This window comes from Prionailurus viverrinus, chromosome E2 (genome assembly GCF_022837055.1).
Source record: "Prionailurus viverrinus isolate Anna chromosome E2, UM_Priviv_1.0, whole genome shotgun sequence".
Classification (NCBI taxonomy): Eukaryota; Metazoa; Chordata; class Mammalia; order Carnivora; family Felidae; genus Prionailurus; species Prionailurus viverrinus.
Window position 1 is genome coordinate 50065081 of NC_062575.1, and position 106400 is coordinate 50171480.

A 106400-nucleotide genomic window follows, 5' to 3' on the forward strand; every position below is an offset into this window, starting at 1 on the left:
GGGGAAACAGGCCAGGAGAGATGGGATTTGCTTGTACCCAAACAAGGCCAGCAGGCCGGGACCTGATGAGCCAGGGTGGATCGCGTGTATAGCTCAGGCCAGCTCCTGCCCGAGGGCCTTTGCACTTGCTTTTCCAGACCTCCCCTACTTCTCACTGCAGAGGAATTCTTCCTGCAGAGGAATCAGTCCCTTGAGATGCCTCCCCCGCTGACCTTATCTAAACCACGCCACCCCGCCCATCACTGTAACACTGCCCTGCCTTATCTGCCTCACACGTTTATCACTGCTCAATGCTGCAGTCTCTCTCCCAGAGGAATGTCACCCCGTGAGTGGGGCCTCAGCTGTTTTTCACACTGCAGTTCCACGGCCTCACCCATAGCGGGCGCGGTGGGCAGAACAATGGCCTCCCAAAGACATCCACATCCTAATCCCTGGAACCCGCCAATATGCTATGTGGCAAAGGGGAATTACGGTTGAAGAAATCAAAGTTGCTAATTGGCTGACTTTAAAACATGGAGATCATCCCAGAGTATCCAGGTGGTCTCGAGGTAAACACGAGGATCTTTTAAAGGTGGCAGGAGTCAGAAGAGTCAACGTCAGGGTGATGTGAAAGACTCCCCTTGCCACTGCTGGCTTTGAATACAGAAGGGGAATCGGGGATTTGGGGAAAAGACAAGGAAGCAGATTTTCCCCAGAGCTTCCAGAAGGAACACGGCCCTGCCTACATCCTGAGTTTTAGCCCAGTAAGACCCGTTTTGGACTTCAGACCTCCAGACCTGGAAGGTTCTACATTTCTGTTGTTTTAAGACACCGGGTTTGGGCTAATTTGTTACCTCTGACTGCCCTTTGCTCTGCTCAGACCCCTTCCTGACCTCCCTGGCCACAGGATAATGTCCAAGCTTTTCGACCTGGCGTTCACAGACCTTCGGGACAGCCCCGTCCTCTTGCTTTCTGCAGGGATGTCACTGTTCTCTATCTGTACGCTCTACTACAGCAGCCACTGAGCACTTGAAGTGTGGCCAGTGTGGCCGAGGAAGTAAATTCTTCCTTTCCTTTCAGTGCAGTTCGTTTAAATTTTTGTTTTCAACGTTTATTTATTTTTGGGACAGAGAGAGACAGAGCATGAACGGGGGAGGGGCCGAGAGAGAGGGAGACACAGAATCGGAAACAGGCTCCAGGTTCTGAGCCATCGGCCCAGAGCCCGATGCGGGGCTCGAACTCACGGACTGCGAGATCGTGACCTGGCTGAAGTCGGACGCTTAACCGACTGCGCCACCCAGGTGCCCCTCAGTGCAGTTCGTTTAAATAGCTACCTGTATCCGCGTTGGACAGCACAGCTGCAAGGGCTACGTCCACCCTTCCAGACAGATCTGCCCTTAAAGTCTCTTAAGCAACTGCCCCTGGGGAGCCAGGCTCGTTCCCATGTCCTGGCCTTGGCCCACGCCATGGCCTCTGCCCAGAATGCCATCCCAGCTTCCGCCCAGATTCTCTAACACACACACTCTCAGTTCCCAACTTAAATGTGGTGCAGGCTTGAAGGGGGTCCAGGATTTGGGTGGGTTGATTAAAATGCCCCTTCCCCTATTTTACTTCCCAAATGAGGTAATGTAAAACATCCTGGTGACAGTTATACGGCCACTTCTGAAAGCCCTGAGAAAGGGAGATGTCCCTGGCCCAGGGGGGCTGAGACGGACTCCAAGAGAAAGGCATACCTCATGAGCACCCAGGCCTCCAGCCCAGGGCCCACGAGGGGCAAACAAGACCCAGGAATGGGCTCAGAGGTTCAGAACTTCAATTCCCCGCCACCACAGGGGTAAACGGCCAGGGAGAAGCCACAAAGAGCTTCTTCCCGACCAACCCCCTGATGGAGAGCTACTCGTTCTCTCCAGGACCCCAGGACAGGAGTCTCAAGGTGGCCGAGACACCTGGCCCTCAGAGGGAAGGAGAAACCAAACATAAGACAGAAAGCTGGGAGCCTCTGGGAGACTTCCAAGTAAGACAGAGGGCCAGCTGTTCCAAACAGGTCACCTTTATTAAGCTCATCTTGTGTGTGTGCGCACATGGGTGTGTGTGCGCCTGAGTACACACATGCACACACACGCAGGCTCATACTTTAGGCCTGGGGCACCACCCCGTAAAGCTGGTGGGGAAGTAACTTCTGCTTCTCGTTGCAACTGTAGATCCATCGGGGGCGGACAAACACCAAGGAGGGGTTGTCCATCAGGGCCTGCAGGGTGGAGTGGGGTGCACATGGGAACATGTGAGTGAGGAGGGGACGGAGGGGACGCAAGGGCGGGCTGGGTGGCCCTTTCCCTGCCCTGCTGGAACTCACCTCCTCAAAACTGGGGTCCCACTCCTGTGCCGTGATCACAAACTGGACCCGGTCGCTCATATAGTCCTCAAGTTCCCTGGCGGGAGAAGGAGGGAAGCAGAGGATTGGTGTCCCCTCTCTGGACATCTTAGCCCCCAACTGTCCTCCAAGGCCGTCCTCCCTCCCTCCTCACCTACATCTCCCAAGGGCTACCTGGGCACCCCCTTCCGTTCTCCCACGTGCCAACCTTGCCACAGCCCTAAAACCGAGGCCTCCCACTGTTGCTAATCCTTTCAGAAGGCAGGTCGGGGGAGCCTCATTTTAGAGAAGGGGATGGGAGGGGAAGCTATCTATCCAGGGATGCCCAGCAGAGCGAGCAGGGCCTGTGCCCACCCTGCAGCCCTTCACCAACTCCACGGGCCCGATCGTTTTCCTTCCCACAACCCCTCCTCCCTACCCTTGCCCCCACCCCCTGGAGACTGACCCATTGAAGGCTGTGACATATCGGCTGAGCTTCCGCCGCTCGTCCCCAGGGAACTCCCCGTACAGGAAGAAGTGTTTGCCCTGGAAGAAGTCTGCAGGGGAGATGGTGGGAGAGCCAAGTGTGAGGCCACTGGAGTTTCAAAGCACCAGCCGGGAGCCGCAGAACACTTGGAGGCAGGACTGGAAGGCCAGTGGAGTGGACGGAGAGGGGTGTTTGTGAACACCCTGGCAGAGATGTCGCTCACAGACGGTTCCCAGTTGGGCAGGCCCATCAGAACCTTTCTGGAGCTTTTTTTTTTTCTTTAATGGTGAAAGACGAATTACTATTACTGCAATGTGTTTCTGCAGCTTTTTTTTTTTTTCTTTAATGGTGAAAGACGAATTACTATTACTGCAATGTGTTTCTTACATGAGGTAAATCCCAGATGGGCAGGTGGCACTTAGCTAGCTCCGTGCGGTTAAAAGCTTTGTAGCCTGTCACTTCTTCACCTTGGCTGCCTCGCCCCTTTTCAGCCAGTGCCTTCTCTGGCTCTGACCTTCTGGATGCCTCTTTCCTTTGTTCCATTTTAGTAGGGCTTTCCAGACCATCAATTTGCTGATGCCACTTCTGGGGCCATGGAGGATCAAAGCACTTACGTGCCCATCACCCACAAGGAACCAGGTGGAAATGGCCTCTTCCAGTGGCCACCGACCCTCACCTCTGTTCAGGCGCTGGCTGCCCATCTTCTCCCTCCATTCTCCACTGGCTGAGGCTCTGACCCTTGCCCCCCAGCCTGCTCCCCCTGCATTCACGTTGGGGTGACAAACAGCAATGCCAACATCACCCGGGTCCCAACAGAGATCGGTGCCCACATCGTCTGTGTGCCTGGGTGACATCCCACACCAACAGAACCGAACCCGGGGGGGGCAGGTGAGGGAGGTGCCGTTCGCACTTGGGTGGAAAGCCCTGGGCTATGATGGAGGTGGTCACAGCAGGAAGTCAGGAGGGGGAACCGAGAGAGAAGTCGTGGGAGGATGCTAGACAGAAGGGAACAGGCCCAAGGCAACAAGAAGGTAGCAGAGGCAGGAACTGCGGGGGAAGGAGGTGGGGGGGGGCAAGTCACAAGTCACGAGGAGCAGGGGAAGCAGCAGCGATCCCAGGGCTGGCGGAGAAGTGAGAAAGACCAATCCCACTTCGGGAGGCAGGGAGGGATTTCCTACCTGGGAGCTCCGGAACTGGCAGGTCGGGAGACTCTGGGGGACCCTCATTGTCTGTGTTCTCATCTGTGGATCCTGCATACGGGTCCTCGCCATTCTCCCCCTGGTCAGGGGGCTGCTTTTGCTCTCTCTGCTCGGCCACCCTGAGAGAGCCAACAGGGGTGGGGGAAGAGCGTGCAGATCAGATCCCCTCCACCCGAGCCTGGGGCCACCCTGACCCCCAGCCCTGCCTTACCTTCTCAGCTCATCCTCAGTATCCCCAGAATCTTCTGCCCCATTGCCCAGTTCTTCTGCAGGTGGAAGCTTAGTCAATGCAAGGCACGTGCTTGGTAATCCTCCCTTCCAGTCTTTTGCCCAAACACAGATGCAGGCATGCCAACCCCCAAGCTCAAGGGCCCTCCAGATCCAGTTACCTGGGACCCTCAGCCTCCTCTCCCCCAGATCCACTGTCTGGAATCCAGCCCCACCTTCCTTAGATATAGGAATCTGGGTTTCCAGCTTTATTCTCCTTCAGACCCAGGAGTCTCCAGGCCCCCAGCCCCTTCTCCTCCCTAGACCCAGGAGTCCAGGGCCCTCCCCTCTCAGGCTCTGACCTGACTGTTCCTCCTCAGTGTCAGTATCTTCCCGAGGCCCTGGTGAGGCTGGTTTGGTCTCTTCTGGGGTTGTGGGTCTCTGGGGTGAGCTGGGTCCTGCTGCCTGAGGGGGCTTGGTTTTGGTCTGAGGGCGCTGAGGAGGGAGGGGACAGCACGGGCGTGAGCGTGTGTTCTCACAGAAGGCAGGAGTGGAGAGTCTGGGGTACCACCACAGACCCACGTCCTCCTCCCACCGCACCTCCCCCACCAAGACAGGGGGCATAGGACCTTTTGGGGGAGCTTGGGGGCTTCATCCCCGCTGCTGCCGCTGTGAGAGCCCCCTTCATCCTCACTGCTGGAGCTTGGCCCTGCCATGAGGTACCTAGGGGAGGAATCAGGCCTCAGATAAACAGCACATCCTGTCTTGCGGAGGGGTGCTCAGGAAGCCACGGGGACTGGCATTTGTGAAGCACTCAGGATGCCTCACCTTCCACCTTTGGAAGGGCCCCGCTGAACCTGTTTCAAAGACCTTGAGGCCACATTCACGGTTCCTTACGTGGCTGACACTCCAGGAAAGGGACTCCCCTAGCTGGACCCTAACAGCTCCTGCTCACGCGGCATTTCCTACATGCCAGGCGCATGAGCCTTTCGAATGCTGTTTCTCCAGCCTGCCATGCTTCTCATGCTCCTGAAGCAGACTTCACGGGGCCCTCGGGGACGCCAGGCGAGTCCTCTCTCCTCCGCAGCCTCGCAGCCCCCGCCCCTCCTCTCAGAAGCCTGCTGACGCTGGGCGAGCCCGCCCTGTGTTCTCCGCGTACGGAGGCCCCGGTCTGATTTCCTTCCAGATCCCCAGCTCTGCCCGGCACGGGCCACGGGATGCGGGGGCAGGAATGGCGTGTGCGCGCGCATGCGTGTATGTAGCCATGAATCCGGCGAGGCCTCACCTCCGGGAGGGCAGCCGCCGCCGCATTCGGTGACAGTCCAGCACCCACTCTTTCCGCACGATGCGGCCTCCAAGGCCTAGGACCTGGCTGTACTTGGGGGTGTTGGCAAAGGCACAGCTGGTGGGGGAAGAAGGAAGGTGTGGTCAGCCAGGTGTGGTCTGAGGGGCAAACGGGAAAGAGGGTCGAGGACAGAGGGGAAGAAAGACCTGAATAAAAGAGAAAGAGAAGGCCATGAGAGAAACAGAAAAAGACATTAGGAGACCAAGGGACAGATGTAGGAATCAGAAAAGAGGCAGAAGATACAGAGAACTGAAGAGACACAGGCAGAGACGGGCAGACAGGAAGAAACAGAAAGTAAGACGGAGGAGACAGAGGGGTGGCGGGGAGCACAGCGGGGAGGAGGGCGCCGGCCTACATGAGGTGGGTGCTGTCTGGAGTCCAGTCTGGCCGATACTTGGCCCCCAGCTCCAGGGCCTTGTCCCGGAGCTCTGAGCGGAAGGGGTTCTGGAAGCCACTCAGCACCACCACCACACCTTGAAGGATCTTCCCCAGCTCCTGTGGACCAGCTCGGGGCCCCCTGGGCTCCGTGGCTTCTCGGGTCTTCCCTGGCACTGTGCCTCGTGCTGAAGCGGGGACTGGGGTGCTGCTGGCTGGGGTACGGGTGGGAGCTGGCACTGGGGAAGCCAAAGAGTAGGTTCATTTAGTACTGCTGGGACTAAACCCCAGCCCCTCCTCCCTCAGACCCAGGGGCCAGGGGCCCCGGCCCCTCCTCCCGCAGACCCAGGAGTCTAGGGCCCCCAGCCCCTCCTCCCACAGACCCCAGGATTCCAGGCCCCCAGCCCTCCTCTCCCAGGAGGCAGGAACACAGGCCCCTGTGACAACAAGGAATCCAGGGCTCACATTTGGGTCTCTTGAGGGCAGGTGGTGAGGGCTGGGCTGATGCTTTGCCGGGCATCTTCCTTTCTTCTTGGTTCAAATCCAATTTTCTCTTCCCTTTGGGGGACTCCTGAGGCTGAGGGATTGGGATGAGTCGAGGCCTGTGGCTTCTGCCCTCCTTCTCCACCCCACCAGGGTCTGATAATCTCACCTTGGAGGCGCCGCCCACTGCCCTGGAGACTGGAGAGGCCGAAGAGGCGGCACTAGAGGCCTGCAGCGTAGCAGCTGCGTAGCTGGGTCCTGCTGGGTCGGTGGCTGTGGCTACAGAGGGAGAAAGTGGATCCAGGGTGAGGGGGCTGGGCCCTAAGACCCTTCACCTCCTACCCATGGGGCAGAGCATTGTTCTCGTAACGCGGTAGTGATCCAGGCCCCCAGCCCCCTCCTCCCTCAGACCTGGGAGCCTCTAACCTCCTCCTCCCTTAGACCCAAGTCCAGGTTCCAACCCTGGACTCAATGGGGACTCGCGTTTCCACACTCACCGGGGGATGTCTTATTGATCCGGCTGAAGAAGAGGGCCCCGGGTCTCAGGGAGTTAGCACCCTCATCCTCCTCCTTCACGCGGAACTGGCCAAGCTTGGTCACCTTCTAAGGTCTCACAAGGTCAGTACGGTGAGTGGCTGTTGGCAGGTGGGGGTGAAGAGGTAGGGAGAGGGCTCCGGGAGGTGGTGGGGAGAGCTTACCTGGGGTGAGGCCTCCACCTCCTCTTTGTCTGGGGGGCTGTGAAACCGTACAAAACTCAGGCCATAGGGGGAGTCCTGGGAAAGGAGGGTGGGAGTCAAGAAGTGCGGCCAAGGCAGAGCCCCTTGGGGAAACCCCCTTCTGGCTCTTTCCCTCCTATGGACACACATGTCTAGGGAGGTGCCCAGAGGACAATGGCGACAATACAGCATCAAGCTGGCAGTGAGCCCTAACTCTGGGCCAGGTGCAGCGACAAGCCCTTTACGTGCATCAGCTCCGTCAGCCTCAAAGCGAGTGACAAAGGCTGCCGGTGTCCAAGCGAATCCTCTCCCACATGCTCAAATTCCTGACTACGGAATGGGAGGGAGCACTGTGCACCGCTTCGGGAGCACAGAACTGCTCCAGGCTCTTTCCTGCTCTACCGGCTAGGGGAGCCTGGATGACTGGCCAGACACTCCCAAAGACAGGTCCATGGGTAAGAAGTCTACCTCTACGGTGTGGTGTCATGATATACTTGAGTCTCTTTGGTAGCACAGCTTAGCATCCCTAACCCACAGCAACCCTATTAGGATCAGGAAACTGAGGCCAGAAAGGTTAAGTCACTTGCCTAAGGTCACACAGCTAAGAAGTGGTGGGCCCAGCGTCAGACCCCAGATCCCATGATGGTAACTATTAGACTACTCCTCTAACAAGTCAGCAGCCCCCCTTCTCCTCCCCTGAGGTCCTGCAGTCTGCCTTTCTCAGACATCCTCTAGGAAATGAAGCCTTACCTGTGAGAAGGATCGCAAACCCACTTCAGAAACCTCTGGGACCCAGCTGCCTCATAATCCCCCAGGGAGACAAGATGCCCCGTCCTCCCAGCTCAGTCCTCTGGGATTCGGTGTTGGCCCCTCACCCCTCTCCTTGCCCAGGACCGAGGACCCTGCACCCTCAGCTCCCACCCGAGGTACCTTGCTGTAGGGCTGGCTGCAAACGATTTTGACGCGGTCCCAGCGCTTCTCAGCTGCTGCCCGGACCAACTTGTCGGGCCCAAAAATGCGAACGCGGTTGGGGTTTGAGCCACTGCGGCTCTCAGAAGGGGACATGAAAGACGAAGTGACCAGCAGGACCTGGAAGAAGGCACATCGAAGGAGAACTAGGGCTGACTGATTTCAATGACACCTCCTAGTGGCTGGAAAAAGAACAGGGGCCCAAGTAGGGGCTAGGGAGGCCAGATCCAGCCTGCACCTCAACGTCTGTCCCTTCCCTTGCTTCTGGGCCTCCAGTCACTTCCTCCCTGACACAGGCTCCAGTGAGAGCCCTCCACTGCCAAGTCTGAATGAACCTCCTCTAAATTCTTTCATGGAGTCTTCTATATCCGGCCACAGAGCCAGCTACACCACCTAAGGAACCTCCCGCACAGAATAATCCCAACGACTGGCCTAATTTTCAAACACCTTTTGGAAATGCACGGCTGAGTCAACGGAAAGGCAGAGGAATGATCAGCGGCCAGAAATGAGAGAGAAGTGAGGCACCTGGATGGCTCTGTCAGTTAAGCGTTCAACCCTTGATTTTGGCTCAGGTCACCATCTCACGGTTTGTGGGGTTCTCTCTCTCTCTCTCTCTCTGTCTCTCTCTGCCTTTCCCCTGCTCGGGCTCTCACTCTCTCTCTAAACAAACAAACAAACAAACAAACAATTTAAAAAAAGGAGAGAGCAGAATCCAATGGGGTAGGGGAGCTGCACCAGTTATTAAGTGATTCGCTCGGGGACATTTCTGCTTCTCCTGCCGCTCCTTCTAGGGCACTGCCAACAGGGGGAGCTAGAGAGAGAGAGAGAGAGAGAGGCTGAGAGGCAAGAGGAGGGAGGTGGGTGGAGGGACGAGCTCCCTCCTTCTAGCAGCTCCAGTGAGTGTCACCCCTCGCATGCTCCTGCTTCTGCAGCTGCTCCAGGGCAGCAGATGAATCTGGTTTCAGCTTCTTAACACCAGCAGAACCGGCATCCCGCAGCCTCTCCCAGGGTTTCCAGCGCCCGCCCCTCAGGGTCCGAGTTTCAGCTCTGAGGAACCCCACTTCGAAGCTTCTGAGCATCTAAGTTTCAGTAATTCCAACCTTGTCCTTCCGGTCCCCCAGCCCTAGGGGAGGTAGCTGCTCCCTGCATTACCTCACCACACCTTACTCTTCCTGCCTCTCTGGTCCAATACCTAGTTGCTAATTCTCTATGTTAAATTCTCTGTTAAAATAACTGGTGACTCTCAGTCTCTTGGCAGGACCCTGACTGATAGGGCGGGTGGCACTGAGTGCTGACTCTGGGTGCCGGGGAATTTAATTTTTTTTTTTTAATGTTTATTTATTTGGGGAGAGAGTGAGCAAGAGCGGGGAAGGGGCAGAGACAGAGGGAGAGAATCCCAAGCAGGCTTCACACCGTCAGTGCAGAGCCCGACACGGGGCTCGGCTCCAGGAACCGTGAGATCACGATCTGAGCTGAGATCAAAAGTCCGACACTCAACTGAGCCACCCGGGAGCCCTGAGAATTTGATGTTAATGGGTGGCAGGGGCAGAAGGGGGACAGAGGACAAAGCCTGGGCTCCAAGCCAGGAAGAAGAGTAGCGCAGAGGCTACCACCACCAAATCACACAGAGCTGAGTCACCTCGAAGGGCAATACCCTCCATGAACAAATTAGGGGAAAATGTGCCTTGTGGGGTGACTCAGTGGGAGGCCTTAGTTCTGGAGGGCAGCAGAGAAAAGACGAACAGTTTCTCTGGAGGATTCCTAAGCACAAGTCTGTGCTCTTGAGCATTTGGAGTAAAAGATTCGTATTAGCTATCTGCATGGAAAAACCCAAGCTGAAGGCTCTGAGTGGTCCCACGTACACAGACAGGGGGGTCACCTGACACCATGGCAAATCCCCTTTGGAGGAATGTACTTCAAACCAGTCCTCAGAGATTTCCCACAGACGCCTTCTCAGAGTACAGACACACACACACACACACACACACACACACACACACACACACTGCCGTGAGGCACGTGGAAACAAGCAACAGAAACCACAAAGTACAGACTCAGACTCACAAAGGCTGCATACACTGAAATGATCAAACGCACAATATAAAAGAAAGTGTATATACATACATTTTTACTTTTTTTAAGTTTATTTATTTTGAGAGAGACAGAGACAAGTGCGAGTTGGGGAGGGGCAGAGAGGGGGAGAGAGAATCCCAAGCAGGCTCCGTGCTGCCAGCACAGAGCCGGACATGAGGTTTGAACTCATGAGATTGTGAGATCATGACCTGAGCCGAAACCAAGAGTCAGAAGCTTAACCACCTGAGCCACGCAGGCGCCACAAAGAAAATATATTTAATAGTTTAAAGAAACAAAGGGGGGGGCGCGCCTGGGTGGCGCAGTCGGTTAAGCGTCCGACTTCAGCCAGGTCACGATCTCGCGGTCCGTGAGTTCGAGCCCTGCGTCGGGCTCTGGGCTGATGGCTCAGAGCCTGGAGCCTGTTTCCGATTCTGTGTCTCCCTCTCTCTCTGCCCCTCCCCCGTTCATGCTCTGTCTCTCTCTGTCCCAAAAATAAATAAATTTTGAAAAAAAAAAAATTAAAAAAAAAAAAAAAAAGAAACAAAGGGAGCTCCATCATGACAGCGTGATGAAGGGACAAAAGAGAATCAAACGGTCCAGGCAGTTTTGAAAAAGAGTGGGAGAGCTCTGTGCCCAACACTAAGGGGTGAACCAGGATTGGTCCAAGCAATCCAATTCCCTCTGCCAATGGCTGCTTGGGGACGGGCACATGAACCAGTCGGCCAATGGGACGGTAAGAGGAAGGGTGCTGGGGGCTGCTGGGACAGATCTTCTTTCCTCAACACGGAGAAACAGGACGGAAGAGAGCCACTGAATTTCTGCCATTCTACTTCCTCCACTTCCTGCTTTGGGTGCTACTACGTGATGGATGGAGCAGCAGCAATCATTTTGTAATCCCGCAGGCAAGTCCAAAAGAAACAACAGATGCCAACCGAGCCCCCTCCACCTCCGACTGCCAGATCAACTGTGGGTCTGCCTAATGCTGCACTCCCCTCCTCAGGAAACGATAAATTTTCTTACACAGTGATCCAACTTGAGGTGGGTATATTCTGTTTTACTTAGTGTCTTCTCACGGGCATGCCGTGAGATTTGTGAAATCAGAAAACAAAGCCTTTCGCTGAGGAAAGCATGGAATCTATCGGTCTCTTTGTGCTCAGCTCTGATTATGAAAAGGAAACAACAAAGACAAGGCCGGTTATACAGAAGGAAAGCCATCTCCCTGGCCTTGACTTGTTTAGCAAAGGGCCCGATTTTGAGCTGACAGGGGAGCTGAATTTACCATCGAGTAACTACGGTGAAGGGGCAAGGTAGACTGTGGTGGGCAGCTGTGATCCACACTCACAGGTTCATTTCCTCAGTACAGGCTCCTCTCATTCACTGTAAGGAGAAAACAACTCTAGCTGTCCAGACTGTTTTATTATCCAACACTGTGTTTGAGGCTCTGGGGTTAAACCTTTATTCTCTAGACTGTTTTAACCTCGAAAGCTTATGTATCTCCCTTGTAGAATTTGGAGAGGGAAGAAAAGAACACATTGATTTTGTAGAAAGTGGAATCGGTTATGACAGTCGGGGCCTTACGCCTGATTTGGACAGGCGACACCAAAGTGGACCAGCCCTGCTCTGCCCTTGAATTTCCTTTTCTTCCTTGACTCTTCCAGCCCTACTTGGTCTCTGGGTGGAAGCCAAACATCACAAGTCCTGGAGTCTTTAATTCAGTCCTGGTTAGGAGTTACTCTTGGGCATAGGCATTTTCAGACTTTGAAAAGATAAAGCCCTGAGTAGCCATTTCATCTTGCTAGATAGAAGGCGAATAATAGACATTCACCTACACAGATACGATAGAATTTTAGCTAAAAACACACTTCCTCAGTTGTCATCGTTATAAATAGAATGTTGATCCAAATCTCTATGCCAGGAAGAACAGAGAACTTTTCTTAATAGTTCCAAGGACCGCTGACTTTGTTAAAACAGTTACCAAGTGGGGGTTTTAGACCCAAGTGGGTGACTCTAGTGATGAGGGAACCTCTGTGAATAAACCCAAACCTAAGCCAGAGTCAGAAAATTAAATGCATACACAACGAATCATAAACAGCGGACTAAATTTCTCAAGTCTGAGAGAATGAAATTCAAGAACAACTATTCTAACAGCTACCAAGTAACTAGATTTTTCCAAACGAGGCAATCGTTTAAAGCTATAGCCAGTTAAGTCATTTCTTCGGTTTGCTTTGGCATCTTCTCTACAAAAACCTCTGCTTGGGGCGCCCGGGTGGCTCAGTTGGTAAAGCGTCCGACTTTGGCTCAGGTCATGATCTCGTGGTCTGTGAGTTCGAGCCCTGTGTCAGGCTCTGTGCTGACAGCTCAGAGCCCGGAGCCTGTTTCAGATTCTGTGTCTCCCTCTCGCTCTGCCCGTCCCCTGCTTGCTCTCTGTCTCTCAAAAATAAATAAACATTTAAAAACAAAGTTGTGGCAGCAGGCGCTAGCTTAATTATAAACAACAACAACAACAAAAAACTCTGCCCTAGCCTGCCCACACAGCACTCCTAATCATTTTCAGTTTGGGCCCCCGATTTGCATGGTTTGCTCAAATAAACTGGCCAAAATTCAACGTGCTTCAGTTTACCTTTTTACAACTTAATATAACCTTGAGAACGAGAATGTTTGCTAAAGGACACCCTCATTTGTGAAAATGTACCTCACAGATCAGAAAAAGCGCTTGATTAAAGTCCACACATGTTCACGAAAAAGCTCTCATGAAAGCAAGTCTGGAAAAGAACGTCCTCAACTTGACAATGGACATGGGTAAGCCAAATCTCCAGCGGACATCGTACTTCGTGGTAAAGACTCAACACTTTCCCTGTACGATCAGGGGCAACACAAGGATGTGTGCCCTTACCAGCTCTATTTGACATTGTACTAGAGATACTAGCCAGGGTGAGAAAATGAGAAAAAGGAAAAACAAAAGCATAAATGTTAGAAAGAAAGCTATCTTTATTCACATACAGTGTCACTATCTTTGTTAAAAAAAAAAAAAATCCCCAGGGATCTACACAAATTCCACAGGATTCTCCTACAAGAATTAGTAACTCAATTTAGCAAGGTCACAAGATACAAGGTCGATACACAAATATCAACTGTGTTGTTATTATACTATCAACAACTGGGAAATGACATTTTTTTTAAAAATATAATTCAGGGGCGCCTGGGTGGCTCAGTCGGTTGAGCAGCCGACTTCGGCTCAGGTCATGATCTCGCGGCCCGTGAGTTCGAGCCCCGCGTCGGGCTCTGTGCTGACAGCTCGGAGCCTGGAGCCTGTTTCAGATTCTGTGTCTCCCTCTCTCTGACCCTCCCCCGTTCATGCTCTCTCTCTATCCCAAAAATAAATAAATGTTAAAAAAAAATTTTTTTTAGAATATAATTCAAACAGCAGCAATAATTAGGCAAGAACCAGTAACAGATGCGAAAACTCGTGACTGCACGTTTGTGCAGAAACAAGGTATTTATACAGCCTCAAAGTATTTCCCTAAACGATACTTATTCATTTCCAAAGGGCAAGACAATAATTTCACAGTGGCCAAACCTGGTCCTTAATAAAATGACCCAAGTTAACACCATCAGTGTTAGAGCAGCTCAACAGCGTGTGCTCTGTGATCCGACGCGCTGAGAGCACAACATCCCCTCTGTGGTGTTCGGGCCAAAGTTGTATGACCTAAATTTCGTCATGAGGAAACGTCACACAGTCTGTACAATGAGTGATATTTTACAAAGTCACTGACCTCTACCCTTCCAAAACGTCAATGGCATAAAATACCAAGAAAGTCACAAGAACCGCTCCCAGGGAAACGAAACCAAGCAGACATGACAAATCAATGCAATGCACGATCCTGAATTTTCTTCTGCTATTAAGAATGTTACTGGGATAACGAAGAAAATCTGAATAAGGTCTGAGATCAGATGGCAGAGGACTAGATCAACATTAATTTCCTACCGTTAATAAATGTACTGAGGTTAAGAGAATATCCCTCTTTTTCGGAAATATCTGCTGTTGTTAACAGGAATAACATGGGCAAATGACTTTCAGTTCAGTAAAAAATACGTACATATGTGTTAACATTTGAGAAATCGGAGTGAAGATTATAGGGGAATCCTTTGTACTACTTTTGTAAGTTTTCTGTAAGTCAGAAATAAACTTATTGACAAGCTGGTTTAATAATGTACATGGAAATAAATGTTAAAGATCTAGAATAATCAAGGGACTCTTGAAAACCAAAGTTGGAAGTCCAACACAATCTGATTTCAATATTTATCATGAAGACAGTGGGGTACTGACCTAAAGATAAACATACATATCAATGAAACAGAACAGAGAGCACAGAAATAAACCTACATATCTATGATCAATTAATTTTCAATAAAAGAGCCAAAACAATTCGGTAGGAAAAGAAAAATCCTTTTTTTAAAGATTTTACTTTATTTATTTATTGGAGTTCATTTATTTTGAGAGAGCCAGAGGGTGAAAGAGGGAGGGAGAAGCAGAGAGAGGGAGAGACAGAATCCCAAGCAGGTTCCATGCTGTCAGTGCAGAGCCCGATGTGGGGCTCAGACTCCAAATGGTGAGATCGTGACCTGAGCCGAGATCAAAAGTCCGAGGCTTAACTGACTAAACCACCCAGATGCCCCTAAAGATTTTATTTCTAAGTAATCTCTACACCCAACGTGGGGCTCAAACTTACAACTGAGATCAAGAGTCACATGCTCCACTGACAGAGTCAGCCAGGTGCCCCAGGAAAATCTTTTTTTTTTTCTTTTCTCCTTTCTTTAGAGTTAAAGCAGCAAAGTTTTTTGTTTTTGTTTTTGTTTTAATTTTTTTTTCAACGTTTATTTATTTTTAAGACAGAGAGAGACAGCATGAACGGGGAGGGGCAGAGAGAGAGGGAGACACAGAATCGGAAGCAGGCTCCAGGCTCCGAGCCATCAGCCCAGAGCCTGATGCGGGGCTCGAACTCACGGACCGCGAGATCGTGACCTGGCTGAAGTCGGACGCTTAACCGACTGTGCCACCCAGGCACCCCAAAGTTTTTTGTTTTTGTTTTTGTTTAGCAAAAAGTGACAGTACACTCCAGAGACAGAGGAATGCGCTGACCCAAGGATGGGTGCCTGGAAAATCTTTTTTTTTTTTAGTATTTTCAACAAACATAAAAAAAAAAAAAAAAAAAAAAGGGAAAAAGGACCTTGTCCTCTACTTCATACAATATAAGAAATTCATTTGAGATGGATCAGAGATCTAAATGTAAAATCTAGGGAGCCCTGGCTGGCTTAATCGGTTAAGCATCCAACTCTTGACTTCGGCTCACGGTTCATGAGTTCGAGCCCTGCATCAGGCTCTGCACTATGAGTGCACTCATAGTGCAGAGCCTGCTTGGGATTCTGTCTCTCCCTTTCTCTCTGCCCCTTCCCCTCTAGCTCTTTATCTCTCTCTCAAAATAAAACATAAATAAACGTAAAATCTAAAATTATAAAGCTTCTAGAAAAAAAAACACGGAAGATGGCAGTAGGCAGAATAACAGCACCCCAAAGAGGGCCATGTGCTAATCTCTGGCACCTGTGAATATGGCAAAAGGGACTTTGCAGATGTGATTAAGTACCTTGAGATGGTGAGATAAGCCTGGGTTATCCAGGTGGGCCCAGTGTCTTCACAAGGGTCTTTATATGAAAGGGTGAGGGGCACCTGGGTGGCTCAGTGGGTTAAGCACCCAACGTCAGTTCGTGGGTTTGAGCCCCACGTCAGGCTCTATGTTAACAGCTCAGAGCCTGTGTCTCCCTCTCTCTGCCCCTCCCTGCTTGTGTTCTCTCTCCCTCTCTCAAAAATAAATAAATAAACGTTAAAAAAAAAAATTAAAAAAAATAAATAAAGGGCAAGGCCGGAAAGTCAGAGTCAAAGTGAGGATGGAAACATATTACAGTATTGTGGTTGCTACCTTTGAAGATGGAAGGGGCCACAGGCCAAGAAACAGATATGCATGTGGCTTCTAGAAGCTGTAGTAGGTAAGGAAATGGATTCTCCCCTAGAGCCTTCAGAAGGAGCCGTCCTGCTAACACCAAGAGTTCAGCCCCCTGAACCTGATTTTGGACTTCTGACGCCTAGAACTGTGAGACAGTAAGTCTGTGTTACAGTTTTAAGCCACCGAGTTTGTGGTCATTTGTTGTAGCAGCAATGAGAAATTAATACAGGGACTATCATCATTACTTTGGGACAGGTGAATGTTTTTTATAGGACACAAAAGGCACTATGCAGTAAGAAAAAAAAAAAGAAAAAGAACAAAAAACCTTGATCGACTGGACTTCATCAGCTTCTGCTCATCAAAAGGCACTGTTAGATAATGATCATGATGAGCACTGAGTGATGTATAGAATTGCTGAATCATTACACTGCACACCTGAAACCAATATTAAACTGTATGTTAATTATACTTTAATACAAGAAATTTAAAGATAATGAGAAGGGGGGAGTCTGCAACATACGTATCTGAAAAAAAAAAAGACGGAAAAAAATAAACAAACCCATCATTAACATCCATGACAGAAAGACAGCCCAATAAAAAACAAGAAAAAGACTTGAATGGACACTAAACAGAATAAGATAAATGAAGGGCTAAAAAGTACACGAAGGGTTATACGATGTCATTACTTGCCAGGAAAATACAAATTAAATCCATATTAAAGTACCACCACCTGCCATATGAATGGCTGAAATTTAACAAATTAAAAACTCTGGCAACATCAATATAGGTAAGGATGTGGAGGAACTAGAACTCTCTCATCTACTGCTGAAGGGAATATAAAATGGTACAACCACTTTGGAAAACTGTCGATATCTAAGAAGGTTAAAACCTACATCTACCCTAAGACCACGCAATCCCACTCTTGGGTATTTACCCTAAAGAGATCACCATGCAGAGGCTTGTACGAAAATGTTCACGGCAGCTTTATTCATAATAATCAAAAAGTGGCCACAGCCCAGATGCCCATCAACAAGAGAATGGAGGAAGAAATCATGGTCTCTGCCTACGGTGAACACTACTTAGCTGACATGCCATAGGGAAGAATCTCAAAAAACGGGACGATGAGTGAAAAAGGCCAGCCACGAGAAAAGAGTATAAACTGTGAAATTCCATTTGTAGGAAATTCTAGGACAGGCAAAGCTAGCCCGTCGTGACAGAGAAGAGACCAGAGGCTGCCTGAGCTGGTGAGGGTGTGGGTTTGGGGAGTGAATGCAAAGGGGTGTGAGGGACCTTCCAGGGCTGTTGCCCTGTGTCCTCATTTGGGGCCAGTTACACAGATGTACACAGCTGTCAAAACACATTGACCTGTACATTAAGATCTGTGCATTTGGGGCGCCTGGGTGGCGCAGTCGGTTAAGCGTCCGACTTCAGCCAGGTCACGATCTCGCGGTCCGTGAGTTCGAGCCCCGCGTCGGGCTCTGGGCTGACAGCTCAGAGCCTGGAGCTTGTTTCCGATTCTGTGTCTCCCTCTCTCTCTGCCCCTCCCCCGTTCATGCTCTGTCTCTCTCTGTCCCAAAAATAAATAAACGTTGAAGATCTGTGCATTTTAGGGGCACCTGGGTGGCTCAGTCGGTTAAGCATCCAACTTCAGCTCAGGTTGTGAACTCACGGTTTGTGAGTTCGAGCCCCGCGTCGGACTCTGTGTGGACAGCTCAGAGCCTGGAGTCCGCTTCTGATTCTGTGTCTCCCTCTCCCTCTGCTCCTCCCTCGCTCATGTGTGCTCTCCTTCTCTCTCTCTCTCTCTCAATCTCTCTCTCTCTCTCTCAAAAATAAACATTAAAAAAAAAAGATCTGTTCATTTTATCGGATGCAAAATATACTTCCATTAAAAACCATTAGTCACTGTAAGAAAAATCCTCACCTTGTAGAAAACTGGTTTGTTTACTTACAATTATAAACTTGCTTTTTCAAGTAGGTTTATTTCTACCCCAAGACATTCTGTGAATTAGCCAGCTGGCTAACTATGATCTCCCCAGCCCAGCGCTAATGAATTCAACCAGTAACAAAAGATTGTGCCAACTCTTAAAATACTTGTAATAGAGCAAAAGGAATTCCTCTTGTAAACATTTGCGCGTATAAAGTGACTAACAGAGGCATCCCAAACAGCACGGAATCTCGATTTGCCAGGACATCTGTGAGAACCTCTGGGACCAGAGAAAAGCAGTTCTGCTCTCAAGCAGCGACGGCCTCTTAGAACAAACCAGCGCCTCTGGCTGTTCACACCACCCCGATGCGCACTTGGGTGTCTGTGCTGGTGCGCAGTGGATCACCTGGGTCTGCTCCTCCAGAGGCGGAGGGCAGTGTGACTCATCTCCACCCGGGCGCGGGGCGGGGCGGTGGGGGGGCGGGGAGCAGTGACGGGGGTGCTTGGGGCAGGGAACAGCGTGGGGCCCATCTCAAGGCCCTGCTTACCTCGTAGTCTTGCTCCCCAGCCCCTCCGGCCGAGCTGCCCACCAGCACCTCCACGAAGGCCGAGCCGTCATTGCCGATGTCCACGCTGTGTATCTGTTCCTCCTTCTCCAGCTGTGGGAGGGGGAGAGCCCGCCGTCAGTGCCTGCTCTGCCTCTGGGCTCACTGTGGCACTTCGGGAGAGGGACGACCCCCTTCTGGGCTCCTTGCAATGTCAACTCTGTGACACCGCGGAGGCCAGGGTGAGTGGGGCCACCGTGTCCCCCGCACGCGGCACAGGGCATGGCCCAGGGTCGGAGTTCAGAAAATATTCACTGAATGAAGGCGTAAGCCCCTATACTTGTTCTCCCAACTCCTCCAGACTCTGCCAGATCGGTGTATAACGCGCCACCACGGAGCCCTCCTTGGTAGCACCTGCCAGAGTTACAACGTCATTCGAATAGTCACACACACTGGGCGCCTGGGTGGTTCAGTGGATTAAACATCCGACTCTTGGCTTCGGCTCAGGTCGTGATGTCATGGTTCTGTGAGTTCGAGCCCCACATCGGGCCCTGCGCTGGCAGCGTGGAGCCTGCTTGGGATTCTCTCTCTCCCATTCTCTCTCTGCCCCTCCCCCACTCATGCTCCCTCTCTCTCTCAGACTAAACAATTTCTATTTTATTTTTTTTTTAATTTTTTTTTTCAACGTTTATTTATTTTTGGGACAGAGAGAGATAGAGCATGAATGGGGGAGGGGCAGAGAGAGAGGGAGACACAGAATCGGAAACAGGCTCCAGGCTCTGAGCCATCAGCCCAGAGCCCGACGCGGGGCTCAAACTCACGGACCGCGAGATCGTGACCTGAGCTGAAGTCGGACGCTTAACCGACTGCGCCACCCAGGCGCCCCTCTATTTTATTTTTAAAATATTTTTTAATGTTTATCTTTGAGAGAGAGAGAGCACGTGTGTGTGTGTGTGTGTGTGTGTGTGTGTGTGTTCAAGTGGGGGAGGGGCAGAGAGAGGGAGACACAGAATCCGAAGCAGGCTCCAGGCTCCGAGCTGTCAGCACGGAGCCCAACGCGGGGCTCGAACTCACGAACTGCGAGACCACGACCTGGGCCGAAGCCGGACGCTTAACCGACCAAGCCACCCAGGCACCCCTGAAATTTTTTTCTTTTTAATCATGCACACAAATGGCACGTGTGTCACTCTTACCCCCAGTCACACAGGACTCCATGGATGCTCCCTCAGGGTAGGAGCCCAGTGTGGTTTTGCTCACCACTGACTCCTGGGTTTGCATCCCAGCTCTGCCACACACTAGCTATACGACCTTGTCATATAACCAACCTCTTGGAGCCTCGGTTTGCTCATCTGTCAAATGGGGATAATCACCAGACCCAAGGTCATACACATGAAGACTAAGGCCACACTGCACAGCAGGTAGTAGGCGCTCTACCCTTGTCAATCAGGAGGCATTATTAGTCAACGCTGGACAATTTAATTATGTGCTGAAAGAGGAAAAGAGCTACCCATAGGAGGGCTTCCTGCAAACGTTCCGCTATTCCCCGCTGACAGTTAAAGCACACAAAGCCATGTGGGGGTGGAAGGCAGTTAGGAACGGCTGAGGCAAGTCTTCTTTCCAGTTTGGGGCTCTTTTATTTGGCTCCTAGAGTGACAAGTTATTATTATTTTTTTTTTTCAAGAGAGTGGCAAGTTATTAACAACACTCAAAGGTACCTAGGCCACCAACCCCCAGGATCGTCTGACGCTCTAGTCGGCTCTATCACCCCCAGTCAGGAGGTCGCCCAGACTTCACCTACACACTGCTAGAAACAGGGACATCACTACATGGGAGGAAGGAGCCTGGCCTTGGGGGAGGCAAGCCTGGGTGCAAATCCAGCCCTGCCGTTTCTAAGCTGTGCAACCCTGGGTGACGCGCAACCTCTCTGAGCGGCAGTTTCCTTTTGTGGGGGATGGGCGGGCCGTCATAATAACCCTCCTCCTGAAGGGGGCTCAGATGACTCAGAATAACAACCACAGTAACACTGGCAGCAAACATCTAAGTGCTCACGTTGCACCAGACACGTCACGCATGTGTCTGTCCTCTCTCCTCACAACGGCTCTGCCAGGCAGGGGCTATTATTATCTCCATTTAACACGTGAGCAAACGGAGGCAGGAAGCGGTTACGTAACGCCCCCCAGGTCACACAGCTGGCGAGTGGCAGAGCGGGGCCTGGAGCCCAGGCAGGCTGGCTGGCGTCCCACACGTGCGCCTCCACCACATCACAGGTGTGTCGGAGAAAGAGGCGGTGCTGCGGGAAGGGGCTTCCCAAGGCTGAGCCAAGCTGGCCTCTTGCCTTTCCAGCTCTGAGTCCTGGGACAGTGTGTGGCGCTGCCCACGAAGTCCTAGTCTGACTTCTCAGCCTCCTGACACACCGGGTGGCTCTCCTCTGGCCACGCGGGCCTTCCTTCTGTGCCAAGAAGAGGCCAGGTCCTTCCCACCGCGGGGCCTTTGCACGTGCCATGCCCCCTGCCCAGACCACTCTCCCCTCAAACCTTCCCACGGCCGGCTCTTTCCGTCATTCAGGTCTCTGCTTAGATGTCACCTCTTCAGGCCAACCTAAGTAGGCTGGCCCCTCACCTCCTAACCAGGTGCTATGCTCTACCCCTAGCCCTGCTTTATTTTTCTTCAGTATCCCCACTCAATATTATGTACGTAACTACACTTTTTAGTTCCATTTGTCGCCCATCTGTTTCCCCCCACCAGACTTTTAAGCTCCACGAGGGCAGACACGAGATCTAAGCCACCCCCCACTGTGTCCTGAACACCAAGGACAGGGTCTGGCCCTTCCCAGCTCTGCTTACTTAGTGCTGTGTGAGCCCGGAGCAAATAGTTTCATTTCACCCCTTGTGCCTCAGTTTCCTAACCCGTGAAATGGGGACGTAGCAACTTCTAACTCAGAGTCGTGTGAAGGTTCCAGTGAGGAACACACACAAAGCCCTTTGAACAGTGCCTGCCACAGAGCAAGTGCTCCATAAATATCAGCTGCTACTGTTACCTCGATACGCGCCTGGTGGACAGATGGACAGATGGACGGGAAGCCCCTACTAACCACCTGCTGAAGGAACAGATGCCCCCTGAATCGTAACTCGGGCTCTGCCCTTCCTGACCAGGTGGCTTTGGTGAGGCATTTGCCTCAGTGTCCCCATCTGTCACAAAGGGGTCATCACGGCCAACACTTTCAGATTCTCACTGCGTGCCAGGGGCTCGGTGTATTAGTCTCCTGCTGCTGCTGTAACAAATTACCACAAACTTACTGGCAGAAAGCAATACCTCTTACAGATCTGGAGGTCAGAGGTCTGAAATTTGGTCTTACGTGGGCTGAAATCCAGGTGTCAGCGGGGCTGCGTTCCTTCCGAAGGTTCTACGGGAGAATCTGTTTCCTTGTCTTATTTCCAGCTTCTAGAAGCCACATGTATCCCTCAGTTTGTGGCCCCTCCTCCACCCTCGAAGCCAGCAACAGCATCACGCCTACCTCTGTTTCTATCTCCACATCTCGTTCTCTGGCTCTCCTGCCCCCCTCTTGCCCTTATAAGGACGCTTGTGATGATATTGGGTCTCCTTGCCCCTCAAACAATCCAAGCCAATCTCACCGTCTCAAGATCCCTAACTTGATCAGATCTATAACATCCCCTTTGCCGTGTTCAGTGACATATTCACGGGTCCCAGGGATCAGGATGGGAAATCTTTCTGGGGCCATTATTCTGTCTATCACGGCTAGCTAAGCTCTCCCTGGACCAGCCATCACTCCTCACAGCCACCTTAGAAGGAAGGGTCTGTTACTATCCCAGTCTTACAGATGGGGGAACTAAAGGTCAGAGGTCAAATAAATAGCTCACGTCACATGCAGCTAATGACTAGGAGAGAAATTTGGAACCCACCTGCCTGACTGTAAACCAACACTCCTTCTCAACTCCCCTATTTTAACCCTTGAGGTAAAAACTCAACATCTTTACCTCTCCCACATGACAAAGCACAAGCCCCTATCTATACCCTGAGTGATGTTAGTTGCATACATCAACTACCTCTACTTTAAACATGCACACGTACTCCCCCATATGTCTTCTTCTTTTTCTAAAAATATTTATTTTTGAGAGAGACAGAGCACAAGGGGAAGGGCAGAGACACACACACACACACAAACCAAAGCAGGCTCCAGGCCCCGAGCTGTCAGTACGCAGCCCCAGATGGGGCTCAAACTCACGAACCGTGAGATCATGACCTGAGCTGAAGTCGGATGCTTAACCGACCGAGCCACCCAGGTGCCCAGTATTTCTTTTTGATAAAGAATTCCAGACCCTAGTGTTTACACATGGAGACAACCCAAATGTCCATCAATTTCTGAATGGATGTACATTGTAGGGTATGTCCACGTAATGGAACAGTGTTCTTGTAGAAAGACATGGGAGTAATGATGCACGCGACACGGAGGAACCTCAAAAACGTGGTTCAGTGAAAGAAACCGGACACAAAGGCCATAGCGTGTGATCCTATTTATGTGAAACGTCCGGAAATCTACAGAGACAAAACGTAGACCAGCGGCTGCTGGGGGCAGCTTGGGGAGAGGGGAACTGGGAGTAAATATGGAACGGTTATGGGGTTTCTTGTGGGCACTGAAAATGTCCTCGATTAATGGCAGTGATGGCAGGACGCTGTCAAAATGCCAAAACCACTGAACTGTATACTGGAAATGATTAAATGGTGAATTTCATGTTACGTGGATTTTATCTCAAAAAAAAAAAAATGACTGTTTAGGGTCAGTGGTTAGGAGAAGGGCTTAAACATTAACTGTCTGTCCTCTGAGGCCAGGTTCATGTGCACCTTTCTCAGGAAGAAGACCTAACTCATGACAGTAAAACAAATGCAGCTGGGAAGGTTCACAGAGTTCCTGAGAGACACTGTGTTAAAAAAAAAAAAAAAAAAAAAAAAGAAAAATGTTCCAGGGCGCCTGGGTGGCTCAGCGGGTTGAGCATCTGACTCTTGATTTCAGCTCAGGTCATGATCGCAGGTCATGGGATCAAGCCCCGAGTCGGCCTCTGTGTTGAGCACGAGGCCTGCTTAAGATTCTCTCTCTCTCCCTCTGCCCCTCCCTGTTCCCTCGCAAAACAAAACAAAACAAAACAAAACAAAACAAAACAAAACAAAACATCAAACAAACAGGTTCCATGTCCAAGAAAGGTAGTGTTATGCACCATTTAAAGGAATAAGGTAGAGGCACCTGGTGGCTCCGTGGGTTAAGCATCCGACTTTGGCTCAGGTCATGATCCCTAGGTTCCTGGGTTCTAGCCCCGAGTCGGGCTCTGGGCTGACAGCTCAGAGCCTGAAGCCTGCTTCAGATTCGGTGTCTCCCTCTTTCTCTGCCCCTTCCCTGCTCACGCTCTGTCTCTCTCTGTCTCAAAAATAAACATTAAAAAAAAAAATTAAAGGAATAAGGTAGAACTTTGCCCAGTGGCAGCAGGTCTCCAAAATACATTGTCATTTGAAAGAAAGCATGGGGAATAATAGTGTCCATACTAGGCACTTGGTGGAAGAGGTGGATATTAACGTGCTTGTATGTACACAGTGACCCAGGAGGGCCACGTGAGAAACTCCTAACAGTGGTTGCCGGTAGACAGAGTGGGAGGGGGTGGAAGCAAGGAGAGGGAGGTGTAAACCCTTTTGTGCCCTTTAAATTTCGCACTGTATACACATGATACTCATTCAAAAAATTCAGCTAATAAAAGGGCAATGGACAGGGCCTCCTGGGTGGCTCAGTGGTTAAGCGTCGGACTTCGCCTCAGGTCACGATCTCGCGGTCCGTGAGTTCGAGCCCCGGGTCGGGCTCTGGGCTGATGGCTCAGAGCCTGGAGCCTGTTTCCGATTCTGTGTCTCCCTCTCTCTCTCTGCCCCTCCCCCATTCATGCTCTGTCTCTCTCTGTCCCCAAAATAAATAAACGTTAAAAAAAATTAAAAAAAAAAATAAATGGTGACAGTGAATTTAATCGGTATTCAAAGACAGCATGGACCGCTTATAAAACTTGGTGGCTGGCCACCAGTTTGGACTGTTTGATTCAGGGTTCCTTCCTGTGTTAGACACACATGCACAGATGCACACCCCCCGCGTGGGTATGTGTGTACCTGCAAGACTTTTCTTCCTCCTGAGAGCCACAGTTCTCAGACTTTTTGATCTTGTAAAATCATTGAAGACTCAAGAGTTGGTGCGTGTGAACTATATATGCTGACATTTGCTGTATTGTAAGTCAAATAAGCCTCAGTGGCGCCTGGGTGGCTCGGTCAATTAAGCGGCCGACTTCGGCTCAGGTCATGATCTCACGGTTTGTGAGTTCGAGCCCCGCGTCGGGCTCTGTGCTGACCGCTCAGAGCCTGGAGCCTGCTTCGGCTTCTGTGTCTCCTTCTCTCTCTGCCCCTTCCCCACTCACACTTGGGCTGTGTCTCTCAAAAATAAATAAACGAAAAAAATTTTTAAAAGAAATAAAGTCCAAGGGTTATCACCAACCATGGAGCACCATACAGAAATGAGGACGAACCATCCACGGCTACACCCACCCACAGGGATCAAAGTAACAAACAGGATGCTGAGTGACAGCAGCCAGACACAGACGTCTATACTGTGTGCTTCCATCTATGTAAAATCCCAAACCAGGCCACACGAACCTGTGCGGTTCAAAGTCAGGGATGGTGGTTACCCTGTGGGGGGCGGTGACAGGAAGGAGTGCAGGGGGCGATGGGGGGCTGGGCACGTTCTGTTACCCATGTTGGGGGGGGGAGCACCTAGGTTGTCGTGTGTGAGGGTTCACTGAACCGTGTGCTTTGCTGTACACGTTACACAAATAAAAACCAATTTGAAACACCATGGGGGCCAAGTGAGTGGTTGGAAAACCACTGAGCAACAAAATCCAAACGTGTGCCACCCTGTTGTTGAGCATCTCTCTGGTTTTAATGTTTATTTATTTTTGACAGAGAGAGAGAGAGACAGAGTGTGAGTCGGGGCGGGGGGGGGGGGGGGAGAGAGGGAGACACAGACTCCAAAGCAGCCTCCAGGCTCTGAGCCGTCAGCACAGAGCCCGACGTGGGGCTCGAGCTCGCAAAAACCGTGAGATCGTGACCCGAGTGAAGTCTGACACTTAACCGGCGCCCCTGTTGAGCATTTCTCTCAAAGAGCGCATGTCAGTGGGGCACCGGAGCAATCTGGACCTGGTCCCAGCCATCCCCTCCGGCCCAGGAGCGGTTAGCCAAGAAGTTGGAACTCCCCTCCCGGGAGCAAGTTATCCACGGAGCCTCCTTCAGCTGCCGCAAACAAAAAAGGTGTGTGTGGCCATCACGAGCAGAGGGTTGAACCCTGTGTGGCAATATCCAGATGTTGCATCATATTGTTTGGAGGAAAAAAAACAGGGGAGAAGAACGTGCCACAGATCAGTCTACGGGCATCGGTGTCCAGAAAGTTCTGCCTTGTTCACTTGCTTGAAAAGACCCAAAGTTACCATGAATCTGGAGTCGCCCTGCATCCTGGCAGTCGCCGAATGCGGTCAGATTTCCCGAAGTGTCTCTAACGTGGCTGGTGCTGTGCAGCTTGCTCCTGTACTCGCCCCCCGTGCTTTAATTCTCAACACGGACACCAGGGTTCTGTAGGAACCGAAGTCCGACTCTGCTCCTCCTCTGCTCAGAGCCCTTCAGTGGCTCCTGTCTCGTCCAGAGTAAAAGCTGAAGTACTTAACGGTGGCTTTCAGGCCTTCGGTGTGTTGGGGGCCCTCCACCCCCACCCCATTAGCTCATGTCCCACCTGCCCCCCCCCCCCCAACCAGGCTAAATCCACTGCACCCGCACCAGCCCCCCTGCGGCTCCTCCAGAACGCCAGGCGCCAGGCCGCCTCACAGTCTGTGTTTCCTCCCTGGATATTTACAGCTCACTCTGCTCAATGTCACCCTCTCAGGGAGGCCCTCCTGGATCCCTGTTAAAATAAAAACCTCCTGCCACTGCCTTCTCCCCCAGCTGCAGCATTCTCCGTTCCTCTTGATGGGTGAATTTTCTTCCACCATCTGACATGTTAGAAAAGTTAGGTCACTTTTCCTACTAACATGACAGCTCCACAGGACTGACATATTTGTGTCTTGTCCTGTCCCCAGGACCTAAAACAGTGCTTGGCCTACAGGAGGTGCTTCATAAAAAATTACTCGATGAATGAATGAACATAAGAATCCATTCACTCCTGGGGCGCCTGGGTGGCTCAGTCGATTGGGCATCTGACTCTTAATTTCACCTCGGGTCATGATCTCACGGTTTTGTGAGATTGAGCCCTGTGTCGGGCTCCACACTGCCAGTGGCAGCCCGATGCTGACAGTGCGGAGCCGGCTTGGGATTCTCTCTCAGCCCCTCCCCCGCTCCCTCTCTCTCCAAATAAACTTTAAAAAAAGAATCCATTCACTCCTGAGTCTATAGGTCCTGCCCCTGTGCTGACAACTTCCACACCTCTGTCTCCGGGTTCAGTTCCGATTCCTAAGTGTCTCCTGAGTACCTCCCCTTGGATGTCCCAAAGTCACAGCACACCAGACATTCCACCTACAGGTTCCCAAGCTGCCCCTTCTCTGGGTTTCCCATTTCGGTGACAGCTGCAATACCTCCCTGTCTCCTGGACCAGAGAATCCTGTGCTTTGCTCTGGCCCCTCCCCACGTCGTGTCTCTTCTGCCTCTGGTCTCTCTGCTCCCACTGCAACTGGGGTATAGACTGGAATGTGATTCTCCTGGGGTCATCTGATCCTCAGAGGGCCCAGCAGAATCGTCACCCAGTAATAAAAACATGAATCCCTCCCTTTACACAAACATCTACATGTTGATGGAGCACTTGTCCAGACATTATGTCACCGAGTTTTCACAATAACCCTGGGCTTAGATCTCATTATTCCCAATGGACAGATGAGAAAAGATGTTCAGAGAAAGGCAAACATTTGCCTGAGGTCACAGAATGAGTAAGAGGGAGAGCTGGGGACTTGAACCCAGATCCCAAGACTGGATCGTGAGCAACCTGTACCTCTCTCAGTTTAAAGCATTGGCTCTAGGCCAGTGGCGTAACCTCCCTGGGCCTCAGTTTCCTCATCTGTAAAATGGAGGTAATAACAGACTCTAGGTCATGGGGTTTTTATGGATTCAATGACTTAAGCCATGTGTGGAGTTCAGAACAGTAACTGGCAGTTGTAATGTTGAATAAATATTAGCTCTCATTATTATTATTACTATGTTAGACACTTCGATGTTTCAACTAAAATCAGAAAGTCTTAGAGTCTTACTTTTCCTGGGAAGAGAATCCTCAGCTTCTCTCTAATTCTTAAAAGGGTCTGTGACCCAAAACTTTTTTGGAACCACTGGGCAAGAGAGAGACTGAGAATATGTCCAACACAATCACGAAAGCCTTGCTCCCCAACATCCCTCCCCAAACACCCCTCATTCAGAAGGAATATGGCCAAAATCAAGAAAGCCAGCGTATGAACACACAGCAAGTGTGACAAGGTGGCTCAGAGCGCCCACTTGGTTTCGAGTCTTAGCAAGCTATTTATTGATGGTGCTAACGGCCCCTGTGAGATCACGCAAATAAAACACCCAGCCCAGGATCCAGCACAGAGCAGATGCTTCAAACACACTCAGCTCTCTCCTTCCACTAGCCCGTTTAGAATTCTGTCACCACCTGGGGTCAAACCACCCTTTTTCCTCTGAGCCTTCCTCCAACTTCAGAGTCTGGGCTGAAGGTTGGGTGAGAGCACGTACAAAAGCACTCAGAAGAACCTGGCAAGCATTCCAGAAATGGGGCGTAGACCGGCCATTTCACTTCTCCCCTCTCTGTGCTTCAGTTTTCCCATCTCTAAAATGGGGTTGATTGGCTTACATGATCTTCCAGAACACCTTGCAACCTGGAGCCCAAGGACTTCAGAAGGCAAGATACATGAAAACTATTCACTCTGTTCCAGGTGAGGAAACTGAGGCTCAGAAAGCAGAAGCAACCTACCCAGGCCACACACTGATTCCTATAGTCACCCTAGGCCTAGTCCTTGGACCACCTTTGTTCTCTGCCAAGGGGCACAGCCATCACACTGCCCATTTTCCAGGTAGGGAAGCTGAAGTCCAGAAGGCTTAACCCACTGCCAGTTGACTGAAGAGCAGTGTCTGGACCCTGAGTCTCCAGACTCCTACTAGGAAGGAGACAGGGGGAGGGCAGGATCACCTGGAGCACCACAGAGATGGTCTTCTCGCCTGCCTTGGCTGCCCGCCATTTTCGGTAAGTGTCCGCCTTGAGAAGGTTTTCTGCACAGTGGGTCTGCAGAGAAGAGTAGAAAAAGGAAAGTAAGGGTACAGGGATGAGAGCTCGGTCCCCAGCTCTCCAGAGCCCTCTGCTATCCCCCAGATTTAAAATTCCCCGTTAATCCCACCACACTCTGCTTGAGTCCCGTATAACATTTTCCCCTGGAAGCTCCCCACTTCCTCCTGTCCTCTCCGCAAGTTCCCCCATTCCACACCTCTGCCAGAGTTCCCTTATAGCCTCCTGGAATTTCCCCTTGACCCGCCGTGGACTTCCGTGAAGTTCCCTTTTACACTCCCAAAGTTCTCGCAGTGCCCCCGCAGGGATTCCCTTACGTCTTCCAGCCTCCCCCCATGTCAGTTCCTCACCGAGTCCTGGCTACTGCAGGACACCACATGGCGGAGACGGATCTCCGGCATGTCAACGTCTTGGGCTTCGCCAGGCGCGAAGGATGAAAGAAGTCCGAGTTTGGGGGGAAGCGAAGAGGGGGTGCTCCCTGCGCGGGCTAAAGTGCGCAAGCGCACAGGGCTCGGGCCTTTCAAACCGCGGCGCGCCGGCGCTCGCGTAAACACTGCGCAAGCCCAGTCGCGCCTCTCGGGAACGAGGCGCTTAGTCCCCTAGCAACCGGCTTTCCTCTAAGCCCCGCCTCTCCCCGGCCTCACCACTCTCTAGCCCCTCCTCCCGGTGACGTTCACGCCTTGCTTTCTGGGCGCCTGGCAACAGGAGCGGCCTCCGGGATTGGCCCCTAGAAGAAATTCGCCATTCTCATTGGACAATGCAGTCACCGCCCAAACCGAAGCCTTAGAAATCGAGAGGGCGCAAACCTGAGTCGATTTTCTTAGGGAGTCTGGATCCTACCTCAGCGGGATCCTCTCCACCAGTTCCTGCGGTTACGCTCTTCCCGGTTACGCTCTTCCCTGCTACCCTCACACCATGCGCGCGCGCACACACACACACACACACACACACGAACAAAATCTCCGATCTCTCCAGGGTTATGCCCGAGGCCAAGAGAGAGTGCGTCAAGGACCTACATAAGACACAAAGCACGCATTCAAACCAGATCCACACACGGAGCCTAGAGTGCTTCCACCCATGCATCAGTTTTCCAATATGTGGCCTGTGGGCATCTGTCTCCTACCACACCCGCCCCTGACCGTTGACAGGCATCCCTCTGTTTGGTCCCTATGAGACCTAGGGGTGCAGCCCCAGGCAGGATCAGAGCTGGGGACAGCCCAAACACAAGACAGGGAATATGAGCCAAGCACACGAAGAAGGAAGAGAAACAGGGCGCCCAGGCCCCCGCAGAACGAGCCGGGACATGCTGGGCGCTCCCAGGTAGGGCCTCACCCACGCTGGGTAACTCCTTGGAAAGAGAGAGAAGAGAGGGGATCTCAGTCCTCCTAGCAGCCACTCTACACCTACAGGAAATCAAGTGACCCAACTCTGACCTTGGGCTTCAGGCCAGAAAAAAAAAAAAAAAAAAAAAAGGCGGGGGGTGGGGGGTGGGGAGAAGGGCCATGAGAATGTGAGAAAACAGGAAAGTGACCTTCTGGGTCCTGATGGAAGAGGGGGCTAGAAGCCCAGACTCCTGGGGTCCCTGTGGAGCAGGGGGCTGAGCATGAAATGCCCATGTCCCTTTTGAATTCTGGTTCCATATCCCCAACCCAGAGCCACAAAGGCCCGCCCTGAGATCTTACCTCAGCTATTTCTCACCCCAGGGTGAAGGTGGATTAGACCCGCCCCTCCTCAGTTCCCTATAAGGGCTGAGGACCCAGGACTGCAGGTTCACTCATCATGAGGGCTTCCATGAAACCGGGGACCTTCTTGCTGGCCTTCACTCTGCTCTGCACCCTCCTAGGTCTGGGTAAGTGAGAAGGGGTGTGGACCATGAGGCCCATGAGAGAGAGCACTCAGCACGGTCCTTGAGGGGGAAAGTGGAGGTGTCCTGGGAATGCAGATTCATGGTGAAGGCAGAGGCTAAAGGAAGAGAAAGCCTGGGGCCCCAAAGGAGAAGCTCATGTGGTCGACTCCCTGGGGGAGCTTGGGGGGGCTCCGAATCCTCTATCCCCTCCCCCCCCCCCAGGCAGGGTCTCGAAATAAGACATATGAATCTAGCCCCACCTTTCCCAGGACCCAGGTAGGTGTCTGGGCCCCGAGTTGTGTCTTCTTTTAGGACCAAGGAGTCCATGCCCTCAGCCCTCCTGGTCCTGACTCTCCCTTCTTGATCTGGCATGAAGACCCCAGCCTCGGGTTCCCCTGCCTGAGCTCCTGCCACCTCCAAGACCTACATCTGGTCTTGCGTCCAAGAAACAGCTGGACCTGAAGCTTCCCAAAGCCCATGGAAACCTTCGCCAGGATCCCTCCCTGTCCCCGAGCTTTCTCAGGAGTCCCTAGCATCCCAAGTCCCCAGCCTTATAATTAGGTAAACAGGCTCCCTGGTGGAGTCGCTTCCCACCCGTGGAAGCAGCTTTGCTGGCATCACCACCGCGTCCCAGCCAGAGCAGTGGACATTTCCCTGGACAGCGGTCAGTGCCCCACCCATGAGCAATTAGAGAGACACCTGTCCCTCCTCCCTCAGGACTCCAAACCCGGTCCCCTGTGCCTCCATCTCCCTCTGGACTCTGAAGTCAAACCCGTGCTCCGCTGACCACACCCCTCATGACTACAGCCTGGCTCTCTACACCGCAGGGTGCCCACTGAGCTGTGAAGTGTGCAGGGGCTCCGGGCCCACGTGCAGCGGAAAAATGAAGACTTGCGAGGCCGGCAAGGACGCATGCGTGGTCGTCGTGGGGGAGTCCTGCACAAGTATGACAGCCTGGCGTCCCACCCTGGGGAGGGGGTGGTGCCTTCAAGGGTAGAAGATAACGCCACATCAGGGAGGGACTGTCACGGTCACGGTTCTGGTGGTGGGAGGTCAGGGAAGAGGGAAAGACTGTCTTGAGGTGGTGGGTGGAAAAAAGCGAAGTCAATGGGATGATGGGAGCCATTGTTGTCAGGGATTTCTGAAAATGGGACTCTCCAAAATATTAGATGGTGGGTGGGGGGCAGATATAGAGACTTTCTTAGGCAGGAGGGGGTGAGGAAAGGAAAGGACACAGGGGAACAGAACTGGTGAGGGGTAAGTATCTAATAGGCAGGAGGTAGAATGGAAGGGGAGGAGGAATCGAAGAGAAGAGGCTGGGGTGGGTCTGGAAGAATGTGATCAGGTTGACCGCTTTGGGTGAGAGGGAGGAACCGTCCAAAATACCAGGGGATGGTTGGGGTGGTGCGGGCTGGAAGGGACCATTCCTTTTTTTTCTTTCTTTCCTCCTCCTCCTCCTCCTCCTCCTCCTCCTCCTCCTCCTTCTTCTTTTAATGTCTATCTACCTTTGAGAGAGAAAGAGACAGAGCACGAGCAGGGGAGGGACAGAGAGAGAGGGAGACACAGAATCCGAAGCAGGCTCCAGGCTCTGAGCTGTCAGCACAGAGCCCGACAGGGGCTCGAACTCACCAACCGTGAGATCATGACCTGAGCCGAAGTGGGAAGCTTAACCGACTGAGCCACCCAGGCACCCGGGAAAGGGACCATTCCTGACGGGAGGAGGTGCTATGACACCAAGGTAGAGGAAGAGACATAAAAGGGACCGTGCCAGGCAGGAGAGGAAAGATAACCCTGAAGTATGGAGCAAATCATCAGGAAGAAGGTAGAGGTAGAGAGCTGGAGGCAGATGGGTGACATGGGAGAAGGCATGACTTTAATGGAAGCGACCGTCCCAGACCTGAGGAAGGTTGGGGAGAAGGGGAGCGATGGAGTGTTGATTCAAAGCTGAGGAGAGAGGATGGGGCTGGGGCAGGAGATGAAGGCCTCCAGGAGGGTAGGAAGAAGCCACCCGGACCGGTGGGGGTGTGCGTGTAAGGAGGGTGAGACAGAGGGTGGTGGCGTTGGCGGGTGGGCCAAAGGACCCGAAGGGCTTGAAGAGACCACCCCAGGCATACATGAGGGAGATCAGACCCTGAGGTTGGAGGAAGAGGAAGGTGGGAAAAGCCCTTCGGGGGTGAAGAGGAAAATCCTTGGATTGGAATGGAAGAGACCACCACACGGTGGGGAGGGGGAAGGCCACGAAGACTGGAAGAGACCACTGCAGGCAAGGCTGGGGGTAGCCAGGGAGGGAGGCAAGAGACCACTTTAGAGGCTATGGGTGTTGCAGGGTAGGGGTTGGGGCGGCCTCCCAGGGTTTGTTGGAAGGGATCTGGAAGGTGGGAGGGAGGGCGAAGGTGAAGAGGACTGGAAGAGACGGTTTCACACAAGCATCGGGGTAGCCAAAGACGCTTTGGGGCAGGTACCCTTGGAGGATGGCAGAGCCGCGGGGCTGGGCGGAAGGGCCCAAGTCAGGCTTGGCAGTGGGGAGCTGAAAGAGACCATCCAGGCTGGGGGCTAGGATAATGGGGCAGCGGGGGGCGGGGGGGGGGGGGGGGGGCGTCACCTAATAAACGACTCCGGACCGGATCCCGGGTAGCTAAAGGTGGCGGGGGTTGGGAGAGACCCCGAGGCCGGGGTCCACGCCAGAGTGGGGTCAGCGGGCGCTGCCGGAGCCCTCCCTTCCTGTCCCGCGTCCTTCAGAGGGCCGCCACGCGGTGAACACCTACAAGGCCTGCATGAAGTACAGCGACTGCTACTCGGGATTCGTGTCCACCACGATGGGCCCCAAGGACTACATGGTGTCCAACACGCGCTGCTGCCAGAGCGACGGCTGCAACCAGGGCTCGGTGCCCCGTAAGTGCCAGCCCCGCATCGGGAGTCGCTTCCAGCTCGCCCCAAGAGCCCGCGGAGTGTGCTCTGCCCCGCATCGGGGCAACTTGCTTGCTGCGACCCGATTTCCTTACGGCCAAATGCAGTGTCCGTCATCCGTTGGCAACCCGTGTTCCCCAGGGGTGTTGTGAGGTGAGGGAAGGGTTGAATCGTCCCCCTGCTTCTCACGCGCCACTCATCCCCAGCTCCCCAGAACAATCGTACGGAGAACGGCCTCCAGTGCCCGGCCTGCATCGCGCCCTTTCAGGAGACATGCCCCGGGACCCAGGCAGCCCGCTGCGTTGGCCAGGAAACCCACTGCGTCTACTTCGCTGGCAACGTGCAGGCCGGTGAGGGGAACCCGGATCTCTAGAGGGGGCAGGGGCCCCAGAACTGGAGGCCCATGCTTCCAGGCTCTAGGGGAGATGGTGGCTCCAGGTTACTGGGTGAGGACAGGGGTGGGGGAGGGGGGACGGGGTCATGAGGAAGGAGGAGTTAGGGGCCGACTCCATTTTGAAACCCCCTTCCCAGGTCTCATCACCCCCAAATTTGCCACTCGGGGCTGCGCTACGGAGAGTGCCTGCTTCGCCAAGGCCGGGGCGCAGGTGCCTTCAGCCTCTTATCTGTACTTCCTCCGCCGAGCAGACTGCCTTCCAGCCCGCCAGGCCCCTAGCAGGGCGGAGTAAAGCGCTGAGGATCATGTGGCTTGAAGTCTCCCTTTGTCCTCAGTCTACACCTGTCCATGTGCCTATAAATTAAACAGGTTAACAAAGCAAGCCCGAGTTCTTGTGATGTGATGCATCTCAGGAAGCGAGGGTGCAGAAAGCAAGGGTCCTAACCCTTGCGAACCCTCTCTTTGCAAGGAAGGGAGAGAAGATCCCACCATTTATTACAGGATTCCTCCCCGCTGGGCCCCTGTGCAGTGTTCTCCGTGCTGTACCTCATTTCATAACCCCAACGACTGTGTGAACTTGATATTACTATCCCCATTTTACAGATGAACAAACTGAGGCACGGGTTGTGTGGCCATTTGTTTTGGGGCAAACCTCTAGGGAGGGTCAGACCCGAGTCCATGATCACCTCTCCTGATTAACCCTCTCCCTCTTTTTGCCTGTTTTCACATCTGCAAAACGTGGGTATTAATAGTAATAACCTCATTGGGTTGTTGCATCAAATGAAAGAAAAGCAAAAAAGGCACTTAGTGCAGTGCCTGGCACCTTTATGACAATGTCGGTTCTGGAAACAATACATCTATAAATAATAATCATCCGAACAGCTGCTTCTTAATGAGTGCCCATTATCTGGAAGGTGCTAAGCATTGTCATCAATCAGTATGCTGCAGTAACACGCAAGTCCCTAATTTCAGTGGTTTAAAGCAACCAAGTTGTATTAGTCGACTAATGCTGGAGTAACGCTGTGTAACAAACCATCCTCAAACCGAGCCATAAACAACAAGCATGCTTTTTGCTGAGGGTTTGTGGGTGGCTGGGGTAGCTCTGCTTCTGGCCTTGTATTAGCTGGTTTGGCTCCAGTTGGGGAGGATTCAAATTCTGGGATCGGTGGCTCCCTGGCTAACGCTCTGACAGCAGGCACAGGAGCACAGTAACCAAGTGCATTAAAAGCCCCTGCTGAGGTCAGGTGTGCTAACATTCCACTGATTGAAGGCAATCCTGTGGTCAAAGCCAACATCAACCAGGCAAGGAGGTGTACTACCCTTCCGGTGGGAGGGAGAAGAGTAGGATTCGTCGAACAAGTCCCCACTCACAAATAGTCGTTTCCCCCCTGACCCTCCGTGTCTAGCACTGTCCACGGGGTGTTCTGCTCGTGGTAATCATAGAGCAGCCTCCAGCTCCAGCGTTGCTGATTTCTGTGCACCGGAAAAGTCTCACACGGGTGATTAAATGCCGTGACCCAGAAATGACTTGACACAACTCATGGGATGGAGCTAATCACACGGCCCCCAAACCCCATGGGGGGCTAGGAAGTCGCTCCCCAGTGTGGCCATATTTTGTAAAAGGCAGGAAGCTGCCACGGCCCCCTAGCAGGTGTTTCTCATTTTCTCTTCATAAAGACTCCCTGTGATATAGGGACTGTTATTCTCGGCCCTGTTTTCAGAAGAATCTGAGGCTCAGACGTGGGATGTTACACGCAACTACAAAGTGGCAGAGCTTAAGATCTGATCATCGGGTCGTGTTGAGGGGGAGAAGGAACCACAGCACAGAGGGAACAGGCCCGCATCGGTCATCTTTGGCTGTATCTTTATACATCGAACCACTCCAAAACTTTGTTGCTTTGAACAATCAATCGTCTTTTATTTAGCTCATGATTCCGCAATTTGGTCTGGGATCAGCTGGGTGGTTCTTCTGCTGGATGCGGCTCTTGTCGGCTTGGCAGCTCGGTTTCGGAGGGTTGGCTGGCTGGCGGTGGGGGTGTCAAGGCTGACTGGGTCACCTGGCCTCTACTCACCCAGCAGGTTAGCCTGGACTTGGTGTCCCAGTGGTGGAAGGGAGAGAGGAACCCCTGTATGTGAGCCCTTTCTAAGCCTCTACTTTATCGCGTTCGCTGTTGTTCCTGTGGTCAGGCAAATCACACGGCCAGGTTTTGAGTCAGGGGAACGGACTCTGCAAGGACACAGCTACAGAGAAGCTGAACAAATTGGAGGCATTAATGGGCCAAGCTGCTTCCAGAGCTAGGATGCTTTACCGTCACAAGCTCCTAAGGTCTAAATGTCGTTTTTCCACCTCCATTCTCCTCTCCCCCACTCCCAGGGTGGCAAAACTCAGGCACAGGAGTCTTTGGGTTCCAGCTCAAGGGGTTCTTTCCCATACAGACCTTCACCATCCCTCCTCTCCCAGGGCCCAGGAGTCCCCACCCTTGGTCCCCTTCTCCCTCAGACCCAGTGCTATCTCCAGCCCCTTCCTCAGACCCAAGCAAAATCCCAAGCATCTTCCTACCCCTTCAAACCCTCAAAGGAGAGACAACACAGTGGGATTTCTACTCGTCTTTATTCACTCCTGCAAGAAAGCACCACAGGCCAACCACACCCTTGATTAGCCCTCCACGGTTCCCCACCCCAATGGATACAAGTGTCTTCATCATAACCCAGAAATATCTGAAACTCAGCTAAGGTGATGAGATTGTCTCTTAGAGTTTTTTGTTTTGTGCCTATTCTGCTTCTGGCAACGGCAACGCCAAGACTCAGCATACATTTCCTTGAATTCTTGCCTTCGAGGGTCTTCCATCCAGAAGTAGGATGTAGACACGCCCCACGGGGAGCCAGCAATCAGTTCTCAAGGGAGTCTTAGTCTTTTCTGCTTGGATGCTACCCGGGATACATGCCTCACTGGCCACCTTAGGCCTCCCACCCAAAGTCATAATTTAAAAGACAACCACCCTCCAGATTAGTCACGACGCCCAACCCGTGGCGATACACGATGATACAGACACAATCAGCACTCCCCGACAGAGACACAGGCAAACGGAATCGGGTCTCGCTTCCTCAGATAGGATCTCTGGCACGATCCCCATTGGCATGGGGGCAGAAAGAGGGCACTCTGTGAGCAAAGGCATTCTGGGTGTGAGACAGGCGCCTAGACTAGAGTCGGCTCAGCCTGGGGCTGGAGGCATGGACCAGACTCACATTTGAGCTTCCAGTGGGCCAGGCTTCTCCAGAGGGCTGCAGTAGACTTCTCCAGAGGGCTGCACATCTGTACACACACTATTCTTAGTTACCCCGTGAGGTAGATGCCACTTGCTCAGGGACTTGCCCAAGGTCATCCCAATGTCAGCAGGGCTGTCTGACCCTGGAGCTATGCTAATGGGATTTCCTGGGACAATGCAAGTGTTCCAGGTCATGTGGCTACTGAACACTGGAAACGGGGTTCGTGGCACTGAGAAAGGGAGTTTTAGATTTCATTTACTTTTCATTAAAAATTGATACACGTCTCCGTTGCTGGAAGACCGTTCAATATCAGTGGGACAACTTGGGGACATGGATCCATTTCTCCAACAACACGTTTTAGGAAAGCTAAACAGAACTATTTCTGATGAAAGTTTCTGAACGAGATGTGCTGGAAGTGTAAAATACCAGATTTCAAAGGCAGAATAAAAGGATGTAAAATGTGTCTTTCTTTTCTATATGGACAACATGTTGAAATCATATTTTGGATATACTGGGTTAAGTAAAACATATTCTCAGTAGTTTGACCCTGTCTTTTTACCTTTTTTTTAAAAAAATTTTTTAACATTTATTTTTGAGAGAGAGAGAGAGAGAGAGAGAGAGAGAGAGAGAGACCCAGAATCCGAAGCAGGCTCCAGGCTCTGAGCTGTCAGCACAGAGCCCCATGGGGGGCTTGAACTCACAAACTGGGAGATCATGACCTGAGCTGAAGTCAGATACTTAACCGACTAAGCCACTCAGGCATCCCTCCTTTTACCTTTCTAATGTGGCTGCCAGACAATTTCAAATGATCGATGTGGCTCACACTGTGTCTATTGGACAGCACTGCTTTCCTCTCCTGCGTTCCCACGGCTGGCACGTGAGACTGAGAGACAGTGTGGTATCGGAGATTACAGACCGGAAGCCATTCAGTATCTCATCTCGGCCAGGCCATGTCAACTTTTTTTTTTTTTTAATGTTTCTTTTTGAGACAGACAGCGTGAGCAGGAGAGGGGCAGAGAGAGAGAATCCCACACGGTCTCCCGCTATCAGTGCAGAGCCTGATGCGGGGGCTGAACTCACGAACCATGAGATCATGACCTGAGCCGAAATCAAGAGTCGGACGCTCAACTGACTGAGCCAGCCAGGCGCCCCACGGCCATCTCAACGTTGATGGGATAAACCGTGTCACCGGGAGGGGTTCAAGCTGGACATGGGGATACCATCTCCCAAGTGTCTACCCCTCGGAGTGGTCACCCTTGTCTCCCGCTGTCAAAGGAGATAAGATCTTGGAAGCATTTATGGTTCTCGTCAGGCCCTTTCATTTCACAGATGGGAAAATAAAGCACCGGTCCAAGTCACACAGAGCGACAGTGGGAAAGCCGGGCTTACATTCCAGGTCCCCTGATCTCAGACAGGAGCTTTCTCTCCCATCAGATGCTTCTTTCTCTTTCTCCCCACCCGGTGCATTGTCCCTGTCCTGTGGCAAGAGGCTGACAATCTACACCCAGGTCTGCCATGGATTAATGAATTAAAATAAATATTTACAAGCACCTGCTGTGTGTCAAGCACTCTTCTAGGTGCTGGGGTTACAGAAGAGAACAGGACAGGCAAGAGGATAATAGCCATTAAATAGGTAAATAAATAAGTAAATAAATAAATAAGGTAATTTTGTTACAGTAATAATTGCTACAAGGGAAATATCAACTGGCCGAGATGAGTAATGGGGGAGTGTGGGCTACTTCAGTTACAGTGGTCAGGGAAGGCCTCTCTGAGGGGACATCTGAGCTGAGACTCGCTAGACAAAGAAGAACCAGTCATGGGAAGATCTGGGGGCAGAGCATTCTAGGCAGAAAGAACAGCAAATGCAAAGGTCCTGGGGTAGGACCCAATGTGGCCCACCCAGGCACTGCAAGGAAGATCACGCTGGTTGGGAGATGGGGGAGGGGCAGGGAGTTCGAATAGGCAGGGGCCAGACCACATGGGACCTTCCTGTGTGCTGTTGGGCCTAGAGTTGCTCTCCCTGGGCTCTGTTCTCCCCCATTCTCATAAAAGAGATTCTATCGAAAGGACTCTCAGGTCCCCCCCCTTCTGTTTTTTGACACTGAAGAATTGTGACCTGTGGCATCTTTTCTACCCATGGTTGGCAGTCTAGAACATAGCCAGGCACTGTGGTTTCTGCCTTTGCTTCACTCACGGCGCACTCCCGCGGTCTGGAACACGACCTAGCTGTTCTGTGGGCCTCTTGTTCTCTGTGGCACTCTGTGTACTCCAGAAGGCAGAACCTCTTGTGGACACCTGAGGTAGCCAACACAGAAGTGTCTGGGTTAGTGCAGCACTATGGCTGCTTTAGCCCAAAAAGGCAGGAGTACAAAATACCAAGGCCAGAAAGAGTTAGGTTTGGTGACAGAAGAAATCAAGACCAAAAAGAGATAGAAACCGCTAGAGGAGAGAGGGACAAAGTTAGAGACTCCCCAAAGACCCCCTGAATCACTCTACACCTATAAAATGGGGGCAGTCATATCCCTTTCCCAGTCAAACTCACACAGAGAAAGGCAACTGCTGGGATCCAAATCCCTAAGGGATTTGTGGGAGAGACCTCTGAGGTCTCTGCCCTTCCACACCCAGAAGGCCTCATTCCCGGTCTCTGGCTACCCGCAGGCCCCACCATGCCCGGACCTTCTGCCTCCCCCTCTTCATTTTTGTGGGACCATCCTCCCCACAACAGCTGGGAAAGGAATCTGGGTCGCCAGGCCCCTAGAACAACAAATATTAGATATCTATTCCCCAAGAGCTGTTCTCCGGCTCTTTCGCACACACCCCCCCTCCCCCGCCCCGGCCCTGTTCCCCTCTGTAGATGGAGACCTCCCACCACCAAGGAATTAGAAACCAAGGTCTACCGCCCTCTTGGGAGCCAGGAGTGTGAGACCCCCAATGAAGATTCCACACCACTGCCTCTTGAGGAGCTGGGAGGCTGGATGCAGACCCATTTCCTCCAGGAAGCCTAGAGGATCCAAAGATTCCAGCTCCCGGGGGTACCCGGACCCCATCCTCCATACTGGAATCTCTATTGGCGTAGAGACCAGGCTTTCACCTCTTCTCTCCCCTGGGGGCTAGATGACCAACAGACCCGGTTTCCTTTCCCTTGAAGACCACGATATAACCCCTTCTAGGAGGCCGACCCCTCAGTTTCCTTCAGGCCACAGTCTGGTGTCATGCCCTGTGGTCTCCAGGGAAACCAAGGGCTCTGTCCCCCAGACTCTATTCCCCTTCAGGACCCAGGAATTCGGGTGACTACAAGCCACACATCCCAATCAGTAGTCAGAGCCCCCATCCCCTTCAAGCATCCGGGACTCTGAGCGGTGACCCCCAGCTCCCTTACCCCAGTGACCGAGACATCCCAGGCCAGAGCCTGTACCCCCCTAACCCCCCTCCCTCTAACCGGGACTTGGGAGTCCTCAGCTCCTGGCGGGGCCAAGCAGCTGGGACGCTGGGAGCCCGGAAGCCCCGGCCCTCATCCCACCCCTCACTGCGCGGGCACATGGGGTGCCAGCACCGCCTCGGCATCGGCCTGCATCTCGTTGAGGGCCTGCAGCAGGACGCCGTGCGCCGCGCGGTAACCCAGGCCGCCGGTGGCCGCCGCCCCGCCCGCGGGCCACAGGAAGGAGAGCGCGCCCAGCGCCGCGCCCCCGGCGGTGCCCTCGCCGGCCCACGCGCCCAGCCTCGCCTCCACTTCGGCGCGCGTCACCGGGCCCGGGAAGCGCGTCAGCTCCGCCAGCTCCCCAGGGGCCAGGCCTAGCGCGCGCTCGCGTCGAGCCAGCGCCGCGGGTTCGAGCCCCAGCGCCCGCCGCCACTCCGCGAGCTGACCCCGCAGAAGCGCCACGTCGCACGCCCAGCCTAGCCCCGGTATGGGCGCCGCCGCCGCCGCCAGGCTAGCCAGCAGGGCCGGACGCCACGCCCCGGCCCGCAGCGCCGCGGCCTTCATCCGGGCCCCGTGGGGAGACGCGGGCGGCAGCGCCAGCAGCAGCGCCCCCGCCTGGGCGGGCGGCAGCGCGCGCCGCAGCCACTCGCAGAGCCCGGGGAGTCCGCCGGGCCGCAGGGGGAACACAGGTGGCGGTGCCTCCTCCAGCACCTCCCACGTCTCATCCTCGGGACTCAGTGCGGCCGCACGCTCTGAGTCCCCACTGCCCGATTTCTTCGCGCCGCCGCCAACACGTGGCAAACTCTCGCTGCCTGCTTTCTCTGAACCTTCCCCGCTGCCTGCTTTCTCTGAACCTTCCCCGCTACCTTTCTGCAATCCAGCGCCACGTTTCTCCCTTCCCTCACCGCGTGCATTCTTCAACTCCCCTCCGCCAGCGTTCTCTAAGCTCTCGCTGCTGGGCTTCTCTGCCTTTCCCTCTTCCTCGGGATACTCTGGATCCTCGCCCTCGCCGTCTGTTCGCACGCAGACCAGCGGTGCATCGGGCAGCACCAAGGGCCGAACCTGAGCCCAGTCCTTCTCAGTGGGCGCTCCCGGGGTGACGAGGATGAGGGCGTCGTAGTGGGTGGGATGGGGGGCGGCAGCAATGCCCGCGGAGCCCAGAGGCACATTCCAGAGCACCACATTGGGACGCTCCGGGGCCGGGTAGGGTGTGGGCCCCGCGGGCATGAAAACAGGCTCCGCATCTGGATCGCCGGGATCCAACCCGAGGAGCGTGTTCAGCACAAGGCTCACATTAGCCGTGCCGGCCACGGCCAGGTCCAGCCGCGCGCTGCCCAGCCGCTCTAGGCCAGCGCGAACCCACGACAGTGCCGCCTCCAGGCCACCGGTCTCAAAGGCCTCCCGCACAGCCTCCAGCTCTGCTGCACCCAGGACCTCGAAGCCATCCTGAGCCGGTGGCAGGAGCCTGAGGGGACAGGAAGACAGAGGATAAAGGGCAGAAGAGGATCTAAACGCAAGAGAGCTGAGTTCTGGGGACAGGACTAGGCTACGATGAGGAGGGGTGGAGTTTTCCCCGAATAATCTCTGAAAGAAGAGGGAGCAGGAAAGGGAGGGGCCAGACTGATGGTACAGCACAAAGAAACCAGGGCTTAAAGCAGGGATGGGGCGGGTTGGTTGAGATCAGGTTTCCAAAAGAGCCTAAGAAGGGGAACCTGCTAAATCATCCCCTGGATTTCAGTCTTGAGGCTGGGGGCGGGGCAAGGGGGCCTTTTCCAAGGGATCTGCAGGATTAAGAAAGGCCAAGCAAAACTCACAGAAGGTCGAGCTCCAGCCAAGACAAGACCTGCAACTGTATTGTGGACTAAAGGAAAGCGGAGCACTTGTCGACAGGAGCAAGGTCACCAGGGCACTCTTTGCTGAGACTAGGTGTAGGGAGGGGAGTAACAGCCAATGACGGGGAAAGCCTCACCTACTAGTGCTCATCAACGAGATGTGGCTAAGGTAAAAAAAAAAAAAAAAAAAAGCACCGAGCCTCAGTTTGACTATGAAATAGGTGGTGGCCAGGGGTTGGGGGGAAAAAATCAGGAGGTAGGCAGCAAGTGGGCACAGAAACAAGATGGGGTTATTGAAAGGAAGTGGGAGAGCTAACCCAGAAATAACAAAGCTCACTGAAGGTGTGGACTGATATAGCTTGACGACCAAGCTGATGGTGTGGAGGGTGAGGAGTGCTGGAAAGAGTGAACCCTTGGGTAAAACGTTCGCGGGGATCGCAAGCTTGTGTGCTGAATGAGCCCTCCTTCAAACTTTTGCCCGGGGCGGGGGTTGGGGGGGGGCGTTGCTATTTGGGTGTTAGTTCCTCTCCGAAAATTCTCACTGGGGCAGGGCTTGTGACCTCAGAACGCTCACAGGAGGCTGAACCTGGAGAACAGGTCTGAACCTCTAGCTGACCCTTGGATGGGGCGGGGCCTAGAAGACAGGAAAGGGTCCAGCACTCAGCACTGGCTTGGGGTAGAGCCTCGGTGACCGCAAAACCTGCAATGAGGGGCGGGACCTGGACGAGAGAACTGGCCGTCCCGCAGCTATCCGATGAAGGCCTGCCCCAAACTCGCTGGGGGTGGGATCTCGCGGATCTCAAAGAACGTCTTCTGGGTCTAAAGGACCCGGTCTCCAACCCACCGAGAAACTCCTCGCTTACCTCTGCAACACCTCCGCCTGGCTCTGCAGCGCCACCCGCAGGCGCTCCAATTCCTTACAGTCATCTCGGCTGCCGCAGTCCGCCGGCAGCACGAAGAGAGCCGCGGTCCCCAGCCCCGCGCTGTTCAGCAGGGCCGCTGTCTGATCCCGGGCCTGGTCTTCATTTTGTGAATCCCCAGGACGGAGGTTCCGCACAGCCAACAGCGGGGTCCCACGGGCCAGGGCGGCCCGCGCCGCCTCTCCCAGCGCTGGGGCCAAGGGCTCCCCATTCCCCTCGGGGTCGGGCAGGACCAGTACCAGCACATTGGCCTCCGCCGCCCAGGGCCCCGGCGCTGCGGGTGGGCAGCTCAGCTCGCCCAGGAAGAGGCCGGGGCCCGCCGCTCGCAGGCTGGGGATCCCTGAGTACGGCCGTCCCTCGGGGATCTCTATCGTCTCCACATTTCTGTCGCACAGCGCTGCAATCAGAGCGGACTTTCCGGAGCCCGGAGGCCCCAGGAACAAGGCGGTCACGTCGCCCCGCGGCGGTGGCATAACTGGAAAGCAAAAGGGTGGGGCGGACACGGGTCAGGGAGTACCCAGCTTTTTCCTTTCCCAGTCATCCCACTCTGGTGTCAGACTTCAGTCCTTCACCCTGTCCCCTTCCATTCTTGGGTGTCACTCCCAGGGAGAAATCCGGCGCCCAGGCCCCTATCTATTCCCCAGAGATCCGGGCGTCTTGTCCGCCCTTTTTCTGGATACATTTTATCTTTCTGTTTCAAAGATCCGGCCTCCAGCCCCTCCTCCCTCAGACACAAAGATGTTTTTATCCCCCGCTCCTCCCTTCCAAATCACTAACCGGACAAAAAGCCGGCACACCCGAGAGCACAGCTGGCGGCGGCTGATCAGCCGCTGAGAAGCCCCGCCCCTAGGGTCCGGCGGACGGAGGCCGAAGAGGTGAGAGAGCCCGGATTTGGGAACGTCCAGACACGTTCCAGGGGCTCTTACCTGACGTCAGTCCTTTAAGGAGGGGGTGTGTCTTGGAAGCGCGACCTCGGGGATACGGCCCTTCGCGGCGCCTGCGCAAAGCAACAGACGTACGCCCGCTCCTCAGCTCCTGCAGCCCGCGGGGCTCGGAACAATGAGGGAACCAGAGCGCCTGCGCTCCATGAGCACCTAGCCACACGTGCGCCAGAAGCTGAGGTCTGTACGGCAAGGGTGTCATGTCACGTCATCATAACGCACTCCAGTGCAGCGAAGGACCCCTCCCGTTACTCTGAGGACCCGGTTGGCGCGACTGTATCACTGCCGGATGGCATCCGGCATCTCGGCTTGGAGAGGCTCCTCAGGCGAAAGGGCATGGAAGCCACTGGGACCTTGAGCCTCGGTGGGCCCTACCCCGCTTCCCTCCGGGTGGCGGCGCTGTGACGAGCGACGGACCGGCGCAACGAAAGGCAGCCCTCTGCTGCCTGGAGAAAAGCAGAGGCCGGGGCTACCCGCCTCGGGAGGAGGGACCCGAGGGCAGTGCTCGGGGGCAGCGGGACGCCGCGGTTGAAGGCGCGCGTGGGCGGCGGGGGCTCAGGGTGGAAGGAGAGTTACAGGATGTCAGAGAAAGATGCCTCCGGGGAAGAGGCGAGCTAAAGCCTGGATGCCACTACCTGCCTCAAGACACGTGGGAGACGGGGGCGAGGCTGGTGTCAAAGATCCAGGGTTCCCTGCCCTGAGTTCAGGGAATTAGTTTGATGTAGGTCATAGGTCGCACACAGGTGAGAAGGCTCTAAGGGGTGTCACAAACCTAGGGAGTCGAATCTTTTGGGAGGGTTGAAACTTCTCTAGGGCAGAGCTCCATTAGGTTACAGTTCAAGAAGATGGTGTCTTACGGGGGCAAGAGAGCCCGTCAGAGGTCATAGGATTAGCGGCCCTTTAACGCTGTAGACAGATGAGCGACTTCACTTGATTTACTGTTGTCATGCGTGCTACTCTTGACCAGAGGGATCCCAATCACTATGGAGGACCCGCATCCTGAAGAGACCATGGAGCAGCAGGATTCGTCCAAGGAGAGGAGTCCCCGCAGTCCAGGAGGCGACGTGTGTGAGTGCTGCTGGCCAGAGGAGGGTGGGGTGCAGGGGCTGAGGCTCCTAAAAGGATTTGCGTAGCATCTCAATGTCCAAGGCGTTACAAGGACTTGCCTGCTGGGGAGGGGCTGTAACAAATGGTTTCTGAGCTGCCCTACCGGGAACCGCCACACTCCACCCTTACTCTTATTCTGTTCAGATGTACCCACTCTGATCTGTCCACGTTAGCTTCAAGGGGCCACAGTTCAGAGGGACAGAGTAGCATCCAGAGGGGCTTGGGGTGGGAGATGTGACTGGGAAAGGGCAGAGACTGAGAGGAAGCCCAAGGTTCCAGTCCCAACTGGCCCCCAGACTTTCAGTGTGACTTGGGCTTTCCCAGTCTGTCACAAGAGGCTGCGGCTACTCCGGTGACTCGGCTGTTGTTATGGGGATTAGCGGCAGAGAAAGGGAAGGTTTGATGTTAACCAAGGTAGCCAGTTCGACAGAATGGTGACAACAGCTTCTGCTGAATGCTTATTACATGCTAGGCGTGTTCTATGAGTTAAACCGTCATAATCTCAGTCCTCCGGACAGACCCTTTGAACTTGGTTAAGTATTACTTTCGGGTGAGGGAATTGAGGCAAAGAGATTATCTGTAACAATGAGCCCGCCACCCTGTCAAGGCCCTCCAGCCAAAGACCACCAGGAACACGCCTACAGTTGAACAAGTTGGTTTATTGCTAATAGCGCTAAGGAAGCACACGCACCCTGGGGCACTGTGAAGGCTTCTCAGTAAGAGTTAGGACTTATCCTAGGATTGGGGCTTTGTGGTAGGTGATTTGGGGAAGGGTTCAAGGAAGGGTTTTGCGGTGGGTTGGATGTTGCCAGTAAGCAGAGGCAAAAGATAGGTTGGCAATCTTAAATCTTCTCTGGGAGGGAGGTACGAAGGCCCCGGCTGCTCTTCCCTTTCTCAGCACCAGTAACTGCAAACCACTGTGTAGCACTGTTCTAAGCACTTTATATAAAGTAATTCATTTACTCCTCCCGACCACCCAGTGAGGTAGATTCTGATAGGGTCATTACCCCATTTTCCAGATGAGGAAACTATTGTATTTGTCTAGGAAGAGGTAGATCCGGGATTCGATTCCAGGCAGTTTCGCTCCAGGGGCTGTGCTCACGGCTCTGTTGGAAGGGCAGACCCCCGGGGTTCCAGTTCTGACTCCATGGGTTCATTTCATACCTAGCCTCATGACTGTAGGCAGGTTGCCTCACCTTTTTGAGCCTCAGTCTGCTCATCCATAAAACAGGCCCAGTAATAGTTTGTCTGGACCACCGTCCAGCCCTGGCATAGAGCCTGGCACGTGGTAAGCACTGAATGTGAATTGTTGGCATGACTCTGGGGCTTGGGAGAGGTCCTGGTAACTCTTGCTGGCTTCCCCCGACCTCTCCCCACGTCCCTCAGGCCACCTGGGGGCCCCGCAGTGCACCCGCTGCCTCATCACCTTCGCCGATTCCAAGTTCCAGGAGCGTCACATGAAGCGGGAGCACCCAGCGGACTTCGTGGCCCAGAAGCTGCAGGGGGCTCTCTTCATCTGCTTCACCTGTGCCCGCTCCTTCCCCTCCTCCAAGGCCCTGATCGCCCATCAGCGTGGCCACGGTCCAGCCACCAGGCCCTCCGTGCCAGTTGCACCCGCCGCTGCCCCGCCTACCTTCCCCTGTCCTGACTGTGGCAAGACCTTTGGGCAGGCTGCTTCTCTGAGGCGGCACCGCCAGGCGCATGAGACCCGCACCCCTCCTGGCCCCTTCGCCTGCACTGAGTGTGGTCAGGACTTTGCCCAGGAGGCTGGGCTGCATCAACACTACATCCGGCATGCCCGGGGGGAGCTCTGAGTGAAGGTTAAGCCCTCCCTAGGGCAGCGGGGGTTCTGTGGCTGCTGGAACCCACCTCTGGTATAGGATGGGGGCCTTGGAAGGATTTGCTTCCCTCCCAGGACAGGCAAAGGACTTCTGATAAATAGGACCCAGAAGATTCTCATCTAGAGCTTCAGTCTTTGGAGGACACAAAGGCCTTCAGGGATACAGTGAAATTAGACAATAGTGAAATCTTTTGTTTTAAAAAAAAAAAGCAAGCAAAAGGGAAAATTGTTGTATCTTCCTCATTCCCAATTAAATAGTTTGAAATCACAACTAGCTACAGATTGTGTAGTCACCTTTAATTCTTCCCAGATGGATGCCATGGGCCGTAGAACAAGTTCCCCCAGATTTGTGCCTGAATGGGGGAGGGGAAGGCGAGGTGTTGTGGGACTGTAATGTCACTGGAAGGATCCCAGATGTGCAGCAACGTGGGCCTTTGGGGATGGGGCAGCCAAGTTGGGAGCTGTATTCTGAGTCATGTAGGGGTTGCAATCAAGTTCTTATCTCCTCCCACTCCACCCCCCATCAATCTTTTCCACTCACAGAGGGGCCATGGTATTGGGTGGATTCGGGTGTGCACACACACACACACACACACCCCGATAATTTATTGCCCACTTAAGTAATTTTATGTACCATTCTGGTCTTAGAGTATTTTTTTCTGGGTGTAGGTGAGATGACATGAATAAAATAACAAATAGTATCTAAAAACAGAAAAGGTCTGTATTGAAATATCTAAACAAGGAACTCTGGCCTTTGAGCAGATATTCCCAGAAAATATAAGGGCACAGGGAGGGGGGAGCTCAGGTCAGAGCTGGCCTGGCCCTGCAGGGAATCTGGTTTGGAATCAAACAGAGATACCTTCTGTTTCCTGTTGTATTTGGCCAACATTGGGAGAGTTCCCATTAAGATCCTATTTTCAGCTCTTGAAAGGCCTAACCCCGTGGAGTGTCCCTCCAGGGCACTGCTGAATGTGGTCAGGACTTTGGGTGACCTGCCCTGCCCTTAGAGTCAATGGCCGGTGCCCTGCATGCAATAATTATAGATCCTATTCGAACTGATGGATGTTTTTAAAACCCACAGCGGGGACACGGTAGAGACTGATAGCTGTCCCCCAATTTTTAGCTACGTACGTGGTAGCTACAAACACAATTTCCCAAAGTCCCTTGCAGCTGGGTGTGGCCCTGTGACCCAGGTTCTTTCCTGGGTAGAGTGCTCAAGCTTCAGAGAGGGACACGCCTTTCCTGTACCTTTCCGCCCGGAGTGTGGACACGGCACCCAACCACCTAGGACCATGGTAGAGCAACAAGACAGCAGAAGCCTGCATCGCTTGTTGACTCCACAGAACGGAGTCCTCATCCTGGCGCTAGAAGATCCACTTCCATACTACCATGGAAGAGAGAAATAAACCTCTATCTTGTTTAAGTCGCCATTATTTTTGGTCTCTGTCACAGGCAGCGTAACTTACAGGCTGTTTGCAGCATAGAACAGCAGATCTGAGTCGTGGCAACAGAGGCCGTATGGCCCACAAAGCCTAAAATAGTAAAGGGCCATCTGGCCCTTTATAATAGAAGCTTGCTGACCTCTTGTCTAAGTGATAAGACATACAATCTACTCTGAGCCTGGAAACCGGGATTCCCACCCTGGGAAATACTACCTCTAGTAGGGGGCTCTGTGTGTGTGTGTGTGTGTGTGTGTGTGTGTGTGTGTGTATTTGTTTGTACAAGATTTGTGCAGGGCTAGCTAGCCTGGATCTCTTTGCTGGGGTGAATTGTGGGGAAACTGGGTTGGAGTCAGTTGGCCATCACTTTTCCCAAAAATGTCGGCTTCACCAAAGCCAAATATTTCCTCTGCACCTGGTGACAGCCCAGAAGTTTCCAAACCAGATGTCCAAACCTAAGGCTCTAATCACACATGCTCCCCTGAGACAGACAGCCGCCCTGCCTGTGTTCTTCCTGTTCTCTCCACTCTCCAGATGTCATAGATTCCCAGGACTTTAAATAGCATCACTGGTGACTTCCAAATCTTTATCTTCAGCTCAAACCCCAGACGCCCCCCCAACCATGAGACAATCACTTGGATGGTGACAAATAGGAGTCTCCAAACCTTAAAACAGGCCAGCGTGACTCCTACGGCCCCCACCTACACCACTACCGTCAGATTGGTCAACTGTATACTACTAGATTCCCGAGTCTGACCGGCCTTTCCCGCAGCCGCTCTCCTACCTGCTCCCCCTGCACCTGCCACCACTGCTGCCCCCTCCAGTGGACTACAGACCACCCCCTGTATAAGTCAATTCGTATCGCTCCTCATTTAAAATCCTCCAAAGAGATTCCATAAATAACATCCAGAGACACCTTACCCAGGCCCAGAAAATCCAACAATGATGGGGCCCCCACCCGCTAAGCAGTCTCAACTCCCTCTCTGCTCTACCTTTACTACACTCCAGCCACACATGCCAGGCTGGCTTCTGCCTCAGGGCCTTTGCACTTGCTGTTCCCTCTGCCCGGAGTGCTCTAACCCAGAACTTTACAAGGCTGTCTCTACATCATTCAGGACTCTACACATGCCACTTCCTCAGACAGGTCCTCCTTGACCTGCCTGGCCAAAGTAGCACCATTGAACCTCACCCTGGCTTTATTTCTTCCTAGCACCCTTCAACACCTCGGACTATCCCGCTTGTGCGTGTCATTATCTGTGTCCATACTCTGGAATCCAAACTCCTGAGGGCAGGCGGTGTGTCTTCCTCACTTCCCCAGTACCTAGGACAATGTTCACTGCAGAGGCTCAAAAACAATGCTCGACTGTGCCCACTAGAGTCTTGGCCTGCAGCCCTCCCGATGATGCTCTGTGATGCTGGGCTTTCTGCAACTGTATTCCCCAGATTCCCTCCAGAGCTGGCTTCCTCAAGTTCTGCCCAAGAGAGGTCTGGGCAGAAGGTAGACAGAAAGAGGGGGAAGGAACTCCCCTCACTTTGGGCTGCTGGAACCCCTCTAACAGCAGCGGCTCAGGCTCCAGTGCATTTCTACACCCTCAGCACAAGGTACTGTGCCTCTCCTGTGGTGTAGGTACAGCCGCACATGGCCTGTCCCTCCAAACTCCTGTTGGGTTCTGGTAATGTCCCTTCTCTTTCTGTGCCCAGTCCTAGAGGTGGGAGCTTTGTGCAGACACGAATATCTTGGGGGCCTCAACTGTCCACATTTGTGCTTTCAGCCTTCAACCAGCTGCACACCCAATCCCCTGTGTTCAATCCTCTCTTTGGAATTCCTAGCTTGGTTTCCATAGCTCAACCAGGCCCTGGGGAACTGAATGACCCCCCTGCCCCGCCGACCCTGGCAGCAGATTGTGTCTCTTGATTTCTAGTCCTCTCATATCCTTAGGAATTTTTCCTGATGAACAGATAATTCTCTACATCTATGCTTAGAAAGCCCTGTCTTATGATTCCAACTATATGACAATCTGGAAAAGGCAATACTATGGAGAAAGTTAAAAAAAAAAAAAAAAATCATTGGTTTCCAAGGATTGTGTCGGGGGATGAACACAAGAGGAATTTTAGGATAGTGAAAACAGTCTATGATATTATAATGATGAACTCAGGTCATTACGCTTTGTCCAAACCCACAGAAGGTGCAACAAACACCAAGAGTGACTCCCAGTGTAAACTATGCACATTGAGTGATTATGCTGTGTCAATATAGGCTCATCAGTTGTAACAAACGGACCACTGTGGTGGGGAATGTGGATGCCAGGGGAAGGTATGCGTGTGTGGGGGCGAGGAAGTACACAGGAAATGTCTCTATCTTTCCCTCAATTTTGCTATGAACCTAAAACTGCATTAAAAAAATAAAGTCTGGTTTAAAAAACAAACAAACAAACAAAGCCCTGTCTCAGGGCAGAAGAGGGCTTAAGCATGCTGCTCCAGGAACTAAAATCCATCCGTGGTGTTTTAACGAGCTGTGAATTTCTGCCTTGACGATTCAGAGATTCATTGATGTTAAGCTGTGATGGTTATGAAAGTCTCAATTCAAAGAGTGGATAAATGTCAGGTTCCCAGATTCTGAGCTTCTAGGATGAAAAGTGTGGGCTTTGACAGATGCTTTGGTATGAGATCCTGTAACAGGCATCAGGATGCAAACGCTCTTTGTGGCCAAGCAGGGTACCATAAGCAGTGAAGCAGGCAAGGTGTGAGGGGTCCAGATGCCACATGCTGAGGAATGGGCACGTGGGAGGGAACGCCCATTAGCAGGAGGTAAGCCTTCCTCAGCTCCAGAAAGCTACTGCTCCTTGGGACTGTGGGCTCAGCGATCGAGATCTCACGATTTTCAAGGGAAGCCAAAAAACCTCCCTTTTGAGGTGAAATCTGCCCAGTTTTAAATGCTGGTAACCCACATGATTAGAAGACCCCAGCAACTCTATGGAGACCAAACACGCTCCTGGCCAGTCAGACGGTGGCTGTGGAGAGCCAGGCTGCCATTTCTGGTATGTGGCTTCATGGTTAAGAAGGTACGCACCGCATCCAGTCGTCTGGAATCACAGCTGCGTTCTGCTTATTAGCCGTGTGACCGACCTGTAGCAGCTAAGTCAAGTTCCCTGTGCCCTAGCTGGAGCAGCTGTGAAATGGTCACGATAATAGCCCCTGTGCCTCTAAGGGCTACGACGAGGATTCAGACATGGGACGCAGAGCCCAAACTGGTAGAACAGCCGACAGGGCCCGGCCCTCTGCCTCTCCCTGACCTTGTCCTTCCCCTAGTCTTCCCCTGCCTTCCTCAGCAACGGGTCTCATGCCCTAAGTGTTCTTCCGCCAACATCCCAAGTAGGGCCCCACTTCAGAGCCTTTGCACTCACTGCTCCTGTAGACAGTGCAGGGGCCCCACTCTTCCCTACTCCCCATCTCTGCCTGAAGTCCCCCTTTCCCTGAAGCCTCCACGACCACCCTCTTTGGAACTGCCGCACACACACACACAAGCCTCCCCACCCACTCTGTTTCTCTCCACAGCACTTACTACCTTCTAACATTCTATACTTTTTATATATTTTACTTAAATATCTAAGTCTCTGTCTTCTCTATAATAGAACCTCCACAAAGGCAGGGATTCTTGTTCATCATGTTTACTGCTCTACTCTCAGCTCCCAGAATAGTGCCTGCGTCTGGCAGGTATTCAATACGTCATTGTTGAATGAATGAATAAATAAATAACAGCCCCTACCTCATAAGGATCCGATGCGATTGTCCATACAAAGCGCTTACAGGGCCTGGTCCACCGTGAGTGCTGATTTAATGATGGCCATTATGGTCATTCAGGTTCTATTCTTGAAGGTTCTTAGTTGCCAAGCTTCTATGAGTTAACACACGTAAAGCGCCTTAGAACGGGGCTTGGCACACAGTAAATGCTCAATAAATGGCAGCTATCATTATAATTAGGCTTCTATTTTCAAAGGAGCTTTGGTGCCAAACTTCTATGAATTAGCACATCCCTTCTCAGAGCGAGAGCCAAGGTTTCAACAGAGCTGTAAGGAGCTGGCCCTCTGCTCCCCTCTGCCCTCATCCTTCCAGCTCTGCCCTGACAGGTGGCAGGCTCCTGCCTCCTCCCACCCAAGTGCACAGCCCCCTCGCTCTCTCTGGTCTCTGTCACCTCCTCAGGGAGGGCTATACTATTTAAAATGGCAACCGCCTTCCAGAAGTGTTCTCCCTTCTCTGCTTTATTCTTCTCCACGGCATCTACCACCACCCAGCATTCCCTCCAGCTTGATTACTATCTGTCTCTACCAGTGGTCCTGCCCACTGCACCCCACCACCCCCCGCCTCGGCCCCGTGTAAGCTCCAGGAGAACAAGGATTTTATGTTACTCACTGCTAAATTCCCAATGCTAGGCATACAGCAGGGACCCAGAAGATACTGCTTAAATGAATTAATGGATCACAATCCCTTCCTCACAGAGTTATTCTAAGGACCTGATGATCTCATGCAAATAAAATGCAGCACTCTGGAAGTGCTGGGGAAATGGCAGCTGTAATTATAATTAAGGTTCTATTTTTGTAAGTTCCTAGATACACAACTTCTATGAGTCAATATATATAAAGCTCTTGGACTGGCACTTGGCACCCGGGAAGCACAGCTCTGATTATAATTAAAGTCCTCTTTGTAAAGGTTCTCAGGCAGTGGCAGAGAACATCGACTGTCCTCCACAAACCGTTTTCTGCTTTCTGGGCACTGGCTAGACCTGCCTTTCCCAGACTCCCTTGCAGGGAGCTGTGGTCATGTGACGAATTTCTCAGCAAAGGAACGTAACTAGGAACAGGCTGTGCTACTTGCAGGCAGGGGGCCTGTCCGAGATCACGTGTACCTCTCCAGGCTCACCTTCCTCTTCCACCGGCAGGACCCAGGCCACGGCCACTCAGCCATGACCATGTGGACGACAGCAGGCTTAAGGAATGGCCTGGGTCCCCAAATCACTATATGGAGAAGGGTTGCCCACCTACTGGAAACACCCACCCTGGACTCTATTACATGAGTGCAAAACCGTTGTGTTGTACGTCATCGGGTCTATGAGTTAAATATACGGAAGCCACCTGAACATAAGCCCTTAGTAAATGTTAATAGTCTTGGCAACAGTGATCTTAAGCTTCCCCCAGGGAGGAGCCAGGGGAGGGGGGAGGGGGAGGGATAAATGCCCCAGGCCCCGGTGCCTCGCACACTCAAGCGTTTACACACATGCATGCACGCACACACACCAAACACGCTGGACCGACACACACAGAATTTGGCTTTTATTCTGGCCTTCACACATCTACTGCTAAGACGACACAGATCGGCGGTACCCCGTCCCATATGACCATTGCGACCACCCCAATTTCCTCAGCCCCCTCCTCCCACCCCACCCCTTTAGCCAAGCTCCCTGGGTGGGGGGCTCTGCCTACACCTCGCCCCGGGCATGCAGCATGAAGTGCCCATGCAGCTCCCCGAGGTTGTCGAAGGAATCCTCACACTCCGTACAGTGATAGGTGCCCTCTTCCTCCTCATCTTCCTCCTCCTCCTCCCTCCCAGCTGGTCGACCCTCCCCAGCCCGAGGCGGCTCCTCCTCTTCCTCCCCGAGGGCCCTGCCTTCAGGGGCTGGAGCTTCCTGGGGGGCTGTAGCAGGGCAGCAGAGCCGGCAAGGTGGGGTGCCTGGTGGGGCCTCCCCAAGGGGTGAGCGGCCACAGAGCTGGCAGGGCTGGGCTGGGGGGCCCGGGGGCTGGGCTGCACGGGGGGCCCGGCGGGACGGGCCCCCCCGGCCCCCCCCCAGGCGTTGCTTCACCTTGTAGCCAGGGTCATATTCAGGATCATCAGTGGCCTCCTCCTCCTCCTCCTCCTCATCTTCTTCCTCTTCGGAGTCTGGCTCTGAGAGAGTGTATTCAGAGTCAGAGGAATGCTCAGGGCCTGTAGGGGGATGGACAGGGAGAGTCAGAGGCATCTGAGGACAGGGCTGTGCCCCTCCCGGGGCCCCATTCAGACTCACCACAGTAGGGAGGGGACAGCCAGGACACAACCCTGCCCTTCCCCATGGAAGAATCCCTGTCACATGGAACACGGCCTGGCACACAGCAGACACTCAGTGTCTGTGTATTAAGCAGATGAATGTCTTGCAAGAACTGCATCTCCAGGGTTTAAGAAGGACAAAGTAACAGTAATAAAAACAGTACCAGTAACAGCATCCACTGCTACTTTAAGAGCCCTGTTCTTTTATATTAACCTACCGAATCCTTACCACAACCCTTTGAGGGACGTACTGTTGTCATCCCTAAGTGATAAATGGGAAACTGAGCTACAGGGCGGTTAGGCGACTCACTCGCCTCCAATCACACAGCTCTAACAGGGAAAGCTAAATACGGGCGGTAGCCTACGCCAGATCATTTTAGGAAGACAAACACCTGAACAGGATTCAAGCAAATTAAAACACATACATATATGATATGTGTGATAAATGTGTGTGTGTGTGTGTGTGTGTGTGTGCAGTTGAGTGAATGAAAATTTGAAAATTGAAAACTGATTTGCAAGTACAGATATATTGCTGTGATTTCATGAGCATGCAGAACATGTCTAGGACAAGTTTAGGTTAAAAAAGGAAAAAGATTTGAAGCCGCCATACAGGAAAGGGTGACACCAGTGCATGCAGAGCCTGGGTCTGGGAGGAGGGAGTCCCCACCACAGCAGCACCGGTCTGCCAAAAGCATCCCCTAGGACTACAACAGCCTTGCCCTGTGTCCATCCTGGCCCCTCTTCCTCACTTTCCTCCAGCAGCCCAGAAGGGTCCTGTGAGAACTGAGTCAGCCACACTGGGCTCTTCGGGGCTCCTCAGCCCTGCAGGCACACACCTGCCTCAGGGCCTTTGCTACCTTTTTTACAGATAGACAAGGCTTGCTCCCTCCCCTCGCCAGGTCTGCTCAAGTGTCACCTTCTCAGTTTCACCCTGGTCACACTGTCTAAACAGCAATCCTTCCCCCTACGCTCTTAACCGCTTTGTTCTTCTCCTCCACTTACTGTAGGTGACATCTACTCATGTGTTTACTGCCTGTCCCCCAAAGCAGGGACTTTGGTTCACTGCTGCATCCTGAGCATCCAGGACACCTTCTCTGTGCCTGGCGTTCATTCAGTTTGTCAAACCTTTTCTGAGGCTTTTCACATGCGCTGTTCCCTCTGCTGGGAGTGGCCCAGCCAGGTTTTCCACATCATTCTTTAGGACCCCGTAGGAAGCCTCCCTCCTCAGCGAGACTGTCCCAGGTCTCCTAGGCAGCCAGTCACTTTCTTTTGCCCTCTGGCTGTCCTCACCCAGCCCTGAGGGCTGTGCCGGTACAAAGTCCTTTCCCACCAGACCAGAGGGCGGGCAGGCCGGGTCTGACTCACTGCTGGGTCCCCGGCATCACCCAGCTTAGAAGAATGGGTTATAAATGTTGGCCTAATGTCCCTCCCTGCAGCTCTCTCTCTTGTTTCTGCCTCTGTCCTGCTGTCCCTCTGCCTGGAAGGCTGTTCCCCACTCTGGCCACCTGGCGACCTCCTACTCATCCTTCAGGACCCTGAACAGGTTCTGTCGTCTATGGCGGTGGCTCCCTCCACCCTGGCTCCTGCCGGCCCAGCGTCTCCCCTTGTGACTGTCCTAGAGGCTGTAGCCATCTGGGCCCCAAAAGGTCTCCCCCATCAGACTGGGAACCCCTTGAGGGCAGGTCTGACTCATCTTGGGGTCCCCAACACTGCCCAGCCCAGGACGTGCGGGTCGAGTGAACAAGGGGGGCCCGAGGCCCTGATCTCCCCCATCGCTCCAGGCTTTTGGCTCTGCTCTTCCCCCACCTGGTGACCTTTTCTTCTCTAAGAGCAAACCCCTGCTCCTCTTTAAGGTCCCAGCTCACACGTCACCTCCTCTGTGAGGTCCTCCATGCCTCCTCAGGTGGTTAGTGTCTCTTGTCTGGGAACTTCTGCCCCTGCCCCCCCCTCCAAACCCCAACATATCCTGACCACCTGGATAGTCACCTGGAGACTCCGGGAAGGCAGGACCTGGGTCTGACCCATCTCCATGTCCCCAGCAACGCTGCATCCCCAGTCAGCCTCAGAAGATACTCGCCGAATGGCGGCCAAACATGGAGGCAACCCCTCTGGCCTTCACCCCTCTTTCTCCTCCTACCACTGACTTCACACCACCCACCCTCCAGGGGCTTCAATGCCCACTATGACTTCATGCAGCTGGCCTGTGAGAGGCAGTCAGGTGGTTGTCCACGGCTACCGGTCTTTCATGTCCACTGTGACTTTCAGGATCACAAGCCCTTTTGTAACTACCATGCCTTGTCCACCTACGAGACCCTCAAAGCCCAGCACGTCTCCAGCATCCACTGGACCCTCGATGTGCCCCGTGCCTCCCAAGCCTCCCGCCTCCTTGAAGACCACCAAATCGGCAAAGCCCAACAGTGCTTCAGTGTCCACCAAGCCATCAACAGCCCCTAACTCGGTCACAAGCCCAAGCAGTTCTAGGTCTCCCAAGTGGGCAAATACGAAGACAGCTGCTTCTAAACAGTCCAGCAACAAGTCCCGAGCCCGCAATGGGACAAGAACACCCAGCAAAGCCAGCACCGACACCAGGGCGAGGAAGGCCAGCACCGACACCAGGGCGAGGAAGGCCAGCACCGACACCAGGGCCAGCAAGGCCAGCACTGACACCAGGGCCAGCAAGGCCAGCACCGACACCAGGGCGAGGAAGGCCAGCACCGACACCAGGGCCAGCAAGGCCAGCACCGACACCAGGGCCAGCAAGGCCAGCACCGACACCAGGGCCAGCAAGGCCAGCACCGACACCAGGGCGAGGAAGGCCAGCACCGACACCAAGGCCAGCAAGGTCAGTGGGGTAAGACTCCACCAGCAGAGGGGCACACACAGCCGGGGCAGAACTCCCAGAAGAAGGGGAAGCCGTAGCTCCAAGAGGTCACCCAGCAGAGCCAGCACTACCAGCAGGATGAGAACTCATGGTGCCACCCCAAGTGTGCCCAACAGGATGAGAACTCCTACTTCCCAGAAAAAACAGAGTGGGGGCAAGAGTTGCAGCCGGCCTAGAAACAACAACCGAGAAAGAAATAAGAGCCAGCTTAGAAGTGTGAGCAGAGAGAAGAGTTACAGCCCACCAGGAGCCTCAGGCATGGGGAAGAGTTCTGGGCTGGTTATAACCCCAAGTAGGGCAAAGAGTTACAGCCCCACTGGAACTCCCTTCAAGGAGAGAGGTTCCAGCCAGTCTCCATCAACATCAAGGAGGGTAAAGAGTTATAGTGAGATGGTCACCCCTGGCAGGGAATGGAGTTACGGCCCAAGTGAAGTATCTAGCAGGCTCAAGAGTTACAACCAGGATACTGCACCCAGCAGGACCCAGGGTCACAACCGGTCTAGCAGCCCCGGCAGGACCCAGAGTCACAGCCGGTCTAGCACCCCCAGCAGGACCCGAAGTGAGAGCCCGTCTAGCACCCCCAGCAGGACCCGAAGTGAGAGCGGGTCTAGAATGCCCAGAAGGGCAAGAAGTCATAGTATGGTGAGAAGTCACAGTTGGAAGAGAAGTCACAGTAGAGCACGAAGTCGTACCCGGAAAGGAACTCCCAGTCAGATGAGAAGACACAGCCAGTCTAGAATCCACAGCAAGGGGGGAAACTATAACCAATATAGAATGCCCAGAACGGAAAGAAGCCCCAGCCAGGAGACAGATCACAGACGATCGAGAACACTCAGCCAGGAGAGAAGTCATAGCCCATCTGGAACCTCCCACAAAGAAAGAGATCACAGCCGATCTAGAACTTCCAGCAGTGAAAGAGAGCACAGCCAAACCAGAACCCCCAGAAAAGAGAGAAACCGCAGCCAACTCAGAACCCCTAGAAATGAGAGAGATCACAGCCAATTCAGAACCTTCAGAAAAGAAAGAGATTGCAGCCAATCCAGAGAGGAGAGAGATCACAGCCTATCTAGAACCTCTAGCAAGAGAGGTCACAGCCAATCTAGAACCCCCAGCAAGGAGAAAGACCATAGCCGACCTAGAACCCCCAGCAAGGAAAGAGACCACAGCCGATCTAGAACCCCTAATAAGAAGAGCAATCCTAGCCAATCTACAACCCCCAAAAGTCTCAGCCAGAAGGATTCCACTAGCAGGGCACATAGTCCCAGTCAGAACAGAACACCTAGCAAGACAAGGTGCCCTTCCCCCTCCAGATTTCTCAGTGGAGCCCCAATTCCAAACCAGGATGATATTCAAGGTAACGCCGCCATCTCTAAGGCTGCCTCACCTGGAGAGAGGTCCTCATCGTCTTCTTCCAAGCTGGCATAGCCCCCAGTCTCAGCTGGCTCACGGGTCTCTGTCATGGCCAGGGGAGGAGACAGGAGACAGGAGCAGAGGAGCAGCTAGGCAGTGTCCCTCCCCGGCCAGCTCTCCACAGCCACACCTCAGCCACAAGTTCTCCAATGCAGGATGTCAGCAAAGAGAGCGGGATGCTGGACAGGGGAAGGAAAGGCTTGTGGTGACTCAATAAATTTTTACATAGCACCTGCCTCTCAGGGCCCAACTGTGTGCTCAGTGCTGGGGGAAAGGAAAAGATAGCCCCAGCTCCTCTGTAGATCTTAATTTCCCCATCTGGGCAACAAAGCCGTCTGTGGTTCTTGTTCAGCGGAATGGGGAAAGGTAACATTCCAAATATTTAGCAGCGGGTACCAGCAGGGGCACCAATCAGAACTGAGAGTGTAACAGGGGCCTATCCAGGAATTAAGGCTTTGGTTGCTGGACTGTGGGAAAGTCTGGGGGCTGGGAGAGGGTCCAAAGTGGCAGTTGGGGGTAGGGATTATTTGACGTAGTGGTGATATACTAATCAGGCTAGAGGTATTTCAATATTTAAACAAGCGGTATGGCCGCCCTAGTTCGCGTCAGCCCTAGTTCTATCCCTTGGCAAGATGGTGTCCAGGTCTGAACCCCAAGTCTGCCACATTCTAGCTGTGTAGTTTCAAGCAAGGAAGGACCTAATCTCTCTAGCCTGTTTCCTTCTCAGTACAAAAGGAGCTTCCAGGGCTTGACTCATGCAGTCCTTATAACTATGTTGACACAGACTGTCTCCTTTGTACAGATGAGGAAACTGAGGCACAGAGAGGGTTAACAAGTAGCTTAAGGTCACACCAACTGGTTGATGGGTGGACTAGGATTTGAAGCCATGTGATTCTACCTCTCATAAATGGCCCCTCAGCTGAAATTTTTTTTTGAAGATTCAGTGGGGCTCATTCGATACAAACCACTGGTATGTGGCAGTTACTGCAGTAACAGTGGCTGTCAATACTCCCACTCATAACCCTTTCTATACAGCCCAACCATTCCAGACTTATCATCTCTCCCTGTGCACACCAGGACTTTTCACATCTGTGGGTCTCAGCAAATCCTGCTACTGCTGCCTAGAATGTCCTCCTTCCCCACCGTCTACCTAGAGAACTCCTACTCGTTTTCCAAAGGCCACCTCAAACACAAGAACCTCTGTACTTCCTCCCAGCCCAAACACCTCTTCCAAGCCTTCTCTGAGTCCTTTCCTTCCTATCCCTCTTCACCAGTACCTCGCCACACACACACACACACGCACACACACACACACACACGCACACACACACACACACACACACACACACACACAGCAGTTCTTTTGTCTTCCACTGTAATCTTTGGCAGTAAAGAGCTAGGAAGAGCAGGTCAGGGAAAGGACTGGCAACCTCAGCTACGCCTCTTTATGCCAAGGCCCGTGCTGGGTACTGGGTATACAGTGATGGGAAATACACAATCCCTTCAAAGTCTGGAAGTCAAGTTTAATGCTGGGGACCGGAAAAAAAAAAAAAAAAAGTTAAAAGTGAAGCCTGGAGGAGGCTGAGGCATAGGAGGGCTGGTATCAGTGGTATAGGAGCTTTCTAAAGACACCCCTGAATCTGGGCTTTAAGGACAGAAGATTCATAACTGGCAGAGGAGAGTTCTTCTAATACCCTATTGCCTGTAGGGTCCCATTCAACTGAGGAGTTCTACTTTAAGCCAGGATAATTTGCCAAATTAAGTAAATAAAAGCAGACAATGCTAGGTTAAATGTGAATTTCAGATAAACAACAGAAAATTATTTAATATACATAGGTTCCAAGCAGTATTTGGGATAAACATTTCTAAAAGATTATTTATCTGAAATTCAAATTTTAAGTGGATGTTCTATGTTACCTGGCAACCACACACTACAATCAGGACTACCCAGGAGATTACCTGGAGACCCTGCTCACCAGTCCAGCCTACCCTCCCCCAAGCCCACATCACACAAGGACCCTTCCAGCGTACTCCAGATGTTAGGTGGAAGCATTCTTTGGTGCAGTCCCATTCCTATAAGGACTATGGTGGCCATACTGGCTTCCACAATTTTAAAGGGTTATAAATGACACTCCCTCGCTACCACAGGGAAAACACAGTGCCAAGACCCCACTACATTCTGAACCTACAGCAACCAACTCCCAAGATGCCCTGTGAGAACATAAAAGGAACCCGTTCCCACAATGGGAGGGCAAGGAGGCCAGAGCAAAACCTTACAACAGACAATAAGGACCAGTCCCCACAATGCCCTGCGGCAATTCTTCCCAGGATGCCTTGGGCCTATAATGACCGCCTTTCAAGGTGCTCTGCGTCGAAGCACTCCAAGCGTCCAAGATGCTGAGCGGAAGGTGTGTGACAAAACGGGCCGGTTTCCCAAAAGGAGCTACAATAATCCTTCCCAGAATGCACCAGGCCCATAACGACTAGCAGACCGACTCCCACAATGCCTTAGGGCGGGGCGTCCCGTTTCCCCAGGATGCCCCAGGGCTGCACGGAGCCGTGTTGGGGGAGAAAGGGGAGCCTGGGTCTCGCCCTCCGGCCATGATGGGCCAAGACCGCTGCCAGCTCGCCCCGGTGATGGGAGCCGTAACTCCCATCATGCAGCGGTGCCGTAGCGCCCGCTTCCCAGCATGCCCCGCGCACCCCTATCCCTATCCCGGACACTCACCGGCACTAGCTGCCCCCGCTCTGGCTCGGCGGCGGCGGCTGCACGCCCGAGCTCTGCGCGTGCGCTGCAAGTCGGGTAGGAGGGTGTACAAGCGGCGTGAAGCGCCTAGGGCGCTTGCGCGGCGAGGTGGACCATTCCCATTGCACAGTGGGGAGAGGGGCTCTCCGAGTCGGGCCATCGACTAGGCCCGCGCAGGGGCTTCCGGACTTTGCCCCTTGCTGTCCAGGTTTACTTGGTACAGTCCGCAGCTAGACGGAACTAGAAACTGCGAGGCTTGCGCGTGCGTGAGCAAGCAGGAACGCGCCTTACAGAAAATGAGATGAGCTAGGGGTTGGGGGCGCCAACTAGGCTTGGATCTTGGATTTGAGGCTTATTTGCATAACCTTAGCGCGGGACAATGGGAGCCCTACGGCGCTGAAGGGGTGATTTGCATATTCCCCGGAGAGGCTGTACTCCCGAACGTCGTGATTAGCATATAGGGGGAGAGGGCTGGCGGGGGGCGCGCCTGAGCAAAGCGCATGCGCTGACGGATTGCGGACTAGCGAGTGGCCTTGTTTTAGTTGGCGTCAGTTTGCATCCGGAGAGGGGGCGCAATGGCCAAGACACTTACTAACTCTCACAAACCCCTTCCCCCACCACCATCAGAAATATTTATTGCCGTCGTCTGTGTCAAGCCCTGTGTTGGTGGGCACCGTGGTTTCCGCAGTGAACGAGACATACCTGGCCCCTATCCTGGCACCCCAATCAAAGGAAGGAGATCCACACAAAATCAGAACCACAACCCAGAGTGGTCAGATTTGGGATGAGTGAAGCATAGGAAGCTGTGGGAGCCAGAGGAAGTGCCTGCCCCAGCCTGGAAAGGCTTCCAAGAGGTGGTGATCTTTAAGCCAAGGATGAATAGAAGCCAACTATAGAATAGGAGTCCTGGCACAGGGAACAGCAAGGGCAGAAGCCTACAGGCAAAAAGTAGTGCATGGTTTGATTGAGAAAGCGATAGCAGCTACGTATGCCTGAAACAGAATTAAGAGAGGAGAAAGGCTCCTAAAGGTAGAGTTAAGAGCTCTGACTATACAGTTTGACGGCATAGGAAGCCACTGCAGTATTCCAGGCTTTTATAATTGACTTATATTTTAGCTCACAACTCTCAAGAGCTCCCATTATACTTAAATCAAACGTTATCATGGCCCAGGGGCTATACATGTGGTCTGTTCCTACTTGTCTCTGACTTCACCCACCTCTTTATCCACCCCTGTGTACCTCTACTTCCCCTCAAACACCAGTGCCTACCACCTCAGGCCTTTGCCATTGCTGTTCCCTTTGCCTGAAAATGCTTTTCCCTCTGATCTTTGACTCATCATTCATATCTTGGCACAGGTGTCAAACAGGCTCTTCCTGATCTTTCAAAGATGGCACGTCGGAATTTGCATTAGAGAAATGAGCAGGCTTGTGGATAAAGCAGGATTGGCCACGAGTTGATGGTTGTGGGAGCTGGGGTGAAGGGTGCATGGGACTTCATAGTCCTGTGCTGTCTACTTCTGTATTTGAAGTTTTCTATAATAAATTAATAGTACCCCATCCCCTCACTCTGCATTTTATCTTAAGAGTACTTATGGCAAGCTGAAATTAAAGGTTTTTTGCTTCCTGTTTTCCTCATGGAAGCTTTGTGAGGGTAAGAAAGGAGTCACCCTTTTTCCTTCAGTCCTCAGTGCCTAGAAACAGGATCAAGTTTCAGATTAGTACGAAGCCATCTAGAACACCCAACATTTGCCTATTTTATTCATCATGGCATCTCCAGATCTTTGGGCAGCACCTGGCACAAAGAAAGAGGTCAGTGTATTTTTTAATCTAAATTTAGGATCACTCATTTAAAATTTAGTCGAATGAATGAGGGGCCAGGAGTGCCAGGCTAAGGGGGCTTGACTTGACCTAGAGGTGATGGGGAGCTGGGGAAAGATTTTGAGCAGAGCAGGCACAGGTTTTGACAGGGCGAGATGTGAGTTAATTGAAAGGTCCTTTGGAGATTGATTTCCGGGTTAGAGGTAAACCAGGGGAAGGATCTGGGCCTTTGGCCGAGGACAGGGTAGCTCAGTGGCTGATGACTCAAGACTCAGTGGCTTTTGGCCGAAGGAGTGGCCAGGGAAAAAACCAGATTTCTTGGAAGGGTGGAGGTGCCCCTGAAGAGGTAAGGAACTTCTCCTGGCTTGTACTATCCACCAACAACCATCTTACTTCTCCCCCTCCTCCCTCCTTTAATTCAGTTCCCCTCCCAACATAGTGCAGCTCTGGGCAGAGGGACAGACACACAGCCACCCCAGACACTTGTTCTCTCCTCAGTTTAATGGTGGTTAGTGGGATTGCCAAACCCCCTCCCCGTTCCCCTCCCCGCCCCGTACAAAATGTGTGTGTTTCTTTTTTAAACAAGAAAAAGGGGGCAAAAGCCAGGAATGAGGGGAGGGGGGTGCAATCTGATATTTTCATACAGATTTTTAATTTTTTTTTAATATATTATATATAAAACCATAGAGACCAACGCACCCCCCAGACTCCTTTCCCTCTCCCTGGAGGGCCTGGAGGAGAGATGGGGAAGGCCCCCCCAGGAGTGGGTGGACAGAGAGACAAATATGGATAGGACAGATATGGGGGGAGGAGGTGGGGAAGGGGAGCCCAGGAACCTGGGGATTGGAGAAAAGGGTTGGGGCTGTCTCCCTCACCGCCCCCATCAAAGTTATGACACAAAGACACAGAATCCCTGTTTCCATGCCCTCCCCCCCCACCCTTACCCCCACCGTGCAAACATGGCTTTGCAAAGAGGTGCCCAGAGCTCTGTGGAACTCCTACAATGGCTGGCATGGGGTCTGGGACCCCCAAAGAAATCTGTGTTCCCCTTCCCTGCCCACCCCACCCTTCCCAGAATCTGATCCCCTCCCCACAAGACCTGGTTCTGCAGCCTAGGGGCCCTGGCCTTCCCCCAGTTATCTTCCCCCAACCCAATCCCTACCGCCCTCCCTGGACTTGGGGGGTCCGGACCTTTGGCCCCTGCCCCCTGGGGGGCCCAGGCCTCTAGGCCCTTGCTTCTGGCCCTTGCAGAGACCTGGGATCCGACACCCCCCATCCCTGCCCAAGCGTCTGAGGTGTTAGTGGTGGGGGGAGAAGCCCACCATCCCAGACTCTGGTAAATGTCTTTGCAGCTGGCAGTGGGGTGGACCCCAGCCCAGGCCCAGGCCCAGGCCCGGGTGGAGGTGGGGTCAGATGAAGAATTCTTCTTTCCTCTTGTGTCCGTCGCTGCCATTGAGAAAGGCTTCTCTTGCTTCTCCCTGCTCATCCAGGCCACTGGCCTCGTGGGTCAGATAGGAGCCTGAGGGGTGACAGACCCCCAGACAGAGGTGACATATATGTGGACCCAGGAGTTGGACAGAAATATACGGGAAGGGGAGACAGACAAGACATACCAGGCGAAGGAAGAGGGAGAAACGGAACATTCAGGGAGGGAATCAAGTGCAGGGGATTGCAAAACAGGGGCAGAGAAAGAGGTAAAAGCAGAATTAGGAAGACTCTGAAAGTTCAAAGAAAGACCAACCCTTATCTGTTCTCCTGGTGGTGTCCCCTTACTCTGCTCCCAACGAATCCAACAATTTAGGGAGATGAATTGTTTTATTCAAACTCTTGGCCTTAATTTCACCTTCAGTGTTTCACCCCTTTCAGAGTCAAGGCCGAAAAGTCAGCCCGGAATCTTGGCCTCAGGTCCCGCCAGGTTTCGAATCCCGGCTCTAGGTTCCGCCCTCTTATCCTCTGGGCTGTACGCCCTCCCGCTTTGCAACCCGGGCTCTAGGGCCCCGCCCTTCCCGAATCCCACAACCAACCACACCCCCTGCAGAATTCAGTCCCCGCCCCCACTCACCCTTCTGCCGTACAGAGCACCAGACCATGCCCACCAGCACACATATGATCAGAAACACCAGTAGCGCCAGGATGCCGCCCACAATGGCGTAGGGCACCGACGTCTGAGCCTCTACCACCGCACCCGGGTCTGCCAGAGGGACAGGGCGCAGGACCAGGTCATCAGAGCACAGTCCCAGCCTGGCCCCATCGCTGCTGCTCTTGCAAACCAATCCACACAACTAACCGCGCTTTTACGTGTCACGCCCCTCAAACTACTGCCACGCCTGGCCCCTTGTCCTGGTTCCACTCTTTCCTGATGCTCCACTTCCACAAAGAACGCGTGTGTTGGTTTGTACACTGGCCCTAACCAGCCCCTGAATCATTTTGCCAGTACTACCCCACTCCCTCCCCCCACCACTCCCCAAAGAGCAGAAACAGCACATCTCTTTTCGTTCGATTCCTTTGACCCACAGAACCTGAGGTCCAAGTCCCTTCCCATCTTGTCTAAAACGCTCCAGGTATTTAAAAATGCTGAGCTAGGGCCCAGCAACTTCCAAAATTCGTGCTCCACTGTCATAAGAGCTAAACACATAGCACTTATTTTGTGCTAGGGACCATTCCAACCGCTTTATATATTTAGCTCATATATAATCTTCACACCCCTATGAGGTAGGTGCTATTGTTTATTTCTGCTTAACCAATGAGGGAACTAAGGCGCAGAGTTACGCGCAATAGGATGCTGCAGAGCCCAGTCTGAACCCAGGCGGTCGGTCTGGTCGCAGAACTCCCGGAATTCAGTTGGCTGTGGACCCCAAAGAATCACCCTTTGCCAACAGGCCCCTCAAACACCCCTGCAGGCCTTGAACCATCCAACCCAGCTCGCCCATTCCCAAGACCCCCTGCCTCCCAGGACGAGCAGAGACCTCCTCCCCCGCCCCCAGGCCTGCGGCTGCGTGCCCTCACCGTAGACCACGAGTACATAGAGCGCCCTCGCGTGGCCGTGCTTGTTCGACGCCTCGCAAGTGTAGGTGCCATTATCTGCGGATACCAAGCCAGGCAGCGTAAGCGTCTCCCCGACCGCCTCGGCGCGCTCTGGCAAAGACTCATTCCCGCGGTTCCAGCGGATCTGGTTTGGCCTGGGCGTGAGGGAAGTATAGTCAGAGTTAGGGACACAGGTGCCAGCATCCAATTCTGACTTCTCGGTAATCTAGATATGTAGTATCTGCCAGTAAGAGGCTCCTTACTCTCCCCATCCTAACCAATAAAACCAACAGTCCCGGGCACAGCTTCCACCCATCACCGGAGTCTCAAGAATCCTAGCCTCCTGTCCCCCGCCCGTTCCACTATCAGAATTCAGGAGTCCAGGGCCCCACAGCCTCCCCCCTTCAGGACGCAGAAGTCCGAGCCCCAGCCCCTCTGTTCGCCCAGTCCCCTCTTTCCCGAGACACAGGTGTCCAGGTCCCCGGTCCCTTCTCCTCAGGACCCAGGAGTCTCGGGTCCAAGAGCTCACCTGGGGTTCCCTGTTACAGCACACGTTAGCACCAGCGTGTCTCCCTCCCTCACTACAGCTTGGGAGGCATGGATCCGGGCCGTGGGGGAGTCTGTGGGCGGAAGTGAGATGGGAGAGTGGTGGTCTGGGTCATCTCGCGGGGCTAGAAACCCTCCCGGGGGCAAGCGGCTGGCGTTGGGACCCTCCGGCCCCCCCGCGTCCCGGCCCGCCGGGCACTTACACTGCACGTCCAGCACGTACTGCGTCTGCTTGCTGTGTCCGGAGGGCAGCGCCTGGTTCTGCGCCTCGCAGATGACGATACCGCCGTCGTCCTTGCGGTCCACACGAAACCGCACTGTGCTCGCCACGCTCCAGACTTTGCCATTTTCCTGGCCGCTGCTCACTCCTGCCAGGCAGGGCCGGGACTCGGTCAGGCCAGGATTCCGGCCCCGCCCACCCCCAGCCCAAACCAAAGCAGGCTATTTGCCAAGCTCCGCCTCTTACCCACAGGCCTCGCCTCCAGTCCCCCAAGCCACGCCCTCCCCGAACGTAGCCCGCAGCCCCAGGTGCCTCTTCCCAAAGCCCCTCCCTCTTTCACTCCCAAGCCCTCTCATCTGTCAATTCCTTCCGTAGCAGCATATTGGGTGGCCAGGGTCAGCGAAACCTGTGCGCTCTTCTCCAAGCCCCGCGCACTTATAAGCCAGCAGGTCCCAAGACCCGCTTCCTCTCAGTCCCACCCCTCGCCGGCACTTCCCCGGTGACCCCACCCCAGGTAGTACCTTTCAGCTCCTTGCGGTCCCGGTACCAGCGCAGGACAGCGGCGGGGCGGGACCGAGGAACCAGGCAGCTGAGCTCCACCTCGCCTCCCTCCACCGCCTGCTCCCGGACCTCCACCACGGGATTCTCTGGGGCCACTGCAGGGAGAAAGGGGTTAGGGGGGCGGTCAGCGGTGGCACTGAGGTGGACTCAAAGAAACTAGGTGCCACAAGGGTCCCAGGTGGCAGGGGTCAAACACAGGCTGGAGGTCAGGAAGACCGGCCGTGTTTCCTGGGGGCAGGTGTCGAGGAGGTTAAAAACAACCAGATTTAAAAATCAGGTCTCAGGATAAGGGACAAGCGGAGGAGAAAGGAGGAGGGGACGAGTTTGAGGAGGGAGAGGCGTTACCCAATACAGTAAGCGTGGCAATCTGGTGGTGGGTATCCTCCGTGTAGAGCTGGCAGAAATAGCCCCCCTCGTCCTCCAGGCGGGCATCTGAGAGCCGGATCCGCACGCGGCGCGGAGAGAACTCCTCAAGCTGGAAACGCTCATCCTTCAGGGCTAGACAGAAGGAACAGGAAGGAGTGAACCTAGGGAATTCTGGCTCCCCGGACCTGCCCTTCCTCCAGAAGCTTACAGTCCTGCGCTCTGCCCCTTTTCCCCATCCAGCCATACCCGTGCATCTCAGGGACCCCCACCTGTGACTCCCTTGGGGACCCAGAATGATCCAGGCCCTCATGCCCACAGGACCAGTTGTCCAGGCCCCTAGCTCCATGCTCTGTCGGGACCCGAGTCCACACTCTCCCCTCTGTCCTTTTTCAGGACACAGGGGTCAGGCCCCAGTCCTTCTCCTTCAAGACTCAGGATTTCCTACCCCAGCACTCACCGCGGGTGCCGTTGAAGAAGAGGGTCTGCCGGGCTGGGTTCTGAATGACAACTATGGATCCATCGTACTGGTGCAGCCGGCAGGTTATCTCGGCCACCCCTCCCTCAGCCACGGTCACATTCTCTGTCTGTACTTCCTGTCCAGCCCCTGGACCAGCAGACAGAGAGACAGGATAGGAGACTCGTTGAGGGCTGCGATTCAGTCTTTTCTCTCTCCCCCGTTCCTCCCCCATCCAAATCGCCAATCTCTCTCTTTCCCCTCTCATTCAGTTCCTTGCAGCCAACATTTCCCGAGGGCTGGATTCTGGGAGGTAAAGACAAGCTGCTCCAGAGAAGCTACAGTCACGATCCAGTGGTATGTGCTCTAATGGGGACAGCACAGAGCACACGGGGAGCCCAGAGGAAGGGGAGACTAAGGCTGCCTAGGGAGATGGGTGATCAGAGAAGGTTCTGGAAGAAAGCTCCATTGGATCCAGATTTTAGAGTGAGCAGTTCACCAGGTGTGGGAAACTGCTATGTGTTCACCAAATCCCACCTTTCACACCTGGGCACCCGTTGTAATTTGTCTGCAGTGATGGCCACAATATTCTTCCCATCCCTGCATATGCCCTTTGTAAGTTGACTTTGCCCCTCCTCTGTCATAAAGCAGGCACTCTGATCCTGTTGATCTGGGCAGGCCCTGTGACTTGCTTTGACCAACCACTTGCTTTGACTTGTTTTGATCACATTTCCTAAAAGTGATACTGTATGGGTTCTCGAGCCTAGCGTTTCTATTCGTGCCCTCTTGCTGCCCTGAGACCATCAGGTAAAGATGCCTGGACTAGCTTCCCTGAGGGTAAGGGACCACATGGAGAGAGAAATCCAGCCAGTAGCCAGCACCAACTGCCGGTCATGTGAGTGAGGCCATCCTGGCCCATCCAGCCCCAAGTGACTGCAGCCACATGAGTGACTCCAGCTGAGACCCAGAGATGAACTGCCCAACCAACTCAGTCCAGATCGCTGACTCCCAGAGTTATTTCCCAGAGCAAATAACCATGATTGTTGTTTAAAGCCACTACATTTTGGAGGGTCCCTTATACCACCAGAGTTAACTGGTAGGACACACGATTGGACTACATTTCCTCAGATCCCTTGTACTTAGTTGGGATCACGTGGCTGGTTTCTGGCCAGTGGGATGTAGGTGGAACAGAGAAACACCTCTTCCAGGCTGGCTCATGTCAATCACAGTCGTTCTTGCTGGCTGAATGGAGAGGACCCCAAGGAGCCTGTAGGAGAACAGGATCACAAGCTGGAAGGAGCCCAGGGCCCTGACTGCCCGCTGTGACCTGCCTGCACAGGACTGCAACGTGAATGAGAAATTCACTTTTTTGTTAAGCCGTTGGGATTTCGGGGCTGTTGTTATTGCGGTTAACCTACCCCGATTAATCCATCAGAGGAGGAAGGTAGGGGATTAGTAAGGGGGTATTTTCAGCAGAGGCAGCAGCCTAGAGTACAGCTCGAAGCTGGGATTAATCAGCATCACCATCACCATCACCATTGTCATGGTCATCTTCAAAATAAAATAACCACAATAGCTACTGTTTATTAGGCACTTGCTATGCCTGTGCCAGGCTCTGTGCTAAGGGTGTTACCTCTATAATTTCCATTTAATCATCAGAGTACCCAAATAGGCACTATTAGCAATCCCCAGCTTAAAATATTTTTAATGCTTCTTTTTATTTTTGAGACGGAGAGAGAAAAACCGTGAGTAGGGGAGGGACAGGAGAGAGGGAGACACAGAATTCAAAGCAGGCTCCAGGCTCCGAGCTGTCAGCACAGAGCCCCATGTGGGGCGCGAACTCTCAACCCGTGAGATCATGACCTGAGCTGAAGTCGGACGCTTAACCGACTGAGCCACCCAGGCACCCCAATCCCCAGCTTTTTAAAATTCCCATTTCATGGGTGAGAAAGTTGGTCCAGAGAGAGAAAATGACTTGCTCAAGGTCTTAGAGTGGCAGTGGAAGGGCCGGGATCTGCATGCAGAGCTCTCTGATGCCACATTTTACATCCACATCCACCTCCTGGTTGTCTGGGTGAAATTGTGCAGCCCTGGGGAGGGGGTGTGGGATGTGCTAGTGGAGGGCCACAAAGGCCAAGCCTGGAGATTAGCTTTTACCCTGAAGGCCAGTGGAGGTTTTGAAGCAGGAAAGTGCCATGATCAGATCTGGTTATTTACCTTTAAATGTGGGCTAACTCTGGCTTCGTGTCTCTTGCATTCTGTCCCATTCATTCGAGTATTTCCTGAGCAGTAGGTAGGTGCTTAGGGGCTGGGTGCCCAGAGATGAGTCAGATGAGGTCCCTGCCCTGGAAGGCCTTCAAGATTTACAGGGAGGTAGATGCAAATCACTATAATTGACCATCAGAAGTGTTATATTCCCTGTAAGAGGGCTCGGTAACCCAATTTGGATGCTGAGGGGTAGAAAAGATTAATTCTGGAGAACGGAGGCAGAGACAGCTAGCTTTCTACCCAGCATCCATAATCCAGCATCCATAATTCTTCTTAGTAAAAGAACCCTGATTATATTTATGGTTGCCCTATGTCCAGCAGAAAAAGATATTCCCAGACTCCCTTGCAGCTAAATGAGGCCATGTGATAAAAAGTTTTGTACAAACTCGATATAAGGATAAGTGACTTCCTTGGTAATTCATATGGTAATTTCAGGAGGACTTCCTAAAGAAAAGGGACAAGTCCTTTTTCTTCCAGGTTGCCTTTATGCTGCCCGGAACTGGGATGTGATGCCTGGAGTTCTGGCAGCCACTTGACCAAGAGGACAAGGGCACGAAAGGTAGTGGAACTAAGAGCTGGAAGGTACCTGAGTCTCTGGTGATGATGTGGAGCTGCCTCCAAAGCCCTGGATGCCTGCTTCTGGACTTCTCTTAGGTTTGAATATAATGCTTTGTGCACTTAAGCCACTCTTATGGGTTGATTTGGCACTTCTTGGAATATCAACATGTCCAATCCTGGCCCCACATATTTTTTCCTCCCCATGTCTTTTTCAATCTCGGTAAATATCACGACCATCCACCCAGTTGCTCAAGCCAAAAACCTTTCCCTCTCTCTAACATCCATTCCATCAGCAAGATCTATCCATCTACCTCTAAAACATATCCCAAATCAGTTCATCTTTTTACCGCCACCCTAGTCCAATGACACGGTCTCTTACCTTGACCTTTAAGAGCTACGCAGGGGTCTCCCCGCTTCTACGCCTGCCTCCCCTCAGGCCATTCTCCACACAGCAGCCAGATGGAGTTTTCCAGAAGGTAAATCAGATCAAGTCACCTCTCTGCTTGAAACCCTCTGAAGGCTGGTGCCTGGATGGCTCAGTTGTTAAGCATCTGACTTCAGCTCAGGTCATGATCTCATGGTTCGTGAGTTCGAGCACCGTATTGGGTGAACATGAGCCCTGCATAGGGTGAGCTCCGCTTCTCTCTCTCTCTCTGACCCTCCTGGGATTCTCTCTCTCTCCCTCTCTCTCTCTCTCTGCCCCTCCTGGGATTCTCTCTCTCTCCCTCTCTCTCTCTCTGTCTCTCTGCCCCTCACTCACCTGCACCCTCTCTCTCTCAACAAACAAAAACAAAAGACAAACAAAAAAAACCCTGGAAGGCTGCCCATGACACTTAGGAAATAAAGTAAAATCTATATTCCTTCCCTGGACCTTGAAGGTGCTATGTGGCCTGGACCCCTTTGACCACAGTTCCAACCACCCTCCTGCTCCTCCCTTTCCTCCAGGTGCATTGGCCTTGATCTTCCTCAAATTCACTGAACTCGTTTCCACCCCATGGCCCTTGCACTTGCTCTCCCCTCTGCCTGGAATGTTCTTCACTGCCTCCTGTTGTCGTTCAGGTCTCTGCTCACATCCACACCTCCTCAGGGAGCCCTCCCTCACACCTCACACGTCCCCTTACCTCCAGAACACTTTCTGTTCTGTCCCCACTGGTTTTATTTCCTCTACAGAAATGTCACTGAAATTATCTTGGTAATGTGCGTACTCATTTACTGTGTTTGTCCCCTGCCACCAGAACACACGCCCCATGCAAGCAGGAATGTAATCCATCGGTTTCACTGCTGTACCCCTCCTCCCTAGAAGTGTCCCTGAAGCTAGATAAGTGTCTGGGAGATTGACGGATGAATAGCGTGTGCTGGGCACGATTTCATTTCAACCTCACAACGACTCTGTGACATCATTATCCTCATGGTAGACACCTGGGTTGATCCCAGCTGGACCACTGGCCATCTTTGTGACCTTGGGCAAGCGGCATGACTTTTCTGAGCCTCAGATGCCCTGTCTGTAACATGGGGATGATGCCAGTGCCTTGTCTCCTAGGGATCAGCCCAGTGCCCAAAGCTCAGGGAGCCCTTCCTGCAAAGCTACTGTTATTACAACTCCGGAAACATGCCTGTGCACATGAAAACTGGCCTGCCTGCACATCCTGGTGCTTAAAAAACAAAACAAAGCAAAGCAAAGCAAAACAAAACAGAACAAAAACATCCTGAAGCCTAGCCATTGATCCTGGACCTCAGGGCTAACCCAGTGCTAGCCCCCCATTTTACAGATGTGGAGAATGAGGCTCAGGGGTCCCAGGCCAAGTCAGTGGCAGAAACTCAACATCTCCTGGGAGCCATCAGGACCTCTGCATCTGCCCCCGCCCCTACCGTGCAAATTATTCCTCTGCTGTCTGCTTGAGGGTGCACATGGGGTGAGGGTGGGGGGCTTTTGTCTTGTTCCCTCCCCCTCCTGAGGAGTCAGTAACCAACAGTGTCTGTGCCTGGAATATTAATGTCCCAGGAGCTTTTGTTTCAGGGTTGGGGAGTTGGGGGGTGGTGAGGCGGGACTTGTTAGTCCGAGAGGGCTAAGCTTTTGGGACTTGGGCACTGGCCCTTTAAACGGTGTTGACAGCCTGGAGTCGTCATGGGGATGGTGCCTGGAAAAAGGGACTGGGGAGGGCTTGGGAAAGAGTGGCTGAGCAGGTGATAGGTAGAGACCCAGAATCCAGCCCTCTTCTCCTTTAGACCCAGAAGTCCAGCTCCCAACTGCCTCTTTTCCCAGGATCCAGGAGTCCAGACTCCTAGCCCCCTCCTCCAATCAGGATCCAGGAGTCTGGGTTCTCAGCCTCCTCCTCCTTCATCCCCAGAAGTCCTGAGCCCCAGCCTTCTCCCCCTTCAAACCCAGGAGTCTGGGCTTCCAGCCCCCTCCTCCTTCAGGACCCAGGAGCCAGGGGTCCAGAGTACACAGCTGGTGGATGTTTCCACGGAGACTAAACAGGGTGGGGGGAGCACTTCCTGGGTCCTGAGTCAGCGAATACCCAAGGGAGTCTCAAGGTCACGGTTCCAGGAAGGTCACAGCCACCCCCTCCGTATCCGCTCCCCGGGGGGCTCATGGCTTCATGCCTCCTTCCCCCACTTCCTCCCCTAGGGAGGTGGTACATCCCTTCGTCCTGAATGAACCCCCCCTCAGCCCCCCATCAATGGCGGAGTCCGAACATCCTCGCACAAAGCATCAATTCTTCCCCAGCTCAGCCTTGTGAAGGCGCCTGTATTCGCAGGACCTAGGCGTCAGGGTCCCAGCCCCTCCTCCCTCGGAAACCTGGAGTGGGACCCCCGGTCCCTTCCTCTCCCAGGACTCAGTAGTCTGTACCTCCATTCCTCCCACAAGACCTAGGAGTATGGATCCCCAGCCCTCTTCTCCCCTTAGACCCAGGAGTCCAAGCCCCCAGCCCCCTCCTCCTTCTGAGACACTTAGCCTTCTACCTCAGATCCCAGAGTCTAAAACCCTGACCCCTCCTCCCTCAGACCCAGGAGTCCTGGCCCCCAGCCCCCTTCTCTCCTGGAAACTTGACTGCAGGTCCACAGTCCTCAACCCTCAGAATCACAGTCCTGCCGTCCCCCAGCCTTCCGTCCCCCTCCTATCTGGGGACCAAGCATCAGGTGGGGGCGTAGGGGTGAGTCAGCAGCCTCACACACAAAGTGCCCCCTATGGCCCCCACGTTCCTGGGATATTCAGAACTCCCTAGATTCTGGGCCTCAGGCCCAGCCAGGGGGTGGGAGGTTTCCCCTGGGCGTGGGGTCATGGGGGAATTCCTGCTTCAGGAAGGGTGCAGGCCTGCACTGAGCCCTCACTGTCCTACCCTCCACCCCCAGTACCCTCTAGTCACCCGCTCCCAGGAGAGCCCAGGCTCTATCGCTGCCCTCTTGCCCCACTGAGTTACTGCAGAGGAGCCTTAGTGCCTGGTTCTCGGAGGACTATGGGCCTGGGGACTGCACTGGCAGGAACCAGTGGGTGCTTGGGTCTTGGTGCCACAGGCCATTGGGCGCTGGCGAGTCTGACTGTCTCCAAGCATCCCCCCCCCACCTCCCCCACCCAGAGAGAGAAAGCTGCCTTTGTGTTCCCCAAGACGGGGACAGGCCAGGCTCGCACGACATTAACCCACCCCGGGCCCCAACCCTGCTGTGTCTAAGGTCTTGGAATCCATTGCTGAACCTGACCCCCCGCTCTGGAGACTCAGGCATCCAGCTCATGGGTGGGTGGGGGTCAGTGACAGAAACCACCCAAGGCCTGCACCCTGGGGTGACTCATATTGGGGGCAAGGTCCCCCTGCTCTCAGAGTGACCTGTCAGAACTCTAGCAGGGAAAAGTGAGTCACTGGGGAGGAAAACATTTGGGCAACAACAAACTCCCCCTCTACAAAGCCCCCTAACTCTAAACGGTCGCTCTGTCTTTTCTCTGTATCTGGGTATCCGTTCCCTCTGCCCCTCTCTGCTCTATCCAATTCCCGGCCTGTGGATCTCTGGTTCTGCCTGCGTGCATCTGGTCAGGCAACGCATCTCTCTCTCGCGCTTCCTCTCGCCTGCCCACCCTGGGCCCTTCTTTCCTTTGGCATCAATCTCCTCCTCCTTCTCTGGTATTCTTGGCAGATGTGGGAGCCAGGAAAGAGAATTCGGTTTTGGAAGGGCACACAGGGACCCCCATCTTCCTTCGTGCTGGCTGGCCAAAGTGAGAGAGGAAAGGGGTGACTGAGAGGAAGATGATGGAGGGACCGTGAGCAACGCCTGAAATCTGGCAGCCAAGGTCATTCAGAAATATCCAGTGAAAAGGAAAGCAGACAGGGCCCTCTGATACCAGGTACCCCAGCCCCCTAGCCCACGCCGTACGGAAGGGGGAAAGTGAGGCTCAGAGAAGGGCAGGGACTGACATAAAATCACACCAGACAGGCTGGCTCCTCAGCTCCCAGTCCAGAGTGCTCCCCGTGACACCCAGCTCTCTCCCAACTTGGAACGCCCCATGCCATTTAATTTAGCGAAAGTTTAGAGAAGTAAGATGCAGGTGCCAGGAAGCAGCGACTTGAACATGAAACAAGAAACAAGCCTCTAGAGCTACCTCCCAGGAGCGCTGGAGAAAAGACTCCTGAACTGGGCAAAGCCGTCATCTTAGGTTCTGATTCTGAGAGAATCCATCCCATGATTCTAAGCTGTCAAGATTCCAGATGTCAGAGGTGTCAAGACTTAGGATCTCCCGGAGGTCAAGATCTCAGAATTGTAAAGCTGTCAAGAGGCTAGAATCCTAACGCTGTCAAGGTTCTAGAATTTGAAAGGTGGCAAGATTCTAAAGACTCGGGGATTCTAGAGTCCTAAAGACGCCGGTGTTTTCAAACACCCTCAGGTTCTTTGTTTACTGGATTCATTGGTTCTAGGATTCTATGAACCTGGTTCAGGAGCCTAAAAGAAGACAGAATAATAAAACTGGAGGGCATGTAGCTAAGGTACCAAAGCGCTCATGGGGAGCAGGGCGGGGGGGGGGGGGTTGTGGCTTGTCTGCTGCAAAGAAAGAAGGAGATGGTAAAAGTTCCAAGCAATGGCAGAAGACTTTAGAAGAAAGCAAGGTGCAGCGTGAGAGGTCGGCTTTGCCCCTCTGGCCTTGTCCTGAGGAGAGGGAGGCTGTGCCCCAAACCCTGCGGTGCGGGATGTGTAACCGCACCCAGTTCGCCAGAAACCCCTTGGGAGGTCCGAGCTGGAGTTCCCTTTCAGGTCACTGGGTTCAACACTTTACAGAAAGGGGAACTGAGGCCCAGAGAGAGGAGGGGGCTTGAGGTCGGCTGCTGGGGCAAATGGCAGGAGGCAGGATGTAAATAAACCCTGGCCCCCAGCCCTGTGCCATCTGGCTACACACCTCTCCCAAATCTCTCCCTAGCATCCTGCCCTCCACTTCTGCCCAGCCACCTCCCAGCCATCCATTCCTCCTAAGAGCGGCCTCACCCGCTGGGGAGGGGGTGACCTGTGGCAGGTTTGAGGCACACGCAGTGTGAGAGTGTGAGTGTGTAGGTGACGTTTCCTGACCTTGTCCCCAGCCTCAGGGTCACCCTATCGTGGAGGTGTCCGGCTTTTCACAGTGTGTGATGTGGCTATGTGGATGGCTCCCTAGATGTCCTGGAGGGGGGCTTCTCTGTAAGTTATGGTCTGGGTGTGTGAATGGGGGGGGGCAGCATTTGCGAGGCATTTGCTGAATCCACGTGTGTGCCCACATGCCAAGGTTCCTCACACACTTCCCAACACGCACACACGCATACACACACACACACACACACACACACACACACACACTTCCCTCCAAGGCCGTTCAGGATGCCCTGTCTGACTCAATTCCTCTCCAGGGCACAGAGGGATGAAGGGGTGCAGGAATTAAGGATGGGGTCAGGGAGGTTGTAAGGGTAAAGGGGGGAGCAGAGAGATGGGGGACAGGGGGACACTGGGACAGAGAGGCGGGGATGGATAGTGGGGGGAATGAAGAAGAGAGGTGACAGAGGGGGCTAGAGAAACGGGCAGGAAAGATAGGGGATAGAGACAAGGGGATGGGACAGATGGGGGACAGAGGGAAAGGGACAGAGAAACAAGGGTGACAGTGAGACAGGGACAGAGAGGGAGAATGGGGGCAGAGAGGGACAGCAGAAATACAGAGGGACAGAGAAGGAGAATAGAGAGGATGATGGGGGGACAGAGTGACCCAGTAAAAAGGGGCAGAGACCAAGGGACAGAGGTGGGGGACAAAGACAGGATGGAGAGGAGGGGGACAGGGCGGCAAGGAGAAAGGGGGACAGACAAGGGGGACAGGACTTCCAGACCGAGGGACAGAGGACAAGGGTAGGGGGACAAGGAGAGAGACTGAGGGACTCACAGACAGGCGGACAGAGGGACGCAGAGACCGAACAGAAGGACAGCGGGACCGGCCCAGAGAAGGCGGGCTTGCGGAAGGGGTGGGGGGGGGGGGGTAATGGTGGTCTCGGTCCCTTTGTCCCCGCCGGGATCCGGGCCTGTGCGGGGTGGGGGGGGGGCTGCGGCACAGCGGCCGGGGCCCGCGTCCCCCTCCCCCCGCTCGCGGCTCTCAGCTCCCGGCTCCCGGCCCGCGCTGCGCTTTGTCCCGGGGAGGGGGCCCGGCCCGGCCCCGCGCGCATTGTTCGGCCTCTGCGGCCCCGCGGCAGCCGGGCTGTCACCGCAGCGCGCCCCCCGCCCCGGCCCGGCCGGCCGACCCCGGCCCCCGACCCTACCTGGCCCCGCCGCGGCCGCCCACAGCAGCAGCAGCGGCCACTGGAAGCGCCGGGCCCGGCCCATGGTGCCGCCGCCGCCGCCGCCGCCGCCGCCGCCGCTCGCTCCCGGCCCCGCACCTGCACCGCCCGCGCCGCCCGCCCCGCCCCCGAGCCCCGCCCCCTGCCCGCCCGGGGGCGGGGCGCTGGGGCCGGGGCGGGGCCGGGGCCGGGGCGGGGCCCAGGCCGGGACCGGGGGTAGGGGGTGGGAGACCCAGGGGGCCGAGAGACGGTGGGGGTGGGGGGATGGTGGGGGTGCGGGCCCCCCAAGAGCCGGGCAGTTGCGGGCGGGGGCGTGCGGGGGATGCGGGAGAACGGGAGGGTGCTGCGTGAGGGCAGAGGTTGCGGGTGCTGTGCGAAGGGGTGAGTGTGAGTGTGTTGGTGGAAGCGTGTGCGAGGGTGCAGGTGTTGCGTGAGGGGAAGGAGGTGAGTGGTGTGTGTGAAGGCTTGGGTGTGTGTGGAGGGGAGTGTTGCGTGAGGGTGTGAGCATCGAGGGAGGGAGGAGTGTTCTGTGGGAAAGGTGAGTGTGAGAGGTGTTCTGTGGACAAGTGAGTGCAGGTGAAGGTGTCACATGACGGATTGTGACCTTAGCCACCCCGAGCTCCGGGAGGGCGGCACAGGGGTGTCTGGGCAGGTCCTGGATCTCCCAGGCAGGGCTGGGCGGGGCGGGGGTCAGGTCCCACCCTTCCTACCGTCCAGACTCCGGAATCCAGTGTTTCCACATCATGCATCACTCTCCTGAAAGGGGCCCCTGAAAGGGAACCAGCTGGAAGGAAGCCTAAGTCCTGAGCCCCAGAGAGGGAGAGGCTCCCACGCCCTAGCGTCTAGCTTCCCCACCCCTGCTTCCCCCCGCTCTTCCTGCCCCAGTCTCTTTTGTGTCCCTGACTTTCCACCCGCGCTTCCCACTTCTCTCCCATCATTGTTGCTGACTCACCCCTCCAGATTCGGGTCCCTTCTCCCTCCTGGGGAGTGGTCTCCCTGAGCCCACTTCTGTGGGACCTTGTAGACCCGGTGCAAGTTTATCACCCTTAGAACCCGGGAAGAGTGAGAAACGACGGAAGGTAGGAGACCGCGACCTCTCCCAGGCCCGTGTGACAGTCAGATAAACGGAGACATCCCAACTTTGAAAACCCTTGCTCTTTACCTCCATCGCTACCGGAGTGTTCTACATTCAGGCCCACCAGGGGACTTCAGCTCCAGATACCCTTTCTGTCCTCGGTGTCCAGCTCCCAGCATCCTCTCTGTCTTCGGGACCCAGACTCCCATCAAGCTCTGCGTCCGCAGGATCACCCTTCTAAGCAACCCCTCTCCTTTTCCATTCTCAGTTCACCTTTCTATAAACTGGGGGAAGAGGCCTCGCATTCTCTGTCTTAGGACGGGTGGAAGAGAGATGTCTGACCTGGAGGTGGGAATCTGGGTTGGGAGGTAGGTCACTAACTGTTGTCTTTGCCCCGAGAAAGGTCCCCTTGCCCATGGCTCCTGCTCCATGACCAATGTCTCCTGCTTCAGCTGAAGGACACCCCAGTAGATGTCGGTTTGGTTCTCGTCTCTCTTCTTTGGGCCCCGCCATTCTTCCCTTCCAAGGATATCAGGAGAGTGGTGGTCCTGTCCACACCCTGCGGCACATCAGGGTACTTTATCCATTAGGGTTTTCATTCAGGTGACAGCAAATCCGACCCAAGTGGCTTCAGAGAAAGAGAACTGGGCCACATAGAAAAAAGTGTCGGGTACAGCTGGCTTCAGCATGGCCCGTCTGTCTCTCTGTCCTAAGGGTAAGTGGCTCCCCTCATGTTGCAAGATGACTGGCAACCACACCTTTCCTTCTCATCTGGAGAGAGGAAAAAGCAAGACACAAGGAGATGGAGAGAGCCAGACTGAAAGAGACTGAGGGGAGGGGAAGAGAGAGAGAGAGGGGGAGAAGAGGTTTAAGCTTCTTCAGCAGAGTGGGGAAATACTTTTCCCCAGAAGCTCCTAGAAAACCTTTCACTGGGTTTCATTGTAAATTTTTGGAAATGTTGGGATGGTGCAGACTGGATGTTAATTGTTTACTCGATATCATTCTGTGAGATAATAGAAATATATGTATGTATATGGTCTTTGCCCCTGGCTCCTGACGCAGAGCTCCCGAAAGCCTTGTAATTTCCTGGGCGATAGGAATGTCTTTTTTTTTTTTTTTTCCAATTTTTTTAATGTTTATTTATTTGTGAGAGACACAGAGTGTGAGTGGGGGAGGGGCAGAGAGAGGGAGACAGAATCCAAAGCTCTGAGCTGTCAGCACAGAGCCCGAAGCGGGGCTCGAACCCACCGACCGTGATAGCGTGACCTGAACCAAAGTCGGATGCTTAACCGACTGAGCCACCCAGGCGCCCCGGAATGTCTTTTGTTTTAATGAGGTGACTCTGGGTGGGTTTCTGGATGGCTCCCAGGTGAGAGTTGGTTCCTGGGATAGAGCAAGCAAGCCATGATGAGATGGGAAGCTTGGAATTTTCCGTCCTGCCCCACCCCCCCACCCCCCCAAGAAGGGAGAGAGTGAAAAATGGAGTTAGAGAACGATCACGCCTATGTGATGGGGGGGGTCCTCCAGGTTGGTGAGCACCAGAAGGTGCTGGGCTAGTGGTGCTCCTGGAGAAGCTTCGTGCCCCTTCCCATAAACCTTGTCCTATGAGTCACTTCCATCAGGATGTTCATCCGTATCCTTTGTCATATCCTTTTACAACCTACTGGTAAATGTAAGTAAACTATTTCCCTCAATTCTATGAGCCGCTGTAGCAAATTAACCCACCCCTAAGAGGGGGTCATGGGAACCTCTGGGTTTTAACCGGTAGGTCGGAAGCACAGGTGACCACCTGCCCTTGTGACTGGCATCTGAGGTGGAGAGTGTGTTTGTGGGACTGAGCCCTTAACCTGTGGGATCTGACGCGATCTCCAGGCCGATTGTGTCAACGTTGGGTGACGTTGTAGGACACCCGGCACAGGTCACAGAGAACCGCTTGCTGCGGGGAAAACTCCCCCACATTTGGTGAACAGAAGTGTTGTGAGCGTGGCAGCGGCAGTGTGGCAGTGAAGGGACAGGAGGCACACAGGAGAAAGACACAGTAGGAAGAACTGGGTGTTTTTTTTTTTTTTTTCCTTACACATTCCCTCCCTCTTTTTCCTCTTTTTTTTTTAAAAAAAATTTTTTTTTAACGTTTATTTATTTTTGGGACAGAGAGAGACAGAGCATGAGCATGAACGGGGGAGGGGCAGAGAGAGAGGGAGACACGGAATCGGAAGCAGGCTCCGGGCTCCGAGCCATCAGCCCAGAGCCTGACGCGGGGCTCGAACTCACGGACCGCAAGATCGTGACCTGAGCCGAAGTCGGACGCTCAACCGACTGAGCCACCCAGGCGCCCCCTCTTTTTCCTTTTTAAGAGAATCCTGATTTTGTTCAGGCATCCACCTTTCTTTAATAGCCAGATGATGTGAGGGAAGCCTCAGGAGTGCGGTCTAAATATACTTTTGCCTGATATTGTGGTTCCACGGCCTCTTCCAGTGGTTGTTGTAGGCATAGGTGTATGAAACAAGTCAGGCAAGCACAATGTGAAGGCAAGTCGGCTGGGGAGTTTTGGGTTAAGCTTTCTTTGTTTCAAAAAAGAGGCCTACGAAGAGATGGCCTTTTGTTGTTGCCTCTGAATGTGGGTGTGATGTCTGGAATTGCCGCGGCCATCTTGAGGCCATGAGGTGGACAAGCCTGAATAGATCTTTCAGGACATGGCAGAATTAGTCAACTCAGGCACTGCCCTGACTCATGATCGCTTGTTATGTAAGATAATCAATTTCGTCTTTGTTTCAACCATTCTGAGTTGGGTGCCCTATCACACACATCCCTGGCCTCCATGTTGCCTCTGATTCGTATAGAATGTATGGAGGCAGCCCTGCTTACAGATTAAAGCATTAAAGCTTAACGATTAAAGTGATAGTTTTCTTTTTCAGTTGTTCCCCCAACCTGGTGGTCGGATCTCTCTCCTAGGGGTCACTTTCCCCACTCTCGCCGAGTGGGCTGCATAGTAGGACCATAGGAGCAGTGGATGCCTGTTCACAGCCTGAACAACTGTACGCAGTGACTTAGATAGGAACTTCCCTGGGTGTAGCAGAGAGGGTCAGAGGCAGAGGCCTGGCCCAAACTAGACCCCATCAGAACCTGTCTGCTAGCTAACAGTTTGGAACCGGCACACGAGGAGTTCTTGGTGCTTGACATTTCAACGGCATATTTGGCTCCTCTGTGTGAAGCAGAAGAAGGTGGTCTGTGGAGAGACAGAAAAATAAAGCGGAAGCCCACGAGGGAAACCACACAGTCGGAGAGAGACAGAGAGACAGAGAGATTCTGCAAAAGGGAGACAGCCTTGTGATTTCGCGCAGCGTTTCAATTCTGTTTCTTGTCCCTGGTGAGGCCCAGAGACTAGCTCCTGCTTGGATTCTAAACTTCCAATAACGTTGTCGTTTTGCTTAAGTCAGCTTAAACAGGTTTTATTTCTTGCAACCGAAATCCCTCCACAAAAACCTGGGAGCCATTAACGATGAGGTCCTGATCACAGGCTCCGGTGTAGAACATTATGAGAAATGTATCCCCGAGCCTCAATATCTGCTGTTGGTCATTGTGGGACGAGTATTTCAAACCTCTGATCCTTACTGGAGGGCATGCCAGGAGGTGTAATCCTAGCCTCCAACCTCTGCCCCACGGTCTCATGGGAGATGCAGTCCTAGCCTCCATTCCTGCTGTAAGGCATCATGGGAAATGTATTCCTTCCCCTCCAATCTCTGCTGTAGGGCATCATGGTGGGTGTAGTTCTTGCCTCCCACCTCTGTGGTAGGGAATCATGGGAAAGGTGAAACTACCCTCAATTTTCATTCTAGAGCGTCTCAGAAAATGTTACCTTGGCCTTGTCTCTGCTGTTGGGAATCAGGAGAGGACCTAGCCCTAGCTCAGTTTTTGTTGCACGATACCCTAGAAGATGTGATCTTTCCTTCCTTCCTTCCTTCCCTACTTTCTTTCTTAATTACCTGCCACGTTCCAGGCATTATTCTTCTAGATACTGCGAAGACAGCAGCAGTGAGCCGATAAAGGTCTTGCCCGTTTTGGAGGTTATAGTGGGGAGAGTTAGCAAAAAACCAAACCAGTGACTGTTCCTGTGAACCACTGCAGCATAACAAAATGCCCTAAAACTCAGTGGTGGAAAACCCTCACCTTTTTATTTTATGATTCTGCGGGGCAGGAATTTGAGCAAGGCACAGCAGGATCAGTGCATGTCTTGCCCCACAATGAACTGGGGCCCAAATGGGCTGGCTTAAACAGCTGTAGGGGGGTGGGATGGTTCATTTGGGGCCGTATATCTCAAACCTTGGCTCTCGCTGCTGGCTGGTGGTGTGGATCGAATCGTGTCCCCGTCCCCACTGAGAAATACGTTGAAGTTCTAACCCCTACGAGGTACGAATGTGACCTTGTTTGGAAATAGGGACTTTGCAGATGTGATTAAGATGAGGTCACACTGGATTAGGGTGGGCCCCTAAATCCAATGACCCGGTGTCCTTATAGGGAGCGAGAGGGATTTGGAGCCACACGGCCACATTCACTGAGAGGAAGGCCATGTGATGACAGAGGCAGGGACTGGAGTAGTGTGGCTCCAAGCCCAGGAACGCCCAGGATTGTCAGCAACCCCCAGAGGCTAGGATGAGGCCAGGAAGGATTCTTCACCAGCGACTTTAGAAGGAGCACATCTGCTGCCAATACCTTGATTTCCAACTTCTAGTATCCAGAACTCTCAGAGAATACATTTCTGTTGCTGGAAGCCACCTGCTTCAAAAGTTTGTAGTTAGTCCGGCAGTCCTAGGAAATGAAAACAGCTGGGCGTCCTGATTCTCCTGCACATGCCGTCAGCTGGGGTCGCGATGTCCGGGGTCGCTCCCTTGCCCACTTGTCTGGTGTCTGGGCTGAGCTGGCTGGAACATCTGGGGCTCTCTCCCCATATGGCATCCATGTTATGAATAGCGTGGGTGTCCCCGGAGCATGGCAGTCTCGGTGTAGGAGGACTTTCACATGGCAGCTGGCTTCCCCAGAGCCAGTTTCTTAAGCCTGGGCCCAGAACACGACATGACATAGCTTCCAGACCACCTTCTGTTGGCCAAAGCAGTCACAGAGCCACTCACGTTCAAGAGCTGGAGATGCCACCCCACCTCGTTAAGCCACCACAATGACCATCAGTGATGTGTGATTAGAGGAGGTCCTAAAAGGAAACCCTGTCCCTTACCTGCCCCAGATACCTTGGAAGATGTCTTCTCCTTTTGTTCGTTAGCCATAGGGTGCTGGGGAATGTAATTTTGTCTCTACGGGTTTGCCTCAGCAAACATGGGATTCTTCAGTGTTGTGCCCCCAGAGTGCCATTGAGATGAGAGTTGTTGTCTTTTTCTCGGTCAGTCCGAAGGCATCCTAGGAAATATAGCCCAGCCTCTATCTCCTGCCACCAGGGCATCAGTGGAGATGTAATCCTGCAGTGCCTCCAGGGAGCTCCGGCCATCAGAGTAACCCTCCCATTCATCTCCTGTCTCAGAGCCCCCTGGGAGAGGCAGATGCTGCTCCTTAGAACAACAAAGTAGTCTTGACCTTTTGGAGCTCGGGAGAAGAGACTGGAAGGTGAGTGCTTGGGTGAGCGAGTTGGAGCCCACAAATCGATGTGGAGGTGGCTTTGGGTGGGAGTCTACATGGGATCGTTCCCAAGGCTAGGGCCTCAAATGCCTCGGTCCTGCAGTGTGACCCCCGATTCCAGGAAAGGTGCCCCCGCCCCGCCTTCCTCCTCCCAAAGATAGATGCTACAGAGACGGGAAGATCGGGCCTTGTTCACTGGTATAAAAATCTTTATTTCAGTATAAAATATTAAATAAAACAAATATTAATTAATAATAACAACGATGGTGCAACGATACTACTATGACAAGACCTCTCCTGCTGGCCTGCAGCCTATCTCCAGCTTTTCTCCTCTGGTTCTACGACTCTGTGAGACAGGTGTCTTGACAGCTGGGATGGCTGAGACCCACAGAGGGCGGCACACTGGCCTGAGGTCACACAGCAAATCTGCAGCGCTGGAAGCCGAGGGAAGGGCAAAGGGTTCCCCTGGATCCAGCCAGGGCAGGGGGAGCGTGGGCTTCAGGTCCAGAGGAGAGTGCCCCCCCATAGTCTGGCACTTATAAGCAGGGTGACGGTGAGGCTGAGGTGGGCGGGACCACGCCGGGGGGCACCCCCCGTGCGTGGCTGGCGATCCAGGACTGGATGGTTACAGCCGTTTCCAGAACAGCAGGAGACGTTGAGATGGGTCAGGCTGAAGGCTTCAGCCACGTGGAGACTTTGGCACCATGAGGGGGTTGCACAGCCTCTCACTGTGTAGCTTGGGTTGCCCAGGCCTGAGGAGAGAGAAGGCTGTGTGAGCTCCTGGGGCTAGGCCTGGAATTCTCCCCAGGTGACATGCCACCTTGTGGTGGGCGCCACCCGAAGAAAGCGGCAGTTTTATTTTTTTTTTTTTTATTAAAAAAAAAAAATTTTTTTTTTCAACATTTATTTATTTTTGGGACAGAGAGAGACAGAGCATGAACCGGGGAGGGGCAGAGAGAGAGGGAGACACAGAATCTGGAACAGGCTCCAGGCTCCAAGCCATCAGCCCAGAGCCTGACGCGGGGCTCGAACTCACAGACCGCGAGATCGTGACCCGGCTGAAGTCGGACGCTCAACCGACTGCGCCACCCAGGCGCCCCGAAAGCGGCAGTTTTAAATGTGGTCCTTCGGGCCCTTCCAGGGGAAGTGTGAAGTCAAAATTATTCTCATAATAATGCTAAAACAGCATTTGGCTCTTCCGCTCTTTTATGCGTGCAGTGGGGTCTTCCAGAAACCCTGGGATATGTGATCTCGCAGCCAACCGAATACAGAAGCAGATAGGAGGCTCCTGGGGCGCCTGGGTGGCTCAGTCGGTTAAGCGTCCGACTTTGGCTCAGGTCATGATCTCACGGTTTGTGAGTTCCAGCTCCACGTCGGGCTCTGTGCTGACAGCTCGGAGCCTGGAGCCTGCTTTGGATTCTGTGTTTTCTTCTCTCTCTGCCCCTCCCCCTCCCCCGCTCGTGCTCTGTCTCTCTCTGTCTCTCAAAAATAAATAAGAGTTAAAAAAAACGTGAAAAAAAAACAAACAAACAAACATAGGAGGATCCAGCTGTCTTCTGTTAAGCCAGGCATTAAAGATATTTGCAAAACGGTAGGCCAATGCCGGTCTTCTCATTAAATGTTTTCGTTGTGGAAAGTGGCATTAAAATTTTTTTTTTAAATAAAAAATATGTTCAGATGGGATGAAGTTTTATTTTAAAATAAATTAATAGGGGCGCCTGGGTGGCGCAGTCGGTTAAGCGTCCGACTTCAGCCAGGTCACGATCTTGCGGTCCGTGAGTTCGAGCCCCGCGTCAGGCTCTGGGCTGATGGCTCGGAGCCTGGAGCCTGTTTCCGATTCTGTGTCTCCCTCTCTCTCTGCCCCTCCCCCGTTCATGCTCTGTCTCTCTCTGTCCCAAAAATAAATAAAAAACGTTGAAAAAAAATTAAAAAAAAAAATAAATAAAAAATAAAAATAATAAAATAAAATAAATTAATAAATACATCTCACTTCTCACTTCTAATGCCATAAATATCTATAGAGATCATGGACACGAGTAATAGTTTTTAAGAGAATGAGGGAATTTTGAGATGAAAAACGTGGAGAACCACTGGAATAGAGAGACTGGTCCAGGATGGCACAGGACGGGAGCCCGCGATGTCCGTAGGAAGTCCCACCCACTTGGGGAAGCCCCGCCCCCAGAGAAGCCCACATTTCTGTTGCTGAAACACCCATTTCCTAATGGAAGCCCTAATTCCCGACTACACTTTGCACCCTCCCAAAGGAACTCCTACCTTTTCCACAGGAAGACCCATCTCTGTCAAGGCGACCTCTAGCCCACAGCCTCCCACCCACAACTCTCCTTTCCCAGCCTCCTAGAGGGGCTCACCATTACTGCCAGTGGCTTCCAGACATTGACTCATGGGGCCACGGCAGGCAGTCAGGGAAGTCTCTTCGGAGGAACATCCATGGGTGCTGTTCCCCTCACAGCTGTAACACTGGAGGCCATTCAGAGGCAGGTTTTGAAGCTCCACAACTTGGAAGCAGACAAGGACACAGAAACCAAGGAAATTAGCATGGGGGTCTGGGCAGGTGGGGTGGAGGGGTGTCCCTCCACGTATTACCTCCCTAGAACTGTCACCTCGCAGCCTGAGATGTCTTGGAGCCACCTTGTGGTCAGGCATTTGAACGGCACTCTCTTCTGGCGGGTTCTTTATAGAACCTCTGAGAGAAATCCCACCTCCCGGCTCCTCCTGAGCCCCCATCTGGCCAGGCACTGGGCAAGCAGCTGTGGAAGACCAAAGAGTCCAGCTACCCTGTCCAGTATGGTGGCCACTAGCCAAGTGTGGTTGTTTACATGGGCACTGAAGTTAGCTCGTATTAACTACAATTCAAAGTTCAGTTCACGTTTCAAGTGCTCAATGGCCAGATGAGGCAGTGGCTACCATATTGGAAGGCACGGATATAGAACATTTCCACCACTGTGAGAAGTTCTGTTGGACAGTACTGGTTTATAACACGAAGGAGCTGGATTACACTGGAGGGGAGGGACAGGGACACGTTTCCCCGAGGACCATACTTCAAAGCAGAGACCTAACAAATGAGAAGTAGCCAGCTAGGCAAACTCCCGTGGGCGAGACGTGTTCCTGGAGGAGAGGGCACTGCATGTGCAAAGGCCATGAGGCAGGATGGAGTTTGGATCAGTGCAGACTGTGAGGCAGACAGGTGCTGATCACATAGGGCATAGGACGGCCTTTGGATTTTATTCTGAGAGCAAGGGGAAGTCGCCACAGCGACTTGAGGAAGGAGGGGCCCATGCTTGCTCTGGTTTACATTTTTAAGAAATCACTCTTGCTGCTGTGCTGGGCACTGACTGTAGGGTGCAGGAGTGGAAGCAGGGGGGCCAGCAAGGTTACTGTAACAATGTAGGCAAGGGCTCCAGGTGGCTCAGACCAGGGAGGTGAGCAGTGGAAAGATTCTAGGAAGCATAAAGCATGGGTCTTGGCAAAGGTTTGACGGGCTCATCGAATTCCCACACAACCCATCTTTGAGGACGGAGAGACCTAGAGAGGAGGGGTGGCCTGCGAGTGAGTGGCAGCAGCCTGGGTACACCTCCCTGCCCCGACCCCAGGCCTCGCGTGGCGCGCGTCCCTTGCCCCTCACCTGGACCCCCGTTGCATTTGGTGGTGTTACAGCACTGCAGGAAATGGAAGGTGTGGTTGTTGTGGAAGCCGGTGGGGCCCGGGCAGCCAGGAAGGTTGCCACAGCCGCGGGTGTGGTGCTCATCCCTTGGACTGCCTGTAGGGGGCAGAGGAGAGAGATCAGGCTACTGGCCCGGGGCTGAGACTGGGTTTGCCCACGGCAGCAGTCATCTGCCGGGTTCCTGCTTCGTGGTTCATTACAGGACCCTCATTTTATTTGGGGCAGCCATTATCTAGCCAAAAGACACATTTTCCACCCGCCACAGGTGTAGTCATGTGACTGAGTTCTGGCCAATGTGATATAAATAGAAAGATTTCATGGGACTTCCAGAAAGGAGAACCCTCACGAAAGGAAAAGTGCCTATTTTTTGGTCCCTTTTTCTCATTCTTCTTCCTAGAACTTGGACATGAGGTCTGGAGCTCTGGCAGCCATCTTGGACTATGAGGCAATCTTGAGAATGGAAGCAGAGAAGAGAAGGCATCTGGGTTCCTGGTGACTGTAGAACTGTCCTAGTGGCCCAGGACTTCGGATCACTAGACTTTTGTGTGACAGAATTAACTTTCTGCCTCGCTTAAACGCTTGTTATTCTGGGGTGGTTGTTCAGTGCAGCCTTGGGACGGGACAAAGCAGGGAGGAGGAGCTGCTGGTAGGTTGGGGCTCACCTTCCAGGGTCCGGTGGGTCACCACCTCCAGGCACTGTTCTCCAGGGCTGCGGCATTGCAGGCTCTGGACCCAGCCTCTCTCACAGCTCAGGTCTGATGAGGCGCAGGAAACACATTCAAGGTAACGGCTTCGGGTTCGGGGAAAGGTGGGAGGCCGACCTGTTTGGGGAGGGGCGGGAGGGTGAGACCCCCTGGGAGAGTCCCGGAGATCTAGTTCCCTTGAAGACTCGCTTTAGCGTCAATTCCTCTTCATCTCACCCTTCAGCCAATCATCAAAGCCCTGCCCATCCCACCTCCTGAATCTTTCTAGCATCCATCCCCTCCTTTCCAGCCCCATGACCAGGTCAGACCGCCTTCAACACCAGGTTTGTCTTTGGCCTTCTGGTTTCCATCCTTGCCCCCCAACCCCACCAAGTGCATCCCCACACAGCCCTAGAAGGATGCTTCTAATTTTTTTTTTTTTTTAACATTTATTCAATTTTGAGAGACAGAGAGAGACAGAGCACGAGCAGGGTAGGGGCAGAGAGAGAAGGAGACACAGAATCTGAGCTCTCAGCACAGAGCTTGGAAGGATGCCTCTAATACTTGAATCCGACCCTGCCTCTGCTCTGCGCAAAACCCCTCCATGGCTCCCCGGTGCCCTCAGAATAAAATCCAAGCTACTCAGCACGGCATTCAAGGCCCATCAAAGTCTGGGTCCTGGCCACCTCTCCTGCCTCATCGCCCTCCACTAGCCCCTCAGGCTCTACCCCTCCACAACTTCCCACAGCCCCTGAGTGTACAGGCAGAACACGCTTCCTTGTTCCCTACTCTCCCTGCCCTGTCTCCTCCTACTCATTTTTCAGGCATCATCTCAAATTTCACCTCCTCTAAGAAGTCCTCCCCCACCTCCCAGGCCGGATCAGGTGCCCCTCTGGGCTCCCCTTCCAGCCACGCCCACTTTAGGTCCTCCCTGGGAGCCTCAGCGGCTAGGGCCGGGGCGGGGGGGGGGGGGGGGGGGGGGGGGGGGCTGTCTCCATCACTATCTTGTCCCAACACCACCCAGCACAGGGCCAGGGCCAGAGAAGATATTCAATAAATATTTGCTAAATGAATGAATCAACAATTGATCAAAACTCTGCTATCGTTCCCTGTGGTAGCCAGTGTCCGAGCCCCCATGACCCCTCGCTCCTGGTATGCGTGCCCTTAGAGGGGCTGACCTGTATAACTAAGAGGAATATTGCGGAAATGATGGTGTATAACTCTTGTGCAAGATCGTAAAAGGCACTGCAACTCCTCCCTGGCTCTCTCTTGGATTCCTTGGTCTGGAGGGGATCCAGCTATCACGTTGTTAGGACACTCAAATACTCCGCGTACTCGTCTACATGGCGAGGAACTGAGGCCTTGCCCAAGTCACGGGATCACATCGTCCGTGAGAGTGAAGCTGCCTTTGGAGCCAGCAGTCACCTTGACTACACCTGCATGAAAGATCTAGAATCATCTGTGTAAGTTACTTCCGGATTCTTGACCTTCAGAAACTTTGTGAAAGAATACACGCTTAATTTTGTTTCGAGTTTTGGGACAATCTGCAATGCGGCCACAGATAATTAATACACTCCCCAGTTGTGTCAGGGATCCAAGCCTCACTTGATCGATCTGTGAAAACTCGGCCTCTCACCCCTTCTGGTCCAGGCCAAGAGGATGAATTATTTTTCCCTGGAAACACCACAGCCATTTCCTCTGCCCAGGCCTTGGCCCACACCATTCCTGAGCCTGGCATGCCCTCCCCTTCCTGACCCCAAATATCCAAGTTGAGTTGGGGCCAAGTCTTACATAAGAGAGAGGATGGTCTCGGCCCCTGTCTTCAACTGGCAGGCCAGCTGCTGGAATCAGGTGAATCATTTACATCCAAAGCCAAATCGTCCCCGACCCTAAGGAAAAATAACTAAAATTCCAACATGAACTTCCATGAAAACAACAACAACAACAAACACCACTGGGTTTGGCTGCCGTCACCACTCCCATACCATTCTAGGGTCCCCTGGTGAACTTTTCTATCTCGTTCTTCTAAATGTGGGTGGTCCCCCAGGGCTCTGTCTTGGGCAGTTTTCATTTCTCACGGTACGCACTCTCCCATGGGGATGCTATCCATCGACCTGACTTCATTTCCATGTGTCTGCTGGGAACTCACTCCAGGCAGGACTTCTCTCTGAGCTCCACATCTGTGCACCCAACTGCTTCCTGGAGGCCCCCTGACCATCCCTCAAACACCTGAATCGCTACGTGCCCCAAGGGAAGCTCTCCATCTTCTCTAAACTGGTCCTTGGCTCCTGAATTCCACATCTCTGAGGTGGCCCAGTTCTTCAGTCCCCCAGGGCAGAAATCCGGCAGGTTCCTTGATCCTCTGCATCTAGCATCAATTTGGATACCTCTAGTTGCCCTGTCTTCTGGTTCTTTAATCCTTTTGCCGCACTGCACACATCTTTTAAGCACCTCTATTGAGCTGTTCATTTCGGTCACTATTCTGTATTTCCTGTTTGACTCTTAAAAAACGGACACCACCTTTCTGCTAAAATTTATCCGATTCTCTATTTTTTGGACTCTGTTGGGCATGGCTTATTCATTTATTAAAAAAATTTTTTTAATGTTTGTTTTTGAGAGAGAGACACACACAGAGTGCGAGTGGGGGAGGGTCAGAGAGAGAGGGAGACATAGAACCCGGAGCAGGCTCCAGGGTCCGAGCTGTCAGCACAGAGCCCGACGCGGGGGCTCGAACTCACAAACGGTGAGATCAGACCTGAGCCGAAGTTGGACGCTTAACTGACTGAGCCACCCAGGGGCCCTGATTATGGCTATTTTAAATTTCCCTGTCGGGGCCCCTGGGTGGCTCAGTCGGTTAAGCGTCCGACTTCGGCTCAGGTCATGATCTCGCGGTCCGTGAGTTCGAGCCCTGCGTCGGGCTCTGTGCTGACCGCTCAGAGCCTGGAGCCTGTTTCAGATTCTGTGTCTCCCTCTCTGACCGTCCCCCATTCATGCTCTGTCTCTCTCTGTCTCAAAAATAAATAAACATAAAAAAAAAATTAAAAAAAAAAAAATAAATTTCCCTGTCTAATAACTCTACTATCTGACTCGTTACGGGTCTGTTTCTACTGTTGGATTTTTCTCTTGGTTTCCTGTTAATTGGTCCTTTTTATTTTCTTCGGGGTACCTTGTAAGTTTTGATTAGATGCCAGACATCACAATGCAAATTTGTAAAGGCTCTAAATAATGTTATTTTCTTCCCAAGGGGGGTAGGGTTTCTTCCTGCTGACGATCAGATGGAGGCATTTTTAGGGCTGGTCTATTTCAGTTTTGCCCTTACGCCTCGGGTGTGGACTGAGAGGAAAGCGTGGGGTGGTTACCAAGGCCTCTCTCTCTCCAACTTGGCAACTTTGGTCTTTCCAGCATCATATGCCTGCTGGAATCTTTGCTCAGTTCTGTAACTTCCCAGATACTATTTTCTGCTGAGTTTCTTGGAGTTTCACCCTATGCACATACAGCCTGCCAATGACTTAAAAGAAGTTTGCAAATCTGGGGACTCCCTTTTCTGTGGTTCCATGTGTTCCAGGATTTTACCTCTCATTTTCTAGACACTCTGGCAGCCCTAGACTCTGACCCTTGTCTTCTCAGCCTAGTGATGATCTCCCTTATTTGGGTTCTATTTCCTCTCCTCAACAGTGAGTTGGAAAGTGCACCCAAGGAAACACCCAGCTCGTCTGCATAACTCAACTTCTGTGCTTCCCTTATTTCAAGGATCGTAGCATCTCAACTTCCTCTCTTCATTTGCTGCTCTCCAGTGACCTCAAATAATTATTTATAATTTGCCCAGCTTTTCTGGCTGTGACTGGCAGATTAGTCCAATACATGTGATCCCATCATGACCAGAACTGCAAACCAACCTCCATGTCTAATCCATCACTAAGTCCTGCTCATCTACCTGCTAAATAGTTCTTTTTTAAAGGATATTTATTTATGGAGCACCTGGGTGCCTCAGTTGGTTGAGCAGCCGACTTCAGCTCGGGTCATGATCTCTCGGTTCGTGAGTTCGGGCCCTGAGTCAGGCTCCGTGCTGACAGCTCAGAGCCTGGAGCCTGCTTCGGATTCTGTGTCTCCCTCCCTCTCTCTCTCCCTTCCTCGTTCATGCTCTGTCTGTCTCTCTCTCTCTCAAAAATGAATAAAAATTAAAAAAACGTTTTAATGTTTATTTATTATTTATTAATTAATTTATTTAGAGACAGACAGCATGAGTGAGGAAGGAACAGAGAGACAGAGGGAGAGAGAGAATCCCAAGCAGGCTCCACGCTGTCAGCACAGACCCTGATGTGGGGCTCGAACTCACAAACCTCGAGATCATGACCTGAGCTGAAACCAAGAGTCAGATACTCAACTGATGGAGTCACCTGGGCGCCCCCTCTGCTAAACAGTTCTTAAATCCACCCCCCTTCTCTCCAGCTGCATGGCTGACATTCTAATCCAGTCGCCCTCTTCTTCCTCTGGACAGCCTCAGCCAACTCCAAGTTGGACTCTCCTCATCTACCCTCCCTCCATCGTTGCTTCCCTCTGAGGTCAGAATAATTTGTTTAACAATCCAAATCTGATGGTGACACTCTCTGCTTAAAACCCTTCCATGACCTCCCACTGTTCCCCAGATGGTCTATGTTCCTCACCACAGCCTAGAAGGCCCTGTGTAATATGACCCTGTCAGGTGCACAAGCTCCTCTTGCCGGTTTTTTCCTCCCCGAAGCCATGCTACTTTCATCCACCTTTGTGCCTGTCGCTCTCCCCAGAAAACCCTTCCCACTGTCTTTTTTTTTTTTTTTAATTTTTTTTTTTAACGTTTTATTTATTTTTGAGACAGGGAGAGACAGAGCATGAACAGGGGAGGGTCAGAGAGAGGGAGACACAGAATCTGAAACAGGCTCCAGGCTCTGAGCTGTCAGCACAGAGCCCGACGCGGGGCTCGAACTCACGGACGTGAGATCATGACCTGAGCTGAAGTCGGCCGCTTAACCGACTGAGCCACCCAGGCGCCCCCCCCACTGTCTTTTTAATAATCTGACTCCTACTCATCCCTCAAGATCCAGCCTAGTCATTGCTTCCTGTAGGAAGACTTCCCTGACCTGAGTCCAGTATTTCCCCCAAGGGTCCCACAGCCCCAACGCTTCATTCCTCCCAGCCCCGATCACTCTGGTGTCTGTTTCCTTTATCTCAGCCCTGAAAGTTCTGGACTATGCTTCCCCATTACAGCTCTGACCCCTCTGATCTGTTTCCCCATCCTGGCGCTGACTAATCTTAGCAGTCACTGTCTGGTGATGGGTCTCTCACCCCCACTCCCACCCCACCGGACTGTAAGCCCAGTGGTAAGGCCCAAAGCTGTCCCGGTCACCTCTGTATCCCCAGTATCACATAAGTACAGGATGGGGTTTAACCAACTATTCCATTCACCACCCGCAGGATAAAATGGCCTTAGAAATGGGGCTGGTATAGTTTGACTACTTACTAAATTACTGAATTGACAGCTGCTGCCCCAAGCTTGCTGGTGGACCCCTGGCCACTCCCAACTCTCTCTTTATTTATTTCCTTAAAAAATCTTTTTTGTAATGTTTATTTATTTTTGAGAGAGGGAGAGAGAGAGAGAGAGAGAGAGAGAGAGAGAGAGAGAGCATGAATGGGGAAGGAGCAGAGACAGAGGGAGACATAGAATCCGAAGCAGGCTCCAGGCTCTGAATTGTCAGCACCGAGCCTGACGCGGGGCTTGAACCCACGAACCGTGAGATCATGACCTGAGCTGAATGCTCAGATGCTTAACTGACTGAACCACCCAGGCACCACCCCCCCCCAACTCTCTCTTTAGAACCCTGTGTTCCCAAGATTCATCAGCTAAGGTGGGAGGGGGGTGCTCCAGGAGGCTGTTCTGACTGGTCAGTGCCTTATGCATCGACTGATATTGTTAAATATTTTGAATATTATCTGCAATTAGAATTAATTGAGTCTACTCCATTATTAGTGCTTTCCTTGTGCAAATCTAACAGCAAGATGATGCTAGTGTCCCTTCCCTGAAAATAAACATCTGATTCAGTCCCCGCCAACAGATGGAAGTTTGAGGTCAGGATGGATGAACAAGAAACAGTGCAAACGCAGGTGCTCTGCTTAACTGACGTCATTGTGACTGGTCTGGACTTAGCCAATTTCCTTCCTCACCGGGTCCAGAAAGAGGAATCGGCATGCATGACCAAGCAACATGGATCCGTTGCTTTCTACCCTCTCCTGTGGGAACTTGAGCCTTTCTAAGCCTTTTTGTTAGACGGGCATTTGCATGGGGGCTGGTGGGGACAGGATCAGGAGAACGACAAGTTTGAGTCAGAGAGACGGTGCGGGGGTCGGGGATGGCAAGGGCTGCCCAACTCACCAGCTCTGGGTCGGTTGCACAAGTCAGACCCACACACGGCCTCCGTAAGAGTGATGATCTTCATGCCTGTCCGATAGCTCATGGTCCTGTTGCTTTTCTCTGGGTGAGCACAGCCTCTCTCCACCACCTCCAGCTCGTCACCTACTGTGAGGAATGCGTCTCTGTCACCCCAAAGGCTCCACTGGGCCCAACCGGCCTCTGATACTCCTGGTCATATGGTCACCCACTTCTGGGGCTGACCTCTTCTCTTGGGGCCAGCTGTCTCCCCTCTCCCCCTCCCAGCACAGAGAACCTACTCTCTCTTAGGGACAACACTGTTGTGGAGAACTTCTGGATCCATCTACCCCTCCTGCCCAGCTTAGCAGTGAGATGCCTCTAATAGGATTTTTTTTTTTTTTTTTTTTTTTAAGCAGGCTGCATGCCCAGCGCTGGGCTTGAACTCACGATGCTGAGATCAAGAGTCAAATGCTCCACCAACTGAGCCACCCAGGCTCCTCTCTAATAGGAATTTTTAAAGGCAAATGTTACAAGCTTGCCAAATAGTATAAGACAGTGATATAATAAATATTGTGTATCTGTCACCAAACTTTATAAAGTATTAGCATTTTGCTGTATTTTGTTTCAGATATTTTTGAAAAGGAACTTAAATTTAAAAGATACGTTTAGGGGCGCCTGGGTGGCTCAGTCGGTTAAGCGTCCGACTTCAGCTCAGGTCATGGTCTCAGCCTGTGAGTTTGAACCCCGCGTCGGGCTCTGGGCTGATGGCTCAGAGCCTGGAGCCTGCTTTGGACTCTGTGTCTCCCTCTCTCTCTGCCCCGCCCCTGCTCATGCTCTGTCTCTCTCTGTTTCCAAAATAAATAAAAACATTAAAAAAAAATTTTTTAAAGATACATTTAAAGTCTCCTGATCACTCCCCCACATCCACTGCCCTTATGCCCTGCCCAGAAGCAACTACTGATACAGACAATTCTCACACTAGGTGTGCCTAACATACTGTTGTTTATTTGGACAGTGTTTATTGTATATTGTTACATACTATTTATATTAAAAGGTATCATACTCTGCAATGTGCTTTTTCTCTCTCAACCTTATGTTTTTGAGATGTATCCACTTTAATGCCTATAGCTCTAGTTCCTTCATTTAAACTGCCTGCAGCATTCCATTGTGTGCTTATGCTATGTTTCTCCTCTGCTGATGACTAATCTGTATCACAGACGTCACTGCTGAGAACCTTCTTATACACGTGTCTCTGGGCACGTGTGTCCAAGGTTCTTCGGGCTTTCTATATTCCTAGGAGTCGAACTGCTGGCTGTGGGGTATGCTAATCTTCACCTGTACGAGATATTGCCAAATTGGTCTTTGCGGGGGATGCACCAATTTACCCCCGCTATTAACAGGGTCTGCAGCCTCACATTCTCATCCATTCTTTGCTTTGTCAGTGTTTCGAATGCTTGTCAATCTGGTGGGTGTGAAATGGGGTCTCCTTGTCTTTTTCCTTTGCACTTCCCTGATTACTGGTGAAATGAGGGTTCTTGGCCACTCAAGTTCCCTGCAGGAACCAAGTGCGGGAATCTCACCTTCCCACATGCGCATGAAGGTGGTCCTGCAGAGGTCCTGGCCCGGGGCACACTCTTCCACCTGGCACTTCCCGGTCCTCCCACACAGCATGCACTGCAGGCCCCAGGAGGCTGGGGGAAGAAAGAGGAGAGGAAAGGTTGTTATAGCTCCGTGCCAGGGTCCCCCCCTTGCCCCTTCATGCCCCAATACCGGGACCAAGTCTCCAGGCCCTGTGCACTCAAGTTTATGCTCCGCGTTCGGCCCGACCTTTAGTTCCAACCCTGGGTTCAGGCCAGCTGCTTCCAGTCTATCTCTAGCCCCACGTGGTACCTACGTCCCCCTACCCTAAAGTTCTATCCCCGCCCACAATACCTCTCTAAAGTCCCGCCCTGGCTCATTTTCCCTTGAATTCGGTACCCACGCGGGGCCAATCCTGAAAGTCCAGTCCTCACCCTCTGTCCATCTGGACCGTCTAGCCTAACTGCAGTTTAGGTGCTTTCCCCCACCACACCGGGCCTCTGTCTATTCTGCCTCTCAAGCCCTCCGAGGGGCGGTCTACGCTCACCCTACTGCAGCTGATCTTTGTTCTACCCCACTTCCCCGTGCCTTCCACCAACTATCCCCCCGTTAACGACCCCAAACTCTACTCTTTTCCCAAAGTTCTCTCCCCGACCATCAGCCCAGGCCTAAGCTCTAACTCCGCCCACCAGACCTCTGGAGGTTCTAACCCCCACTACTGTAGCCTCGGTCTAAGTTCTCTCCGGGCTCACCGTGAGCTCCTCCCCGGAAGCGCTCTCCCCGCCCACAGGCTCCTCCCCCAAAGCTCTCTCCCCGCCCACCGGCCCCTTCCCCGAAGTTCTCTCCCCGCCCACGGGCTCCTCCCGCGAAACTCTCTCCCCGCCCACCGGCTCCACCCCCAAAGCTCTCTCCCCGCCCACCGGCTCCTCCCACGAAGCTCTCTCCCTGCCCACCGGCCCCTTCCCCGAAGCGCTCTCCCCGCCCACAGGCTCCTCCCCCGAAGCTCTCTCCCCGCCCACCGGCCCCTTCCCCGAAGCTCTCTCCCCGCCCACAGGCTCCTCCCCCGAAACTCTCTCCCCGCCCACAGGCTCCTCCCACGAAGCTCTCTCCCCGCCCGCTAGTTCCTCCCGAGGTTCTAGCCCCAGCCCGCTGGCACGTCCTGTGGTTATAACTCCGCCCACTAGCTCCGCCCCAGCTCCTATCCCCGCCTACCAGGCCTCCCCTGCAGGGGGTCCCTTCCCCACCCCAAATTCGCACTCGCCTGGAGTCATTACTCATTCTTGGCCACGAATGATCCCGGAGAGCTTTTCGGGTTATTCAGTGTCGAACCACCCCGCAACCCGCGTTCCCGCCCCGCCTTGACTCAGTTCCTTCTCAATTTCCTCTCGTTTTTCAACACTCTCCGGTACATTTCCGGGGGAAAAGAGTAGAGAGGGTAGCGTTGGCCAGGGGACAGTGAAAGCAAAGGTCCTCGAGGCTCGAGGGACAAGCCCTGGATCCCAAGCCCCTGCCTCCGCGACGTTCGGCCTCTCTAGACCTCTTGTAAAATGAAGCGCCGTCCTCCCTGTCTTTCAAGCGGCTGGTCGGTGGGGGGAGATCCGACAGCGTGGAGAAGTCTGCGCAACGTTCCTGCTGCGGGGTCAGAATCCCACTTACTCAAGGGCTGGCTGTGTGACCTCGGACCGGTTACTTGACCTCTCTGTGCCGGTTTCCTTCTCTGAAGCAGGGCTAAGACTAGTCCAGCCCGTCCAGTTTGAAATTGCAAGGAAAGCGCTTAGAAGAGCGGCCGGAATAAAGAACGCACTCACTCGACGGTGGCTGTGGTTAACTACACGCCTTCGCTCGACTAATAATTGCCTGAGCACCTACTGTGGGCCAGGTACGGTGCTGTGTGCGGCTGCAGACAGCAGAAGGATTATTATTTGAGTGTGTGTGTGTGTCGGGGGGAGGGTGCTGGAGACTGAGCCCTCGCCCTCCAACCCGTCGAACTCTGAGCCCACCCCCCTCCCCCACCCTCTCCTCTAAGTTCAAGACCCAGCTCCCCGCTCAGAGGTTCCGGCATCCAGTCCCTACCTGGAATGCAGGTCTGAAACAGCAGCAGCAGCAGCGACAGCAGCAGCGGGCGGCCCATGTCTGGTGGCAGCAGGTCCTGTCGGCGGCCTCCCTGCACCTCTCAGTCTGGCCTGGGGAAGGAGACAGTTTTGTGGCCCCGGGGCTCCTCCCAGAGATTTTGCGAAAGAGCGAGTCAGCCGCAGATGCGTGGGTGACTCCCTCTCCTCCCCCCACACCCCTCCTCCTCAAAAACTTCCTTTGCCAGGGCGCGGCCGGCCAGGAGTAGGGGGGCTGGCTCTGCTCTGACTCATGTGTAGTGGTCACGGGCCGTCTCCAGTCAGCCGAGGTGCAAATTCCAATTCTCCTGCTTCCTGCTATGGGGCCTCGGGCGAAGGACCTCAGCGGGCCGCTTAAAACTCCTGATGGGACATTTGATCATCAGTTATCGTTAACGATTTCTGTTCGTTTTGTGAGAAGGGATAATGGTGTTGTGGTTATGTGGGGCAATGTCGTTATCATTAGAGATGCACGCGGGAATATTTGGAGGTGGAATAATGTAATGTCTCTAATTCGCCTTAAAGCACTTGATCCAAAAAAGTAGATCTTGCTGTTATGAAAATGGGTTTGCGGTTATGCGAGAAATCGTTCTTAGTTTTTAGAGACGCTGACTTAAATATTTAGAGGTGAATGTCATTGATGTCTGAGTTTACTTTAAAATGCTGTAGGAAACAAGAAAGGCAGAATACTTGTATCAATTATATCAGGGTAACCAGGGTAACTGACTTGCCATTCTGTCTCCTTCTCTGTGTGTTTGTAATGGTCCCTAATAGATTTTTTAAAAAGCAAAATAGGGGTGCCTGGGTGGCTCAGTTGGTTGGGCGTCCGACTTCGGCTCAGGTCATGATCTCCCAGTTCGTGGGTTCGAGCCCCGCGTCGGACTCTGTGCTGACAGCTCAGAGCCTGGAGCCTGCTTTGGATTCTGGGTCTCCTCTCTGCCTCTCCCATGCTCATGCTGTCTCTCTCTCTCTCTCTCTCTCTCTCTCTCTCAATAATAATTAAATGTTAAAAAAATGTTTTTTTTAATAAAATCACATGTAAAAGATGAAACAGTCTAGTGTCTCCATCTCGGGGTCCTTCTGACCGACCAATCAGAGCAATTTAATGCAGGTGGAATGTCTGAAGTAGTTGCTGGTCCCCAAGGAAGGCTCAACAAATTCCTTCAACATTTACCAAGGACCTGCTTTGTACCAGGCACTGGTCTGGGAACTGGGGACACAGCAGGAAACAAAGCAAAGTCCCTACCCTTGCCAATGGGGAGTAAACATGGGTTGTTTAATCTACGGTTGTCCGGCAGTGATAAGGAAGGTGGAAAGCGAACCTTGGTGAAGGAAGTGCAACGGTACAAGTGAGGCATGGTTAGTTCAAGTGGGGTGATGCGGAAGAGCTTCCCTGAGCAGGTGGCCTGTGAGCAGAGGCTGAATGGGGTGAGGGCAGAAGCTGGGTAGATGGTCCGGGAAGAGTTCCAGGGAGGGGCCGCAGGCAGTGCAAAGGTCCTGAGGTGGGAGTGTCCTGGTGGGATCAAGAACAGGAGAGTGGCCAGTGTGGCTGGAACAGAATAAGGGAGGGAAAGAGGAGTAGGCAATGGGTAAGTAGCACTCCCTCTACCGCTCTAATAACAGGTATTGCATTATTATTCTTACTAATTCATTGAAGCCTTAAGGTAATAATTTTAAGGTAAAGTAAGAAGAGTCACCCCAAAATCCTATCTTCTAAGAGGCAGTAGAGCCTAGTGTTTGTTTTTTTCACATTTATTTATTTTTGAGAGACGGGGTGAGACAGAGTACATGTGGGGGAGGGGCAGAGAGAGAGGGGGGCACAGAATCCGAAGCAGGCTCCAGGCTCTGAGCTGTCAGCACAGAGCCCGACGCGGGGCTTGAACTCACAAACCGCGAGATCGTGACCTGAGCCGAAGTCAGGCACTGGTCCTGCTGAGCCACCCAGGCGCCCCTCCATGCCTGCCTTTCTTTCTATCTCTCGGCCTCTTTCTCTCTGTGACTCGTTCTCAAGTGACACACACCTGTGAGGTCCAGTGACGTGTCATGAGAGGGGGCGGGCAGGAGGCTGGGTCCACGTACAATCCCAGAGGAGCTCCAGGAATGTCAGCTCCTTCCTCCTCCTGACTCACCGGGGCCTCACCCCTCTCCTCCCTGACTGCTGGGCCCTGAGGGGGGCCTGCAGGTTTCGGGGGCTTCCCCCAGCTGAGGAGAGGAGACTCTCATGCAGAGTCAGGGAGAAAGACCGTGAGAGACAGAGACACAGAGAGGGAGAGACGGTGAGAGAGACAGAGGGACAGATGGCGGGGAGGAGAGGAGAGGGGCCGTGGACAGACTGATTCAGGGGCGGCCAGACAGGGAGAGAGATCTCTTCACCTGAGAGGACAGAGACGGAGAGAAATGGACGCACGGAGACAGAGAGAGGCAGACACAGAGGCAGAAGCAGAGGGAGTTGGAGAGAACGACACCCAGTTCCTTCAGAGAGAGCAAGGGGAGACACAGAGACCGCATGTGTGAGTGCACACCCACGACCCCCTCAGCTTCTTGCCACCAGCCCGAAGCCCCTGACCTGGCTGTCAGTGGGGGCACGGCTGTGGCTCCAGGGGACACTAATGTGGCTTTCCCATCCAGGCCTGGCCACCTCCCAGATGTGGTGACATCACCTGTCAGGGCCTCCCTCTGCAAAAATGGGGAATGAGAGAGGAACCCCACCCACCCACCCACCTACCCCAGGAAGTGAAAGAGCTGGGAAACTCCTGAACTCCACACCCCTCTTTCCCCATTTTCCAGGCAGAGAAACTGAGGCATAAAGGAGAGACTTTATTTATTTAAAAAATCGTTCTAGGGGCGCCTGGGTGGCGCAGTCGGTTAAGCGTCCGACTTCAGCCAGGTCACGATCTCGTGGTCCATGAGTTCGAGCCCCGCGTCGGGCTCTGGGCTGATGGCTCGGAGCCTGGAGCCTGTTTCCGATTCTGTGTCTCCCTCTCTCTCTGCCCCTCCCCCGTTCATGCTCTGTCTCTCTCTGTCCCAAAAATAAATAAAAAACGTTGAAAAAAAAATTTAAAAAATCGTTCTAATGTTTATTTATTTTTTATTTATTTAAAAGAAATTTTAATGTTTATTTTTGAGAGAGAGAGAGAGACAGAGTGTGAGCAGGGGAGGGACAGAGAGAAGGAGGGAGACACAGAATCCGAAGCAGGCTCCAGGCTCCGAGCTTCCAGCACAGAGCCCGATGCGGGGCTCGAACCCACAAACTGCAAGATCATGACGTGAGCCGAAGTTGGACGCTTAACCGACCGAGCCACCCAGGAGCCCCACTGAGGGCTTTATCTTTATAACTTGGTGAATCCTCACAGGATCCTGTTTTGTAGTTGGGGGAACTAAAGTTTAAAAAGGCATGATTGGGGGTGCCTGGGTGGCTCAGTCCCTTAAGCATCCGACTTCGGCTCAGGTCACGATCTCGTGGTTCGAGAGTTCGAGCCCTGCGTCAGGCTCTGGGCTGATGCCTCGGAGCCTGGAGCCTCGAGCTTCGGATTCTCTGTGTCTCCCTCTCTCCCTGCCCCTCCCCTGCTCATGCTCTGTCTCTCTCTGTCTCTAAAAAATAAATACATGTTAAAAAAATTATTTGTAATAAATAAATAAATAAATAAATAAATAAAAAGGTGTGATTGGCTGAATAATGGCAGCCACAAATCTCCAGGTCCTAAACCCTGGAATCTGTGAGTGTTACCGTCTGCGTAAAAGGGGTCTTTGCAGACGTGATTAAGTTAAGGATCTCAAGATGGAAACATTATCTAGATGACCCTCGTGGGCCCTTGATGTAATCACAAGTGTCCTTACAGAGGGAGGCACATGGACATTTGACTATACACAGAGGGGGAGGAAAGCAGGGTCAGAGAGAAAAGACACTTTGCTGCTGGTATTTATTTATTCATTCATTCATTCATTCATTCATTTAGAGAGCATGAGCAGGGGAGAGGCAGAGGGAGAGGGAGAGAGAGAATCCCAAGCAGGCCCTGCACCATCAACACAGAGCCCCACACGGGGATCGATCTCACGAACCCACAAGATCATGACCTGAGCTGAAATCAAGAGTCAGACACTCAACGGGCTTGATTTTGTCCCTTTAAGACTGGTTTTAGATTTCAGATCTCCAGGGCTGTAAGAGAGTACATTTCTGTTGTTTTAAGCTGCTAAATTGATGCTAATTTGTCACAGAGCCAACAGGAAACTAATACCAGAGGCTGTCACTTGCCTGTAACGGCCTGTGGGCACAGAGTCAGGATTTGGACCCAAGCTGCCTGGCTCCAGGGCCCACGTGCAAAACCATCACGGTGAACGTTGCTCTGGGAGGGGACAAGAACCGGGAGCCAGAAGCCCCCAGCCTCTTTCCATCGGTCCTCCACTGGTGTTCTTGGCTGCGCCTTGCCCTGGCTTCTGGGGCAGGGCTGACTTGGGGAGGGGAGAAAAGATCTGCTGAGTTAGTGCAACAAAGACAATTTCCCCTTGTCTAGCACCTTGCAGCTCAAGTAACACCACTAAGTTGCAACCGCAGAAATAAGCATTGTACTTCAAGGGCTAATGTTGCTAATAGATAAAGAGCCCTGATTGAGGGTTGGCTGTGTCTTCCTTCCTTGGCCTCTCCAGTCCCCCTCCCCCCATAAAGAAAGAAAGAGATCTATTGAAATCCTAACTTCTAGTACTCAGAATGTGACCTTATTTGGAAATAGGGCTGTTGTTGATGTAATTTGTGAAGATGGTGTCATAGGGGAGGAGGCGGGGCCCCTAATCCAAAGCGGCTGGTGTCTTCATGGGAAGATCGTCGCATGAAGACAGAGACACAGGGAGAAGGCCATGGGATAAAGGGAGCAGAGACTGGAGTCAGGGAGCTGCAAACCAAGGAATACCAAAGATTGCCAGCAAACCAATAGAAGCTGGCAAGAGGCAGGAAGGACTCACCCAAGAGGGTTTCAGAGTAAGCAGGCCTGCTGACACCTTGCTTTTGGGTTTCCAATTTCAGTTTCCAGCCTCCAGAATTGTGAGACAGCACATTTCTGTTGTTCTTTTGTGCATTTGTTTTTTGTTTTGTTTTGTTTTGTTTTTCCTGAATTAAGAGTAATGCCCTCTAGGGCTACAGCAGCTAGTCCTGGCACTTTTTTTTTTTTTAATTCTTTTTTTGGCGGGGGGAAGAGAGATAGAGAGCGAGTGGGGGAGGGGTAGAGAGACAGAAGGAGAGAGAATCCCAAGCAGGCTCCGTGCGGAGCCCGATGCAGGGTCGGCAGGGCACTTCTGTGATTCTGAGTCATCCTGTCCGAGGCTCCTGGTTGCGGCAGCCTCAGGAAACTAACAGGGCTCCCAAGAACCAACAGAAAATTAGCAGAGGACCGGAGAGGAAGCATGAAAGCGATACTATGATGCAATTAGCATCTGTTTGCTTTTGCTGTGTTGCACCACCCCAAAATGTGGCGGCTTAAAACAGCACATATTATACTCGAAAGTTCTGCGGGTTGGCGGGGCCCAGCTGGTCTGGGCTGGCTCGGCCGGGCCTGACTGGTCTTGGATGGCCTCACTCGTAGGTCCTCGCTGGGCGGGCTGGGAGGCCCAGAGCCTTCCTCTGAGTGGTCTCCGCCCTTGCAGGAGGGGAGCTCTTTGGTACAGTGGCAAAGGGGTCGCAGCAGCAAGACGCTGACAACAGAAGCTGCAAACTCTCCCGAGGCCAAGACTCAACTCATGCAACATGGCTTCTGCCACCTTCTATGGTCAAAGCAAGTTCCGAGATTGGCTCAGAGTGGACAAGAGGGAGATAGACTCCATCTCTCTCTCTCTCTCTTTTTTTTAATGTTTATTTATTTTTGAGAGAGTCGAAGTGGGAGACACAGACTCCGAAGCAGGCTCCGGGCTCTGAACTGTCACCACAGAGCCCGACGTAGGGCTCGAACTCACAAACTGCGAGATCGTGACCTGAGCCGACGTCGGACGCTTAACCGACGGAGCCGCCCAGGTAGACTCAGAGTTCATGGCCATTTCCCTCCTGCCATGGCCCTTTCCCCTACACGCTGGCAAAAATAAAACTGAGTGATGATACACAGAGTCGGTGAATCTGTGTGGAAGCCGACACTCCCTGACGCAGCTGGTGTGAGCATAAATTGGTACAATCCCAGGAAGGGTGATTTTGCAATTGTTCTCAAAATGACAAATGGAGATAAACCTTTTGACACAAACCACTTACCGCTTGGGGGAACTTGGCGCGTGTGTGAAACGATCGTGGTGCAAAGTTCTTTGCTGCAACAGAGTTTGTAATCCCAAACTGAGGGAAAATACAGAACTGTAGGAAGGTCCACTTATCGAATGGAAGAAAAGAAGGAAAGAAGAAGCTGTAACTCTGGTTACATTATTTCCAGGTGGAGAATTTTAGGGACGGGACGGTGCTTCAGTTTACTCTGTGGTTTGAGCATTGAAGGGGGGTGTGCGTGGGTCCACAGGCTTGTGTGGACATTACATAATTCCTCCTATGTCCCCTCGCCTCTGGGTTTCATTTTTTTAAAATATATATATATATATTTTTTTAAAGTTTCTTTATTTATATTGAGAGAGAGAGAGTGCGTGTGTGAGTGGGGGAGGGGCAGAGAGCGAGGGGGAGAGAGAGAGAGA

At 53.1% G+C, this 106400-nt stretch overlaps 8 protein-coding genes across 15 annotated transcripts; 3 read left to right on the forward strand and 5 right to left on the reverse strand.

Annotated features, from left to right (window-relative positions):
* Positions 1 to 2013: 2013 nt before the first annotated feature.
* Positions 2014 to 29544, reverse strand: XRCC1 (X-ray repair cross complementing 1). Of its 4 annotated transcripts, none has more exons than XM_047837036.1 (17): positions 29344 to 29543; positions 28901 to 28993; positions 18655 to 18765; positions 8072 to 8230; positions 7124 to 7198; positions 6923 to 7028; positions 6595 to 6704; positions 6408 to 6519; positions 5923 to 6181; positions 5508 to 5624; positions 4852 to 4945; positions 4585 to 4717; positions 4227 to 4281; positions 3995 to 4134; positions 2796 to 2886; positions 2333 to 2408; positions 2014 to 2227 (listed from the first exon to the last, which is right to left on the reverse strand). In XM_047837036.1, the coding sequence occupies exons 1-17, from the start codon at positions 29392 to 29394 to the stop codon at positions 2114 to 2116; spliced, it is 1896 nt and encodes a 631-aa protein (XP_047692992.1). In that variant the 5' UTR covers positions 29395 to 29543; the 3' UTR covers positions 2014 to 2113. The 4 variants fall into 4 exon arrangements, with proteins under 4 accessions (XP_047692992.1, XP_047692994.1, XP_047692993.1 ...); XM_047837038.1 differs by lacking the exon at positions 29344 to 29543 and adding an exon at positions 29193 to 29313; XM_047837037.1 differs by lacking the exon at positions 18655 to 18765 and having other exon boundaries at positions 29344 to 29544.
* A 426-nt stretch (positions 29545 to 29970) lies between these two features.
* On the forward strand, positions 29971 to 34502 carry PINLYP (phospholipase A2 inhibitor and LY6/PLAUR domain containing). Its single transcript, XM_047837050.1, has 6 exons — positions 29971 to 30313; positions 30697 to 30842; positions 31667 to 31783; positions 33579 to 33731; positions 33953 to 34096; positions 34278 to 34502. Exons 2-6 carry the CDS (start codon positions 30773 to 30775, stop codon positions 34430 to 34432), a joined length of 639 nt encoding a protein of 212 aa, XP_047693006.1. The 5' UTR covers positions 29971 to 30313; positions 30697 to 30772; the 3' UTR covers positions 34433 to 34502.
* Positions 34503 to 39561: 5059 nt separating this feature from the next.
* On the reverse strand, positions 39562 to 54876 carry IRGQ (immunity related GTPase Q). Of its 3 annotated transcripts, XM_047837035.1 has the most exons (4): positions 54759 to 54876; positions 52671 to 52799; positions 43521 to 44052; positions 39562 to 42290 (listed from the first exon to the last, which is right to left on the reverse strand). In XM_047837035.1, exons 3-4 carry the CDS (start codon positions 44048 to 44050, stop codon positions 40931 to 40933), a joined length of 1890 nt encoding a protein of 629 aa, XP_047692991.1. In that variant the 5' UTR covers positions 44051 to 44052; positions 52671 to 52799; positions 54759 to 54876; the 3' UTR covers positions 39562 to 40930. The 3 variants fall into 3 exon arrangements, with proteins under 3 accessions (XP_047692991.1, XP_047692989.1, XP_047692990.1); XM_047837033.1 differs by lacking the exons at positions 52671 to 52799; positions 54759 to 54876 and adding an exon at positions 44504 to 44720; XM_047837034.1 differs by lacking the exons at positions 52671 to 52799; positions 54759 to 54876 and adding an exon at positions 44355 to 44497.
* On the forward strand, positions 45492 to 47736 carry ZNF576 (zinc finger protein 576). The gene is made up of 2 exons (XM_047837052.1): positions 45492 to 45586; positions 47012 to 47736. The coding sequence occupies exons 1-2, from the start codon at positions 45502 to 45504 to the stop codon at positions 47437 to 47439; spliced, it is 513 nt and encodes a 170-aa protein (XP_047693008.1). The 5' UTR covers positions 45492 to 45501; the 3' UTR covers positions 47440 to 47736.
* On the reverse strand, positions 54211 to 59383 carry ZNF428 (zinc finger protein 428). The gene is made up of 2 exons (XM_047837051.1): positions 59245 to 59383; positions 54211 to 54880 (listed from the first exon to the last, which is right to left on the reverse strand). The coding sequence occupies exons 1-2, from the start codon at positions 59318 to 59320 to the stop codon at positions 54378 to 54380; spliced, it is 579 nt and encodes a 192-aa protein (XP_047693007.1). The 5' UTR covers positions 59321 to 59383; the 3' UTR covers positions 54211 to 54377.
* SRRM5 (serine/arginine repetitive matrix 5) lies at positions 56953 to 59285 on the forward strand. The gene has a single exon (XM_047837032.1). It carries the CDS (start codon positions 57153 to 57155, stop codon positions 59283 to 59285), a length of 2133 nt encoding a protein of 710 aa, XP_047692988.1. The 5' UTR covers positions 56953 to 57152.
* A 4933-nt stretch (positions 59384 to 64316) lies between the features above and the next one.
* CADM4 (cell adhesion molecule 4) lies at positions 64317 to 78701 on the reverse strand. 2 transcript variants are annotated; one of them, XM_047837040.1, is made up of 9 exons: positions 78584 to 78701; positions 69009 to 69155; positions 68531 to 68683; positions 68146 to 68280; positions 67608 to 67772; positions 67388 to 67478; positions 66841 to 67013; positions 65897 to 66025; positions 64317 to 65353 (listed from the first exon to the last, which is right to left on the reverse strand). In XM_047837040.1, the coding sequence occupies exons 1-9, from the start codon at positions 78645 to 78647 to the stop codon at positions 65244 to 65246; spliced, it is 1167 nt and encodes a 388-aa protein (XP_047692996.1). In that variant the 5' UTR covers positions 78648 to 78701; the 3' UTR covers positions 64317 to 65243. The 2 variants fall into 2 exon arrangements, with proteins under 2 accessions (XP_047692996.1, XP_047692997.1); XM_047837041.1 differs by lacking the exons at positions 64317 to 65353; positions 65897 to 66025 and adding an exon at positions 66541 to 66679.
* Positions 78702 to 85479: 6778 nt separating this feature from the next.
* PLAUR (plasminogen activator, urokinase receptor) lies at positions 85480 to 100013 on the reverse strand. Of its 2 annotated transcripts, none has more exons than XM_047836721.1 (7): positions 99718 to 100013; positions 97647 to 97757; positions 96070 to 96210; positions 89643 to 89801; positions 88942 to 89076; positions 87668 to 87814; positions 85480 to 86050 (listed from the first exon to the last, which is right to left on the reverse strand). In XM_047836721.1, the coding sequence occupies exons 1-7, from the start codon at positions 99773 to 99775 to the stop codon at positions 85797 to 85799; spliced, it is 1005 nt and encodes a 334-aa protein (XP_047692677.1). In that variant the 5' UTR covers positions 99776 to 100013; the 3' UTR covers positions 85480 to 85796. The 2 variants fall into 2 exon arrangements, with proteins under 2 accessions (XP_047692677.1, XP_047692676.1); XM_047836720.1 differs by having other exon boundaries at positions 96070 to 96213; positions 99718 to 100009.
* Between the last annotated feature and the right edge of the window lie 6387 nt (positions 100014 to 106400).

Coding starts and splice junctions, on each gene's coding strand:
- CADM4 (XM_047837040.1), bottom strand. CDS start 78,647: ATGGGCCGGGCCCGGCGCTTCCAGTGGCCGCTGCTGCTGCTGTGGGCG. Junction 68,684..69,008: donor CTTCTTCAACGGCACCCGCG/GTGAGTGCTGGG, acceptor CCTTCTGTCTAG/CCCTGAAGGATGAGCGTTTC. Junction 67,014..67,387: donor GCTGTAACAGGGAACCCCAG/GTGAGCTCTTGG, acceptor CCTCACGCCCAG/GCCAAACCAGATCCGCTGGA.
- PINLYP (XM_047837050.1), top strand. CDS start 30,773: ATGAGGGCTTCCATGAAACCGGGGACCTTCTTGCTGGCCTTCACTCTG. Junction 30,843..31,666: donor CTGCACCCTCCTAGGTCTGG/GTAAGTGAGAAG, acceptor TCTACACCGCAG/GGTGCCCACTGAGCTGTGAA. Junction 33,732..33,952: donor CAACCAGGGCTCGGTGCCCC/GTAAGTGCCAGC, acceptor ACTCATCCCCAG/CTCCCCAGAACAATCGTACG.
- IRGQ (XM_047837033.1), bottom strand. CDS start 44,720: ATGACACCCTTGCCGTACAGACCTCAGCTTCTGGCGCACGTGTGGCTA. Junction 44,053..44,503: donor CCTTAAAGGACTGACGTCAG/GTAAGAGCCCCT, acceptor TTTGCTTTCCAG/TTATGCCACCGCCGCGGGGC. Junction 42,291..43,520: donor CAGGCGGAGGTGTTGCAGAG/GTAAGCGAGGAG, acceptor CTGTCCCCTCAG/GCTCCTGCCACCGGCTCAGG.
- XRCC1 (XM_047837036.1), bottom strand. CDS start 29,394: ATGCCGGAGATCCGTCTCCGCCATGTGGTGTCCTGCAGTAGCCAGGAC. Junction 6,705..6,922: donor GATCAATAAGACATCCCCCG/GTGAGTGTGGAA, acceptor CTCCCTCTGTAG/CCACAGCCACCGACCCAGCA. Junction 4,135..4,226: donor ACTGAGGATGAGCTGAGAAG/GTAAGGCAGGGC, acceptor TGGCTCTCTCAG/GGTGGCCGAGCAGAGAGAGC.
- PLAUR (XM_047836720.1), bottom strand. CDS start 99,775: ATGGGCCGCCCGCTGCTGCTGTCGCTGCTGCTGCTGCTGTTTCAGACC. Junction 97,758..99,717: donor GTTTCAGACCTGCATTCCAG/GTAGGGACTGGA, acceptor TTCTTCCCCCAG/CCTCCTGGGGCCTGCAGTGC. Junction 96,214..97,646: donor CTTCATGCGCATGTGGGAAG/GTGAGATTCCCG, acceptor CATTCCTCACAG/TAGGTGACGAGCTGGAGGTG.
- ZNF428 (XM_047837051.1), bottom strand. CDS start 59,320: ATGACAGAGACCCGTGAGCCAGCTGAGACTGGGGGCTATGCCAGCTTG. Junction 54,881..59,244: donor CGATGAGGACCTCTCTCCAG/GTGAGGCAGCCT, acceptor ATCCCCCTACAG/GCCCTGAGCATTCCTCTGAC.
- SRRM5 (XM_047837032.1), top strand. CDS start 57,153: ATGCCCACTATGACTTCATGCAGCTGGCCTGTGAGAGGCAGTCAGGTG.
- ZNF576 (XM_047837052.1), top strand. CDS start 45,502: ATGGAGGACCCGCATCCTGAAGAGACCATGGAGCAGCAGGATTCGTCC. Junction 45,587..47,011: donor CAGTCCAGGAGGCGACGTGT/GTGAGTGCTGCT, acceptor CACGTCCCTCAG/GCCACCTGGGGGCCCCGCAG.